The 121,896-nt window shown below is 44.5% G+C and overlaps 1 protein-coding gene and 1 pseudogene across 1 annotated transcript; one reads left to right on the plus strand and one right to left on the minus strand.

The window, feature by feature from the left end:
* Positions 1-16,764: 16,764 nt before the first annotated feature.
* CES5A (carboxylesterase 5A) lies at positions 16,765-120,345 on the plus strand. The gene is made up of 12 exons (XM_025268697.3): positions 16,765-16,891; positions 96,798-96,936; positions 98,906-99,039; positions 102,063-102,216; positions 103,233-103,337; positions 105,445-105,549; positions 107,158-107,298; positions 110,464-110,532; positions 112,292-112,439; positions 117,027-117,176; positions 119,696-119,768; positions 119,858-120,345. Exons 1-12 carry the CDS (start codon positions 16,887-16,889, stop codon positions 120,087-120,089), a joined length of 1,455 nt encoding a protein of 484 aa, XP_025124482.3. The 5' UTR covers positions 16,765-16,886; the 3' UTR covers positions 120,090-120,345.
* LOC102393894 lies at positions 77,357-77,696 on the minus strand (annotated as a pseudogene).
* Positions 120,346-121,896: the final 1,551 nt, after the last annotated feature.

Consider the following 121,896-nt stretch of genomic DNA (forward strand, 5'->3'; position numbering starts at 1 on the left):
GGACCTCCAGGGAAGTCTTGTTATCTTTCTTTAAAAAGAATATTTTTATATTTTATTAACATTTTTTCTAAGGCTGTGCCATGCTGCTTGTAGAATGTTAGTTCCCCAACCAGAGATTGAACCTGTGCCCCTTGCATTGGGGGTGTGGACTCTTAGCCACTGGACCACTAGTGTATCTTGGTAGCTACAGAACCCTTCACAGGAATAAAAGAGCAAACTTGGAGCATATGCCAGGAACTGCTCTATTGCTTTCTATGTGTCATGTCATTTCATCATCCCTGCGTCCACATGCAGTAAGCATTGTTACTCTCACTGTTTTATAGATCAGGAAACTGTTCTATAAATCTAAACAGAAAGATTAAGTAATGTGCCTAACATCACACTTATACTGAGAGGCAGAGGTGGGATTTGAACTCAGACAGTGAGGCTTCTGGAGAAGGCAATGGCACCCCACTCCAGTACTCTTGCCCGGAAAACCCCATGGGTGGAGGAGCCTGGCAGGCTGCAGTCCATGGGGTCGCAAAGAGTCGGACACAACTGAGTTACTTCACTTTCACTTTTCACTTTCATGCGTTGGAAAAGGAAATGGCAACCCACTCCAGTGTTCTTTCCTGGAGAATCCCAGGGATGGCAGAGCCTGGTGGGCTGCCGTCTATAGGGTCACATAGAGTTGGACACGACTGAAGCGACTTAGCAGCAGCAGCAGCAGCAGTAAGGCTTCAGTGTCTTAGCCATTATTTCTTGACTTTTAGTCACTATTTCTTGATTCTCAGAACTGTCTGTTGATTTTTATTTTTGTTTTTTTAATGTTTATTAATTTGTCTTTGGCTGTACTGGGTCTTAGTTGCAGCACACGGAAGCTTCAATCTTTGCTGTGGCATTTGGGATCTAGTTCCCCCATCATGGATCAAACCCGGGTCCCCTGCATTTGGAGTGCGGAGTTTTAGCTACTGGACCACCAAGGAAGTCCCTTGTCTCTTGATTTTTGGAATAAGGCATCAGGCTGTCTTTCTACATGGTTGTCTTTCCTCCAAACAAAGCCCTACCCTTGCTTACTTAAACCCTCACCTGCTCAAAGGAAGAAGGAGGAGACAGTTTGGGGGCAAACATCAAGGAATACATCAAAGTGAAGAGTCCAAAGTAAACTTTGCTTGGATGACCCATTTCATCACTACTTACCACAAGTCAGAAATGATGAGGAGTGGGGGGTCCTACACCCTTCATTTTTCCCTCTGAATCCTACCTGGTTGCCTGGAAAGAAAAAAAGGTGGCACGTGGTGCTAAATTGACTGACAGGATGGCAACCCACAGAGATGGTGAAGGGAACATCGCTTCTGAAGCAGCACAGGGAGACCACACCCTACTGCTAGCAAATGCTGTGTCCCTATCTGCGGTCCGTGAGGAGCCCTTTTTGGTGTGTAAGAAAGCGCATCTCAGTATTCAACCTTAGGGATGATGAGACCTGCATTGTTGTGAAGTTTCATGTAATCTTAAATAAACTTCTACTCTTTCTTCAAATTAAAGAACTGAGGGCACTCATCTTATAAATCAGTGAGCTGGTAATTCATCCTGAACTTCCTGACTTCTTGTTTATACAGATCTTACTGGATTTGATAAGGATTACATCCTGATAAATCCATTGTAAGTTAAATATATCTTAAGTCAAAAGTGCATTTAATAACCTCAGCTACCTTCAATATGCTCAGAACACACTAGCCTACAGTTGGGCAAAATCATGTAGCACAATTCTATTTAAAAATAAGCTGTTGATTATCTCATGTAATTTATTGAAAAATTTTCTGAAAGTAGAAAACAGAATGGTTGTCCGGGTACATGAAGGTTGTGTTATTGGCTGTTTATCCTGGTGATGACGTGGCTGACTGGGAGCTGTGGCTCGCTGCCTCTGTCCAGCATCACAAGCGAGCATCCTACAGCATATCACTAGCCTGGGAAAAGATCAAGATTCAAAATTTAATGTATGGTTTCTACTGAACGTGTCTTGCTTTTTAAAAACATATTTACCAATCCCATTTAATTTTTAATTTATTTTTTTTAGAATTTTGAAAAAAAAAATTTTTTTTGGCTGTGCTGAGTTTTCATTGCTGTGCATGGGCTTTCTCTGGTTGCAGCAAGCAGGGCTTACTCTCTAGTTGAGATGTGTGGGCTTCTCTTTGCAGTGGCTTCTCTTGTTGCAGAGCAGAGGCTCTAGAGCATGAGGGCTTCAGTAGTTGTGGCCCACGGGCTCAGTTTCCCCACAGCATGTGGAATCTTCCTGGGCCAGGGGTCATATTCATGTCCCCTGCGTGGGCAGGTGGATTCTTAACCATTGAACCACCAGGGAAGTCCACTTGTATCATTTTTGCAACCATTGTTAAGTCAAAAAATAAATCACAAGTCATACCATCATAAATTGGGAGATTGTAGTAAAATACAGGCTGTTAGTGACCTATTTAAATATTGACGAGAAGCTGCTTTTTTTGACTCATTGAAGTAAATTTATGGTGTGGTGAAAAGAAGTTATGTTACATTCCTGAGGATACAGAGAAGAAAATCTGACAAGAATGTCCCCTTTCCTAGTGAATTATGACAGTGTTTTATGCATGAGGCTAAATCTAAACTCATCACATTGAAGCATGCAGTAATGGAGCTTGACCTCCAGAGTGAAATGTACAGGGAGAAACGTGGGCTCATGGGCTCCAGATGTTCTGGGGAAAAGTCACCTCTGTAGGTATCTGAGGTTTAGTTATACTCTCACCGGAGAAGGCAATGGCACCCCACTCCAGTACTCTTGCCTGGAAAATCCCATGGATGGAGGAGCCTGGTGGGCTAGAGTCCATGGGGTCACACAGAGTCAGACACGACTGAGCGACTTCACTTTCACTTTTCACTTTCATGCACTGGAGAAGGAAATGGCAACCCACTCCAGTGTTCTTGCCTGGAGAATCCTAGGGACGGGGGAGCCTGGTGGGCTGCCGTCTATCGGGTCGCACAGAGTTGGACACGACTGAAGCGACTTAGCAGCATACTCTTACCCAAGCGCTAAGTCATGCACTGCACCCCCAAACACTGAGGCCATTAGGATTTGGTCAGAATTCCATGGATGAGTTTAGAGTTGATGGTGCATGTGTGAGAGTCAAGTCCTATGTCACCCCTTTTCTCCCATTCATGTAACATGTCACTGTCCCTTAGGATCATGAAATATCAGAGCTTAAAGCAACCTCAGAGATACTCTGCCTTGTGCAAGTGGAAAAACTGAGTCTCAGTGAGGGAGAGTGACTTTTGCAAGTTCACACTGCATTTACCAGCAGTGTTAGGATCTAAGTCAGCTTATATTTTGGAAGCCATGCCTATAGCCCTTGTCCAGCTCCAACTTCAGCCCTTTCCAAGAAGTTTAGTGGGATTGATTCATTCACCCATTAACTCTGAGCTATAACCATGTTTTCCCACCTAATAACGTCTTCATGGAACTATCATCAATATTAATGGGTGGTAGATTTTGCTACAGCTCATAAATGCATTGAGGGTCATAATTTATACACAGGAAGATGGGCAGTTTGAATTCCTTGGGGATTTATTTAGACTTGATTCTTGCATTCTTTAGTCTCTAGTCTCTCAGCAAAGCTATCAGTGACTGGTCTGTGGCAGAGAACATAGATCACATTGACCTTAGCCTTCAGGGACATATTGATCATGTGGTTCAGAGGGTGACCATCCTGTGAGATCTGCTCAAGGGCCAGTTTCCCACTTTCCCAGCCAGCCCTATTGACCACCATCCACCTTAGGGCTCCTTACCTTCTAATCAAACTAGAAGGCTTTCTCTTGCTTCCCTTGCTTACTCCCTGCTGTCTTGATTCAGGAGCTTTGCCTTCATCATATTATTCTCATTTTCTTCAATGCCTTTGCACCTAAACATGCATATATATTCAGATCTTATCCACCTGGCCCATCCAAATTCAAGTAACTGTAACACTTTTACATAACATGTCAATACCTTTGATGAAATACAGTTTTTGTGTGGGCTATTTCTGATCCTTTGCTGTACTCCCTGGCATCTGGCAGAGTGCCTTATATGACGCGTTCTTCATGATGTGTACGTTAGGTGAATGAATGAATGATTAAAGAAATGATTGAGCAGAAAAGCAGTCCTTCTCAGAATCTTCCACCAAATCAAGGACCATAGAAACTGAAGTTTTGTCATCCTACCTAAAAAAAGTATTTAAAAAAATGTTCTCCTTGTCTACTGATACATTAAAAAAAAACCACCCTCATACTTGGTGTCTGAAAACATCAAGCTGTTATTTTTGTTGGTTATGTGGACTGAATGAGCTAGCTGGGTGCCTTTCACTTGAGGTCTCATATAGTTTTAATCCTATGCAGGCAGAAGCTGCAGTCATCTGAAGGCTTGACTGGGCTGGATGTCCAAAATGTTGCACTCATGACAGTTGATGTCAGCTGTTGGACTATCTATACTTATTGACTATACTGGACCATCTATACTTAGTCTCTTCCTGTGGCTTGGACTTCTCATCACATGGCAGCTGACTGCCGGAAAAGAGTATCCTAAGAGTGAGTGTTCCAAGAGAGCCCGGAGGAAGCTGCAAGATTTCTTATGACCTGATCTCAGAAACCCAGAATGTTTCTTCCACTTCATTTTATTGGTCAAGCAGTTCACCAAGGCCAACACAGTTCTAAGGAGAGGGAGTAACATATATGTACAAAGACAGAAGGAACTGATAGCGTCTGTCTTTGGAGATTATCCAGCTATTAGGCAAATATATTAATATTGTCCTGGAGAGCAACCTACCTCTATGAACACCTTCCTTCACCAGGTTAACTGCTGCACTGCTGAACACTGGGGACAGCTTCAATACTAGGAAATATTTTGGTAAGGTAGGGGGCAGGAAGAAGGAGAGGGAGAAGTCAGGAATCTGTGAAAATGGTTACGGAATTAGGCCTGAGAGAGATAATACAGGGTATAAAATGAAGATATTAAAGAGAGGGCATTGGGGGAGGGGAGTGAGTGCTGAAGAAAACATCACCTATTTCTTTAACTGGCTCCATGTATGCTGGGAGTGGCTTGCAGAGAGAAGCAAGCACAGTTGCTAAAAGTATTGCAAAATGTATTTATCTTTCTTTAAATCACATGTAATTGTATTAAAAATTGTTTTAGGACTTCCCTGGTGGTCCAGTAGTTAGGAATCCACCTGCCAGTGCAGGGGATACAGGCTTGATCCCCGCCCTGGGAAGAGTCCACATGCAACTAAGCCCATGCACCACGACTGCCGAGCCTGCACTCCAGAGCCTATGAGCTGCAACAAGAGAAGCCACCACAACGAGCAGCCCTCGCACTGCACATAGAGAACGCCTGTGTGCAGCACCAAAGACCCGGCGCAGCTATAAATAAATAAATAAATAAAACGTTAAAAGAATAATAAAGATTATTTTAAAAGATTTATAAAAGCATCCATAATCCCACTAACTGAACACAATGGCATTAATATTTCTTTTCAGTCTTAATTCCTCCTTGTGTATAGTTTATATCGCTGTTGTCATCCTGCTTTGGGCATGGGTTCTGCACTTTTCATCCAATCTCATCATATAAATGCTTCTCCATGGTAGCTGCTATCTCACCTGCATTATTTTATTAGAGGTTGCATCCCATTCTGGCTGAGGGAGATTTGTTATGGGCCAATGAAATGAAATGATTAGCAAGGGTGACTCAGGTCTCTTGAGCTCCTGTCACCAACTGGTGAATAAGTCAGGCTCAGGGGAAGTTGAACCCGGCCCCTCGAGGTTTTGGGGGGAGTTGTCTCTGCTCTGGCTGTCCTACTGGGGACGCAGCCCTCGGGGTTCTTCATAGACATGTGCAGCTGCCGGCAGGAAAATCCTCTTCCTTTAAGTGAGGAGGCAAGCCTAGTATTTTCCTCCTTCTCTCTTCAACCTTGCAAGGAAATGTTGGTTTCTTAAATCAGTTAAGCTGGGGCGCAAAGGTTTAGATTTCTCATCTCTTACAAAGGTTTCCATTTCTTCCGGAAAGGGGATTTAATTTTACTGCTGTAGCAATTTATTTTGTCCACAAGAATCTGCTTACTTCTTTTCCTGACACTGAGATGCCAGGCTTGGCACATTCTGGGCAGGTAGAGGGCATTCCCCCTCTAGCTACAATGCCCTCTGCTTTCCACCTATTTCACATCACTCCATGTCCTCCTTGAAGCCATCCTTGGCCTTTTACACCCACACCCAGGTTTCTGACATCTTAAAACATTTACTGTTTGCTCACAGTCACATCCTCTTAGAGGGCAGCTTGATGTCAAACAAATCCAGGACTGGAAAGCAAGATACTTCAAACTTTGTCCCATTGCTCACCATCTGTGTGGCCTCAACTAAGTCTTTGCACCCCCTGGGCTTTAGCTGCTCCAGTTTTAAAAGAACCCAAAGCCAGTGCTCTGTGACAACCTAGAGGGGTGGAATGGGAAGGGAGGTGGGAGGGAGGTTCAAAAGGAAAGGGACATATGTACATGTAGTGCCGATTCTTGTTGATGCATGGCAGAAACCATCACAATATTGTAAAGTAATTATCCTCTAATATGAAAAAATAAATAAAATATAAAAAATTGAGGGGCTAATCTCCATTGTTCCTTCCAGCTACGATTCAAATCTGACCTCTCTTGACCTTTGAGGTTGCTATTGTGTGGAGATTTGTCTCCTGGATTCATGCTCCTTCCTCCAATGACCCCGAGTCTTCCTGCTCATCAGACATAATCTGAGCAGTGTTTAAATGGCTATTGTTATTGAAAATACAGATTGAGTCTCTTCCACAATTTGCTTCCTGCCCTACCCCTGCTTATCTCCTTCTTTTCATCCAATAAGTAGAGTTCAAACTCTGTTCTTTCTCTTTTTTTGAAGCCGAGTCTCTGATCATGATCAAGTACAACAAATGGAAACATACTTTCTGAAGGCCATACTTCAAACACTAATGCAACATGCCACAGACCAATCCCAACAGATTGCCCACAGCCAATTCCATTCCCCTTTTATGAGGCAGAGATGCAAGGCAATAACTACTCTTCTCAGAGGGAGAAGTGGTTAGCTGGAGGGCAGCCGCGTGCCAACTATCTCTGTCACCAGAGCATGAAGGCCCCTTGCAAGGACAAGTGACCCGTCCTGAATGACCATGTTTGCTTGGCCCCAAATTGCTGAAGATGTGGTTGAGCTAAAAAAAGGTTATAGGAGCAGTGCTGAGGGAGATGAACATGATTTGGCTTAAAATCAGAAAAAGTCAGAGCTTTCTGAGGCTGTTTTTATGTTCCCAAATGCAATGTCCTCTGGAGAAGCCACCATTCTGGTTGGCCAGCATCCATCAAACGATAGACCCTCCATAATATCCAGTCAAAACCCCAACCTGCCTTTATGAGTTACATCCACCATGTTCCCCCACCCTTCCAACCCAGGGACACCCCTCACAGTCTTCTGTGCCCCCAGCTCACCCTCAGGCTCTTCCCTCTGCTTGGGATGTACTGACTGGCCCATTTCATCATTATTAATATTCTATTCACTGGGACAAAAAGGAGCTCAGATAGTGTATCTACTATGGGCTTTGGAGTTTGAATGCACGTGCATGCGTGCTAAGTCGCTTCAGTTGTGCCCGACTCTGTGCAACCCTATGGATTGTAGCCTGCCAGGCTCCTCTGTCCATGGGGATTCTCCAGGCAGGAATACTGGAGTGGGCTGCCATGCCTTCCAGGGGATCTTCCCAACCCAGGGATTGAACCTACGTCTCTTATGTCTCCTCCGTTGGCTGATGGGTTCTTTACCACTAGTGCCACCTGGGAAGCCCAGAGTCCAAATGACTTGGATCTAAATCCCAGCTCTTCCACTTGTAGGGCAGGCTACTCAACTTCTCTTAGCCTCAGTTCCCTCATTTGTAAAATGGGGCTAATAATATCCCAGCCTTGCAGAGCTGTTGTAAAGATCTTTTGAGATGTCAGAAGGCTTGCAACACTGAACATAAAGTTCCTGACATATAGCGGGGACTCAATGAGTGGCTTTTATTATTATTTCCCTTGTGTATACTTTTTGGGGCAATAATATGATACTATTATTTACGTAGATATGTAACTGATCTCTCTGCTCAATAGAAACTTCTTGAAGGTAGGAATTATTTGGCACTCCTGTTACTTTCTGTACCAAGCATAAAGCTTTGGACAGAGTAGATTCTTAGTATGTTTTGTTTAGATGAATTCAATATGTCATTTTACCTGCCTTTTCCTCTTGGCAGTACCCAACAAAGACAGAAGAAAGTCAAAATTGAAAAAAACGTGGCAAGAAATAATTTCTTTCTACATATTTAGGCCACGTCGTATGAGGTTCAGCTTTGGGGTCTTGCCTCTTAAACTGTTAAATTCCCAGGAGTAGGGAGGGCTCAGAGACCATGACCTTTATGTGTGCTTTGGGTATTTAGTGCTCTGCAGGGCACTTGCTGAATATTTAAGTGATGCTATTCATGATAAAAGCTTGAAGAGTGACAGATCAGGGAGCAGAAAGACAACTTGGTAATGGATTTTATTGCAGACAAATGCAGGAGAAAGTCTGCTTAAGGGTTATAATTGTCCTAACTATTCTAGCCACATTCTGAAGTGCTGTTCTCTCACAAATGAAGCTCTGGGGTTTCTGGGTTTCATCTTTGTCTTGAGCCTCTGGGCCCCACTTCTACACCAGAAGGAGAGGCCTAGGGTTTGGGCAGCCCCTCTCCTGGAGTACCAGTATAAGGTCCTTTGGGTCGGAATAATCTACATTTTTCTTAGGAGTCATCCAGGCTGTAAAGAAGCTGTCACCCAGACTGACTTGTGGTTCCATGTTGGTGACCCTGGCACAATAAATAAAGCTTTGGGCTCAGCAGAGGCGGTGTAGCACAGTGGTTAAGAGCATGAGCTTTGGAGCCCTTCTTTCTCGGTTTGCATCTTGGCTTCTCTCCTTGTTTCCCTGTGACTTTATGCAAGTTATTCAACGTCATCAATCCTCAATGTCTCCATCTGTCAAATGGGTATGGGAAAGTTGTTGTTTTTTGTTGTTCAGTAGCTAAGTCATGTCCAACTCTTTGCAGGCCCATGGACTCTGTCTCCCAGAGTTTGCTCAAATTTACGTCCATTGAGTTGGTAATGTTATAGTAAGAGTGTCTAATTCGTACAACTGTTATAAGGATCAAAAGTGTTGAACGACACAAATTACATAAAACTGCACCTGAAACATAGTAAGTGCTCTGTAAGTGTTGACTCTTATTATTTTCAAAGTACAAGGGTTGTTCTCCCAAATCATATGAAAAGTTATGTATCGTGTGCTTCTTTTGCGCCTCAGTTTGGTCGGTCCTCACCCTTGGGTCTGAGGTGAGCCCAGGGGTGGAGAGGGGAAGCGTCTGCTCTGGTGTAGGCGGGAGACTAAGGGAGTGTGGCAGCAAGGATGACGTAAGGGGGGCAGATCTGGAGATACATAAACGCAGTAGTGGTGCTTACATGTGCAGCTGAGGGACAGGGAAGATCCAGGGGTGTCTCCCAGGTGATCGAGACCAGGATCTGTTGGTGGTGACACCATGAAAAGAGAGGTTCATATGGGGAGACTGGGCTTGAGGAGTCAATAGAATATTGGGATGGCATGTAGAGCTGTCTGAAAAGTGTTGCAAATGTAACTCTGGAACTTGGGAGAGAGGTCCAAAGAGATCTGCCAGATTTAGGAGTCACTAGAGTCAGACACAACTTAGTCACTAAACAACAGCAACAGCATTGTTTGCAGTGAATGCCACAAGAACCAGTGAGATTCTTCAGACGGCTTGAAGCCAACTGTCCAGTGTCCAGACCATGACTGGATAATAAATATTTTAGGCTTTGCAGACCATATGATCTTTATTGCTAGTGGTCAATTCTGGCATTTTGCTTGAAAGCCACGGTGGACAATACATAAGCAAAGGGATGTGGCTGTGTCCCAGCAAAACTTGATTTACAAAAATCCATGGGCTATAATTTGCCCCAACCTGCTCCAGACCATGGAGAAGGCGATGGCACCCCACTCCAGTATTCTTGCCTGGAAAATCCATGGACGGAGGAGCCTGGTAGGCTGCAGTCCATGGGGTCGCAAAGAGTCGGACATGACTGAGCAACTTCACTTTCACTTTTCACTTTCATGCAATGGAGAAGGAAATGGCAACCCACTCCAGTGTTCTTGCCTGGAGAATCCCAGGGACGGGGGAGCCTGGTGGGCTGCCATTTATGGGGTCGCACAAAGTCGGACACGACTGAAGTGACTTAGCAGCAGCAGCAGCTCCAGACCAACATCTTACACATAGTAAGTATATAGTAAATTTTTATTGGCATAATCTACTAGCTACAGAAGTTGTCTAAAGCCAAGATTTTTTAGAATAATTAAATTTTTAGGAATTTAAACTTTTGTTAGGAATACACCAACACACACACAAAAGCAAGCAGGAGAGAGGATGTTTGATTTCTGGTGCCATGCATGAAATAATGGAGGCTTCCCAGGTGGTGAGAATGGTAAAGAACCTGCTGCCAAAGCAGGAGACATAAGAGATGAGGGTTTGATCCCTGGGTCGGGAAGATCCCTTGGAGGAGGGCATGGCAACCCACTCCAGTATTCTTACCTGGGGAATCCCATGGACAGAGGAGCCTGGCGAGTACAGTCCATGGGGTTGTAAAGAGTTGGACACGACTGAAGCGACTTAGCATGCACACATGCACATGAAATAAGAAGCCCCGAATGAGAGATGTGCGTTTAATTTCAAAGTATACAGCTGAAACCTGTTCTGAATGTAGGTTCTAAGTCCTCAGCCAAGTATAATAAATCAGACTGGTGAATTACGGGGCGAGGTGATGAGAGAACCATTCAATGTTAAACCCCTGAGGACCAGGGCAGGTGGGGAAAGTGAGAGGCCTGGCTTCTTGGAGAGCTCCAGGGTGGCATGCTCATCAAGTCTGGGAAATTGACTACAAATGTGTTAAATAATTAAGACACTTCCCACAAGTATTTGTAGCTACCATTACAAAGAAGTAGAGACAGGAAGAAATGGGAGGAAATGAAAAAGAAGATTAAGAATTGAAGCCATGTATGGGAGTAGGCATTTTGCACTCAGGAAGTAGTCAGAAAAGTTGAGGGAAAGAGGGAGAGATTGACTGAGACCCTAACCCTTCCCTCCAAACAACAGAGAGATACAACAGATTGTAAACAGTAGTTAAAGCAGACAGCTCAAGGGCTGAGGGGTTCCGCTACTGAATCATGGCTGAAGATATGCCCCCTCCTTTGTGTCTTATATTTTTGGCTGGTGGATCAAACCCCCAAAGTCTGTCTCTTCTGTTTGAAGACTGAAGCTGCACGACTGAATTCCCTGGCCATGTTCCTGGCGCTGATTCTGGGGTCTTGGATGTCAAGTAAAGGGAGACAGCCTAGAGGAGAGGCTCATATTCGACCACAGGTTGTGAATGACCTCTTTATCTGTTTCTAAAAAGAACGTGTAAGAGTGTGAAGAAGCCCATAGCTCCTGGGCAGTCAGTGTGGCTTGAGATAGAGTGTGGTCTGTGGCTGCAGTGACCCAATTGTGCCAATTTGGGTACATATGTACATATAAGCACCCATGGACATATAGACACACATTCCCATACATGTGTGTGTGTATATACACACATATCTGTGTATATCGTGTGTGTGTGTATACATTGACAAGTTTTTAATTTTTATTTATTTAGTTAGTTATTTATTTTTTGGCTGCACTGGGTTTTCCTTGCTGCTCGTGGGTTTTCCCTTGTTGTGGCAAGAGGGACTTCTCTCTAGTTGCAGTGCCCAGGCTTCTCACTGCAGTGGCTTCTCATGTTGCAGAGCATGGGCTCTAGGTGTACGGGCTTCAGTAGTTGTGGCACACAGATTTAGTTGCCCTGTGGCATGTGGAATCTTCCCAGACAAGGGATGGAACCCCTGTCCCCTGCTCTGGTGGGCGTATTCTTAACCACTGGACCACCAGGGAAGTCCCCACATAACTTTTTGGCCATTGGGAAATGAGAGGATGTGATTCAGGAAGAGGCTTGAAATGTCTTGGGTGACTGGGTTTTTACCCTCCTTTGTGCTTCCTCATTGCCATAAGGAAGACATGCCCCAGAGGCTGGCCCCAGAGGAATGAGAACTATATGAAACAGACCTGAACCTAATTCATGGCCTGGAGTCAAGCCTAATTGAACCCAGTCTAGATCAACCAAACTTCAGACAATCTCTAGCCTAATAAATTATGTGGTAGTAATTATGTAAAACAGGAAAAGCTGGAGTTATACTTGCTCACAAAGAGGAAAAGAACTGATTGCTACTGTCTAGTTTTTGTGATCTGGTTTTAAGGATTAGTCATACAAACATTGGAGAAGGAAGTGGCAACCCACTCCAGTACTCTAGCCTGGAAAAATTCCATGGACGGAGGAGCCTGGTAGGCTGCAGTCTATTGGATCACAAAGAGTCGGAAATGATTGAGCAACTTCATGTCATCATACAAACATGAAACAATATATCATGGGGAGTGGCATTGCTCATTGGAAAAGACGTTGATGCTGGGAACGATTGAGAGCAGAAGGAGAAGGAGGTGATAGAGAATGAGATGGCTGGATGGCATCATCGACTCAACAGACATGAGTTTGAACAAACTCTGAGAGATAGTGAAAGACAGGGAAGCCTGGCGTGCTGCAGTCCATGGTGTTGTAAAAGAGCCAGACACAGCTGAGTGACTGAACAGCAAAATGATAAAATATGAGAGTGAGGTTGATGTTGAAAGTAAATACATTGAAACTGAAGTCATGTGAAGGGTGATGGCTGAGCTCTTCTGCTTGAATTTCATATCAGATCTGAATGAAGAAAAGTCCTCCAACAGCTGAAGTGAGGAGGGGTCCTCTTCTGATGGCCCATCCCATGAGCATGGACTCTTAGAATCCCCTTACTGGGAGAGATTTCCCAAGTTCATCTGTCCCAGTTTCTTGTCCTCTGTACAAATGCATTCTGTGACATCCTTGATGGAAGCTGATCTGAATTTAGTCACTTACCTGCTGTGTAATCTTGGATACACAAGAAAATGTACAGAAAATGTTGGAGTCAGACAGACTTGGTTTTACACCCCAGCATTGTGACCTTAAGAATTTACTCATCTTTGAATCTTTCATCTCCACTAGAAAACAGATAATAAGAATGCCTACCTCACAGAGCCGTTGGGAGAGTTAACTAGACAACAGAATGGCACATTTTTCACAGCACCTGGCACCAAATGCAGTGGCTCCCTTCCTGATTTGTGTGTGTGTGTGTGTGTGTGTGTGTGCACTTGCTTAGTCACTGGGTGCACTTGCCGACTCTTTGCAACCCCATCAGCTGTAGCCCACCAGGCTCCTCTGTCCACTGGGATTCTCCAGGCAAGAATACTGGAGCCTCTTGCCATTTGCTTCTCCAGGGGATCTTCCTGACCCAGGGATTGAACCCACATCTCTTATGTCTCCTGCATTGGCAGGAGGATTCTTTACCACTACACCGCCTGGACCAGCACAGAAAACTCCAACCCTCTGCCATACAAAAGCCTTCCGATATCTCTATAAAGGGAGAACCACGCTGAGCTCCAACCAGCTCCCTGCAAAGTCCAGATGCTGAGCCTACTGGCCTGAATCAGGTGTCTCCTTCCTAACTCATTTGATGGATGAGGCATTTCAATTTTAAGTTGTAGATCGTCAGTACATTTGACTATCCCTGGACTAGAAAAATATCAGAGGCAATGATTGACTGTTTATTGATTTTATCAGACAGTTTTACACAAATTATAGTCCATAAAATTCCGAACTTCTTGTAGTCACCCACAAGCAGAGTTTCATTGTAACTTAAAATGGAAGCTACCCATCATTCTCATATCTGGAAAAGTAGAGATGGAGCAGTGTGAGCAACGATGCATGGGGGTGGGGGAGGGGATGGTTCAGAGAACAGAGGGCAAGTTCTAAGTGAGCTGTACTGTGCATGTGAGTGAGGAGAAGAGAGGACAAGAAAGGAGGTTGGGGACAGATCAGGAACACTTTGAATAACATGAGGAGTTTGAAATTTGAAGGCATTGGTAAACCACTGAAAGATTTTGAGCAAGAAAATGGCATAGTCAGAGCTTTGCTTCCAGAAGATAACTCTGGGAAGAAGGAGGGAGTGGATTGGTTTGGTAGCAAACAGAGCAACTAGGGACAGATGAATACTTAGCAGTCTATTGCAGTCATCTGGACAAGAGGTGATAAAAGTTGTGCTTGGGTTCTGGAAAATAGAGAACAAATATGAGACATATTGTAGTGAAAAATCTATAGGGCTTATTGAGTGGACAGGGAAGGCAAAGAGAGAGGGAAGGATGACTCAGATTTTAAGCCTGGGGAAAGTGACTGAGTTATCTAATTTAACAAGCAAGATGTGGAGCATACCTGGCATCACCAGGTTTTTCTCATTTAATTTTAATGTGCATATATGTGTATATATAGCTCCATGTACATATATAGTATGAAATAAATCAATAACCCAACACACACATACACATTCTCTCTCTTCCAACTCAATATTCATTAATTTTAACTATATGTAATTACAGTGAAATGAGAGTATGGAGGCTTTCTAACTTCATCTGAGAAATAACAGTTTTCATACTGACAGTGTAGGGATTATATTTAGGATTTTGAAACTATTGTTAGTCCTACTGATAATGGTAGCCGCAGTTGACTGAGTACTCATGTGCCAGTGCTTCTCACACATCGCCTCATTTGTCCTCACAACAGACTGTGAGATGGACACTGTTAAGGGTCTCCTCAAACCATTCCCAATTCCATCTTCCCTTGCTTCCCGCAGTAAAGGTTCGCCTCCTTTGCCACACAGCTCAGGTCTGCACATGGAGAATGTAAATGATACCTGCTTGGAATGTTCTAAATAAGACAGTGGCCTCCTGATAGCAGGATAAGAGGAGACTCAGCTGGCACTTCCTCCGTCCTCATATTCCTGGCTTGAACATGCAAATATGCTGAAAACTGGGACAGCCATTTGTGACCATAGGTGACACACATATAGATGAAAAGCCAATGGCTCAGGCTGTCAAAATATAAACTGTGTGACCTCAGTGACATTGTTGAGCTGCCAAACAAGCCTTGGAACCGCTATGTCTAGGCTTCTTGATAAGCGAGACAATGAATATCTGCTATGTTCAAACAACCATTGGTTGTTTTTCTATTATTTACAAAAAAAAAAAAAAATGCATCCAGATGTTCACTTGCTTGCCTGGGCCCAAGCCAGAAAATGGTGGACCTGTGAGTAAAACCCAGGTCCTTCTGACTCCAAAATGATACTATTAGCTCTCACACATCCTCCCTTCCAATACCCATACACAGAACAATGTGAAGGGCTTATTTTATAGTGTGATAGAGGCATCTGCTGTCTTTTTCATGGTCTCCATTGCTCACTTCTTCCTCCACCGTTTTGGATGCCTCAAAAGTGTCAGATACTGAGTGAAATCCTAGGAGATAGTAAGATGATTATGATTGAGTCCCTGTCCTCAAGTTGTTCATGATATAGAAGAGAGGTTGGCAAGCTATGGCCCATGGGCCCAGTTTGGTTCACTCGTTTTTGTACAACCTGCCGCTAACAGCAATTGTTATATTGTCAAATGGTTGAAAGAAAATCAAAACAATAACATTTCATGACCCATAAAAGTTATAAGAAATTCAAATTCTGGTTTAGCGTTCATAAATACAATTATATTAAAACACAGCCATACCCATTTGTTTAGATATTATCTATGGCTCCAACTGCAGAGTTGAACAGTTACTACAGAGATCATATGGCTTGCTAAACCTGAAATATTTGCTACCTGGCCCTTTACAGAAAAAGTTTGCTGACTCTTGGTCTGGAGGGGTGGCAGCATCTAGAGAAGAACTAGGCAAATGACCAGCTCATTCGAGAGAAGGGATGTATACTGAGATACTTGGGAAAATTTTCCCAAACAGGAGAGTCTAAAGCTCTGAGTCTTATCGAGAGAGTTTTCCCCTTAAAGATAGATTCTAAAAGAAGTTGGAAGAGGGGGTGGACTGCGATGTCTGTCAGGTTGATGCAACTTTGTCTAATGAGTATCTGTTGTTACTTGTTGTTCCTTAGATACAGGACCATGTGCTCCAGTAGGTTTGAACTCCACCCAAACGGAGAGAACAAATTATGAATTCTTTTAATGCACACTATAAAATCACCTTGGAAAAAATTGATTGACCTTTTAATTAAGGCCCTCAGAGCCTCCCACATATTGGCTTTTGCCTGAAACTCTTATGCTGGAGATTTTTGTGAGCACATGAACCATCCCTCTCAAATCCTAGTTCCTGTCAAGCAGGACCTGCTGTCCTCAGGGACACTGCATACCTTGTACACATCACTGCGTTGGTGGAAAAGACCTTTCTATGAACCTAACTCTAAAAATCAATAGAATGTTTAATTCTCTTTCTTTTTTTCTAAAGGAAAGTGCCAGAAAGCCTCTTGCAGTAATAATGGTGCTTGTTGTCTGCATATAATCACACAACTGATTACTTTTTTGTCCATTTTGATTCTGACTCTTAAAATAGCCATGACCTAAATAATTTGATCTTAATGAAAAAAATGATGAAGCTGTGTAAAACTACACTTCTGATGTACTAACAAAAGAGACTTTTGAGCTCAAAAAACTCACTCTCTTTTTGTCTATTTTACAGATTAGGACACTTAACTTAGCCAGAAAGACAGCTAGTCACTGGCAGATCATGTATGCTTTCCAGTTATGATGAAAACGAAGACCAAGACTACCTGGCACCTTTGTCAATCATACACATGGTTTTGGGATGAGGTGAGTCTATAGTTTGTTATCCAAACTGAAATCCTTTGGCTCAACAGGCACAAAGCAAAACTGTTCATCAAGACCAGTGGTCACCCTACAGGTAGGTAAGGCAGGTGCAGTAGGTCATGTAGGCCTTTGGACTCATTCTTTTTTAATTTTTATTTTATATTGGAGTGTAGTTGATTCATAACGTTGTGTTAGTTTCAGGTGTACAACAAAATGATTCAGTGATATATATATATATATATATATACACATATGTCCACTCTTCTTCAAACTCCTTTCTCATTTAGATTATTATAGAATACTGAGTTTCCTGTGCTGTACAGTAGTGTGTTTATGTTAATCCCAAACTCCTTATTTATCCCTCCCCTCCACCTTTCCACTTTGGTAACCATAAGTTTGTTTTCAAAGTGTGTAAGTCTTTTTCTGTTTTGTAAATAAGTTCATTTGTATCACTTTTCATTAGATTTGACATATAAGTGATATCTTATGATATTAGTCTTTTTCTGTGTGACTTACTTCACTTAATACAGTAACTTCTATTTATAGATCCATCCATGTTGCTGCAAATGGCATTATTTTATTCCTTTTTACGACTGAGTAATACTCCATTATATATGTGTACCACATATTCTTTATCCATTCCTCTGTCAACAGACATTTAGGTTGCTTCCATATCTTGGCTATTGTAAACAGTGCTGCTGTGAACGTTGGGGTACATGTATGTTTTCAAATTATGGTTTTCTCCAGATATATGCCCAATAGTGGGATTGTTGGATCATATTTTCAACTCTGTTTTTAGTTTTTTAAGGAACCTCCATACTGTTCTCCATCAGAGAAGGCAATGTCACCCCACTCCAGTACTCTTGCCTGGAAAATCCCATGGATGGAGGAGTCTGGAAGGCTGCAGTCCATGGGGTCGCTGAGAGTCGGACACGACTGAGCGACTTCCCTTTCACTTTTCACTTTCATGCATTGGAGAAGGAAATGGCAACCCACTCCAGTGTTCTTGCCTGGAGAATCCCAGGGACGGGGGAGCCTGGTGGGCTGCCATCTATGGGGTCGCACAGTTGGACACGACTGAAATGACTTAGCAGTAGCAATACTGTTCTCCATAGTGGTTGTCGTTGTACCAATTTACATTCCCACCACCAGTGTAGAGGGGTTCCCTTTTCTCTGCACCCTCTCCAGCATTTATTCTTCGCACACTCATTCTGGTAATCAGGTGTGTCTCTAAAATGTACTTCTGTTTCCTGACTTGTACCTCTAGTCCTTTCAATCTTGTAGCCTTTGTACTTGGTGAGGCCAGGTCCCTGGAACAGTTTTGAGATCCAGTATTGGTTATTCCCACTGATTGCTTGTTTTTCTGCTGCTCTGATTGCCCAGAGCTTGGGCAATGGAGAAATCAGGAGCTGGATCAAAGAGGAGAACATGGGTGTGGCAGGTGCTCCTACATACAGCAGTTCTCACTTTCCAAGGTCCAGATTCCTGTCTTTAGGTCAAGGGAAAATGTTTTCAAACAGGACTGGTGGCTGGTTCTAGACAAGCCAGTATAAGATATTCAGGCAGAGGACTAAAGAGATTTTTTTCTAGACATTGAGTGTGTGCTTTTTGGGGTTTTGTTTTTAGAAAAGTGTAGCAGTTAATCAATGTTTATTGATTATCACTGGTGGCCTCATCTATGAGCTATGTAGGAAAACTAAGAAATATGACAAGGGAAGGAAAGGAAATACAATCATTCCATTATTGTTGTGGTAAAGAACTAACTAAGGGGATAGAGAGCTAAGGGCATTAAAATGATACTATACTTGTGGTATTGGAGAAGACTCTTGAGAGTCCCTTGGACTGCAAGGAGATCCAACCAGTCAATCCTAAAGGAGATCAGTCCTGAGTATTCTTTGGAAGGACTGATGCTGAAGCTGAAACTCCAATACTTTGGCCACCTGATGCGAAGAACTGACTAACTGGAGAAGACCCCAATGCTGGGAAAGATTGAAGGCAGGAGGAGAAGGGGACCACAGAGGATGAGATGGTTGCATGGCATCACCGACTCGATGGACATGAGTTTGAGCAAGCTCCGGGAGTTGGTGATGGACAGGGAAGCCTGGCGTGCTGCAGTCCATGGGGTTGCAGAGTCAGACATGACTGAACAACTGAACTGATACTTGTAAAGGCGACTGTTAGAACAAAAATACAAATCTTTCTAAATATCAGAATAACAAGACACAAAATAACTATAGAGTACATAATGAAAGATTTTTAAAAACTAGAGCTATTCAATCACAACATAGCAAAATTAATATAATAGAACAAAGACCAAGCATATTTGACCTGTTATTAGAGTAAATTTTATTGCGATAAAATGATTTTCAGAATGAATCACAAAGCAAACCCAACCCTATGTTATATGTAAGAAATGCATCTAAAACAAAACCACAGAAAAACAAATATGCACCAGGGAAATATAGACACAAAGAAAGCAAAGGTAGTTATCTCAATATCAGATAAGATGGAGTTCAGGACAGATATACCCAACTGAATGCAGAGTTCCAGAGAATAGCAAGGAGAGATAAGAAGGCCTTCTTAAGTGAACAGTGCAAAGAAGCAGAGGAAAACAATAGAATGGGAAAGACTAGAGATCTCTTCAAGATCTCTCCTTGATTGGAGACATCAAGGGAACATTTCATGCAAACATGGGCATGATAAAGGACAGAAATGGTAAGGACCTAACAGAAGCAGAAGAGATTAAAAAGAAGTGGCAAGAATACACAGAAGAACTATACAAAAACACTATACTAATGACCTAGATAACCACAGTGGTGTAGTCACTCACCCGGAGCCTGACATCCTGGAGTCTGAAGTCAAGTGGGCCTTATGAAACATCACACAAGACTAGTGCATTGATAAAATTCCAGCTGAGCTATTTCAAATCCTAAAATATTATGCTATTAAAATGCTAATATGTCAGAAATCTGGAAAATTCAGCAATGGCCACAGGACTGGAAAAGGTAGTTTTCATTCCAATCCCAAAGAGTGTTCAAACTACTGTACAATTGTGCTCATTTCCCAGGCTAGTGAGGTTATGCTCAAAATCCTTCAGGCTAGGCTGCAACAGAATGTGAACTGAGAACTTTCAGATATACAGGCTGGGTTTAGAAAAGGCAAAGGAACCAGAGATCAAATTGCCAACATTTGTTGGATCATAGAGAAAGCAAGGGAATTCCAGAAAAACATCTACTTCTGCTTCATTGACTATGCTTAAGCTTTTGACTGTGTGAATCACAACAAACTGTGGAAAATTCTTAAAGAGATGGGAATACCAGACTACCTTACCTGTCTCCTGAGAAACCTGTCTGTACCATCAAAAGCAGACATGGAACAACTGACTGGTTCAAAACTGGGAAAGGAGTATGATAAGGCTATATATTGTCACCCTGTTTATTTAACTTATATGCAGAATACATCATGTGAAATGCTGAGCTGGATGAATCACAAGCTGGAATCAAGGTTGCTGGGAGAAATATCAATAACCTCAGATACGCAGATGATACCACTCTAATGGCAGAAAGTGAAGAGGAACTAGAGTTTCTTGATGGGGATGAAAGAGGAGAGTGAAAAATCTGGCTTAAAACTCAACATTAAAAAAACTAAGATCATGACATCTGGTCCCATCACTTCATAGATGGGAAAAAGTGGAAGCAGTGGCAGATTTCATTTTCCTGGGCTCCAAAATCACTGCAGATGATGACTGCGGCCATTAAATTAAAAGATGCTTACTCCTTGGATGGAAAACTATGACAAACCTAGACAACGTATTAAAAAGCAGAGACATCACTTTGCTGACAAATATCCATACAGTCAAAGCTATGGTTTTTTTAGTAGTCATGTACAGATGTGAGAATTGAACCATAAAGAAGACTAAGTGCTGAAGAATTGATTCTTTCGAATTGTGGTGCTGGAGAAGATGCTTGAGAATGCCTTGGACAGTAAGGAGATCAAACCAGTCAATTCTAAAGGAGATCAACTCTGAATATTCATTGGAAGGACTGATGCTGAAGCTGAAGCTCCAATACTTTGGCCATTTGATGTGAAGAGCCGACTCACTGGAAAAGTTCCCAATGCTGGAAAGATTGAAGGCAAAAGGAGAAGAGGGCAGCAGAGGATGAGATGTTAGATAACATCACTGACTCAAAGGACATGAATCTGAGCAAATTTCTGGAGATGGTGAAGGACAGGGAAGCCTGTGTGCTGCAGTCCACTGGGTTGCAAAGAGTTGGACACAGCTTAGTGACTGAACAACAACAGGGCAGATAAGGTGACATTCAGTACAAAGATCATTAAATGAAAAAGAAAAATATATTGTAATCTAAGGAGTATAATTCAATAAAGACAATATTTTCTTCCAACTTTACTGAAATATAGTTGACAAATGACATTGTATAATTTTAGGGTATACAGCATGATTTTATATATATATATATGTATATATATAATGTGAAATTGTTACTGCAATAATGTTGCTTAACACATGTCACCTCACATAGTTAACTTTTTTGCACTGAGAACTTTTAATATCTACTGTCTTAGCAAATTTCAAGTATACAATATAATATTTTAACTATAGTCACCATGCTGTATATGAGAACTCCAGAACTTACTCATTTTATAGCAAAAAAATTTCTACCTTTGCTCTTTCTATTTTCCCCACCCCCCCAGTGCCTGGCAACAACCAATCTACTCTGATTTTATGAGTTTGACTATGACAACATTTGTAAATATCAATACACCAAATAATATAGTTTCCACATTTATAAAGCAGAAGTTACAAGAGATGCAAGAAATAGGCAGACATATATAAGTAGAAGAGGAATATAATTCGCTCTGTAAGAATAGATCAAGAAGACAAAAATAAATAAAGATAAGAATATTTAAGTAACTAATGAGATAGAACTAATTAAACCATGTAACCAAAGAATAAACATTTTGTTTTCCCCAAAAGCTGTGAGAATTTTCATAGAAACCATTGTACATTGACCCATAAATAAATCTTCAATAAATTCTCAAAGTTAGATGCAGTTTGGATAATATTTTGTAACTATTAAGTTATATATTATACAATTCACTAAACACTGATAACAAAATAGAAAGGAGGAAGTTCCTTCCATGTGGACATTTTTTAAAGGCTCTCTTAAACTCTCAAAGAGGGAAATAAAAACAGAAATGGAAGACTGTCTTAGGCAACAACAATAATGAAAGTACTCTTTATGCAGTTTTGTGGACACAGTCTGTTATGGGTTGAATGGTGTCCCACCCTCTAATCATATGTGGAAGTTCTAACTCCCAGTACCTCAGAATGTCACCTTTTAGGGAGATGGGGTCTTTACAGAGGTAATCAAGTTAAAATGAGGCCATTAGGGTGGGCCCTAAATCAATATGACGAGCGTCCTGATGAAAAGGGGAACTTGTTCACAAAGCCACACACAGGGAGAACACGATGTGAAGATAAAGACAGAGATTGGGGTGATGCTTCTACAAGCCAAGGAACACCAAAGATTGCCAACAAACTGCCAGAAGCCAGGGGAGAAGCATAGAACTCCTCTGTTTTATAGCTTTAGAAGAAACTAACCCTACCAACAACTTGATCTTTGATGTCTTGCCTGCAGAACTGTGAGGCAATGTATTTCTATTGTCTAAGCCACCCAGTATACCGTATTTTTTAACGGCAGCCCTAGGAAACGAATACACAGCTAAATCAATGTAGACAGGAAAATCATAGTCAAATAACAAAAGAGAGAATAAAAAACAAATTTAAGCACTGTGCTCAAAAAGTTATAAAAAGCATACAAAAATAAATTGAAAGCTATCAGAAATAGTACTAATGATAAAAATAGAAATTAATGAATTAGATAAACAGTACTAATACATTAATCCCAAATCTAGTTCTTTTTTAAAATTTTATTTATTTATTTTTGACTGCTCTGGGTCTTTGTGCGGGCTTTCTCTAGTGGCTAGCAGGGGCTTCTCTCTAATTGGCAACGTGCAGACTTCTCATTGCAGTGGCTTCTCTTATTGTGGAGCACGGGTTCTAGGTCCACAGGCTTCAGTAGTTGTGGTGCATGGGGCTATGTGCCCCATGGCATGTGGAATCTTCCCAGACCAGGAATCAAACCTGTGTCCCCTGCACTGACAGGTGGATTCTTAATTACTGAACCACCAGGGACATCCACAAGTCTAGTTCTTTGAAACAATAAGATAACTAAATCATTAGAAAACATAATCAGGAAAGAAGGATCAATATACAAACACCAAGTGAAAACTGAAAGGGATAGAAAAACTTACAAATAAAATATCAGTTCTCAAAAAAAGGTCAATTCTTCCTATTTTAATTTATACATTTAATATGATCATAATAAGATATTTGGAGTTTTGTTTTTAATCAAAGAAGCTTATTCCAAAATTCAGTTGAAAAAATAAACAAGCTAGAATAATAAGAAAAATATTCACAAGTAAGAGAAATGACTAGCCTTACCACTTATAAAAACATGCAAAGCCTCAATAATACCATCTGACCATAATAAAAGCGAAATCTTGCCATTTACAACAGCATGGATGGACCTTGAGGGTATTATGGTAAGTGAAATGAGGCAGATAGAAAAAGAGAAATACCATATGACTTCAATCATATGTAGAATATTAAAAAAACTAAATAAATGAACACAAGAAGGCGACAACAAAAACATAGATACAAAGAACAGAGTGGGGGTTAACAGAATGGAAATGGGGGTGGGAAGAGGCAAAATGGGTAAAGGCATCAACTGTACAGTGATGGAAACTAAACTTTTGGTAGTAAGTACATTGTAGTATTTACGGAAGTCTAAATATAATGTTATATAATGTTATAAACCAATGTAACCTCAGTTTAAAAAATATCAAGTGCTGGTAAGGATGTGTAGTAACTGGAACTCACACTTCTGATCTGGGTACAAACTAGAACAATCACTTTGGGGCATATTTGCCAATATTTGATAAAGCTAAGCCCAAAGAAAGGCAATGCCAAAGAATGCTCTAACTACCGCACAATTGCACTCATCTCACACGCTAGTAAAGTAATGCTCAAAATTCTCCAAGCCAGGCTTCAGCAATATGTGAACCATGAACTTCCTGATGTTCAAGCTGGTTTCAGAAAAGGCAGAGGAACCAGAGATCAAATTGCCAACATCCGCTGGATCATGGAAAAAGCAAGAGAGTTTCAGAAAAACATCTATTTCTGCTTTATTGACTATGCCAAAGCCTTTGACTGTGTGGATCACAATAAACTGTGGAAAATTCTGAAAGAGATGGGAATACAAAACCACCTGACCTGCCTCTTGAGAAATTTGTATGCAGGTCAGGAAGCAACAGTTAGAACTGGACATGGAACAACAGACTGGTTCCAAATAGGAAAAGGAGTACGTCAAGGCTGTATATTGTCACCCTGCTTATTTAACTTCTATGCAGAGTACATCATGAGAAATGCTGGACTGGAAGAAATACAAGCTGGAATCAAGATTGCCGGGAGAAATATCAATAACCTCAGATATGCAGATGACACCACCCTTATGGCAGAAAGTGAAGAGGAACTCAAAAGCCTCTTGATGAAAGTGAAAGAGGAGAGTGAAAAAGTTGGCTTAAAGCTCAACATTCAGAAAACGAAGATCATGGCATCCGGTCCCATCACTTCATGGGAAATAGATGGGGAAACAGTGGAAACAGTGTCAGACTTTTTTTTTTGGGGGCTCCAAAATCAGTGCAGATGGTGACTGCAGCCATGAAATTAAAAGACGCTTACTCCTTGGAAGCAAAGTTATGACCAACCTAGATAGCATATTCAAAAGCAGAGACATTACTTTGCCAACAAAGGTCCGTCTAGTCAAGGCTATGGTTTTTCCTGTGGTCATGTATGGATGTGAGAGTTGGACTGTGAAGAAGGCTGAGTGCTGAAGAATTGATGCTTTTGAACTGTGGTGCTGGAGAAGACTCTTGAGAGTCCCTTGGACTGCAAGGAGATCCAACCAGTCCATTCTGAAGGAGATCAGCCCTGGGATTTCTTTGGAAGGAATGATGCTAAAGCTGAAACTCCAGTACTTTGGCCACCTCATGCGAAGAGTTGACTCATTGGAAAAGACTCTGATGCTGGGAGGGATTTGGGGCAGGTGGAGAAAGGGACGACAGAGGATGAGATGGCTGGATAGCATCACTGACTCCATGGACGTGGGTCTGGGTGAACTCCGGGAGTTGTTGATGGACAGGGAGGCCTGGCATGCTGTGATTCATGGGGTTGCAAAGAGTCGGACACGACTGAGCGACTGAACTGAACTGAAGCCCTCACTACTCTATAACCCAGTATTCCTCTCCCAGTTACATCTTCAACAAAAATCTATATACGTGTTAACCATTATTTGTGTTAGCTGCAAACTGAGAACAATGCACATGTCTATCAACAGTAGAATGGATAAAGGTATTTTCACATAATGGAATACTATACAACAATAAAAACAAATATGCTACTGCTATACAGACTGTATTGGATGAATTCCACTAACGTAATATTGAAAGAAGCCAGGCCCCAAAGCGCATATACTGTATGATTCTGTTTATCAAAGCCCAAACAGTTAAATTTAGTAATAATATTAGCATTCAGAGTAATGGTAACTTTGGGAAAGAGTTGATGGTAGTTAAGTGGGAAGGAATATTAGCGGAGGCTTCTGAGGGGTTGATAATAACTGTTGATCTAGGTGCTGATGGTAAATATGTTCACTTTGGAAAAATTAATCAAGTACTTTCTATATGATACACTATATTTCAGTGAAATTTTATTAAATCAAAAGAATGGAGGCTTAAGCATTCCTTCCTTTTTCTTATTGAATCTCATGGGATTAGTTACATCAGGGAGGTGAAAAGGCAATATATTTTAGTTTGAATTACATACTTACAGACTTCCCAGGTGGCTCAGTGGGTAAAGAACCTGCATGCAATGCAGGAGCATGCCAGAGATATGGATTCAATTCCTGGGTTGGGAGGATCCCCTGGAGGAGGGCACGGCAACCTACTCCTGTATTCTTGCTTGGAGAATGCCGTGGACAGAGGAGCCTGGTGGGCTACAGTCCATAGGTCGCAAAGAGTCAGACATGACTGAAGCAACTGAGCACAGCAGACACATACTTATAACATGAATCTAGGTTACTTAGGTGGAGAAGGAAATTGCAACCCACTCCAGTATTCCTGTCTGGACAGAGGAGCCTTGCAGGCCATGGTCCATAGGGTCGGAGAGAGTTGAACACAACTGAAGCGACTATGCAAGCAACCAAGCAAGCAAGATTACTTAGGTGCCTAATTATTTTGTGTATATACAATGCATAATGTATAATCAATAGCATTTGTGGAACAATTGCAATTTTCTATTCATTTTCTTATTTAATTCTAACACCAAAATACGTAGTGTAGCAGGGAGGTCAGATATTGTCTCAGTTTTACAGATGAGAAAGTTAAGTCCTAAAGAGATTGAGAGACATGCCCAAAGTTACCCAATCAGAATTTGTATGTAATTAAAAAAATATAAAGGCAATTAGCTATAGGTGTGTAATATACCACATGCATTTTTATCTTCCTTCATGGTTCAGAAATCCCAGGCAGCAGGAATTTAAGAGCCGAGATCCTTGGGTGCAGCTCTTCCCTGTTCCTTACCCAGCCAGATTGCACAGTCTTTCCATGTTGCAGTCCATACCCACTAATAGACTCTGGCTGGAACACGACATTTATCTCCTCATTTGTACCACACAAATGAAGTTAAAATAATGGCATTTTGTTGGCACAGAGGAAAGCCAGTTCCAAAGTGTCCCACTTTTTCTCTTCTATTGAGTGTTCAGAGTTGATGTGAAATAACAAATGTTCTGGCCCAATTTGAGAACATAGCCTGGTTGTGTTGTAAAGATCAGGGCTTACCCTTCCAACAAGTGGTTAGGCATGGGGCCTCCCATCCTGCCTGGACCCACGGAGTCCCAGCTCCTGGAAAAAAGTCCTGAAGTGATCATCTATGAAGGTGAAGCAAAAAGGAGACTGAGCTGGTGACTGGGTGCAAATTCCCGCTGAGACCCCAAGGGACACAGTGGGAAAGAGGCTGGACCAGAAGTTGGAAGACCTGGTTGAAGTCTTCGTTCTAACACCCACTAACTGTGGGAACCTGAGCAAACCACAAACCACATCATCACGCAGTCATGTAAAGAGCCCTGGACTCAGAGTCAGACAAATTTGAATTCCAGTTGGGCATCTTACAAGCTGTGTAACCTTGGCTCAGTGTGTGACCATTTCTGATCTCATTTTCCTCATCTGTAAACCAAAGGGACTGTGTGGATACTCTTAAGGAGCCATTTCCTGCTAGTTCATATTAGATTTCCAAAGATCCACGTCCCCATCTGTGAAGTGGGGGTGACTGATTTCTCCCAGTTTATTAGGTTGTTGAGAGAGACAACGGGAGCAGGTAGCAGTAGGCACCTGGGAGGTTTTCTTAGTATTAAATTGAGGGCTGCTCCCTAGATTCTTAGCAGCATAACCATTAACCCCACTTTCTTTTATGGTCCCTTTGATAGGCTGCATTTTCTTGAAACCATTAGCTTACATTACCTGCCTTTTAAAGATCTGCTTATCCCTCAGTGAAAAGGCAATTCAATCATCACGTGGAACCAACAGAACAGCATTCCACTGGCTACCAGGGGGAGGGAGAAGTCGTTTTGTGTTCCAATTTCACCCACTATCTCTTCTTCTGCTGCTCCACCAATCTCAGGCCTAAGCAGCAGGAGAGTAGCCCTGCTCCATGACACCCAGACACTGAGGTTTACTGCAGGAGAATCAAACTATGCCCCCTCCCAGTGGGGAGGGGCTAGAACTCCACTGTAGGAGGGGCTAGAACATTCAGGACAGAGGGAAGAAGGAATGCTGTCCTCAGTGGTCTCCCTCTCTTCGGTTCATATGACTTCAGGCATTTTCATGCCCCTGTGGTCACTCTGGGTGGTGGGGGTCTTATAGAATCTCTGCCCTATGGCGATGAACAGGAGCAAAGCAAGAACCTCCCTCTGAACTTCAGGGAACCTTTAGATTCAGTTCAGTTCAGTCGCTGAGTCGTGTCCGACTCTTTGCGACCCCAAATTGCAGCACGCCAGGCCTCCTTGTCCATCACCATCTCCCGGAGTTCATTCAGACTCACGTCCATCGAGTCAGTGATGCCATCCAGCCATCTCATCCTCTGTCGTCCCCTTCTCCTCCTGCCCCCAACCCATCCCAGCATCAGAGTCTTTTCCAATGAGTCAACTCTTCGCATGAGGTTGCCAAAGTACTGGAGTTTCAGCTTTAGCATCATTCCCTCCAAAGAACACCCAGGGCTGATCTCCTTCAGAATGGACTGGTTGGATCTCCTTGCAGTCCAAGGGACTCTCAAGAGTCTTCTCCAGCACCACAGTTCAAAAGCATCAATTCTTTGGCGCTCAGCCTTCTTCACAGTCCAACTCTCACATCCATACATGACCACAGGAACAACCATAGCCTTGACTAGACGGACCTTTGTTGGCAAAGTAATGTCTCTGCTTTTCAATATGCTATCTAAGTTGGTCATAACTTTTCCCCCAAGGAATAAGCGTGGATCTGTAACTCGGGCTGGGGTGGGGAGATGGGGGCAGAGGGAGGGTTAAAGGAGGCACAGCGCCCCAAGAGGCCAGCATGTTAGTTGCAGAAGCGGTCAGAGGGAGCCCCAGGAGGCCAGAGGTTGCAGGTTCGGAGAGACTAGGCTATGAGGTCCACGCTCCAAGCTTGGAGAGTGTCCCATTGGAGTCCTCAGGCTGTATTGAATCAAATAGTGTCCCCCCAAAACTTCATGTCCACCTGGATCCTCAGAATGTGGATCTTATTTGGAAATAGAGTCTTAGCAGTTCAGTTCAGTTCAGTTCAGTCACTCAGTCGTGTCCGACTCTTTGCGACCCCATGAATCACAGCACGCCAGGCCTCCCTGTCCATCAACAACCCCCGGAGTTCACTCAGACTCACGTCCATCGAGTCGGTGATGCCATCCAGCCATCTCATCCTCTGTCGTCCCTTTCTCCACCTGCCCCAAATCCCTCCCAGCATCAGAGTCTTTTCCAATGAGTCAACTCTTCACATGAGGTGGCCAAAGTACTGGAGTTTCAGCTTTAGCATCATTCCCTCCAAAGAAACCTCTGGGCTGATCTCCTTCAGAATGGACTGGTTGGATCTCCTTGCAGTCCAAGGGACTCTCAAGAGTCTTCTCCCAGATGAAGAAAACATCAATTCTTCGGCGCTCAGCCTTCTTCACAGTCCAACTCTCACATCCATACATGACCAAGATGTAATTAATTAGGAAAAGGTCATACTGGATTAGAGTGAACCCTAGTCCCATGACTGGTGTACTTTTAACAAGAGGGAAATTTGGACAGAGAAACACAGAGACACAGAGGAAAAGGCATGTGAAGTCGGGGGTATGGATTGGACTGCTACAGCTGCAAGTACTGCAAGGCTTGCTGGCAACCACCAGAAGCTGGGAGGAGGCAAGAATTCTTCCCTGAATCCTTCAAAGGGATCATGGCCCTGCCAACACCTTGATTTTAGACTTTTAGCCTCTCTAAATGTGAGAGAATAAATTTCTGTTGTTTAAAGCCACCGGTTTGTGGTGCTTTGTTACAGCTGTCTTGGGAAACTAATATAGGGTCCAAGCTTTGATTCTTCTTATGATCCTGCCTATAGCTTAGACCATGCTTCTCCCATCCTGTACTGAATTCTGTGATTCATTCCACCAGCAGCTCAGACAGACGTAAATTTAAAGAGTCCCTCTTGAAGGGGACATATGTACACCTATGGCTGATTCATGTTGATGTTTGACAGAAAACAACAAAATTCTGTAAAGCAATTATCCCTCAATTGGAAAATAAATAAATTTAAAAAAATAAATAAATAAAGAGTCCCTCTTCCGGAAGAGAAAGGCACCCAGCCAGATGTGAACCAGCCAACACCACATCGTGGCTCTGAACCTACATGAAAAGAGGGACTGTCTTGTCTCCTGTCTGCTGCCTATTTTGCACTCATCCTTGCAGGTCCAGGTGGAATCTCAGGGTTCATATAGACCTTAAAGATCCCTGGCCCCCACTGAATGTGTTTAGGGAGAACAACTGACTCAAACCATCCACCCTGGCCAGGCACCATAGTAACCACTTCCATGAGTTATTTTATGACATGAAGTCCTGGTAAGGCACAGGGAAATAACAAGCCACCATCAAGAAAAGGTCAAAAGGAGATCCCATGTGTACTGCCAACCTCCCAGAATCCTCCTCATTGGAATCCGTTTTGGGCTGAGCAATGCATGTGCCACCAGGAAGGACCTGGAGTCAGAGTGATTGGCCAGAGACAACCTGGAATTCCATCACCATAAAACTCGAGACTGTGAGCCCCATGGCAGAGCAGTCCTCCTGGGTTCCCCTTACCCTCTTGCTCTCTGCCTGGGCATCCCTTACCAATAACATCTCCTGCTTTGTCAGCTCGTTTGTCTTCTTGGATAATTCATTTCCGAGTGTTAGACAAGAGCTCACTCTTAGGCCCTGGAAGGGGTTCCCCTTCCTGCAACAAGTGCATGACTCCTCTGGGCAGTATCCCCAGCAAGAGGTCACCTCACCTTCTGCCTGGGTCCTCCTGGAATCTTCATAAAGCCTTACTGCTCCTTACTTCTTCCACTCCACAAATATCACTGATGACCTGTGTGCCCAGCTCTATACAGCAAGCAGATTCAGTCCCTGCACCTATGAAGCTCACATTCCAGGGTAGATTTGAGCCTGGAAAACCCTTCCTTTGTTGGGCCCCAATCCACCACCAAAGCAAGTCTGTTCTTGTTCTAGCTGGGTGGGAGTTGAGGCAGTGAACCTGCGCCCCTGTCTTTAGGCCAGAGCACAGCCTTCTGTCACGTCTTGACTGAAGCAGGCATCAGGAAACACAAAGACTGTTGCAATGGCATCTTTCTCCCCTCTGGGCAGCTCGGTTGCTGTAATAGTCCCCAAATCCATTTCACAAGGCAATCGGTATTTAAGACACTGTAACCTCGAGAGAGGGGCAACTTCCATGCTTTATTAATCTCCAAATCAAATTAAGTCTCTGAGGTGTGTACTGGGACACACCTTGTCACATAATTTCAAGGTGTATTAGCACACCTATATTTGACAAAAAGCAAATTAGGTACATAAATTATATAATGCTGCTGCTGCTAAGTCGCTTCAGTCGTGTCCGACTCTGCGCGACCCCATAGACGGCAGCCCACCAGGATCCCCCGTCCCTGGGATTCTCCAGGCAAGAACACTGGAGTGGGTTGCCATTTCCTTCTCCAATGCATGCAAGTGAAAAGTGAAAGTGAAGTCGCTCAGTCGTGTCTGACTCTTAGCGACCCCATGGACTGCAGCCCACCAGGCTCCTCCATCCATGGGATTTTCCAGGCAAGAGTACTGGAGTGGGGTGCCATTGCCTTCTCCGAAATTATATAATATGGCATACTAATTAAAATGATGCTCTAATACACTGTATATTTTATTGTATATGAAAATCTTCTGTAGGTTAATCAAATGAATTGAACAATCTGATGACATTTCATGGATGTTTAGAGCTGGCACCCTTAATAATTAACTAGTATTCCCATTTTATAACAGAGGAAATTAAAGTAGAAAGAGCTAAACTAACTTGTTACAGAAATAAAGATTAATAAAAGACTCAAACTCAAATCTCTGGGCAACTTCCAAGCAGCCTGGTGAGACTGATTCCCCTTTTATAAATGATGCTCTTAAGAAGTGAAGGCTTAGCTGGTTAGCCAGGGTCACGTGGCTGGTGTTACTATGTGTGTGAAGTGGACTATTCTTTTAGTATGAGATGTACACCTTGATAGAACTTCCCAGGCAGTGCTAATGGTAAAGAACCGACCTGCCAGTGCAGGAGACATATGAGACTAGAGTTTGATCCCTGGGTTGGGAATATCCCCTGAAGGAGGGCATGGCAACCCACTCCTGTATTCTTGCCTAGAGAATCCCATGGACGGAGGAGCCTGGCGGACCACAGTCCATAGAGTTGCAAAGAGCTGAACATGGCTAAAGCAACTTAGCATGCAAGTAAGCATGTACACCTTGACAGCTGAAGAGAGATGGAGACCATGTAACATGTGTTTCTTTTCTTTCTTTCTTTTTTTTTTTTGTTTCTTTTCTACTTTAAAATTTTATGGTGGGGGACCTCCCTGGTGATTCAATGTTTAGACTCCATGCTCTCAATACAGGGGCCAGAGGCTCAATCCCTGGTCGGGGAACTAAGATCCCACATGCAGCATGGCATAGCCAAAAAAAAAAAAAAAATCTGTGGTGAGAGTCGGTCTTCTATAGATGAATAATGGCATAATAGACCTTAAGGAGAGGGAACCAATGCTGGCTCTGAGAGCCCATCTTCCCACTGCCTGGGGTGGTCAAGATGAATCTTCATCTGCTGTCAATAAGATGGGTCAGGGACAATGCTTAGATGTGTCCAACTCTTTGCAACCCCCTGGACTGTAGCTCACCAGGTTCCTCTGTCCATGGGATTCTCCAAGCAAGAATACTGGAGTGGGTAGCCATGTCCCAGGTGGGATAATGCAAGGCCATGTATTTATTTCTCTGCTCAGGGAAACTCTCAGGGTTAACAAGGACCCCTAAGTAGGAGACTGTAGGGCATCCATGCCATGTAGGAAACTGGTTCAAGGAAGCCAGCCCCATGAAGGAGACCCCAGAGCATCATGAGGAGTCTAGTCTGTGTCATGCTCCTGGTCTACATGCCACTTTTCAGGGCTTTGTGCCTAGACCTCTGCTCCACGGACATATGGTGGCACCATCTCCTGGTGCCCGGTTTGGTGCCCTCGAGTCTAATCCAGGCTTGTGATCGTACAGGGTTGTCAGAGCAGCCAAGAAGCCTGAACTGGAGCTGGGCTATTGTTGACGGTGTCATGTCAGCACTTTTAAAATAGTTCTTATCTTTCCTTTGTTCTCACTTCACAGAATGGTTGATTGTGTCAAAGGAGCTAATTTTAAACAGTTAAGAAGCAAGCATGTGAAAAGGACTGTAGTCTTTTGTTTATTTTATCATTATCCTGGCTATTCAGAAATAACACTACGTGCTAAGTAGGTGATAAAAATGCTTACAAGATATAATCTCAGTAAACTGGAAGCCAACTAACTAGAACTAACCAGTTAAACAGAATCTTTCAAGCAGGTAGAGAGAGGGGAAAATGCCTTTATGTAGTCAGTTTTTCTTCACATTCTAGAGGAGTTAGCTTCACCTCTCATAAACCTCCCTTATCTCCAGGAGTAGATGGGACCAATGGTGTTCCAACAATGGTCCATACCACCCATGACCTCCATCATCAGACCAAAATTCCTTCACAATCCTTTAGCTCTACCAAGTGAGAAAGAAAATGGATCCTGACAGCAAAGCTTGGGAAGTAAAGGCACTCAGGTCATCCCATCCTAGAGTGTGCTTTTGTCCATAATTCTTCCTTCACTTTATGCCTTGGCTATGGCTTCTCCATGGCTGTAGTATACTTCCGTGCCCCATTGATGTGGGGCTTGATCATGTGACTTGCTCTGACCAATGAGATGTGGCAGGAGGTATTGTGCAAGTTCCAAGCTGAGACCTAAAGAGGTTTAGTGAGTTTCTGCAGCCCTCTTGGAGCTTGTGTTCTGTATTGTGAGAGTAACATGCCCCAGCCCTGATGGAAGACACACAGAGGAGATCTGAAACATCCCAAAACATGAGTCCAATCTCATTTATTGAATGCTTCTAAACCCAGCTGAGAATGGCCAACTACAGTTGACCCATGATTAGGAAATGACCACTTATTTGTTATAAGGCACTATAATTTTGGGATTATTTGTTGCATGGCTTTATTACAATAAAACCTGACTCATACCTTCTGAGATGACAGAAAATTTTGTTAATCACACCAACCTGTTCTCCAGCTCTTTTGATCCCCTGAGGTTACTCTAAACTATCTAGGGCTTCTGTTTGCTCCTTCTGTGGCTTTACTTTATTTGTTCACCTCAAACAACCTTTCCTGGGTAGAACAGTTTTGAAGAGCAGACTCTGTGCCTATACCCAGGAAAGGGAAAGTGAAAGGTGCTCAGTCGCGTCAGACTCTTTGCAACCCCATGGACTATACAGTCCACGGAATTCTCCAGGCCAGAATACTGGAGTGGGTAGCCTTTCCCTTCTCTAGGGTATCTTCCCAACCCAGGGATTGGACCCAGGTCTCCCGCATTGCAGGCAGATTCTTTACCAGCTGAGCCACAGGGGAAGCCCAAGAATACTGGAGTGGGTAGCCTATCCCTTCTCTGGCAGATCCTCCGGATCCAGGAATTGAACCGGGGTCTCCTGCATTGCAGGCAGATTCTTTACCAGCTGAGCTATCAGCCTTAATCAGAATCCGCCCCTGTTTATCCCACAATGGGAGTTCTCAAGTCAAGAGAGCTGATAGGACTTTTTCAGATGGAAGGTCAGACTGCAGGTATATCAGGACCTTATGGCTTCAAATGAGAAATAGATCAATGTGGTTCAACAGAGAATGGTGACAGAAAATCATATATAACTGCAATATCACTTTTCATTGGAAAAATGACTCATCAAAAGTGTTGAGACTTGGTGAATCAGAAATAACTTTTCTTGTCAGTAATGGCCATCAGCTATTGGTTTAAAGAATAAACTTTGAATCTCCAGCCTCATGCATATCTAGCTATGCATACTTGATGGATAGATGCATTCATCTCAGTGGGTTTGCTATCTTATTTGTACCAGAAAAGCTTACCCCAGGACTGATGGTGCAGAAAGAATGTAATGGGATAGCCTGAAGGCATCAGACCCCTGGAATAGAGTCACCTTGGAATTCTCTGGCCTCGAGGGCATCTGAGTCATAAATTCTGGGCATCTCAGGGGTGGAAGAGGCTTAAAGATCATCTGACAGCTCCCTGTCCTAATGCTTGAAACCCCTAAAAGCATCTCAGAAGTAGGTGTCCAGTGGAGTGGGAACAAATGACCCTTTTCAAGGCCTTATATATACTCTTTGGATAACCCTGTGCAATAGACTAAATGCCTGTGTTTTCTCCCCCGTCCCCAAATTTATGTTGAAACCCGAATCTCCAATGTGATGGTATTTGGAAATGGGGCTTGGAGGGGAAACTAGGTTTATATGAGGTCATGAGAGGGGGGCCTTCATGATGGGATTAGTACCCCTATGAAAAGAGACCGGAGAGAGTTGGTTCCCTGCCCTGTGGGGATGCAGCGGGCAGATGGCCATCTGCAATCCAGACGCCAGACCTGTCAACACCTTGATATTGGACTTCTCAGCCTCCAGAACTGTGAGAAATAAATGTTTTTGTTTAAACCACCCAGTAGATGGCAATTAATTATAGCAGCCCAAATGGAGTAAGGCTCACTCATGTTATTAGTAGCTTCCTCTTCCACCAAGCTAATCTCTTTCTTTCTCCTTCCTTTTCTTTCTCTTTCTTACTTTCACTCTCTCTCAGCTCTTCAAAATATTTTAAATGTTTATCACAGGAGCTGGCAACCTTTTTCTGTGAAGGACCTAATAATACATATTTTAGGCTTTGTGGGCCTTATGGTCTGTCACTACTACTCAGCTCTTCCACTGGGGCAAGAGAAAGCACCCACCAACAATACGTAAATGAATGGGTGTAGATGTGTTCCAAGAACACTTTATTTATGGATACAGGAATTTGTATTTTATCTGATTTTTACTTTGCACAAAATATTATTCTTTTGATTTTGCCCCAACTATATAAAAGCATAAAAATCATTTTTACTTCGTGGGCTGTGCAAAAACAGATGGGGACTGATTTGGCCTATAGTTTGTAGCTTGCCTGCCCCTGGCAAAGTGTCTGCCTCTTCTTCAAGACACTGTTTCAATTATGAGTCATTTCTAGACCATCCTGGATACTCAACCAACAAGTATGGAGCACCTGCTATGAGTCAGGGAACAAGTTTACATAAATTGCAGGGATATGAATCTGAAAATGACATGAAGGAGGCTGGGGTCAGCAGTAATAATAATAGCTAATGTTTACCGAGTGCTTACCACGTGCTCAGTGCTCTAAATGCACTTTCTGTTTTTATATAATTTTATTTATTTTTGACTGTGCTGGGTCTCTGCTGCATGGGCTTTTCTCTCGTTGCAGTGAGTAGGGGCTACTCTCTAGTTGTGGTGCACAGGCTTCTCACTGCCGTGGCTTCTCTTATAGTGGAGCGTGGGTTCTAGGGCATGCAGGCTTCAGTGGTTGTGGCTCCTGGGCTCCAGAGCACAAGCTCACTAGTTGTGGCACATGGGCTTAGTAGCTCCGTGGCATGTGGGATCTTCCAGGATCAGGGATCAAACCTGTGTCTCCTGCATTGGCAGGCGGATTCTTTATCACTGAGCCATCAGGGAAGCCCTAAATGCACTTTCTAATTTAACCTTCACAGCAATCCTTTGTGTCTCTTGCTGTTGTCATACAGAAGAGAAAGTTAAGGTCAGAAAGGTTCAGGTCTAAGTGGTACAGACTGAATTGGAACCCAGGCAATCCTAGTTCAGCATCTCCCTTGATGTGCCATCCCTGTACAGAAATTGAGATTGTCAACTACTTTTTGTACTTCCCTTCTGGGCTGGGCACTTTACTTCTGATGTTTCACTTTAATCGTAACGATGTCCTAGGAGGTGAGTGTTAGCATTCAGATATTACAGATGGGACTCCTGCAAAGAAGTGATTTGCCCAGGGCCATGTGGAGCCTTTTCTATCTTGCTGTCCTGAACCACACGCCAAGGGATGTGAGAGAAGGGGGCTCAGAGCTGCCCTCAGAGCACTCACAGTCTGGGCAGGAAATAAGATTTACCAAACCTGCCATTCACTCACAGTACTTGGGATGCCTCCCTAAGGTGCAGAAGACAGTGCGCTCATTTCCATGGCTTTATTCTGTGCAGAGACAGGGAAGAACTAGGGGCTGATGCCTGTTGCATGAGCACTGAGATTCAAAAGGAAGGAGGAAGCATTATTAAAGGGATCTGGACTCTTGCTATTGAAAGTGTGGTTTCGGGTCAGCAGCTCTGACACTATCTAGGTGCACAATCTTCTGAACGATCATCCCCTGCAGAGTGGCTGACGTTTCAGAGCGTCAAGCTTTCCTGGGTGACACTGGCCATCTTCCTTACTCTCACATATCCCAGCAGGCGCCAAGAGCTCACATCGGACTAATGGCCACCTGGATTCTATACAGCTTGCTCTCTCTCTCTCTCTCACTTGCTATGGGACATGCGGCAAGTTTTAACTCCTCTCTGGGCCATATATTTTCTGTAAGATGCCCAGATCAGTTGTTTTCAATCCTGATGGCTTGCTGTAATCACCAGGGTAGCTTTTCAATAATTCTTGTGTCCCAGGCCTATAGCCAGAAATTCTGAATTAACTGGTATGGAGTGAGGCCAGAAATTGGTACTTTTAAAACTTCCCAGGTCATTATATCATATAGCTAATGTTGAGAACCAGGAAACCAGATCACTTCTGGATGCATTAGCTTTACCTGGGTGTTCCTTAAAGATTCAGCCATCTCCAGAGGTGATGCAGACACACAGCAAAGCTTGAGAACTCCTGGAATCAATGGCCTCTGAGGTCTCTTTTCCCTCTGACTCCAAGGTTCCCCAGTTAATGATTCTGTTCTTTCTCCCCATGATGGAGCTGCCTGTTGTCAATGAGCAGAGGTGCCATCAGCTTGTAAGCCAAGCTTCAGTGCCTCCTGAGAATGCAGCCAGCTGGTAATGGTGGAGAAAAGCGGTAAACACGTTTGACTTTTCTTTATCAGCTGTGCCATGTACACGATGCGCAGGAGGACTGGGGCTCTGTATCAAGCCCAGCTGGACTGCTGAGGCCTTGTATTAAGCCCAAGGGCAGTCCTGGCCACCCGCTCTGTTTGCCTGCTCCCTGCCTTGGCTCCAACTGCCTGTACCCCAGCCCCACCCCTTCTGGAATGACAGAGATGAACCATACAGCGGGATGCGTGTGCCCCTCCTACTTTGTCTTTCTGGGTCAGCTCCAGGTTGGCCGGATCAATATCTTGACTCCCAAGGCTGGAATAAGGAACTCAGAGGCAAACCTGGAGCAGGCTCCAGGGCTGAGCTCTGATGCTGCCCTGGCTCAGCATGGCCATCCAGGTATCTCCTTTCCTCCATGTGACATGTGGCTATTTAATGGCAGAAATTTATCGTGGGTAATGGAGTGTTGAGCTCCTTATCACTAATGGATTAGTTCAAATGTGGAAAAGAAGTTATTAAATAAGTCAGGCATACGCCTCCGAGAGAAGATTACTGTGAATGAAAACAATTATATAGTTAAACAAGGGGGAAAGAAATTTTAAATGCGTCTTTAAAGTTCTCTAAATCAGTTTAAATGTGTAATTTCAAAAGGTTTGGGGTGGAGCAGAGATTAGTTTCAGCAAATTACTCATCAAGTTTTTGTCTTTCTTTCTTTTGATTCAGCAAGAAATCAACTGTCCTATTTGGCTGTCACTTAAAGAGGTTACTTATGGGTGTTTGGAGAGGAAAAAAAATGCTAAAAGAACAGGACCTAGTTTGATAGCTTCCCACAGTTCCCAGGTTCTGATTTCCTTGGTGTATCCTCTTTAGCAGAAGGATAGAGTCAGAGAAGCAGCAGGAGCTGTCATTCAGACAGAAGGCTCAGGGCTGTCTTCCTTTCATCATTATTATTATTATTATTAATTTATTTGGCTGCACCGGGTCTTAGGTATAGCACACAGGATCTTAGCTGTGGCATGCAGGTTCTAGATCCCTGACCAGGTGTCCAACTTGGGCCTCCTGCGTTGGGAGGCTGGAGTCTTAGCCACTGGACCCACAGGAAAGTCCCAGGGCTGTTTTCCTGATACTAGGCAATGGTCTGCTGCTGCTGCTAAGTTGCTTCAGTCGTGTCCGACTCTGTGAGACCCTGATTGGGAGGACTTTGAAGGACCTTTGGTCAATTCCATTTTGCAGCAGGGAAACTGAGACCCAGAGAGGGAAAGGGAGTTTTCTAAGGTCACACAGCTTGAAAGCCTGGAAGCCAGACTTCCCCTTCATTCTCCCTTTGAAATGGAAATAATATTGGCCTCTCAGGAAAGTCTGGAAGGAGGCAAAGAAATAGGAGGGAAAGTGCTTTGGGAAGTATGTATGTTTCCACCTGGACCGAGTGACTATGGGGGACAGATTGGCTGTGGACCCCCTTGGAGGGTTTATTTTGGTGAGGAGCCCACCCTCTCAGCTGCTTCACCTGTCCTGTAGCCAGGACCACAGCAGGCTGAGGTCCCCCGGCCCCCTCCCTGAGGAGAGGCACAGGCAGCCACAAACCCCTGACATTTTCTTTGAGACAGTGACAGCTGGTGAAACTTTTGACTAGAGGAATAAAGAGCAAGCAGGCAAAAAAAAGTGACTGTGTTAAAAAGTGGTTTAAAAATGTGCTGTGTGCCATCTGTTTGGCCACCACGGCTTTGAGGGGTATATGTTGGGACAGAGACCTCCTCCTCTTCCACTCCAGGTCTCACCTTGGTCAGGGCCCACAATGATGAACTTTATCAAGTCTGCAAGTTTTGTTTTCCATGTCCCCCAGTCTTTTTTTTCTGCTCCCCTCTGTTTCCAGTGCATGCCCTCATTTTTCTTCCTGAAAAGACATTTTCTTAATTTTCCCAATTGCTAACAAAGTCTTCCATCTACAAAGCCCTGTACACTTGACTTAAAAGGTAAGTTTTTTGGTTTGGGCCTTTGTTGTTTGAATCTGATCCTGAAAGTGAAAGTGAAAGTTGTTCAGCCGTATCCAACTCTTTGTGACCCCATGGACTATACAGTCCATGGAATTCTCCAGGCCAGAATACTGGGGTAGCTTTTCCCTTCTCCAGGGGACCTTCCCAACCCAGGGATTGAACCCAGGTCTCCCACATTGCGGGCAGATTCTTTACCAGCTGAGCCATAAGGGAAGTCCAAGAATACTGGAGTGGGTAGCCTATCCACTCACTAGCAGATCTTCCCAACCCAGGAATTGAACCTGGGTCTCCTGCATTGCAGGTGGGTTCTTTACCAGCTGAGCTAGAATCTGGTTGTTAGTATTAGACAAATAGGGCTTTAAAAGACAGGTATTTAAGCTTTGCTTCCCTGGTGGCTTTAATGGTTAAGAATCTGCCTGACAATTCAGGAGATAACAAGAGACTTGGGTTCCATCCTTGGGTCAGGAAGATCCCCTGGAGAAGGAAATGGCAACCCACTCCAGTACTCTTGCCCTGAAAAATCTCATTGACAGAGGAGCCTGGTGGGCTACAGTCTGTGGGGTTGCAAAAGAGTCAGACATATCTAGTGACTAAACAACAACAACAAACAACAAAACTTAAGCTCTACTCCAACCTAGCAGTTTTGCAGCCTTCATACTTACCCAGGTTTTCCTTCATGTCCTAAAGCTTTTTACCTTTCCTCTGCTGGTATTTTTTATTAAGTTTGTCTGAGATATTTTTCAGGTTATTTTTTTCCCTTTTGTGAATCAGGTTATAAAGTGCATGTTCTAATTAGTTGTTGCTATGGAATATGAAAGCTATTAATTTTGTGTGTTGATTTTATATCTGTCACCTTGGTAAATTTATATTGAATTATACTAGCCTTTTGGTTCTAGTGGGTTTCCTAGGTAGATGGTTATATTGACTGCAAATACTATTCATTTTGTCTCTTTCTGTTCAGCAGTGTATTTGTTTCCTTTTTTTTCTTGTCTTTCGCCACAAGTAAGCCCTCAGTACACTATTGAAAATGGCAGAGTTTATGGGTGTCCTTGCCTTGATCCTGACTGTAATGGGATTGTTTCTGGTAATTTACCATTAACTTTGATGTGTGCTGTGGGTTTATAGTAGAAAACATTATTAAGTGAGTTTTTTGTTTTAAATCAGAAATGGATGTTAAATTTTATTAAATTTCAGTATCAGTTGAAATGATCTATTTAGAGGATTTCAATCTAGTCAGAAACATGGATGATGTCATAGTGTTTCATTCTTATATACCTGCTCACAATGCAGTACTGGATGGAGGAGCCTGGTAGGCTGCAGTCCATGGGGTCGCTGAGAGTCAGACATGACTGAGCGACTTCACTTTCACTTTTCACTTTCATGCATTGGAGAAGGAAATGGCAACCCATTCCAGTGTTCTTGCCTGGAGAATCCCAGGGACAGGGGAGCCTGGTAGGCTGCCATCCATGGGGTCACACAGAGTCGGACACGACTGAAGTGACTTAGCAGCAGCAGCAGCATTTTGTTTAGAGTTTTTGCATCTTTATCATAAATTATAATTGGCTTATGGATTTCCCCCTTTTGTATCTGTTTTTCCTGTCCAGTTTTGGAATTGGATTATGCTAGCCACATAAAATGAGTTGGGTAATTTCTATCTTCTTATAAAAGTGGAATAATATATTGCATGGAATTCTGGATTTCTTGAATGTTTTGTAGGACATTCAAAACTGTAAATTTGGTGCACTTTATGAGGGTAGAGTTATCATGACTATTTATATTTCTCATATAATTATTGTTCTTTCATGATTTTTTTTCTTTTTGAGCCAATTTTTGTGATTTATTGCTTTCTAGAAAATTATCCGATTCATTTGGATTTCCAAATGCTTTGGTATAAATTAGCACATATATTCTCTTTAATTTAAAATATACTTCATCTAGTATGTTTTTTTCCCCATTCTTGATGTTGTACTCTCTGTCCTTTCTACTTTCTGTCCTACCCACAAGTCTTAGTCTTGCCACAGACTATTCAGTCCCTTTTCTTGTTTTTTCCCTTGGGTTCTATTTTGTTTGATATTATTACAACTCTGCCTACTTTGTTTTTATTGGTATTTGCATGGCATAGCTATTTTCATCCTTTAACTTTTAACCTTCCCCTGGCATATAAGCTTTTATTTTTAAACTTAATAGTCTCTCTCATCCAATAGGCATTTAAGCCACTCATGTTATTGATATTACTAATGTATTTTAACTTATTCCTGCCTATTTTCGTGCTTTTTATTTATCATAAATTCATGGTCCGCCCCCCATCTCTCCTGCCTTTAAAAAAAAAAATTTACGTATTTTATTTTTATTTTTGGCTGTGCTGGATCTTCGTTGCTGTGCACGGGCTTTCTCTAGTTATGGCAAGCTGGGGGTACTCGTCACTGGGTGCGAGGGCTGCTCATCGTGGCAGCTTCTCTCATTGCAGAGCACAGGCTCTAGGTGTGGGGGCTTCAGTGGCCACGGCACACAGGCTCAGTTGTGGTGGTGCCCTGAGGCATGTGGGATCTTCCTGGATCAGGGATCAAACCCATGTCTCTTGCATCGGCAGGCAGGTTTCCATCCACTGTGGCACCAGGGAAGTCCCTTTCTTGCCTTTTTCTTAAAAAAAAAAAATGATTAAATACATTTTTCTTTTCTTTTTTTCTCTAATGTTTGGAAGCTATGGATCTCATTTGCATATGTTCAATCAACTGTAATAGGCTGGGTGAGTTTTTGAGAGGCATAGTGATATCTAGAATCAAGCACTACTTACATTCTTTCAGTGAAGAATACTAAAACCTTTTACTTCCTTTCTCCTGCTAATCTTTCTTCTCTCCTCTCCAGCACTTCACATGTTGATAGGGTTTGGGATTTTAGTTACAAAATATTAATGATTTTGTTTTAATATCATCATACATTTCAATTAGTAAGATTTCTTAATTCCTTTGGATTCCTTTTCTTAACATGACTTGAATCCCATATTTGGATAAAATATGTAATCCCTCTTGGATTCCTTTTTTCATTTATATGGTTCCATCTTGTCTAAGAATTCTTTCTGGCATGTTTGACAATATCTTTATTTCCTCTCTTACTTCAAAGATAGTTTTACTGAACATCAAATTCCAGGTTAAAAATAAATTCCCTTAGATCTCTGGGACTATTGTTCTACTGCTTGTCGCATTCAGTGGTGCCAGTGAGAATTTTGATAACACTTGACTCTCATTCCTTTGCGAGGAATCAGTTTTGTCTGTATGGACAACTTGTCTCTTCTTGTAAAAATGTCCACAAGATAACTAAATGCCGTTGGTCTTTAGTCGCTAAGTCGTGTCTGACTCTTTACAAGCCCATGAACTGCAGTACACCTGGCTTCCCTGTCTTTCACTATTTCCTTGAGTTTGTTCAAACTCGTGTTCATTGAGTCAGTGTTGCCATCCAACCTAAATGTAGAGCTTTTTAAACTTTAACTTGCTCACCACTTACTTGATGGCCCTTTCAATCTACAGACTTTCAAGTTTGTTTGTTTTCCAGAATTTCCCCCCCTGACTTCTTACTTGAGTACTTATTCTTCATTTTAATTTCCCCCTCTTTCTAGAACGAGTTTTAGATGGATTTTGTCGCTGTTGGATTCATTCTCCATTTCTCTACTTTCTTCTTACTTTCCATCTCTGCTGCTTTCCATGCTTTGTTCTGGGAGAAGTCGTTGGTTCCATATCTTAGTTTAGTAATTTGCTCTTTAGTTCTATCTATTCTGATATTCAGCCCATATGTTGAGCTTTTTATTTCAATACCGAAGTTTGTTATTTCCAAAACTTCTAGTTGATTATTTTGTATATACGCAATATCGCCTCACATGAGAATGCTAATTAGACTTTCCTAAAGTCTTTTTTCATTCGTTTCATTGATTCCTTCCATGGGTTTTTAGTTCTTCAGTTTGTTGAATTTAGTTCTTCATGCTATATGTAGTTTTCAACTATTAAATTTAGTACTTTTCTTTTATAGTGCTGAGTTTCTTCGGTAACAGTCACCTTATTGATCATCCTTGGACCTCCTGAGGCTGCTCCCCCAACTTTTTGCAGAAAGCTTCTCCTTTGTACAGCTAGGTAAAATGTGTTTTCTTTTTTAAGTCCTTCCTATCTTAAGTCCTTAAGTCCTATCTTAAGTCCTATCTTAAGTCAGAACTGCCAGAGTTGGGGTGAGAAGCCTGGGCAAGGGAACTGCCTGCTGCCCAGGAAAGGATGTGACCTGAGAAAGAAGTCACTCTCTTCATCTGAGGCAATCCTGAAAGGGCTGAGAGCTGACATCTGTATTCCTAAGTCATTGCCAGAGCTGGGGAAATACATTCTTTATTTCAGAAGGAAGATCTGGGTGGTGGTGATCTATTTTAAGTCCTTCCTATCCTTCCTTGTCTTTTAAGGGATTCCTAACAATTTTTGGTCTGAGCATCCTTTCTTGTTTCAATACTGTTATGGATTTTTATTATATATCATTATATTATTAAGCATATATTCTATTTATATTGTATTTTTTATATAATCATCAATGTTTATGATTATTATTATTCTTTCTTTTAATTTTTCTTTCTAAGCATTTAGGATAAGAAGGAGAATGTAAAGATTGTACTTGATTCACAATTTTTACCTAACTTCCTGAGTTTTTCATATAGTGAAGACTAATTTTTTAAAACCTTTTTTAAAAAAGTTTTTTAATTAATCAATGTATTTACTTTTGGCTGCACGGGGCCTTCACTGCAGTGAGTGGGGGCTACTCTCTGGTTGTTTCTCACTGCGGTGGTTTCTCTTGTTGCAGAATACAGACTCTAGGGTAGGTGGGCTTCAGTTGTCGCAGCACCCGGGCTCAGCAGTTGCAGCACATGGACTTAGTTGCCCCATGGCATGTGGAATCGTCCCAGACCAGGGATTGAACCCATGTCCCCTGCATTGGCAGGCAGATTCTTAACCACTGGACCACCAAGTCCAAGACTGATGTGTTAAACCAAGACTGTAAAATATGTGACTAGATATTACCAGGATCTGGGTTGACAGCTGCAGGACAGCCCAGGGCTCCACTGTGACATCCTTAAGAATTCCCTCTGAGTTCACTTCCATTGTTAAGATATTCTTCTGTTTCACCACTGCTTGGAAACTCTGTGAACTCACCTGGATTTGCCACTTGCTGGCCAGCCATGAGTTAGTGCAGAAGAACTGGACATAGAGAAACCAGCTTGCCTCCTTGTGACTTGCGCGAGGAAATGTGGTGGACATTTTGATCCAGCACCCAGATCCTCCTTCTGAAATAAAGAATGTATTTCCCCAGCTCTGGCAATGACTTAGGAATACAGATGTCAGCTCTCAGCCCTTTCAGGATTGCCTCAGATGAAGAGAGTGACTTCTTTCTCAGGTCACATCCTTTCCTGGGCAGCAGGCAGTTCCCTTGCCCGAGGTTCTCACCCTAGCTCTGGCAGTTCTGAAGGATTATCTCATTTTCAGATCTCCTCACACTTCTGTTGACGCTGCATCTCATCACTTCCTCTGCCCAGTAGGCTTCCTTTCCTTCATTCCACAGCTGTTGATCCCAAGAGTACTCTCTAAAAAAAACTCCAGCATGCTAAACTTTACCTGAGTCTACTTCCTGGAGATCCCATCCTAGAATCAAGAATTTCCTGGAAATCACTAAGTCTGTCAGAGGAAAGTACCACTGTGGGTGTATTTGGCTACGGAAACCATTTTACCTGCCCTGGATGTGGATAGCTGAGTTGTGTGAGGCTAGACCCCGGCAATCAGGAAGCAAAGGAAGTAACTGCCTTTTCTACACGCATTCTGATTTGCCTACCCAAATTTACTTCTTCTTCAACTTTCCCCAACTCAGAAAATGGTGACTACCATTTCCAGTTGCTCAAGATAAAAATCTTCCTGGAGTCTTTTCTGAATCCTATCTCTAACACCATACTTTCAATCTGTCAGGGAATCCTCTCAGCTTTACCATCATAATAATCCCAAATCTCACCCTTTCTCACCACCAGGAATGCCAACCCCTGGTCCCAGCCACTACTACCATTGCTGGCTTGGAAACTGCTGCCAAGTCAGACAGACTCTTAGCCTCCACCTCTAGCCTCTACAGTCTGTTCTCAACACAGTGTCCAAGGTGATCTTTTAAAACCAAAGTCTAATCATGTGTCTCCTTGGCTCAAAACCTTGCAATATCCCCTATCTTATCTGGAGCAAAATCCTCAGTTCTTTTATGGCCCCTGTCAACATTCTCCAGAGAACCAGAACCAACAGGATACAGGTAGACATAGATTTAGATACAGGTATATAGGTATGGATATAAAGAGGAGATCTATTACAGAAATTGGCTCATGTGGTTATGGAGGCTGAGAAGTTCATAGTCTGATGTCTGCAAGCTGGAGAACCAGGAAAGTGGTGGCATGATTTAGTCCAAGGCTGAAGGTCTGAATGTCGGTTGTGGGAGGGGTGGGGGATCAAGCTGGGGAGGGGGCACTGGTGTAAGTCCTGAAGGCCTGAGAACAGGAGCACCGGTGTCCAAGGGCAAGAGAAAATGGAAGTCTTAGCTCAAGAAAAGAGAGAAGAAATTCGCCTTTCTTTTTGCCTTTTTATTCTACGTAGTCCCTTAAGAGACTGGCCGATGCCCACCCCCATTGGTGACGGAGAATGTTCTTTACATAGTATACTGAATCAAATGCTAGTTTTTTCCAGAAATACCCTCACAGATGCACTCAGAAATAATGTTTTACAAGCTATCTGGGCATCCGTAGCCCAGTCACGTTGACACATAAATTAACCGTTCCAGCCCCAAAGGCCCTCCATGACCTGGTCCTGCCCCCATGCTGTCCTGGTGACCTCTTCTACCACAACATCCCCTTTGCTCACCTTGCTCCCTGCCAAGTTCATTCTTGACTCAGGACCTTTGTGCTTGTTGGTCTCTCTGCCAAAAAGGCCCAGATATTTTCTCGGTTGCCCCTTTGCTTCTTTCAGCTTCCTGTCTTAATCTGTTCAGGCTGCTATAGCAAAACACCACAGACTGGGTGGTTTATAAACAGAAAAAAATTATCTCTCACCATTCTGGAGGCAGGAAGTCCAAGGTGCCAACATAGTCAGGTGAGGGCCCTCCTCCAGGTTGCAGACTTCTCATTGTATCCTCACATGGCAGAAGGGGCAAGGAAGCTCTGTGGGGTCTCTCTGTTTTATTAATTTATTTTTTGGCTGTACCACATGGCGTTTGGGATCTTAGTTCCAATACCAGGTATCAAACCCATGTCCCCTGCAATGGAAGTGTGAATCCTTGACCATTGGACTGCCAGGGAAGTCCCTGTGGGGTCTCCTTTTAAGGGCACTAATCCCAATCTGGAGGGCTCCACCCTCATGACCTAATCACCTCCAAAGGCCACACCACTTAATACCATTATCTCAGGGATTAGGATTTCGGTGTATGACTTTGGGGGGGACACATTCAGACCATAGCACTGATCAAATGTCACCTCAATGTGTGAGAACTTTCTTGACCATCTGTATATGATACCACCTCCCTCTCACTACAGCCCCAGTGTTAACACTTACTTCCCCTCACTCAGCTTGTTTGTCATCATGCTTATCACCACACGGTGAATTTACTTTTTGCTTATTTGTTGCCTGTGCCCCCTCCCTCAGTAGAATGGAAGCTTCAAGAGAGGTGTTTTGTTCACTTCTTTATCCCTAACACCTAGAACAGTGCTTGGCACAGAATAGATGCTAAGTAAGTGTTGGTTGAATACATGAAATCTTAATTACCTGGCTGTTTGAAGGAGTATCAAGTGGGAAAATTGCTTAAGCACAGTCAGTATTCCTCATTCTGCTTCTTTCTTGACTAATGACCCACCACAGGACTCTTTTTCTCTCTGGAAGCTGAGGAGGTGGGATAAGATGGTCGTCCAGAGTCCCTTCCCAGTCTGATCTTTTATAAAGCTGTGATTTGTCTAATCAGTTGTGACAAAGAAGAGGTCATGCACCTCTCACGTGGGTTTTCACCCTGGGAGATGGAGAGAGAAGGCATTAAGTCAGTCAAAGTCCAGGCAGTGATATGCTGCCTACTTGGAGACTGTTTATTTTTTATTTTTTCTGATTTACATTTTCTCCTTCCTTACCACCCCTCTCCCCATGGAGACATTACTGTGGCCATGCCTCTATGGCTTGAGTTAGTTCCATATGAGCCTGGTCCAGCTGCTCCAGGATCATTTCACATCGTCCCTGTGTCATTTCACCTGCAGGGACTAAAGCCATGGTGCCTGACTCTTTTTCTGTGCTTGCCTTCTTGCACCCAGCCTATGTTCTGATGCACTCTGGCCTCTTGTAGAGCAGGGTGTATACCTTACCTTTTGCCCTAGTCGATGGACTGTGAACCAATGTGATGCCAGCAGTGGCTTGAGATTAGCTTTTCCTGGGGACTTGCCTTCTTTGGCTTCTGCCATTCACCACAAGAGAAACATGCTCCAGTTAGTCCACTGGTTCAAGAATTGAGGGATACCTGAAGCAGACCTGGACCAAACTGAAGGCCATAGCCGAACTCTACTGAGCTCAGATCAGCTGAATGAGATCAGCAGAGCTGCCTAGCCAACACACATATGTGTGAGTGAGAATAAGTAACTGTTTTTAAACCACTGAGTATTGGGATGGCTTGTTACACTGCATTATCATGGCCATAGCTGACTGCACCAGCCTTCCAAAACCCAGCCCAGGGTACTAACTCTCCCAAAAAACATTTCCTTAACTCAAAGACTTAGCCTAACGGTAAGAATTTTGAGTACTAGAAGCAGAGGTTTGTGGAGACTGAGATAAAGACTGTCGCAGAAAGAAGGAAAAATGAGAAGCCAGTATTGCTCAACAGTACCATTTGAGGACTATACAAACAGGAAAAGCAAGAATTGGGATATACAGGAGAATCTGGTTTTATAAGGCTGAGGTTGGCTTTATGCTTTGGCACATCTTTCTCAGTCTTTCCACAAGGCCTTCCACCAGGACATGGGGCTAGTAGCCCTGTCCTTGGCCTAAAACATGGTTTGGCCTAGGGCTCCTGTGTATATCAGACTGGGGCAGCAGGGCACTGCTGTTCTGACAGTGGAAATGATACCTTCCAAAGGACGTCCTGGACATTGAGAATCAAATTGTGTCAAAATATCCAGATTTGTATGTTAGGAAAGTCAAGAGAGAAGCTATCTTTGTTCTTTCTTACCCAATGAAAGGATGATTTTTAAGACTTCACTGCAACTGTGTTTCTAGTGCTTAAGTGAATTTTAAATGCTACTGTAAATTCCATTTATTATTTATACAGCTTCGGCTCCCTTGAGAAGCTGAATGTCTTACAGGAAGGAAGGATCAAGTCCATGTGGGGTGGGATACTCAGGGGATCAAATGGGAGGACAGAGGGAGAGGGTCTGTGGTGTTCGTGGTGGTGGGTCAGGAGCCCAATGAGTGGTAGTGCAGAAATACAGACAGAACTGGGAGAACTTCTAAGATCATCCGGACCTAGGATGTTTTCTTCTAATTTTCTTGGTCCTGAGAAGCATGAGTCACTTGTTAAAAATATAGAAGTTCCAATCCCTCCCCTGGAGAGTCTATTTTAGCATCTCTAAAGTGGGGTCCCTCCCAAAGATCCATCCTTTTAAGAAGGACCCCAGTTGATTCTGACAACTGAGCATGTGCACAAAGTGATCTATCAAGCTGCCTTATTTTATAGATGAAAAAATCTGCGGCCTGTATAGAGGGGTCTTGCCCCAGTTCTCAAAGCCTAAGGGAGTGCTAGAATTGATCCGTAAGAGATCTCTGAGACCGGAATGACACAGTTCAGGATGGCTGATTTGCAGGTACCCTGGGACTGACAGTGTAGTTTGCTGATTCACTCATCTCTCCATTTCCTACATTTGGGTGCTTGTTTTCTCTCTTCAAGAACAGCAGAAGGCAGGGCTCCTGGAGTCAGACAGAACCTGGTTTAAATCCTGCCTTTACTTCTGAGATGCTGTGCAACCTTGGCCATGTTGTTTAACTTCTCTGGGCCATTGGTTTGGGCATTAAATCAGATAATGTACCCACTAGGTGCTCAATGAATCATTACTATTGCCTACAACATGCCAGACCCTGTTCCAAGAGCTGTAAAAACCAGGATTCGTGGTTTTAAAAAGACAACGATTAATCCCATTTTAAAATGAAGGGAAGTAAAGAACAGAATTAGAATGTCTTGTTCAAAACCATGCATTTAGCAAGTGAGGGGCAGAGGTTCTCAAGCAGCCTGTAGCTCTCCTTTTTTCCTTTGAGGGTAGGGCCTGGCACACTTACAGTGGCCCTGGCTATACGCAGACATGAGTGCTTGAAGAACTAAATTGAGAGGTAAAGGCAAGACAAGAAGTGCACTTCAAGCATGGGGCTGAGAGTACTGTGGGGCAGATGGAGAGGCTTGGAGGAGAAAGGCCTGTACCCAGGGAAGGCGGGACAGACTCTAGGACCTCTCCCTGGGAGATAAAGACTGATTTCAGCCCTGAATTAGCGCTGAAATGTGCAGGAACCAGGAAGTTTCCCTGCACCAGAGCCTGCAATAAAGAAAAATCCAGACTGAACTGGCTGCTTCCATTAGAGGTGATGTAACGAGCCTGCTTTGGCCTAGTTTTCTTAAAGCAGGCGGCCCCCTGGCTCTCCCACACCCTTCTTTCTGAATCTGCAAATGATAGCTACCGCCATCTAGTGGTCTGAGTAGCACCATACAGGTACGGGGGAAAAACGGTTGGTTCTGGACCCCAAGGATTTAGAAGGTAAGTTGTCTCTGACTTCCCTCCCGCAAAAATAAGATTCCATTATCTTGGCAGGAAGTTTTATTCTGCTCAAAGTTTGTCTTTCCATTTTACCTCCTTCTTCTCAATTATCCAGGGAGGTAGGCAGGGGTCATGAACTCTGTTTTATTGGTGGGGCAATAAGTCCATATAGAGGAGGGGTCTTGTTTAAGAGTTGCATTGTCAACTATTAACAGAACTAGGACTGTGACCCAAGTGTTTGTAGTATCAATTCTTGGCCCAGAAGTGGCACACAAAAGGTGTCAGGTCCTTTGAGATCTTGGACAAGGGAATGGGAGATGATTTATCCTGGAGGTCTCTTACTTCTGTACACGGAAGGGGAGTCCCTCTCAGCTTAAAGACTTGTGAGAGTTTTCTCTGGAATGAGAATCTCAGGTGGGATGTCTGGACTGACAGTGTTCATATGGAAGGTTTTAGAGTAACATGAATCCTTCCTTTCCAGCTCTAGACCCTAGGATAGGATACTTACTTGGAACTTACCTAGCCCAGATCTCTTGTATTAAAGATCAGGAAATCAAGACTCGGGGGCATGGGGGTGACTGGGTTGACATCAAACAGTGGCAGAATGATGGTTAAAGACCTTCTTCTCCTGCTGGTCTTTCTGTTTTATACACTCTGATGTAATAGCTGGTGCCTGCAGGCTGCACTGTTCCAGGCAGATATCACTGTTTTGGGCTTCCCTGATGGCTCGGCAGTAAAAGGATCTGCCTGCAATGCAGGAGGCGCAGGTTCAATTCCTGGGTGGGGAAGATCCCCTGGAGGAAGGCATGGCAACCCACTCCAGTATTCTTGTCTGGAGAATCCCCATGGACAGAGGAGCCTGATGGGCTACAGTCCATAGCGTCACAAAGAGTCGGACATGACTGAAGTGATTTAGCATGACTATATCACTGTTTTATCCTAGAGTGAAAATCAGATTCTAGAGTCTTGCAAGTCATACCACAGAGGCTGCCAGGGCAGAGGGGAGCCCCTGGACATTTATACTTGCTTTATTAATAGCATCTGTAATATCAGCAGTTCTCAAACTTTTCAGCTAAAATCTTAGGCAAAAGTATGGATGAAAGTGATGAGAATTGTAGAGGCTGACAATCATCTGCCCATGGGCATCTCTACAATGCTTCAGAGCAGGGAGAACACAGATTGAAAACCAGGGCATTGCATAAGGAGCAGTGGGGTCCTAACACCTGAGCTCTGGTCCTCACTCTGGCACACACTGTACACCCTTGGGAGTTCCTCCCTGACTCTAACCATCTTCTAGTTTCCTCATCTGTAAAGTAAGCCAATCTTCCTGCTTCCTGAGGTTGCTGGGAAGATCAAACGGAGGGTATAGGGGAATGGATGTGAAAATGTTTCATGGAAAGTTGTGCCATATTTGTAAAGGGTTTCTTTTCTTCTAATTAAATCGAGGTTATTTTTATACAATAGAAACACACAACTTCTAAATATTCGGTTCTGTAAGTCTGCACAATTGTAATCAACTCTGAAACCACCAGTCCAAACAAGATATAAAGCATTTCCATCACTCCAGGAAGTTCCCTTGGGTCCATTTCTAGTCAACCTTCCCACCCTGCAGGCAACTACTGTTCTGATTCTTATCACCTTAGTTTGGTTTTACCTGTTCTAGAACTTTGCATGGATGAAATCATACAGTGTGTACTCTTCTGCGCCTGGCTTCTTTGGCCCACCGTAATATTATTGGGATTCATCCAAAAACATCCAAGGTTGCTCTTTTCTTTACTGCCAACTAGTATTCCACGGTATAAATGTAGCAGTTTATCTATTTTCCTGTTGAAAACATTTGAGTTATTTTGGGGTTTTGGATATTATGATTAAGGCTTCAGGGTGTAGTCCTGTGTGTATTTTAGGTGCACAAATGCATGCATGTGTTTGCTGAATTGGAAGTGACACATTGGAGCAAATGATGTATGTTTAACTTTATTAGAAGTTGCCAAACAGATATTCAAAGTGGTTGTACTGTTTATGTTCCCAGCAGCAATGCACAAGAGTTCTAGTTGGTCCATAGACTCAACATTTTGTATTGTCGGTCTCTTTTGATTATAGCTATTCTGGTGGGCATCCATGGCTTGTTCTCGATCTGAGGGGACAGCACATAGACCTTCACCATTAAACGAAATATTAATGGTAGAGGGTTTTGTTTTTGTTTTTGTTTTTAGATACTACTTATCAAATTGAGAAAATTCCCTTTTATTTTAGTCTTACTGAAAGTTTTTATCACGAATTGGAGTTGAAATGTGTTAAAAGCTTTTTTTCTGAATCATTTATTATGTTCACATGGCTTTTTCCCCTTTTAAGTTTTCATATGATGATATCATTGATTGATTTTCTAATATTGAACCAGGCTTATATTTTTTCTGGTAAATCTCACTTGGTTATTTGTTTTATTCTTTTTATTATATTGCTGAATTCGCTTGCTATTATTTTGTTGAGAAATTTTATATCTATATTCATGAAGAATATTATCTGTAGTTTTCTTTTTGCCACTATCTGTCTGCTTTTGGTATCAAGGTGATGCTGCCTTCATAAAATGAAAGGGGTGTTTCCTTCACTCCAATTTTGGGAAGAGATTGTATAGAATTCGTATTATTTCTTCTTTAAATATTTTGTGAAATTTGCCACTGAAACCACTGGGCCTATAAATTTCTTTTGTGAAAGGTTTTTACCTACAGATTCATTTTCTTTCATATTTATAGGACTGTTTAGGTTGTCTGTTTATCTTGAATGATTTTTGGTTCTTTGTGGTTTTCCAGGAATTGTTTAATTTCATCTAAGTTGTTGAATTTGCATGAAATGATGTATTTGTAGTATTTCCTTCTTACTGCTTTAATGTAAAGTAGTATATCCCTTCTTTTCATCCTGATATTAGTATATCCCTTCTTTCATTCCTGATATTAATGTTTGTGCTTTGTGTTTTTTTGTGAACCTTCCAAGACACACTTCAATTTTATTGATCATCTAAGAGAAGAACAACTTTGGGCTTGATTAGTTGTTTCTATTACTTTTTTCTTTTCAATTTCCTTTACTCTGCCTTACCTTTATTGTTTATTCTGATTGCTTTGGTTTTATTTTGCTTTTCTTTCTCTACTTTCTTGTGGAAGTTTAAACTACTGATTTGAGACCTTTCTTTTTTACTAATGTAAGCATTTGATATAAATTTCTAAGCACTGCTTTATAAGTGAAGAGTGAAAGTGTTAATTGCTTAGTCATGTCTGATACTTTGCAACCCAATGTACTGTAGCCTGCCAGGCTCCTCTATCCATGGAATTCTCCAGGCAAGAATACTGGAGTGGATTGCCATTCCCTTCTCCAGGGGATCTTCCCGACCCAGGAACTGAACCCAGGTCTCCTACATTGCAGGTATATTCTTTACCATCTGAGCCACCAGGGAAGCCCAGCTGCTTTATATGCATCCCACAAATTTTAATATGTCATATATTCATTTTCATTCAGTTCAAGTATTTTCTGATTTCTCCTGAGACTTCTTTTCTGACCCATGTATTATTTAAAAATGTATTGTTTCATATGCTACTGCTTGGAAATTTTCCTCTTATCTTTATCTTATTGGTTTCCAGTTTCATGCCATTATAGCTTGAGAACATATTTTACATGATTTCAAGTACTTTAAAATTGTTAAAGTTTGTTTTATATCTAGAATGTGGTCTGTCTTGCTAAGTATTTAATGTTCCCTTGAAAAGAATGTGTATGCTACTTTTGACTGGGAAAAATAAGGAATTGGTAAGCGTCAAATGGATGTAGTTTGGTCTTGGTGGTGTTCAGTTCATCTGTATCTGAGAATTCAGAGTTGTCCTTCCTATTCCTTGAGCTAAAATTATAGAGTTATCCTAGAGCTCTCTGTTCATGACAGTGCCCACTTGGGTTTCAGGCTGCTCTGTATTCAGGTCCAGGGATATGAGAGCGGGGGAAAGATAATTCACAACTGGTTCATTAGTACTGTGAATTCTGGTCTTATTCTGCTATCTATCCATTATTATTTACCTTACAGAGTCCTCTGAATGCTCCATGCATTTTTTCCAGGTCTTAATGTTGGCTTCTCTTTGGGGAACTATACCCTTGCACTCAGTTTGTGAAATGTGAATGGAGTGTCTACGATGACTGGTAGGGAAAGGGCATGTGACTCAAACTGTGCACCCTTTCCTTGAAAGGACAAATGGCTGACTACACAGTTGTCCAAACAGAAATGGTTGTCCTTAGAGAATCTTAGCATAAGAACAGGCCAGAGAAGTTGGGTCTCAGCATGGAGCCAGAGAGTGTGTGTGCAAGTCTACATCTGTTTACAAGATTAATGTGCAAGGAAGGCCATGGGCCAGAGTTTATTTTAATAGTCAGAAGCCAATCTTACTTTTGAAATGTGCTGCATCTTCTTGAGATGACAGGCAAGAGATGGTTCATCCCTCCTTTCCCTCACCCCATGAAATCTAAACTTCTCAGAATTTAGAGATGACAAAGCTTAGTCACCCCGGAGACTTAATATTCAAGAAAAAAAAAAATGGGAGAGGGTAGGGGGGAAAGACAAGTAGTGGGGAAAGGAATATGATCTGTTTCTCTGCAGTGTTTTGCTGCATTTGCTAAAATTCATCAGGCTCCCAAACTATGGGGGTAGATAATATTTTGGGCATGTCATGAGGCATATTCCTTGGTTGCTGGGATCACATAAGCTTAAAAACATGGAGACCATGAACTTGTAGCCTGGGATTATTCTGATGGAAAGAAAGAGGACCCTTGAAGGAAAGGGCTGTGCCTGAGGTCTACAGAGAATTAACAGCAGAATAGGAATATTCCCTTGTGTAGGCTCCTCCATTAGTGTCCAAACTCCTTCCTGTCATAGCTCACATAGTACCCACCTCTTTTACAGCTTTTCTACATTTCCAGAAGGGCCCATTTTTTGAAGGGAGTTCCCAAGGTGTGGATATGTTAACTTGGCTTGGGCACTCTCCACCTGTCTGTCCCCGATCCATCTGGCAGTCCCCCTGGAGTCTTCTTTGGCATAGCTGAATTTGGCCAGGCAAGGTCTGAGGTGTGAAAAGTGTAGCCAGAAGCATGTAACGTGCTTTGGGCCATGGAATGTAAATGGAAGTGACATGGGTCACCTGAGAATAGAGGCCTTTAAGTAAGTTTGTGCTTGTGCTCAATGTCTAAGTTGTGTACAACTCTTTGTGACCCCATGGACTGTAGCTTGTCAAGCTCCTCTGTCCATAGGATTTTCCAGGTGAGAATACTGGAGTAGGTTACCATTTCTTTCTCCAGGGGATCTTCCCAACCCAGGGATGGAACCCGCATTTCCTGCATTGACAGGCAGATTCTTTACCACTGAGCCACCACAGCAGGACTTGTAAGCCCGACTTACTGCTATATCATTCATCAGAAGGTATCCTGTGCCGTGCTCTATGCAGGGCAGGCCCTGGTGCACAGTCTTGCCTCTGCCGTCCAGGAGCTCACAGCCAGCGAGGGGGCAAATATGGGGCAGTTGTCACGCAGGGTGGTCAGGCTGGGTAATGCTATGACTCGGCAGGAGGCATCAGTCAAGGGAGTGGCCATCTCTGCTGGAGGGAGGGGTAAGAAGAGGCTTTACCAAAAACACAGATCTAGGGCTGAATCTTGAAGGACATGTCAAGTTCTCCAGGAAGGAAGGCACAAGAGGGGACTCTAGCAAGGGGACTACCCTCTACACGTTCCCCTCTTGTGGTGTTTATCTTACTCTGCCCTTCTGATACCACTCATGTGTTTGCTTGGACTCCTACAGCCCATTTGCTGCCATACTTAACATCCCTGTGCATCAGTTTCCTCATCTGTAAAGTGAGTGTAATACTACTGCTCCCTCTTTTGAGGACTAAATTTTTTAACACGTATGAATGTCTTTGAGGCAAATGGAGGTGCTCTCTGTGCATGTAAAAGTTACAGTACAATACTTTGTACATAATACCTGCTCAAAAATGATTTCTGCATTAAAGTGTTCTTTAACTTCAAGTAACCCCTCATCTAAAACAAAAACTTTATTCTAACTGTAGGGAGCCTCTCATAACCTCATGTCTACTCTCAAAAGGCATCCCTTTCTTGAATTAGTTAATTCTCTGATCCATATGGGTGTCACTCTGTGATCTGCCAGGACTAAAGAAACACCTACCATTAAAAGTCAAAGAGACGCAGAAGAAGGTCTCCCAGACCTGGCTGTATGACTCAGGGACCAGATGAAGAAATGCAACATATGCTAGGATGCAACTGTAAAGAGACTTCCCAGGACAGACCTGCTTTCCAGCTTGTAGGTACTTTCACACGGAGAGCATCATTGCCAGGAAGGTGGGCATCGGGGAATTATCTGATTTGGCAGAGAGATCCCAGCAGCTTCTCAAGTGGATTCTCCCACAAGTCCTCCAAACAAGTCCACTAAGAAAGGGAAGATATCAGACTGTAAAGATGCAAAGACGGCATTGTGAAATCAAACGCCAAGTCCCTCCTTTTCTATTCCCTTCCATTGGTTCTTTGAGGCACGGGAAGTAGATTTCCAAATGTCACAGAAAGTTAGGCATGCTATGGAGGATGGTCCGGAAATAACAGCCCAGGTACTGGGGGTTCTGGAAGACTAGAGGTGACAGAGGCCCCAAGGATGCATGAGAGTTGAAGTGGCACATCAGAGGACGCCCACTGAAGTCAGCAGAACAGAAGACCTGAGCACGTGGGCTGTCCTTGGCGACCATGAAGGACCCATCTACACACTGGAATTTTGGCAACAAAGACAATTTCAGCATTTGTGTGTCTTTGCTCTGACTCAGTGTTTTCATATGTTGCTTCCTGTTTATTAAGTTCTATTCCTGATAACTTTGTGATGAGAGCGTTGGCAGGCCTGCCTGTCTCATATTTTGTATGGTGACAGGAGGACTATGTGGAGTGTGTGTGGAAGAGAGGATATACCAAACAAAGGCATTAATTGCTGAGACACACTCCCAGGAGAGTACACGGGAGGGTGCACTGACATGGATGAGAGATAAGGAAGTGTTTCAGTATTCAAACCACCTCGATGCCGTGTTCTGCTGACTAGCAGGGTTCGGGTGGAGGGGTAGCTAGGGACCCACGCAAGGACTTAGACAGCACACTGAGAGTTTCACTTGCATCCTGACAATGTTGGGAGCCACTCCTGGGACTGAGGAGGGTGAGGGGCAGGAACACAGTGGGTTTTACCAGGAACTGGGTGAGGAGAGTGAGGCATTGTCACGGGCACGGAATTTAAGTGGAGGCCAAAAATCAGTAACTAAGGTAACTAATAATGCAGTACTTTAAAATTTAAAGGTAATGCAAAAAAAAAAAAAAAACTACAGTATACACAATACCAAAATGTATACCCAAATTTTTAAATAAAGACATTTAACCCTGTACTTACACGATGTGGCATTCATCACCTCAACCCAATCCTCAGCTTGTTACAGACTGTCTATATGTAAATTTTTGATATTTGTTCATTGTGGACTTTTTTGCATTAATTTTGTTTTTTTAAAAAATATCACACAAACGATTATTTATCTTGATCACTGAGTAATTTTGAAGCTGCCATAAATATTGTGCCTCAGCTGCCTCACCCTAGTCCCAGCCCCAACTCTGAGCTGGTAACTCAGGCCTGTGGGGAGCGGAGGCCTACAGGGCTAGGGTGAGTGGGGGAGATGAGTGGGAGTGGGTCCATGTGAGAGATGCAGCCAGATTGTGTGAATGCAGGCAGGAGGAGATGTGCAGGCAGGCCTGCTGCTCGCTCCTCCCTGCTTCGGAGTATTCTGAGGAGGGGGCAAGAGGGGGATGCTGTCAGCAGCCCATCTGTCCTACATGCCTGCCAACCAGGCTTGTGAGCTAGGCTTCCACGTCCATCAGCGATGCTGCTGGAAAACCATCTTCCCACAAAGTCGGAAGGTTGAACTTGGCCTTGCCTTGGGGCTGATCCACGATGGTCCCCAGGGGCTGATGGACCCCTATCTGCTCCCTTCCAATGCCTACTCAGAGCCACTCCCCTCCTCAGTTACCACCCCCATGAGCCCTGGTCCCAGCTTTGACTTCTCTCATGTGGCCTGTGTAGACCCCACGAGAGGCCACATGTGCTGAGACCCCACAGGCGTGTGGACCTGCCTGTGTCACCAAGGTCTCAGATTGTACCCAGACCTTGAACATAACCTGCCTCTGTGCTCCTGCAGGTTGAGGCTGGGAAGCAGACCCTGGATGTCCACTAAGGGCTTTGAGCTCCAAGGTCACCCATGATGTAAAGTCAGAATCAACTGGGAACTCTGAGTCTTGATACCTGATTGTCAAGGCATTGTCAGGTCAGGACCACATGGTCTCAGGTTCTGAATAAAGAAATAAGAAAGACAGAAGAGGAGGGGGCAAGGCACTGGCTCAGAAGTCAGCAGCCACGAGTTCTGGTCCCGGCTGCTGAGCCACCTACTTACGGTAACCTTAAATCCCTTTGACTCTTGGAGCCTCAGCTTCCCGGTCTGACAGATTAGGAAATTAGACTAGAGGGGCTCTGGTGTTCTGTTACATGAGTATACCCACTGCCTTTAACACTCTTGTGTATTCCAACCCTAATATTAGCTCACCAGCCTGAGCTTCAGCTTGTTAAGACCATGCCACCAAGCCCTCATTCCTCTGGCAGGCTTTGTGTCACAATGTGGAACTTGAGAATGAAACCAACAATTCAGTTTGGTTCAGTCACTCCATCATGTCCAACTCTGCAACCCCATGGACTGCAGCATGCCATCACCATCATCCTTGTCCATCACCAACTCCCAGAGCTTGCTCAAACTCATGTCCATTGAGTTGACAGGAAATACAAAAATGAGAAACTTTAAGGGACCAGGTCCTGAAACATCATCAGAACCCCTAGATACAGCCGTACCTGAAGCCAGACCGTCTCAGTTATATGAATCTGTAAGTTTGTTTTTTGTTTTCAATTAACATTCAAATTGGGTTTTCTGTCACTTGCAACAGCATGAGTGGGCTGGGTTTAATATAGGAACTTACCTACCCAGGAAGATCCCACGTGGGAGAGAGGGTGGCAGGTACTTCCCAGGCACCGTGAAGCTTTATCTGCCCCTACCCCCTGAGCTTTGTCCAGCAGCCACTGGAGATGATACTAATCACAGTGACACTGGCTTCCCTGTAGCCCTTTGACCTGCCGGAGTATGAGACTGTTTCTCCATCTCTGTGTATTTATTTGTTGAACAAACCTCAGAAGGGCTGCATGTGGGCCTTGAAGGCCTGACACAGCCCAGCTCTTCTGCAGGGGAACACAGGGTAGAATTGCCTGGAAGCTGGCGAAAGCCATGAAGGAGGGTAGCCTACCACCTGGGACTCACTCAACCTCTGCCCAGCAGGACATTTGATCTGAGACCTGGGGAGTTCTGTTACTGACTCTGTGTGTGGCTGAGTTAAGCTTCTAGCCTAACAGAGACTATTAGTTGAGGTGGGCTTGGGGTAGGAAGGGGCTCTGGCAGAGCGCTGTCAAGGGTCCAGAATTAAGTCATCCACCTTGCTCCAATGCCCCTCTTACTATCTGTTTTGTTAACTGTCTGTGAGATCATGGACAAATCACTTCACCTCTTTGTGCTTAAAGAAAACTTGGAGAGGAGGAAATTTGAGATGGGAAAAAGGAGTTCTATCATGGACATGTTTAATTTGAGATGCCTATTTAAAATAGCCCCCAACATCCCTGCATCCTGCTGTTCATGCCCTGAGTAATATTTTCCCCTTGAGTGTGGTCTGAATTTAGTGACTCACTTTCAGCAAACAGAATTGGGAAGAGGTGGTGGAAGGTCTCTTCTGTGAGTGATGACAAGAAGACCACAGCTTCTGTCTTGGGTACTCTTTCTTGTTCTCTGGCTCACTTACTATGATGCAAGGCAACTGCTGTGCCGTGGGCAGTCTACAGAGAGGCTCTCATGGCAAGGAACTGAGGGAGACCCCCATCAACAGTCAGTGAGAGATAGGGACTCTCAGTCCAGTGACCGGCAAGGAAGCAAATCCTGCCCACAGCCACAAGAGTGAGCTTGAAAGCAGGTCCTCTCTCAGTCATACCCTTAGGAAGAGACCACAGCCCCAAACGGCAGGCTGACTACACCCTCATGAGAGAACCTGAGCCAGAGACACCCAGATAAGTGGCACCCGAATTCCTGACTCACAAGAACTGTGAGACAACACGTCTTTATTGTTTCATGCTGCTAAATGGGGTGGCGGGGCGGGGGGTCATTTGTTACTTGGCAATAGAGAACTAATACACTCAAGTGGCTACTTGTGCTTGGAGCTTAAGGGAGAGGTCAAGGGTGGACATATATGTTTAGGAACCATTAGTGTTTGATGGCATTTGAAGCCATGGAACTGAATGATACTATTTAAGTAGAAACAGTAGCTAGAGAAGAGCAGAGGTCTGAAGAGTGAACCCTGGGGCTTCCCAACATTCAGAGTCATTGAGCAAAGGAGAGAGATTCAGCAAAGCAAGTGGGCATGAAGTGGCTGAGGTGGAAGGAGGAAGGCAGAGGGTGTGGTGTTGAGAATCAGGAGGAGGTCATGTGTCAGAGGGTGGTTGAGGTCAATGCTCTTGAAGGGTCAGTCAAGGCCAAGGCAGAGGAGTGCACTTTGGCTGTGACCACATGGAGCTGGTTGGTGACCTGGACAATAGTGGTTTGAGCCGAGTGGGCCCCCCTAGAGAAGACTGAGGAAAGTGTGGAAAGCAGATGATCTGTGCAATCAACTACGTATTGATAGCATGAGGCATGGTCAGAGAAATACGGGCTTTCTCTTTCAGTTCTGGTATAACTGTGTTTGCTTTTCCATGTGGTCCCTGGCCCTGAGAGATGGCTGGCAGGAAGAGACAGAGGCTGTACAGAATGGAAGGTGGCTTTGGGGAACAGGACCCGGCTAGGGCAAGTTTGGTGGCAGAGCCAAGGAGCTCAAGTTAAGACCGTTTCTTTGTATGGCCTGAGTTAGAATCTACCTTCCAGTCATTCAGCAAACACTCACTGTGCCAGGACTCTGCCAAACTGGGGTGATCTGTCATGAGGTCAGACGTCACCCCAAAGGGAGAGCATTCAGGGTCTAGGGGCAGGTTGTTTAAACGAACATCAGGGGGACCTTGCAATTAGTCAAGTGTAACAGAGGTCTGTCCTGTGCAATGGGCAACCAAGGAACGAAGGGCCTGAGGCTTGCAAATGAAGACTTCCTGGAGGAGGTGGCCCTGAAGCAGAGGCTGAAAGGGAGTGGCTACAACTGTGCCCCGTCCCTTTCCTCCCCTCCCCTGCAACCTACCTGTTCTCGCTCCCTTCCGAGCTCCTGCCCCTTCTCTTCTCCCCTTTCTCTCCTCCCCTCCGCCTTCTCTCCCTCCTGCTTCCCTGGCCCATGATGAAAGGCCTTCTTGGCCTCCCAGCTGATGAATTATGCATGCCCTTCAGCGGTGTGCCTGGCATCCAATTAGGGCCTGGCCAGGTTGATAACAGAAACAGATTAAAATGTAATTCATTGAGGCTGACATTTAAGCCCCAGTGTGAATGACAGGGAAGAGAGCAAAGCTCTCCCAAAACTGTGGAGTGGGAGCTCTTAGCTACCTGCACCTGCTTAGCTCAAGCCAGGTTAGCACATGGGCCAGGCCTTCTGATGCTCCAGTAGTCTGGGGAAAGGCCCACAGCAGGCTGTGAGCTAAAGCAGTTGTTTTTTAAACCTCTAATTTGGAAACAATTTGCGATTTATACAGGAGTTACAACAATAGCTCAGAGAGTTCCCAGATAGCCTTCAGTGTGAGCTTTCCCTAATGTTAACATCTTATGTAGCCATAGTACAGTGATCGAAACTAAGGAATTACATGGGCACAATACCATTAACTAAACTACTGATGTTTTTCAGATTTCAGACAGTTTCCCACTAACGTCATTTTTCTGTTCCAGAATCCAGTCCAGGATCCTACATTCCAAAACAAGCTTTTGGTGCTGCCTTTACAGGGGCAGCAGTCTCTCAGCACACACCAGACCAGGGATTCTCAAACTTTACCGGGTCCAGAGAGTCACCATTTGCTTAAATGGCACATTCTTCCCTAGACATCCCAATTCAGCGAATCTTGGGTAGAACCCTGGCATCTGTTTGTTTTTTTAATTAAAAAAATTTTAAGTAACTTAATTTATATTTGGCTGTGCTGGATCTTCATTGCTGCATGGATTTTTCTCTACTTGCAGCGAATAGGGACCATTCCAGCTTCTCATTATGGAAGCTTCTTTTGTGGTGGAGCATGGGCTTCCATAGTTGTGGCTCCTGGGCTCTAGAGCACAGGCTCAGTAGTTGGGGTGCATGGGCTTAGTTGCTGCATGGCATGTGGGATCTTCCCGTGTCTCCTGCATTGGCAGGCAGATTCTTTACCACTGAGCCACCACGGAAGCCCCTGGTATCTATATTTTTAACAAGCACCCCAGGTAGTGGAGAACTGCCGGCCCCGACCAGCATTCCAAGTAAAGCTGGGTTGGTTCCTAGTTCCTCTGGCAAGTCAATGTCCACCAGCAGATTTTCCCTCATCCTAGCTCAGCCTTAGGACAGAACAGAGTTACCGCTAACCATCACTTATTGCTAGATCCTGAGGGGAGGAGAGCTGGGCTCAGATGCTGACCAGGGCTAAACCCCAGGGAAGCACTGCTTGGAGAGGAGAGGAAGTAACATTTATCAGCCAGCCACAGAAGTATATATGTTTTCTTATTTAATCTGAAAAATAACCCCTATGTGAGCTGTGCCAAATCACTTCAGTTGTATCCGACTCTTTGTGACCCCATGGACTGTAGCCCACCAGGCTCCTCTGTCCATGAGATTTCCCAGGCAAGAATACTGGAGTGGGTTGCCATTTCCTTCTCCAGAAAATTGTAGGAGGCCCAGTTAAATTTGAACCTCAGATGATACAATACTGAGAACACACTAATCAAAATAATTGTCTTTCACCTGAAATTCGTATTTTACTGGGTCCCCTGTATTTTGCCTTGCAACCCTAAGTGATGTCCTTTGGTTGCAGAACTGGTAAGTGGGCCCGACCCAAATCTGCCTCGATGTCTGAAGCACAGTGCACCCTGTGGTTACCTGCTTGATGCCAACATCACTTGCTGGACCACCAGCAACAGGCGGTGGAGACCACATGTATGGGTCCCCTGCTGTACCTGCAGAGCTTGGCACAGTATGGCAGTGGGTGCTTAAGAAGTATTTGTTGAATTAATCAATGCACAAATAGGCTTATATTCTCTATTTTTTTTTAAAAGCTGCAATTTATGGTGATTAAACGGAAAGACTAAGCTGGTGAGGCAGGGGGGCAGTGATATGACACCGATACAATGCAAGAGGAGTTCGAGGGTCCAAGGTCTCACACCCACCCCTAGGAACCCCAGCCCTTGCACCGTGAACAAGGGCAAAGAGCCAACTCTTCTCATCTCAGTCTCTCAGGGCTTCTGCCTTCCCAACTGGGAAATGGGATTGGGTCCCTTCCAGCACTAGGCTTCTGTGATTCTATGACTTTTCTTCCTAACTCCACCCTTCTGAGTAGGGAAGGATTATGACCAAACGACAGGGTTTGCTCCCAACTCCTGTGTCTTCCTCCCAGTCCACTATTTCCTATTGCTCCTCTTCTTCCTCTCCCTCATCCTCCTCCAGGGCAATTTGCTAAGCACCCTTGTGGTGCCTGGTCTTGAGTTCCTTTCCTAGAATACTGTCTTCCACACCATCAGACCAAATCAGAAGCGCGGAGAGACCCGGCATGGCACAGTTCTTTGCAGACAAGGGAAGATGTTGGGAGCGCATTGTATCTTTTAAAATAGACCCGTTGTCGTCGGAATGTATTTTTAGCTGTGGAGAGATTGGCATGCTCTCAGTGCCACCATCTGCCAAAGGCAGTTGCTAGGCAACTGACACTGACGACAGCAAGGGGATGACTTCATGGAGGATCTGGGGACCCTGATGGCCCAATCCCTCTCCTCTGTCTAATTCCTGCATGCCGCCAGCGAGGCCCAAGGGAATCTGCATCCCTCTTCTGGGAGAGGACAGGGAGCCAGTTTAAGGCTTGTGAGCTGAGCACAGAGGATGTTGTTCATGTCACAAGGGACACGGCCATCACTGCCACCTTGACTGGTAGATTTTTCTATGTGGAATCTGCAGATGCTGCTGCGTTTTAAGGCTGGGCTCTGGACTCAGTGAGCCCAAAGGGTGCATGTCCCCCTCCCCTGCAGCCCCGGAGGCACTGATCTGAACTGGAGCAGGAGCTGTTTGAAGGTACCAGCCCCGAGCAGGCTCCATGGATAAAGCAGCCTGCTGGCAGCCAGGACCCCTGGGTCCTGGCTCAATTCAGCCTTTTGCTCTCTCTCTCTCTGGGTGATTTGTGGTGAGGCCCTGCCTTTCTCTGCCCTCCCCCCCCCCCATTTTGTCACCTTCAAAGTCAGGATATGGAACCAGATAAAATACATTTATAGGGATAAAAAGCAGAATAACCACAGAGCACAAAAAAACCTGGGTTCAGATCTTGACCTTGTCCCTGACTGCCCCTGTGTGACTTCACACAGGACCCTGAACTCCTGAGTGCCTCAGTTTCCCAATCTGTAAATGGCAATAGTGACATTCACTGTGTTGTGCAGAGTCAGCAAAGCAGCGCATGGAAGATAAGCAGAGCACCTTTATTATGGAGTCCAGTAAATGGGTAGATTTTATTTCATTTCTGTAGCAGAAACTACAGAGTGGCCACGGCAACCATGTCGCCTCCTCCAGATTACTGCTTCAAGCAGCGTACGCTTCCAGCCTGCCTTGCCGCTACGCGGTCACTAAGGACACATGAAAGTAGAGGGTGGGTGCCACTTCGATGTCACTCACTTGTAGCAAATTGTCTCCCAGCATGTCCTCTTTTTTCCTTCCTACAAGCCAGGGCATGGCTATGCCATGACACCTCTTTGGCTGTGCTGAGCAGGATGGCATGCTGGGAGTGGTGGAGGGCTGACAGGGTAACAGATTGGAAGGAACCTGGGTCCCAGTATTGAGACTAGGACTGAGTGCATGTGGTTTGCTTGGGAAGGCTCAGGGCACTGGCAGGTGAGTGGGGAGGTGACAAAGGAAAGAGAAGGCAGCCAGTAAAGGCCAGCTACCACAGTGGATGACCAGGGGTGAGTTCCATGGGGAAGTTCTGAGAAACAGTGTAGAATACAGCCTTCAGAGCTAGCCATGGGTGGAGGAACTGGGCCGTATTTATCCCCACACCCATCAGTGTCAGGGCAGGGGTTGGGGGGAACTAGTTCTCAGGCACTTCCAGTCTTCTGTGTACTGGTGGACCAAGTGAATGTCATCAGGCCGAGGGCAGCCCTCTGCCAAAGATGCAGGTGCTGGCTTTGGAAGCCACACTGGTGGGCATGGGCCCAGTAAGGGGACCCAAGGGAATGTAAGCCCAGAACCAGAAGCTTCAGCTCTTGTTCTTCAGAAAGAGAAATAAACTCCTATGTTCCTCAAGCCACTATATACTGAGGATTCTTTGCAGCTTAACCTTGACCCTAATGTAATTTCCAAATACTATGCATATGGAAGCTTTCAGTTCTATGCAATCTCTCCAAGCTCCTGGACCCCTGAATAGTCACAGAGGTTGTCATGGTTAAGGAAACAAGGTTCATGCTAAGGAGCAGACCTATCTCAACAGAGCATACAGCCCTTGGTATCTCTGGGGCTCAAGCAGTACATGGTGTATGTCCTCAGAGAGGGGGCAAATGGGTGTGCATAGTCACAGAACCTGAAACTTTACCTGCCGGAGACTACAGGAAGAGATGAGGTGACGGGCATCGTCACTGAGCTGTGGGATGGCTCCGCTGTTGGGTGAGGGGCACACAGGTACCTTGGCTCAAATGATTGTTGTGCTGGTACAACAGTGGTCTTGAACTGGTAGACGCTGGATTTGGGTGCATTGTGCCTTTAGAGGAGTGGGCTACAGGGCGCCTCTTTGCTGGAAGTGAGTGGTGGAGGGGGACCAGCCATAGGGCACATGGCTACCGCTAGCTGGTGCCCCTCAGCCCACACCTGATGCCACTGCTGTCCAGCTGGTGTGTCGGGGCTCACTGAGGCTGTGGCTGCCCGGCAGAGTGAGGGTCCTGTAGTGCCTTGGGTGACCAGCTGGGCCCAGGCACCCCTGAGGTCACTGCCTCCCACTGTCTCAGCATACAGTGAACATGCCAACTTCTTGGAAGGCAGAGCTGGGAGCCCCCTAGAGATGATCTTATCTAGCCTGTCATTTTGAGGATGGTGGCACTGAGCCCAGAGAAGGCAATGAACTCCCAAGGCCAGTAGAGGAACCTGAATCCAGATTTACTGATTTCCCAGAGTTGGGGGATGCAGCTGACATAAAGATAGGGTGTGTGTGTGCGCACTCAGTCATGTCCAACTCTGCAACCCCCTGGACTGTACCCCGCCAGGCTCCTCTGTCCATGGAATTTTCCAGGCAAGAATACTGGAGTGGATTGCCATTTCCTACTTTAGGGAAACTGCCCCACCCAGAGATTGAACCCGTGTCTCTTGTGTCTCCTGCATGGGCAGGTGGATTCTTTACCACTGTGTGCAGGCCTCAAATCTGCTGTTGGCCACCTCTGAGCCATTTCTCCACTTGTAGGGCCCTTTAAAAGTTTGTTATTTATTTGGCTGCACCAAGTCTTAGTTGCAGCATCTTCATTCTTCATAGAAGCATATGGGATCTAGTTTAGGCATACAAACTCTTAGTTTCAGTATATGGGATCTAGTTCCCTGACCAGGGATCAAACCCAGGCCCCCTGCATTGAAAGTGCAGAGTCTTAGCTACTATTTCATGGACCTCAGAATTTGAAGAGCGCTCAAGAGATGATCAAGTCAGGTCTCTCTGTCTCCAGGCATGCGTGCATCCTCAGCTGTGGCAGCTCACTCAAGGCCACCTTTCCTTGCCCTTCAGACACCATAGCTTCCTCTCTGCCACCTCTGTGTGTCCTACCGCAGTGGTCTGCCAGTTCTCCTTGGTGTCTTACTGCAGTCTTTCCTGCTTTGCTTTTGGTTTGATTTATTTTAACCTCTAGATACAAGTTGGTTTTGCTACATTATGCATTATGACAGTGAGGAGTGGGTTGAAATCCGTGAATTCTCCCTCACTTTCTTTCCTATTTCCATGGGAAAGGGGGTGGAGGAAAGGATCCAGCCCCCCACCTCCAGCCCCCATGGACTGAGAACAAGTAGGTGAGGACTGTCCACCCAGACTTCCAGGTCCCAGTCATCCCCAAGGCTCTGGAGGGAAGGGTGGAGGGCAGTGTCTTTCAGAAACCAGTGGGCTCTACAGCCTGACCCAACCCCAGGCAAATGAAAGTTGCCCTTTTCTGCTTTGTTACAATCCCATCACTTCTCCTCCCTCCTCCAACCTATAAATATGGAACATTTTTTTCTTCTGTTCTAGATTCTCTTTGCGTTTTATTCTCCAGAAAAATATGAGCATTTTCTTTGTTCTCTTTGAGCAGTTTGTGCCTGGAATGGAGAGAAGGGAAGAAGAAGAGGTGTAGCCTTCACCCATCAAGGGAAAGGGGTGGCTCCCTCTGTAGCCAGTGCTGGGTGCCTTTGCCCCCTGTGGGTGGGGAGGTGGAGAGGCCTCTGTAGGGCAACCTTTTTGGGGAATCAGATTACGAGTCAAGGTGCTTATGGCCCATGCAAGATATAAGGTGGACTGAACTGTGAGCAGAGAGAGCATCCTGGATTTACAGGTATCAAGCGAGATGGGAAAAATTAGCATGGACTCTAGGAGTTAAGAGAGGACACTGTTGGAACAAGAAGTCTCCAATGGAGACTGACAGATAGGATCTGGGCAAGATAAGAGGAGAAGCAGGAACAGGAAGCATTCATGTTCAGGGTTGGGGGCCCGGGATGGTGAAGAAAGCAGGGGTCCTGTGCTTGAAGGAGTAGGAGCAAGCCTGGAGGGGTGGCTGATTTCAGGGGTAGATGGACAAGGGCTATGGGAGGGGACAAATTGGAAAAGAATTTGTCTACCCTGCAGGGCAGGGTGAAGAGAAGACAAAGCCAAGTGCAGACCAGAGGCCAGTTAGTCACACCAGATCGCTGATGGCCTGGAAAGGCTTCAGGGAATGGTGGGACGTCCATGTCCTTTTTCCGAGAGCTGTTGGGGAGGTATGGGGGGTGGGGATGGAGAGACCCAGTGAGTAGAGCCCAAAGAGGGAGTATAGGTGGTTTCCTGTGGAGTCCGGTGTGCCTCAAACCCCAGGAGGCCTGGAGATATCCTTAGAAACCTTCTATGCAGCACATCCATGAGGATCAGTGACAGGGCTTGATGGTGGGGGCAGGGAGGGGGACTTGTCCTGCTGTCTGTCCCTCCACCCCTGACCCCCACTCTCACTCCAAGAATCCCTGGGATGAGTGAGCCTGCCTTGCCACACCCCGGGATAGTGTCCTTGTCAAAGCGATGGGGCTCATCTGAAAGAAATGAAAGTACTCTGAGCAGAAGTCTTCTGCAGTTTTCTTCTGAAATGTGTTGCCCACAGGATGGAATTCTCCATTCCTTCCCATAGCATTTGAAGCTCCTGATAAATTGACCCTGGCCCAATGTCCTATTCTCATTTCTCATCGTTGTCCTATATCATCATTGTTATCTTCATCACATGAGGAATTAAAATCAACTAGCTTTTATTAAGCATCCATGTGCCAGGAATTCTTCTAGGCATTAAACATGTGATAACATTTCGTCTTTATCACAACGTCAACTCTTTGCAGCCCCATGGACTGTAGCCTGCCAAGCTCCTCTGTCCATGGGATTTCCCAGGCGAAAATATTGGAGTGGGTTGCCATTTCCTCCTCCCAACCCAGGGATCGAACCCGCATCTCTAGGAACTATTATCCTCTCCATCTTACAAGAAGAGACACATGAGGCACAAAGAAATGTACTGGCCTCAGATCTTTCCAGCAGCCCGTGACTCAACAGCGGATATATCTGACACTGAACTTCTCACGTTCCATGCTTGCCCACGCCTGGCAGACTTTCCCCAGGCTGTCCCCCCTCCCCCCCCCAGCCTGAACTGCCTCCTCACCTCTCAGCTTCTCTCCACCTGATGGACAACCACACAAGACCTACCTGCAAGCCCTAACTTAAAAATCGCCTCTTGTGGAAACTCTTCTGCAGCTTCCTGGGGAGCGCTTTCTCTCAGCCTCCCCAGCACATCTTGATTATGATGTTAGTCACATCGGGCTTCTGGTTTTTTTCATGTGCCTGTTATTTCCCTCAAAGGAAGAGATGACTCTTTTTAAAAATTTTTGCACCATGAAGGAAACAGTTAATGACATTCAAAGAAACTAAAGGAACTACATTTTGTTTAGCTTCATGCCTTTTCTCTTCCTTCCCCCTCCCCACCTCCCCAGGTCTGGTACGAAGCAGGGGTGCAATAAATATTTGTTAAATGGAGACATCTTTCCGGCCCCACTCAGCTTTTTTTCTGACCACCCCATTCCCAACTCTGTGCTGTGTGGGAGAATCCAGACATCTTATACAGCTGCAGCTCAGTGTGTCCCTTTTGGCTGGAATTCAAGGAGCAATTACAGACAAATAAGTATTATTACAACTGGCATCAATCAGCATCCCTCTCCTCAAACGCTCTCACCAGGAGACAAGAGTGATCTCAGCTAGACACTGTCTGGTTTAAGCCCAAGTGTCTTTTTTGGTGCCTAGGGCGTGTGTGATCCTCGGAGGGGCCGCCCCTGCCCCCGCCCCCGCCCCCACCCCAACATTGACCATTTGTAACAGTCCGTATAGTCTGAGACTACAGGTCCCTAGAGGCAGATAGACCTGAATCTGAATCCTGACTGTCACTTTTTCTCTCTGTGAATTTGGACAAGGGGCTTAACTTCTTTGAATTTCAGTGTTCTCATAGATCACATAAAATCAATTATTCTTCCCAGGGGTGTGGTAGCAAGGATTAAATGAAATAACACACTTAAAGTGTCAAAAGATTTCCCAGGAAATTAATAAATTAAAACTTCCTTTTCCTCTTATGTGTGCATGCTAAGTTGCTTTAGTCATGTCCAACTCTTTGCGACCCCATGGACCATAGCCTGCCAGGCTCCTCTGTCCATGAAAGAATACTAGAGTGGGTTGCCATGCCCTCCCCCAGGGGATCTTCCCTACCCAGGGATCAAACCCATATCTCTTATGTCTTCTGCATTGGCAGGCAGGTTCTTCACCACTAGCGCCCTCTGGGAAGCCCTCCCTTTCCTCTTCTCAATTATTATTGTTTCTCTCCTCTGTACTAGGGTTATGGTCTATAATCATGAGGGCTTTGTGTCTGCAGCTATTAATAGATGATAAGTCCCAACATTATCTACAGTTTGAAGCTTCGTGCAAAGCACACTCTTCCCCCCAATCCCTCTTCAAACCCCACTGAGACCAGGCCTCTGACAGCTGTGGATGGTGCCTCTGATAATCCCACTTCATTGTGAATATCTTTCTGGGGAAGGTTTAAATAAACAATCATTTTATAGGATGTTGGTCAGGACTGAGAGGTGAAACCAAGGTGATGTCTTCTTTCATCTGCCTTCCTGTCTTCTATGGGAAGGGCCTTAGGAGGTCAGTCCTGATGGGCAGTACAGTTGTGCCATCACTTCCCCCCTGGGGGTGGAAGACAGGCCCCTTGGGCACTTGACCAAACTGGACAGAAGGCAGCATGTAAGAAAATTTCTACTGCCCATTCCATGTCCCATTGATCACAGCCCAAAATGTCCACTCACCATTGCAGGGTGGATGCTCACCTCTCTCGTTCCCTGACACTGGTGCCCCGGCCTACCAGGTGATGAAGCTTCTATTTCCTTCTAAATAGAGCAGAGGATGTCGAAAATCTTCCATGGCTTCTGGCAGGTGAAGGATCAAAGCGGTGCTCAGCAGCCAGAGGCACAGTCAAAAAGGTGAAGATCAAAGGGAATGGGCTTCATTTGAGAGCAAACTCTCCTGTTCCTCATTACAGTCCTCGCCAAGGCTTCTGTCGCCCTGCGCTGCAAGGAACAAGAGGGAGGAATGTGGGCGGCGGCTGGCTGCTGAAGCCGCGTGCTGACAGACAGACAGTCTTGGGACAGCTGCAATGTCATTGTGAGCCTTGCAATTAAAATAAAATCCATCGACTTATAAGACAAAAACAGAAATCAATACTAGTTGGATCTGAAAAACCAGTTCATTCCAAGAGCCCTTTGGTTGGCCTAAATCCTCCATTTAAATGCGTGGTGGGAGTGTTTGCCATGGAAACCATCAGAGGGAAGCTGAGGGAACCCAGGTGTTGGCAGGTGATTGCAGACTGTTGCTGGCACCCACACAGCAGGGGGCATAACTGAGGCCTAGATAAACAGGAGATCCAGAGAGGCTGGAGCAGAGGCTTGATGTGTTTTGTAAGGGGAAGGCTTCCTCACTGAGGATGGGGCATCTGCTTTCCAAGCTGTATGGTCAGCAGCTTCATGTATTTTGTCTGTATGAGTTTAACTCTACGGTGAAGTTTTGTTTCTTTAACAAAACAAAACTTTAATTAGGTTGCCCATGAGGTATCTGCTCGCTGACTTCATTTCCCTCCTTGTGTAGGTATGGAGAGGTAAGCCGCGCTTCCCATAACTCAGGCAAACCCCTCCCTGTCTTCTTGCCTCAATTTCCCCATGAGACACACAGTAAGGTTGTGCAATCAAATGAGCACTTCCCTGATGCGCTCTTTAGAGAAGTAGTTGAATGAAACTTGGAAGATCCCCTGGAGAAGGAAATGGCAATCCACTCCAGCACTCTTGCCTGGAAAATCCCATGGACGGAGGAGCCTGATAGGCTACAGGCCATGGGGTCGCAGAGAGTCAGACACAACTGAGTGACTTCACTTTCTTTCTTTCTTTCTTTCTTTCTTTCTTTCTCTCTTTCTTTCTTCTTTGGGTGAGACATTGGGCAGGTGGGATGTAAATGTCCTGGTACTAAGATGAATGTGTGCAGGTTAAATTCAAGTTGGCAGGCAAGCTGCCTTGGCTTTTGGCTGCAGAGTGAGAGCAAATTTGACTCCCATTCCTCACCTCAAATCTGCACAATTTGGCTTGCTTCTTTCCCTCAAGACAGTCTCTAAGGTTCTTCCTGGCTCTGACAAGGAAAGCACTCCTGTAGGCTGTGTCCTTTGCCCTTAGAAGTAGCCATGGCATTGCAATTTCATTTTTCCTGGAGGACAAGTTCCCTGGACTCCTGAAGACCCCTGCACAGGCTTTATTATGGGGGGATGGTACTGGGTCGCTTCTTTCAGAGTGAAAGTCTCCTTGTCCATCTGAGGCAGTTATTATTCCTTGAGAGGAAAACACAAAGGCCCAATGTGCTTCTCATCCGCCTTTTCTCTCTTGATCAACGTGAGCGGGTATTAATCTCACTTAATTCCCTGCAGCTGGCCTTTACTTTGCATGGCTGTTTGGGAATAAAGTTCTTTTGTCCCGCACTCCTCCTTTTCTTTCTTTTTAAGCAAACGCATTTTCTTTTGAGTTCTGGATGAATGCCATTCCAAGTTTTCAGTGGGAAGCAGCCATCTCTGAAACATTCTCCTGGGACAGGACATTAGAGCAGTAAATAGGAACAAAGCCATTTCCTGTGGCTGGAGAAATGAGCCTGGGTGGAGGCTTCTGTGTTGATGGGAAGAGTTAACAGGGACTCCGTTCAGGTCTAGATCCATGCTTACTTGCTGTGTGAACTTGGGAAATCCCGTATCCTCTCTGGGCCACATTTTTGCCATCTGTGCAATCAGGAGTTTGGATTTGATTAATGATTTCAGTATCTAAGAATACTTTGGAACCCTTTATTAAATTGAAATCTATACAAAGGCAATATGGATCATGTGAAATTGCCATTTGTTGTTGTTGTTCTGTCGCTAAGTCGGGTCCGACTCTTTGTGACCCCAAGGACTGCAGCACGGCAGGCCTCCCTGTCCGTCACCATTTCCCAGAATTTGCACAAATTCATGTCCATTGAGTGGGTGATGCTATCTAACCATCTCATCCTCTGTCGTCCCCCTCTCCTCCTGCCTTCAATCTTTCCCAGCATCAGGGTCTTTTGCAGTGAGTCAGCTTTTCACATCAGGTGGCCACAGTATTGGAGCTTCAGTTTTAGCATCAGTCCTTCCAATAAACATTCAGGGTTGATTTCCTTTAAGACTGACTAGTTCATATGGTTTAGGGCAGGGTTTCTCAGCCTCCGCACTGTTGACCCTAGAGGTGGATAACTGTGGGAGGCTGCCCTGTGGGATGGATGGCAGCATCCCCGGCCTCTACTCACCAGATGCCAGTAGCACTCCCCAAATTGTGACAACCACAAATGTCTTCAGACATTTCCACTTGTCCCTGGGGGAGGGGAGCAAAAATTGCTCCTGATTGAAGCCCACTATTTCAATCCAATAAAACAGTGAAAAGGTGAGAGTCTCCTTTGAAGGGAGATGGGAGGGAGTGTGATGTGGATCCATTCTCCATTCCCCCAGAGGCTCTTCTGACACACTAGTGTTTTAGGAGACACAATGTAAAAACTTACAGACTCAGAACCCCAGTTGTCTCTTAGCTCAGAATTACCATGTGAATGTAGGGTCCCATTTCCAAGTCAGATTTTCAGTTGGAAAGGCAGAGGAGGGGGCTCTGGAGGGATAGTCAGTCCCCTCCTCAGTGCCCCCAGCTCCCATCTGGAAGGATGTGTAGCGCTGCAAGTGCTTTTTCTAGGCATCTTCATTTGGACACCTTCTCCAGGAAGCCTTCCCTCATAATGCCAATGAGAGAACATACTCTCAACTCCTGTGTCGATTCTGAAAGCACCATTTGGAACCAGTGAAGTGGAACCCTTCTTTTCCACCTAACTGGGCTGTCCTTTCCTTGCTATAGGCTCAGACAGCTTTCAAGATCTTTGAGATGCTGGTGTCCAGTATTCGATCCACACTGAGGTGTCTCCAGGCCCTCACCACAGAACCTCCATCTCAGTGTCCATCTGTCACATTCGTTGTGGGTTGATTGAACCTCTGCTTCCTCATTTATGAAATGCAGCCATTAAGACATCCATATGGATGACTGAGAAGAGGAAATTAAATAACCTACTTAGGTGCCTTCACTGTGCCAGGCACACAGTGATCTCTTGGGCGCGGTCATGAGTGTGGCGACACCTGTAGATTTGTGTTGGCACCAGCACCCCTAGTTTCCTTGTTCAGACCATCTTCCCAGGAAGCCCCAGCCCCTCCCATGGCGGCAGAGACCTAGCCAGATTGCGGCAGGGGCTTGTGTGCCCTAGCTGCCCCTTAGGGACATATCTCATTATCAGGATAAAACCTTTCTTCCATAATTAGACATGAGGCTTTAAAGGACTTCTTACTGAATTTCAATTTCCAAGTCTATTGAAACAACCTCTTGAGGTTTTATCAATACATTCATTCTGCCCAATTTTTTGTGTTTAGGATGAGCCGTTATACTTTGTTTGGAGGCTTCCTCCTTTAGTCTCTTATTTGCCTTTATTTTGCTTCAGTTATGTCTTTCCCCAGATAAAAATAACCATTTTTTTCCAATTATAAAAATATTACTTGCTCATTACAAATAAAGTTTCAAATGATATGGAAAAGTATAAAGTAAAGATCACTCTGGTTCCTGTTTTGAAGATCTACCTGCTTTTGACATCTTGTGACCCACCTTTCAGAGTTCCTGAATACACTTACACATGATTTTACATCCATGCACTCAGGAAATACTCACTATTTGCTTTTACTTTTTTTAATCAAAATATACCATATAACATGTATGTGGAAAAGTGCACAAATCCTCAGTATACAAATCAAGTTTTCACAAATTTTTGCTCATGCAACCACATCACACAGATCAAAATGGACAGCATCCCCAGCACCTGAAGCCTTGCAGTCATTACCTACCTCACCAAGGCAACCACTGTTCTGACTTCTGCCACCATAGATTAGCCTGACTGTATTTGAAATTGAGATTATGGGACTAATGCAGTGTGTAATCTTTTTGTGTCTGGCTTTTAAAGTTTGACATTGGGAGAGACATTCATTTCATGGCATATAGCAGCAGTTCATTCTTTTTCATTACTGTATGGTATTCCACTTATGGCTAGACCACAGTTATTTATCCCAGTAATACATTTATTTACTTATCCTACTGATGCCAGAAATTTGAATTCATTCCAGTTCTCTACCTTTACAAATAATTCTGCTATGCATAGTAAAGTAGCTTTCTAAAGCCTAATGGTAAAGACATACTGTCATCTGTAAGTGCCTCTTAAGCAAAAAGGAAACATGGAGATATCTACCCCATGCTGAGTTCTGATTTTTTTTTTTCCCCATGTACACTGAGAGGCTTGGAGGCAATGTTTTCCTGGGGTCCTTCCATCAGGCAAATGAGGGGATTCTGGGAACACATCGCTACATCCAGGCTCCTACCTGGTCCTTCTTCAGGCTAAGGCAGATATAGTAGCCAGGGTTCTCCAGAGAAACAAGAGACACTAGGATAGATAGGGAGAGATATGTAAGAGGAGAGCAGTTGTAGAAATTGGTTCACGTAGTTATGGAGAACTGGAAGTCCCACGATCTGCTGTCTGCTGGTGATATAATTCAGTCTGGGTCTGGAGGCCCGAGAGCCCCAGGGAGCCGATGACATCAGTCCTCATCCACGTCCAAAGGCCAGAAGCACAGATGTCTGAGGGCAGGAAAAAATGGGTATTTCAGTTCATGCAGAAAGCAGATTTGACCTTTCTCCACTTTTTTTTTGTCCTATTCAGGATCATGGATTAAAAGATGCCCACCCACATTGGTGAGGGTGACTATCTTTACTCAGTCTACTGATTCAAATGCTAATCTCTCCCAGAAACACCCTCACAGACACACCCAGAAACTATGCCTTACCAGCTCTCTGGGTATCCTTTAGCCCAGTTAAATTGACACATAAAATTAATCATCACAGCTGGCTTCCACTCAACACATCCATTCGGTTTAGGTGTTGATGGACTTCTAGGAAAGATGAAGCAGGGAGTTCCCTGGCAGCCCAGGGGTTAGGAATCCACACTTCCATTGCAGGGACACAGATTCGGTCCCTGGTTGGGGAACTAAGATCTCACATGCCTCTGGCAGGACCGAAAAAAAAAAGACAAAGCAAACCTTCATCTTGGACCCCTCTAAGACCCTGGGTCACTTACAGGGTCCCAGGACCACTTCTTCCTCTTCCCCCAAAACCCCAGCCCTGGAGGTGTCTTGGCCTTTGGTCAAAGTAAAGAACAAATTGCTCTCCCTGCATCCCACTTCCTGCTGGCTCTCCCCTCCCCTGCTTCCAAGAAAAGTGCTTTGTTTCCCACAGAGGACAGCAGGGAGTAGTCCCTGGTAGTTAGATGCTCTTGGCATGGGCTTCAGAGGAGCAGAACACTTAGCAGTCCCCTGGAGACACAAGCTGGAGAGAAGCAGAATGAGAGCTCTTTGCACACAAGTGAGCAGTCCAGGCCTCACTCAGGAATGTGGGAATGCTGCCGTGGCTCCAGTCAATAGAAAACCCAACTCTGTGAACCCATTCCTTGGGATGAGTACCACTTGCCCTGGGGGCAGATTATGAGTTGAAAACACAGGTTTTCTAATAGAGTTTTACTTTCAAATGCTGACTCTGTCCATTCAGCGTCCAAGACCTTGGGCAAGATAATAACTTTTGAAACCACAGTTTTGTCATTTTTTTTCCCAATGTTTCATATTTATTACTGGGTCTCAGACTGATAGTGAGGAAATAACATCAGGAGCCAAGCATTACAGTAGTGATGTTCTCATTGTGATTTGGCTGCGTAAAAAAGTGGTCTTAACATGTGTGCCACACATGTTAAGACCACTTCTTATAGACCCAGCTTGCTTCTTATAGACCCAGCTTGGTTCTTCTCCAATGTCTTCTCTTGGAGTTGTACCTGATTTTATTGCCAGTTTTCATTCGAATCCATTGAGGAATGGGACGATTCTGCTTTCATTTCTTGGCCAGGAATCGCTTGATCCTGAAAGTCTTGTGAGAAGACATGGTGAGGAGAGAACTCAACCGCACATAGGATGGCGGAGAAGAGAAAAGAGGAGGAAGTGAGCGGTTGTCATGTTTAATATAAGGATAAACCCCATCTCCTAGGGTAGTCATGAGGATTAAATGAGACAATGCCTGCCACCCTTTTGGTCCACAGTGCTTGTATATTGTAAGGGTGGCACCCTGAATCTGTGTAGAGAACAGTGGTCAGAAGTCAGGAACCTGCATTCTGGTCAAAACTGACCGTCTATAACTATGCGCGGCCCCAGCGCTCTGGTGAGGTTGACTTTGGGAATCTCTAGATGCCTCCTAGTTGTAATTCTCTTGGAATCCTTACAGCCATAGTTGTTGCCTCCAAAATCAAATTGCAGTATAAGATAGGGGATGAAACTCAGAAGTTAGGGAACTAAGTACTTAATTCCCTTAAGCCTTAATTCTGTCCTGTGTAGAATGGCAGTAATAATATCCATTTCATACAGTTGTAGGTAGGTTAATCAAAGCAATGTATGTAAAGCACTTAGCACAGTGAAAGCCATGATAATAATAACAAAACAGTAAATATTACATGGTTGTATAATATTAATATGATCACTCATAAATAATTTAAATAATTAATTTCCTCCAGCTGGAAGGAGCTGAACTTCTAAAGCTTAACTCCATGACAATCATTGAAAGTAAAGGAAAATATTGCAATGTAACTACCCCAAACTTAGAATAAAAATATAATGTTCTTTGATGTTGATAATGTTAAATTAGCATGCAGAGACCTCACTGTACACAAATGGTTAGAGAATCTAGCCTGAACTCTTTCTGGGTTCCCTAACCCCCTATCCAGTTCTGGAGAACCAGTGATAATCCCTGGATTATCAAGGCATGGTTTGGGAGCAAGAGGCTTGCCGGGTCAACTGCCAGTCAGCTAGGAGACTCTGACTCTAAGGGTTAGGTGGCTGTCGGCTGGAACAATGGGGACCCTGGGCCTCAGAACATTGTTCTGTGACTCTCACTGTCTAGCAGGCTGGCCAGACTGATTCAAAACAAGGGAATGGCAGGGTCCCAAAGGGCAGCAAGAGAAGGAAAACCCCAATATATAGATATTTTTCAAATCTCTGCTTGTGTTGTATTTGCTGTTGTTTAATTCAAAGTGAAAGTGTTAGTCGCTCAGTCATGTCCCATTCTTTGCGACCTCATCAGCTGTAGCCTGCTGGGCTCCTCTGTCCATGGACTTCTCCAGGCAAGAATACTGGAGTGGGTTGCCATTTTCTGCTCCAGGGGATCTTCTTGACCTAGGGATCAAACCAGCATCTCTTGCATCTCCTGCATTGGCAGGCGGGTTCTTTACCATCTGAGCCACCAGGGAAGCCCACAAAGTAAATCACATGGCCAACCTCTGAGTCACTGTAGGAGAAGAGTCCATGCCATAGTTGTGGATATGGGTAGATATGGACAAAATCTGCCACTAATCTACTGGGGCCCCTTCCCACTCCTTACCCCCTTCTTCTGATAGGGGCTCAAACACTTGTTCTCCTTTGATGTGGCTCTGCAACTTCCTGGGGTTAGATGTCATGGTTTGAAGCTCAAAGTGGGAGGGTAGGATGAAAACCCTCAAGGCTAGGGGAGGAGTATGCTAGGGCCTATGAGCTCCCTGCAGAGGAGACTTGACGCCTTTGCTCCAACAACTATGAGTACAATGGTTTAACTTTAATAGAAACTACCATTCAGTTGTACAAAGTGCTTTTTGCTATTTTAACTCTTCCCAGCAATGTATACTCTGCATCCTTGCCAATACTTAGATTTTTTTTATTTTTAGCATTTTGGGTAGTAATTACACTGTGGTTTTAATTACATTACCCTGAAGGTTAATGATATTGAACACCCTTTTATGTGCTTATTAACCATTTGGATAGATTCTTTCATAAAATGTCTGTTCATTTTTTCAGATTTTTTTGATCTGTGTACAGTTGATTTACAATGTTGTGTTACCTTCTGCTATACAGCAAAGTGAGTCAGTTATATATACACATACATCTGCTCTTTTTTAGATTGTATTCCCATATAGGTCATTACAGAGTATTGAATAGAGTACCCTGTGCTATTCAGTCGATTGTTAGTTACCTTGTGTAATAGTGTGTATGTCAGTCCCAATCTCCCAATTTATCCCTCCCCCCACCTTTGTAACTACAAATTTTTTTTCTACACCTATAACCCTATTTCTGTTTTGTAAATAAATTCATATGTACCACTTTTTTAGATTCCACATATAAGTTTTGTCCATTTTCAATTAGATGATTTGTCTTATTATCACTGAACTGTGGGAATGCTTATATATTCCAGATATGATTTATCAGATACATGTATTGTGAATGCTTTCTCCCAGTCTGTGGCTTGTCTTTTCACTTTCTTAATGATATCTCTTGATGAGCAGTTTTGTATGTGTGCTAAGTCGCTTCAGTCATGTCTGACTCTTTGTGACCCCATGGACTGCAGCCTGTCAGGTACCTCTGTCCATGGGATTCTCCAGGCTAGAATGCTGAAGTGGGTTGCCATTTCCTTCTCCAGGGGATCTTCCTGACCCAGGAATCGATCAAACCCGTGTTTTCTGAATTGTCTGAGTCTGCCAGTAGCATATTCTTTCCTGAATATGTGTTTATTTCTTTTTCATCCTTGAAGGGTATTTTCCCTAGATAAAGAATTTTAGGATGACAATGTTTTTCTTTCATCATTTTGTTATCTTTTGCCTTCCATTCATTCTGATGAGACTAGCTATCATTCTTATTGCTTTCCTCTGAAATCCAATATGTATTTTATTCTATGGCTGTTGGGAAGACTTTTTTAAGTTTTGGTTTTCAGCAATTGATTGTGATGTGCCAAGCTGTAGGTTTTTTTGTGTGTATTTACCCTGTTTTAGATTTGTTGGGATTCTTAGATATGTGGGTTGATGTCTTCCATCAGTTTTGCAGCCAGTATGTCTTCAAATAGCTCTGCTGGGTTTGAATTATTCCAGGCCACATTTGTGTAAAACTCCCCTTTAACTATCAGATTGAATAGGAAAACACATTTATAATTTTAAATTCAACATTTGTTAAAGACTTGCTCTGTCTGGCTCTAAGCTGGTCATTGATGTGTAAAAGGTAAATCTAATGTGTCCCTGACCTCATGCAGTCCATACCCTGATAAGAGAGGTAGCTCTGAGGTTATAGTAAGATCTGAAAGTCATTGAATGAAAAGGTGACTGAATCCCCAGGAAGAAGGGCTCTGCAAAATTATAACAAGTATATACTGTGACAGTTTCCCTAGTTCTCTAGTTCTCCTATGGCTACGTACTTGGGTGACTGTGTCAGCAAACAGTTCCAGGACTGTTGGACACAAAGTTTGAATTGTCTTTAATATCTGGAGACCCAAAGTGTCATCATGATCCCATTATTAGAGTGGGGACCTATATAGGGACAAATAATAAATGGAATCTCAGCTAAATTTTAGCTCATAATGGGCCCACTAGATCAGTAGACTCCTACCCAGTGATCATTTCTCCAGTACCCAAGTGCATAAATTGGGATTGATATACTTGACAATTGGAGTAGTCCCTCATATTGGGTTCATGGTTTATGGAGTTAGAGCTGTCACAAAGGGAAGGCCAAATGGAAACCTCTGTCCTTCCAGAATCCGGAAGGTCCCCATCCCATGGCCAAAACAAGAAATATAAAACAATACTGTGTCCTTGGGGAGGGATATGACATAGACTGATGCCACCATTAAGGACCTAAAAGATAAAAGGATGTTAGTTCCTCTCACATATCCATTTAATTCACCTGTTTAGCACCTCAGAAACTGAATGGAACCTGGAGAATGACTGACGTCTACAGCAGACTTAACCAAGTAGTAACTCTGATCATGGGGCTTCCCAGGTGGCACTAGTGGTAAGGAACCCACCTGCCAATGCAGGAGACTTAAAAGACACTGGTTTGATCCCTGGGTCAGGAAGATTCCCTGGAGGAGGGCGTGGCAACCCACTCCAGTATTCTTGTCTGGAAAATCCCTATGGACAGAGGAGCCTGGCAGGCTATAGTCCATAGTGAAGCAAAGAATCAGACACAACTGAAGTGACTCAGCATGCATGCACGCCACCCTGACCATAGCTGCTGTGCTAAATGTGGTATCCTTGCCATTAAATGTGATATCCTTGCCACTAATAAGGCCTCTGCTACAAGGTATATAGCCATTGATTTAGAAAATGCAGTCTTTCCTATTCCAATTTAGGAAGAAGATCAGAAATAGTTCGCATTCACATGGGATGAGTAATATTCATCTGCAAGGCTGTCTCCCACTGTCTGTCATAATATAGTCCAAAAACATCTAGACTGCCAGGTATTCCACGGAACATCACACTCTCCCATTAAATTGACAACATCATGCTGACTGGACAGGATGATCAAGGGGTGGCTAGCATTCTGGAGGCCTTAGGATCCAGAAGGCAGGAGATAAATCCTATGGAAATTCAGAGAGTGGACACTTCATTGAAGGTTTTAGGAATCTAGTGATTAGGAGCATATGAAAATCTCCCCTTAAAAATAAAAGACAAATCTATGCAAATTGAAATTCCTATCAAAAAGAAGAAAGTTAGGCCTCCTTGGGTTCTGTAGGTACCAAATTTTACACCAAGGCATAATGCTTTGCTCCAAATACCAGGTGAAACATAAAGAGACCTGCTGTTTGAGTGACAGGATCTGCCAGGCCTTATGGTGTTAGAGATGTCAGAGTCAGGAAAAGATGTACTCTGTGGAGTCTATGTCAAGCTCTAGTGGGATAATCATGATACAGTTCCCTGGAATTCTGGAGTAAGGCCATTGCCAACTCCAGCAGAGAATTACATGCCCTGTGAGAAACATCTCCTGGTATGTTACTGGTCCTGGTAGAGAAGAAATGCTAGATCCTAGGCACTGAGTGCCCATGAATCTGAAACTTTCCATTGTGAACTGGATCCTGGCTATAGTTTTCTTTAGGGAAGGACTTAGGAATTGCTTACAGGTAGTGGCATTGCATAATTCTTCCATAAGAGGACCCAGAAGACTTTATTCAAGATATTGTGATTTTTCATTGTTATGGCTTACATAAAACTTCTGCTCACCAGCTCTTGACTTTTTCTGGTTTTAAAAGTTAAATAATGTTCAAATTGGCTGTCCACCTATCTTACTTCTAGGAATACCATGGTCTATTACCCGCTGTCATAGATCTTTATGGGATGAGGCAACCTGGTTGCCACTATGTCTTTGCTGCCCATTAAGGTAATTATTTCTGCCTTATCTGTAATGGTTAAGTAGCACTACCTGGCCTCTGCTTTTCCTGACTCATTCACACTGAATCTGAATAAAGCCTATTTTCATGGTAGAATTGACTACCGTCAACCCTGATCTAACAAGGACTGTCACCATCTGGCTTCTCAAAGATGCTGGTGGCCTCTACACTAGTGCATTTCTTGTTGCCTTTGTGAAGAGAGTTCCTAGGTTCTCCTAGTAAAGATCATTAGGTGGTGGTTTCCCTCTATTAGGAAATAAATGTATTCTAACAGACCCACAGTCCCTAGCTTTCTGATCTCTTCATCAAGATTCTGCCATGGCAATTCTAGCAGTTCCATCTCTTTTACTATAGGCTGTCAATGTGTCCAAGCTTCAAGGAGCCATTCCTGCAGCATGCTAGACCAGCCCGAGGCATTCTTTCAGGACAATAAATCCTAAGTCATGAGCATGTGCTTTTGTGTTAATCAGTTCCCTCCCACACAGACTTATGTTCTGCCCCATGCCTCAGGTCCACCACCCTCAAGAGTCACCCCACACATGTTTTTCTCATTCCTGCTGCTGCTGCTGCTAAGTCACTTCAGCCGTGTCCGACTCTGTGTGACCCCATAGACGGCAGCCCGCTAGGCTCCTCTGTCCCTGGGGTTCTCCAGGCAAGAATACTGGAGTGGGTTGACATTTCCTTCTCCAATGCATGAAAGTGAAAAGTGAAAGTGAAGTCACTCAGTTGTGCCCAACTCTTAGCGACCCCATGGACTGCAGCCTACCAGGCTCCTCCGTCCATGAGATTTTCCAGGCAAGAGTACTGGAGTGGGTTGCCATTGCCTTCTCCGTTCCCATTCCTACCAGGACATATTAGCCGTGTCATGCAATTAATTCAGTAGGAAGTCCATTTCCTCCCAGAGAAGGAACTATATTTTCTTGTTTAGGCTGCAACCTGTCCCTGGTTATTAACTTGGGGCAATGCATGAAGTCAGGTGATCGTTATGAGGAAAAGCATTTTCATAGGAGACACACGTCATAGATCACATCTGCTCTCTTCTAGTGAGAAGGAGAGAGCTACTTCTGCTAGTTTGGAGAGTTTAAGAGAATCTGGGTGCTCATTTCTCAAATGCATACCTCTAAATGTCTCCATTCCATGTCTCAGGGTCTTAATCATTCTTTATCTGGGACCTCACTTTAGCATCAATAAACTGTGGAAAATTCTGAAAGAGATGGAGACCACCTGATCTGCCTCTTGAGAAACCTGTATGCATGTCAGGAAGCAACAGTTAGAACTGGACATGGAACAACAGACTGGTTCCAAATGGGAAAAGGAGTACATCAAGGCTGTATATTGTCACCCTGCTTATTTAACTTCTATGCAGAGTGCGTGATGAGAAACGCTGCACTAGAAAAAGCACAAGTTGGAATCAAGATTGCCAGGAGAAATATCAATAACCTCAGATATGCAGATGACACCACCCTTATGGCAGAAAGTGAAGAGGAACTCAAAAGCCTCTTGATGAAAGTGAAAGTGGAGAGTGAAAAAGTTGGCTTAAAGCTCAACATTCAGAAAATGAAGATCATGGCATCCGGTCCCATCACTTCATGGGAAATAGATGGGGAAACAGTGTCAGACTTTATTTTTTTGGGCTCCAAAATCACTGCAGATGGTGATTGCAGCCATGAAATTAAAAGACGCTTACTCCTTGGAAGGAAAGTTATGACCAACCTAGATAGCATATTCAAAAGCAGAGACATTCCTTTGCCAACAAAGGTCCGTCTAGTCAAGGCTATGGTTTTTCCAGTGGTCATGTATGGATGTGAGAGTTGGACTGTGAAGAAAGCTGAGCGCTGAAGAATTGATGCTTTTGAACTGTGGTGTTGGAGAAGATTCTTGCGAGTCCCTTGGACTGCAAGGAGATCCAACCAGTCCATCCTAAAGGAGACCAGTCCTGGGTGTTCATTGGAAGGACTGATGCTGAGGCTGAAACTCCAGTACTTTGGCCACCTCATGCAAAGAGTTGACTCATTGGAAAAGACCCTGATGCTGGGATGGATTGGGGGCAGGAGAAGGGGACGACAGAGGATGAGATGGCTGGATGGCATCACCGAGTCGATGCACATGAGTTTGAGTGAACTCCAGGAGTTGCTGATGGACAGGGAGGCCTGGTGTGCTATGATTCATGGGGTCGCAAAGAGTCGGACACGACTGAGCGACTGAACTGAACTGAACTGAACTTTAGCATAGGAGATCTTCCACGGTTGTATATTCAACCTCCTTTGTAGCTCTCTCACTCTTGTGGTTAAATTTTGAGAATAACTTTCAGCATGATCTAACCATGGTTCCAGGAGAGAAGGTATCTTTCAGAGCTGACAGAGCCTTCTAATTTTCGTGGCATACTCTGTTAATAGCTGAGCTTGTCATTTTCTTTAAGATTTCCAAGAAGCTTCAAAGCTAGCCCAAACCGCAATTCTTATCATTATCATTGCCTCTATGCTGCTGCTAGAGGCACTTCGGTCATGTCCAACTCTTTGCAACCCCGTGACCTGTAGTCCACCAGGTTCCTCTGTCCATGGGATTCTCCAGGCAAGAATAATAGAATGAGTTTCCATTCCCTTCTCCAGGAGATTTTCACGACCCAGGGATCGAACCCATATCACTTAGTTCTCCTGCATTGGCAGGTGGGTTCTTTACCATTAGAGCCACCTGGGAAGCCCATTGCCTCTATAACTTAGAGTTAATCCATATATCAGTGCTGTCCCTCCAGCTGGAGACTGGAGTGATCCAGTTACAGAATCCCACTGAGGGTCTCCTTCATAGGTCCCCCTCTAGGACTAGTTGACTTAGTTTTGTCCCCTGAGAGTAGAACCTGAGACAGACAGGGGAGGAAACCACAAGATCAGTATGTATTACTAAAACTGCTGCTGTGACCAAGGAGAGCCCAATTTCTCCAGGACTTCCTGCTACCTGAGCAGGATACAGAACATCTCCAGAGGCTGGCAAACAGGGTTACTCCTGGGGGGTTTAACCATCCTATAATTCCAGTCTCACTTGAACAAAGACAAATGGGAACAGAAAATAGAAAGTCATGTGGCCCATTGAGGCTTCAAGTGGCATTCCGTCTGCAAGGTGAGGCTGAGTGTGCATAGAACTGTCCACTGCAGCTAAGACTTAAACCAGAAGTGTGCTGAGGTTTAGTGACCAAGTGATGAGTGACATCATCATCATTGTCATTGTTATCCTCCTCATCATAATTATTTGTGGCTAAACCAGCTGTAGAACAAGGGCAGAGTTATTTATATATATATAAGTCAGGGTCTTCAGCCTCTGGGAGCCAATGCCTGATGATCTGAGGTAGAGCTCATGTGATAAGAACAGAAATAAAGTGCACGATAAGCATAACATGTTTGAATCATACCTAAACCACCCCCCTCCCAGCCCTGTTCCATGGAAAAATTGTCATACACAAAGCCAATCCCAGTGCCACAAAGGTTGGGGACCACTGTTATAAGTAATATAATGAGAAATCTACAGAATATATAGGAGGAAAGGAAAAATGAATCTCACATTTGATAATAAAGAGGTCTATATAAAGGAGATGGTATTTCCATGGGATCTTAAAAGACAAATAGGGTGTTCATTGGAAGGACTGATGCTGAAGCTGAAACTCCAATACTTTGCCACCTCATGCAAAGAGTTGACTCATTGGAAAAGACCCTGATGCTGGGAGGGATTGGGGGCAGGAGGAGAAGGGGACGACAGAGGATGAGATGGCTGGATGGCATCACCGACTCGATGGACATGAGTTTGAGTGAATTCCGGGAGTTGATGATGGACAGGGAGGCCTGGCGTGCTGCGATTCATGGGGTCACAAAGAGTCGGACACGACTGAGCGACTGAACTGACCTGACTGAGGATTTCATCAGGTGAAGTCAAGGCAAAACATCCAGGAGAGGAAACTATAATTAACAAAGACCGTATACACCCATGGTGTACAGTGATGGAGTACAGGATGAGTATAGTGATGGGGCTGTAGTGATGGCATGTTTTATGGGGTTGTAGGGATGGGGTGCAATGAGGCATCTCTCTGGGATGGCAGTATTTGGGTTTCACATGAATGTGAAGTGGGTTTGAAGAAAGATTGAAAGAAGGAAACTCTAAAGGTCCAGCTCTGGGCCCATGTGGGATAACGGGGCATTGCCTGCTGACCTGATTCCATCCTCAGACCATCCTCCCTTTGTTTTGTCAACCTGCGGGCCAGTCTCCACTTTGAGGCCACAGGGTTGCTCTGATGCCTTCAGGGTTCCTTCAGTCTCCCATTATGAGGATCGGAAAGTGTGCTTTTGATCTCCACTTCCATCTATCAGCAGGGATGGTTGAGTGCATGCTTTACACCACGCCTCAGACTGGGGTCCTCTCTCATTTTTGGTTTCTCCCTCAGGGGTTATAGCAGAGCAATCTGGAGAACAGTGAGAGCCCATTGAAGGCCTGTGTCTCTCTGGGGCCATCCAGGCCACTGGTCTGTGCTACTGATGGGGACATCAAGGTCCTAGGAGGTGATGTCAAGTGATTAGTCAGCTTCCGAGAAGATTATGTGATTTTTCATAGATCAAGAACTGCAGAAGTCAGCCATCCTTCCAGAATCTTACTTCTGTTCCTCATTTCTTACTCCATCCTCTCTAAATGGCAAAGCCTGCAGCTTGGAGGCAGGAAATCTGGGCTCAATCCCAGCTATGCTGCTTTTCAGCCTTGTGATATTTGACAATTCATCCTACCTTGCAAAACTTCAGCTTCCTCATCTACAGAATGGCAATCATTGCATTAAATTAGAGAATGGCTGCAAAGCATTCAGCCTGGGATCTGACACCTACAAAGCATTCCATACATGAAAACTAGTACCATTGTTTCTTGACATACATTAGTGTCTCCCAGAGTGGAGTTCCTGAGCATTAGGGGACAGGCGACCTAGACAGAACAGGAAATAGAAGATACATAGTTAGGAAGCCATATCCTCCACAATTCTCTTTCAATAATGGTTTTGCAGAAAAGATAGACTCAGTTTGCATGTTTCATATATACATATATATATAAAATAAAATATATGTTTATCTATCTTATTAATAAGAGATACATATATGCATATTGTTGTTTAGTCACTAAGTCATATCCTACTCTTTGCCACCCTATGGACTATAGCCTGCCAGGCTTCTCTGTTCATGGGATTTCCCAGGCAGGAATACTGGAATGGGTTGTCATTTCCTTCTCCAGGGGATCTTCCCAACCCAGGGATCAAACCCATCTCTTGCACTGCAGGTGGATTCCTTACTGCTAAGCCACCATATATATCTTGTTAATTTTTCTTTATAACAAAGAGAGAACACCCTTGTCCCTCTGGTTAATGGGAGAAAATTACATTGTGTTTAATCTGGTAAACTCAGTCCTATTCAATACTTTAAAGTCTCTTTAAGTAACATAAACTTTTTTCATGGAGAAGGAAATGGTAACCCACTCCAGTGTTCTTACCTGGAGGGTCTCATGGACAGAGGAGCCTGGCGGGCTACAGTCCATAGGGTCACAAAGAGTCGGACATGACTTCACAACTGAGTACATACACATATTGCTAACACAACATTATAAATCTACTATACTTCAATTAAAAAATGAATAAGCTTTTAAAAGTAACTTTTTCAAATAAATGCGTGGCCTCTCAGATTGGCTTCCTAGCTTCCCTCCTCCTCTCCAAGGTGCAATCTGGCTGTATGAATTGGGGAAACTTATAGGAGTAGAAGGGCAGAAGGAGCCTGGAGCCATTTGTAAACATCTTCTTCTTGTGATCTTCACGGCAATTTCCCTCTGCACCAGTTTTCTGGGAGGATGATGAATTTTCACATGGTAAGCTTGTGATCTGTCCTCTTGTCTTGATCAAAACCAATGGTCCTCCCCTGCTAACTCAGCCCTCACTTTAGCTCTGACCAGCACTCAGCACTGTGCTCTGCCCAGGTCAAGTTGTGGTTCCACTTTGTTTTCAAGCCTAGAAAGCACCTCTGTGGGCATCATGCCCTCTTCCCCCTCCAGCTCATGGCCAGGTACTCAATCACCTCTGAGTTCCCTTCAAGATTTTATCTGGGGTCCTTCCAAGGAACAGCAGATCTGAGGGAAGTGGGAGCATCACCTGTGATTTGTCTGTCCTCTTTTATTTTGTTGTGACCGATGCAGTCTGGTTCAGTGGTGTGGATACACTGGAGGCAGCCTCCTCCTCCTGGAGAGCCAAGCTTGCTTTGGTACCTTCCCACATCTCATACCTCCCACTTTGGGACGTAAGTCTAAGAGAGGGACTCAAAGCAACTTGTGTCAATGCCTGCCTTCCCTATCTCTGTTTCCTTCTCCTTCCCAAGGTCCACAGTGTAAGGGGGATCAAGACTCTCCTCTTGGTCCTATTTTGAGATGCTCTACATCACACCCTTGGCTTCACATGATGGTTGCCAGGAGAAGGGGGAATGATTTTGCAGTATGGAAATGCAAGACATACTGGTTTACTCTTTCTAAAATACTATCCCTATTGTATTAGATATTAATGATTTCTTTGATAATTAACAGTTTTCAAGGTCAATTTAAAGAAAAATATCAAGTGAATTGATAGTAAAGTTAGTAGTGGGAATGATACAAATTGTAAAGTTAGGAGGTCAATGGCTGAGTTGGGGAAACACCAGGATACATGGTAAAAGCTGTGATAAATACATGGGTAGAAAAGACCTCCTCAAGGAGTAAGGCAGTCATGTACACAACTCATTAACAAGCAGGATGGGTGGAAAAAGCAGAGCATTTAGTTGTTCAGGAGAACCTAGGAAACCTTCTTGAAAGAGGCGGCCATTGAACTGGACTTTAAAGGATGAGAAGCTAGAGACGAAAGACTTCCAAATGTGTGTCCGGAGACATGACAATAGCAAGAGTACAAGTGAAGACACTTTTAAAACTGTTGAATGAGTACTGGTATAAGGTGTTAATATTATTTCTGATTAGATGGCGGGACAGAATTGTAGGGCAACAGGACTCTTTCTGGAGGCAGTGAGGGAGGGCCAGAGCAGGGAGATAGTCTAAGAAGGCTCAAGATTATAGACAAAATGGACATTTCAGACACTGGGTGGGAAGGCCAGGGGAGATGCCATTCTGAGCTGGCAAAGTTTGTGCCTCAGAGTCAATCACTTATCCAATCAGCAGCCTTCTTCCTCTCCTTGGAAACTTCTCTGCCTTTCCACCATGCTCTAGGTTCTTCTGGCATCACAGGCAGGAATGGAAACCTCATTCGTACTGGGGTCTCTAGAATTTGTAATCCTTAAATGTCTTCTCAATTCTCATAACATGGGAGACCGAGGCCTGGAGTAAAAGGTTTAGATTCTGATCTAGCAAACACTACTGACCACCTACTATACAGTCCGGGCATAAGCTAAATGCTTTGATGTCTAAAATGCTATAGTTCTCTTGAACCTATTACAACAAACAAAACATGAATTAAGATATTTGTAGGGACTTCCCTGGTGGTCCAGTAATTAGGAATTCATCTTGCAGTTCAGGGGACAGAGGTTCAATCCCTGGTCAGGGAACTAAGATCCTATATGCCACAGAGCAACTAAGCCTGTGCACAGCAACTGCTGAGCCCACGCACTCTGGGGCCCGTTTGCCACAGCTAGAGAGCCCATGTGCCATCGCGAAAGATCCTGCATGATGCAACAAAGATTCCATGTGCTGCAATTAAGACCCAACACAACCTAATAAAAACTTTTTAAAAAGGTGTTTGTATGCCTCATGTTAAACCAAAATAAGTAAACCATGCAGACAAGCTGGAAACGTTTTCGATATTCTGGCCCCATCCCCCATTCACCTCCCAGGATTTATGGTCACCCGAAGGTGGGCAATTTGGACATTAAGACTCCTGAAATAAGCAGTCCCTCTCTTCCTTATCCCCGGTCCCCAGTGGTTCTCATCATGCATAGGGATTACTGTCCACAGGTGTTCACTGGATTTCAGAGACAATTTGAGGGATTTTCAAGGTTTATTCGAACCATGTGGGGGTTTTGCTGAATTAAGAATCAAACCCTCGCATAAGGCTCCACTGAAGTCCCTTTACCACAATCCTGAGTGCTGTCAGTGGCGGCAGAAATGCAGTTGCAGCTGGGAAGGAAGACATTATTTACCCAAGGACTTCATATCCGCAAAAGTTTATGGAGCACCTGATGAGCAAAGTACATCAGGCAGCCCCTTGCTCTGACCTTGAGGATGACCTTATCTGCTAGTGCAGAGTTCTGTATCTGGCTCATAACTCCCCTGTCTCTTTTAGGAGCTGACTATTCTAGGAAACTTCCCTTGCTTCTCAAACCCACTATTGCTGTTGTTAAATTCCTTCTCTGCATCTCCAGAGAGTGGGGCAGAATAACGTACTTTTCAACAAGTGCCCCTGATAATTCTGACCCCACTGGCCCAGCCCCAAATATTTGGGAAGCTCTATCCTGAGTCCTGAACCCTACGTGAGGTATGGAGCCTGTGAGGGGCAGGATGGTGATGGTCCTGGGCTCTGAACTGGATCATCCATGACCCACCAGTACTGCAACAAGAATCCAGAATGCTGATGACTGGTCCCAACAGAATGGCTTATAATAATTTCACTCCCTAGGTTTGTCTCTTTATATTTACTGTGGGGAGCCTGGATCTAGATTAGGATTGCAGAGTCTTCATCCACACACAACTCAAGCCAGTAGAAATGCTTTGGGGCTCACATGGTGATTTTTTTTTTAATTGAGGCCACATTTAAGAATTGAGAAGTATCGTAGACTTCTAGTTTGGCCAACCTACATTATCATGAACTAAAAGTTTACTGGAGTGGAGTAGTCATTGCCCCTTTAAACAGAGCATGTGCTGTCTGGTTTTCCACAGTCCCTACCATTCCCTATTGTCTCTCCTGGCCAGCTTCTTTCACTACTTGTTTGCTGCCTTCCTAGCCTCTGTAGGCATCTGAGTTGAGATGCACCCAAAAGTTCCCAAATGTACTTTCTGCCTCTACCATCCTGTGAATCCAAAGCCTATCAAATTATCTCTAAATGCTCCCCTCCCCCCACCCAACCCTGCACTCAAGAGTTAATCATCAGCTTCTTATGTAAATCAGAACAGGAAAGTCTTGCTTGGCCAATTCCTCCGAAAATCTTAGCTACTATTCTTCACTGAGGCTGTGTCCTGTGTCTGCCTGCTCAACACTTGTCTCCTATCAGGAAGTCGTTTCTTGTCCCTGACGGAAGATCCTCAAGGCCAGCTGTGGCCGTGGATGTCCAGAGAGTCAGGCGGGCCGGCCAGATGAGTAGGGAGTGGGTGCACCCAGGCCAGACCCTGATCTGGGCTGTTTGGGTCCTTGCAGCTGCCACCAAGGGTGAGACGCCCAGTGGGAGAGGAGGGCTCTCAGAAGATGGGATAGGGGATTTCCCTGCCTTGGAGGATTTTCCACTGGTGGAAAATGGAAAATGGAGGGTTGTGTAGAACCTCAGGGCGCCTGACCCATGTCCTGGTGTTGCTGAGAGCCCCAGGCCAGAGTCTCCTTCTCAGGTGTGTGTAGAGCACAGAAGATCCTGTCCTGTCTTTGGGTTGCTTGAATCTTGGGAGGCATGGAAGGGCATGGAACAGAGCCTATGTTTCTATAACACTGACTGCTGAGGCAGGACTGTTGCTGTTGAAATGAGTTTAGAACAGGTGATGCCAAGAAATCTGGGCCCTCCTAAGTAAATAGCTGGGCAACTAACTTCTCAAGTCTCCATATTTGATGTGGAAACCGAGAAGCTTGCACAGTCTCCATAAGTGTTATCCTTGTACCCCTGGAGGTAAATGAGCTGATTTCAGGAAGCGTAAGATAATTTTTTGTTTTTGTTGCTCTATATGTATTTTCTTGTATACTCAAAAGCATATACCTAAGTCATCAAAGCCACAGTTCCATAGGTGTCATTGTTTAGAATTCCACTAAGTAAAATTTTTTTTAATTTTTATTTTATTTTTTAACTTTACAATATTGTATTGGTTTTGCCATATATCAAAATGAATCCACCACAGGTATACATGTGTTCCCCATCCCAAGCCCTCCTCCCTCCTCCCTCCCCATACCATCCCTCTGGATCGTCCCAGTGCACCAGCCCCAAGCATCCAGTATCGTAGAATTCCACTAAGTAAAATTTTAGAAGCCTATCTCAACTTAATTTTAAGAAAAGAAGAAAGCCAGTAGTCACACAGGTGATACACAGAAATGCCAGCAGTTATGCTGGTGGGTATAAAAATAACTGAAATGTGGGCCAGATTTTATGGGGTCCTAGGGTAAAGAATCTGCCTGCAATACTGGAAACCCAGGTTCGATCCCTGGGTTGGGAAGATCCCCTGGAGAAGGGCATGGCAACCCACTCCAGTATTCTTGCCTGGAGAATTCCATGGACAGAGGAGCCTGGCAGGCTACACAGTCCACAGGGTCACAAAGAGATGGACACAACTGAACGACCAACACACACAGGCTCTATAAAGGCTGGTGTGTATTTTTTCCACAGTAAAGAAAAGCTTGTGTGCAGCAGCAGGGAGATGGGTTCCCAACTTACATCTTAGAAAGTTTTGTGGCTTGGTCTATGCTCCTAGGAGACATTCAGTGAATGCTCTGATGAAGATGACTTCTAGGGGAATGTCGAAGGAGCAGTGGACATGGATTCATTGAGAAGGAATCCAGATACTTGCACAGTCTCTGGGTTGAGAAAGAGCTCTCCACCTTGGGAAACTCTGAGTTTGGCTTGTTCCCAGCCTCTTCCCTGCGCCCCTAATTCCTCCCTATGTGTTTCCTCAGGGCCAGCCACCGCTGATGCACCAGCCAGGCACACCAACCTGGGATGGGTCCAGGGGACGCAAGCTTCTGTTCTGGGAAACGACATGCTCGTGAATGTGTTCCTTGGGGTCCCTTATGCCGCACCCCCTGTAGGGCCCCTGCGATTTGCAAAACCGGAGCCTTTACTGCCCTGGAATGGTTTCCTAAATGCCACGTCCTACCCTAAATTGTAAGAACTGGCTTGGTCCCAGGGGTGGCCTGTGACCTGGGAGTAGGGGCAGAACGTTGAGGGGGAGTAAAGGTCATGCAGCCCAATGGAAAAGGGGGGGCATTTGTGAGGAGGATGTGGAGGGTCAGATGTGGTTGAGGCTTCTGTGATGGCATGGCTCCCCTCCTTGTTTAACATGGCTCCCCACCTGTTTAAACAAGCAGAGTCCCTGGGTTCTCTTCTGAACTCCCTGAATCCCCAGACCTGGGCCTGGGAAACTGGGTTGTAAAGAAGCTCTCTAGCGATTTTGAGGACCAGTCAGTCTGGGGAACCATTGTGATGGGCCGACTGAGTCTTTGGATTACAAGAGGTTATTGACGCATCTCCAGGTGACCTCTACCCCAGGCTTAGTCTCCACCATTGGACTGGGTCAGGTCTTTAGAGTGAGAACCATCCCAGAGGAATTTTAACTCTAGCAATTCACACGGTGCCCAATGCAGGGCCTGGCCTATAGTGGGGAATCCATAATTACCTGGGGAATGGATACATGAATGTGTCTCTGTGACCCAGGGGAGCTGGGAGGGCTGATGCTCCCAGACACTGCAAATTTTCCAGGTTAGATGAGCAAGTTCCCAGGTAAATTGTAGAGGTGTCTAGTGCACTGGGTGGGAGGTGAGGCTTGGAAATGCCAAGAATCTTTTTTTTTTTTAAGTGTAAGTTTATTTATTTATTTACTTTTGGCTGTGCTGTGTCTTCATCGCTGCTCGGGCTCTCTCGCATTCTGGCGAGCAGGGGCTGCTTTCTGGCCCAGTGCACAGGCTTCTCATCATGGTGACTTCTCTTGTGGTAAAGAACAGGCTCTAGGGGTGCAGGCTCTAGGCATGCAGGCTTCAGTAGTTGCAGCACACAAGCTCAGTAGTTGTGGCTCATGGGCCTAGCTGCCCCTCAGCCTGTGGAATCTTCCCAGACCAGGGATCCAACCTGTGGCCCCTGCACTGGCAGGCAGATTCTTGATCGCTGGACCACCAGTGAAGTCCACCAAGAATCTTTCAACTCTCAGATTCTGTGAAGCCCTCAGATTGGGCCATGTTGGTTCTTGGCACTGGGGTCCCAGGCAGAAGGAGGACCCTGGTGCCAGAAAACTAAGCCACAGAAGAAAACCCCATGTTGTCCAGACACCTAGGACAATAAGTTGCACCTTATGTGTTCATTCATTCATTCAACTAATATCCACTGAGAACCAACTCAGAAACTGGCTCTCCATTAGGCCCTGAGATCATGACACTTGAGTTAGACACAGCTTCCCTCAAGGAACCTGCAGACTAGCTGTGGTGGTGAAGACATAAACAATAAGGACAGTTAAAATATGGGGTGACAAGGCAAGCATTAGGGAGTCAGAGCAGGTCCGTGAGGGAGCCTTGAGGGGAGGCCAGAGATGGCTTTGTTAAAAGCAGTGAGCCCCAATTTCTGATACACAACATACACAGGAAGAAAAAAGCATTCGAAGCAATGATTTTCTGCTGCCTAATCTGTACACTATTCTATTTTAGAAAAACAATGAATATTAATTGAGCACTTACTAGACATATTCACATATATAATCTCACTTAATCCTACTGTGCCTTGGGCTAGGGACTATAAGGTACCAAGGTGACTCACACAGAACCCTAGGCTTTTACTGCTCATTAGGAGAGATTCTAGGAAAGAACACAAAATATATACGTGTTTCCAAAGACCTCCCAGGTGGCTCAGTGGTAAAGAATCCACCTGCCAACCCAGGAGACACAGGTTCAATCCCTGGGTTGGGAAGCTCCCCTGGAGAAGGAAATGGCAATCCACTTGAGTATTCTTGCCTGGGAAATCCCACGGACAGAGGAGCCAGGCGGGCTACAGTCCATGGGGTCGCAAACCAGTCTGACACAACTTAGCGACTAAACAATTCCAAAGAGCTCTGGTCTAGCTGGAGAAATCTCAGGAGGCTTCTTGGAGGAGGTGACACTTTGACAGCATCTGAAAGAAAGGGAAGAATGTGAATAAGCAGATCTGGGGAGAGAGTAGTCAGGGCAGAGGGACTAGCTTAGGCAAAGGCCTGATTGAAGGAATCTTGCTGCTAGCCTACCTCTATTGTTTCTGGTAGAAAGGCCTGGGAATGTCCTTTTGTTCCTCTAGAGGCAGATAAGGGAGCCGCCAAAGCACAACCCTTGATACACAATCCTGTGACCTACTGTCTACAGCTTGGAGAATTGCTGAGCCAGCTTGAGTCTTTATGTGTGTATGTGTGTGGATTATGGTAATGGAGGTAGGCATGAGTGGGTCCTGGGGGCTCATGGTATAATTATTCTGCACAATGTGCTTTCTTACCCAGAAACCAGATCAAAGAGAATTATAGCTTGTTTGGGCTTCCCAGGTGGTGCCAATGGTAAAGAATCTGCCTGCCAATGCAGGAGACCTAGAAGATATGGGTTCGATCCCTGGGTTCAGGAAGATCCTCTGGAGGAGGGCATGGTAACCCACTCCAGTATTCTTGCCTGGAGAACCCTATGGACAGAATCCCATGTAAGCCTGGTGGGTTACAGTCCATAGGGTTGCAAAGAGTTGGACACAACTGAAGTGACTTAACATGCACAGCTTGTTTGGGCCGCCATGGGGGCTGGGGTGTTTTTAAACTTTGTACCAGAGCACTGAATCCCTATTCTGCTCAGGCATAGGCGATCACTAGGCCTCCCTGCTGTCACAAAAGCTGGCCCCTCCAAGGCAGGTCTGCTGACAGCAACTCTGGGGGCTTCTCCTTCCCTTTTCCAAGGTGCTTCCAGAACTCAGAGTGGCTGTTCACAGATCAACACATTCTCAAGGTGCGTTACCCCAAATTCAGAGTATCGGAAGACTGCCTGTACCTTAACATCTACGCACCGGCCCATGCAGAAACCGGCTCCAAGCTCCCGGTAAGGCTCACAGCTCCTGCTGTGCTGGGGGCTCCAGTTGCAGGTTCTGGGCCTAGGACCTGGGTGGAGTGTCTGGATATCTGGAATCAAATCTAGGCTCCCTTGGGTAAAAGGGAAATGTAATCACTTGACATGTCGATAGCTTTCTTAAAAATCATTCTACTGACAGATTCGCTTTGTCTTCTTTTGTGATTACTTCTTTATGGTTAGTGATTTGACCTCTGATTTTTTATTTTGTTTTGCTTTTCACCTCTGTTGGGTATTAAATAGTCTGCAAACAGAAAATACCCTGCTTTGAAGGACTCTGATTTTTTTTTTTTTTTGGTTTGGAAAATCCTGTTTTTTAAAACATATTTATGTATTCGTTTATTTTTGGCCATGCTGGGTCTTTGTCGCTGCAAGCGTCTTTCTCTAGTTGCTGTGAGCTGGGGCTTGTCTTGTTGCAGAACATGGGCTCTAGAGCGAGAGCTCAGTAGTTGTGGCACACGGGCTTAGACACTTTGAGGCATGTGGAATCTTCCCAGACCAGAGATTTAACCAGTGTCCCCTGCATTGGCAGGCATATTCTTATCCACTGGACCATCCGGGAAGTCTGGGGGACATCGTGTTTTAAAGAAAGATAATTGCCTTTTGCAAATTTTTTATTTTCACATGAAGACAGGTTATAATGGGAAATGTTTCACTTAAAAACGTGAAAGATCTTTGTACAAGTGAATGTACTATACATCTAATTTTGGACCACACCCTTTCTGTCCCCCTGGCCACTGCAACAGAGACTTGCTCTATTGTATCATAACAGCAGCACCTATTGAGGGCTGACTGTGTGCCAGGTACAGTTCATTCTCTCATCTAAGCCCCCACAATAACCCAGTGGGGAGGATTATTGAACCTATTCTACAGATGTGGAAGCTGAGGAACAGGGAGGGCATAAGCAACTTGGTCCACATTATACACACAGTAAGTGGCAGATCTGGGTGTCAAGCCAGTGCTTTGTCCAGTTCTCCTTTACCTCAATGGCTTTCTTCTCTTTCCTACCCCATGAGTTATAGTCACTAATATGACTTTTAAAAGAGAAGAGAAGGGATTTTTGAAAAATTAAGTATATACATGGTAATATGCATTAAGTATGGGCTTCCCAGGTGGTGCTAGCGGTAAAGAACCTGCCTGCCAATGCAGGAGACTTAATAAGAGACTCAGGTTCGATCCCTGGGTCGGGAAGATCCCTTGAAGAAGGTAATGGTGACCCACTCCAGTATTCTTGCCTGGAGAATCTCATGGACAGGGCAGCCTGGCAGGCTACAGTCCATGGGGTGGTAAAGAGTTGGACACAACTTAAGTGTCTTCGCACACATACATTAAGTATATACCTGGTGATAATACCATTTGAATGTTTGATGTTTCCTGGCCCCAGTTTTTCTAATTGGTAAAGTAAAACTTCCACACTTTTCTCTTTTTCCCTCCTCTCTTCTCTTCTCTCTGTAAGTAGGATAAACTCTTAGATTAAAACAGTTTAAGTGGCTCTATAATCACTTATAGCTATTTCCATTTTTCTGTGGGTCACAAGTTTCATGACATTAAGTTAACACTTTTTGAGCTCTTGAAATATGCCAACATTGTTCCATGAACTTCAGATGAAGAATTTTCTTTAAACGTCATGATAACCTCATAAACGAGACACTTTCATTCTGCACATCTTACAGATGAGAAAAACGAACCTCAGAAAGGTTCAGAAGGCTGCTCAAAGTCACACAGCTAGTCAAGGGCAGAGATGGGAATCAAACCCAGGCACTCATATGCCAGAATCCACATGCGTAACCCTGGGCCTTCTTCAAAAGACAAAACCGCTGAGGCTGTTTGGGAAGGAAAGTGAAACATTCCTATTTCCCTAAAGAAAGAATGTCTCACCATGCGTAGAGGGGACTGTGGGTGCCTGGTGGGCTGGCTGGAGGGTTCCTTTCCCCTTCCTCAGGTCATGGTGTGGCTCCCCGGCGGCGCCTTCGAGACTGGCTCAGCATCCATCTTCGATGGTTCTGCCTTGGCTTCCTATGAGAACGTGCTGGTTGTGACCATCCAGTACCGACTAGGAATATTTGGCTTCTTCAAGTGAGTGCCCCCAAGGGATTGACACCCCTGACCCCCAAGGAGCAGCTGGGCGCAGCCACAGGGTTGCGCTCGGCAACCTAAGAAGAAATGAGCCTTCAGTGACACTGAACTAATTTGGCCCAAACTAGTTAGGTCATTTTAGCAGCTGTAACAGATAAGCCCCAAGTTTTAGTGGCTTCAAATTATAAAAATTTCCTTCTCATTCAACTAAAATCCAACCAGGTGTTTCTGACTGACAGGCATTCTTCTCCATGGTCAATCAGGGACGTAGGCTCCTTCCATCCCTCTTCTAGGGCCCCACCCAGCTCCTCTGCACTTGGCCACCAGATGGAGAACAGCAGGAGAATCATACCAGGGTGGTCTTTCCAGGTCAGCCTGGAGGGGGCGATTATTGCTCTGTTTACATACAATTGGCAGAACTCAGTTATAATAGCCACACTCAACTGCAAGGGAAATGAGCTCCCTGGCAGATGAGGAAACCGGGAGCGTGAGCAGTTTCAAGTGTCTGCCATCGGGCCCCACATCAAGGCTGCTCCATTGCTCACCTAGGAATAATCACTCCATTGATGACTTCCCTCCCCCACCAAGTAATATCAAGCATATTTCAGTGCTCGTGTGAGCCCAACACCATGCCAGGCACTTGCTATGTGTTCATTATAACTCACCCTCAGACTAATTCTATGAGAAACATACTGTTGTTATTCTCATTTTACACTTGAAAAATGGAAGCACAGAGAGGTGAAACAACTTCCCAGAACAGAGCTAGGTCTCTTGGCCACTTCCTTGATACTATTTAGAACATGGCAGAACTCAAGCCCTGGCCAGGATGCGGCGTGAACCAAAGGTCAGAAAGTATGGGGAAGGCAGCAAGGAATCCAGCCTGTATCCTGCCCCTGAGAGGCTGTCAGTGTCATGGGGAAAAGAACACAGGGACACAAATCCCTGCCAGGCAAGACATCAGTCACGTTCTGAGGTAAGAGATGCCAGAGCTGCACGTAGAAACAGAGGCGGGAGCTGCAAGAAATCAGCCAGTCTTCCTGAGAGGGGTGGAATTGGAACTAACTGCACTTTAAAGACGGGGTTGGACTTAGGGATGAAGGGTTGGGAGAGAGCACTCTTGGCAACAGGAGCTGCCTGAGCAAAGACTAGGAAGTTGGATGGAAACATAGTTGGAAGTTGGAAGGAAATTGGGGCTGGAACAGTATTTGCAAACTGGGCTTTGGGGCATGTAGCACAGGGAGGTGGCTAAGAGGCTGCAAGAAGTGGAGGCAAAAAGAACTGAGATCAGACTAATGTCCTAACCAGAGTGCTTACATGTTTAGCAGGCCTGTACATTGGGATTCTGCCTAATATTCTCTCAACAGAAAGGTTTCCAAAAGTTGTTTATAACATCTGGATACTAATAGACAGGTAGATGAGGATATAATAGGAGATGGGTGTGAAAAGGTAGGGCCAGGCCTGATTGGGAAAGACCCTGAATGCCAGGCTGTGCATGGTGACTGGTTTTTAGCGGATAAAGAAGGAGGGACCCAGGAGTGCCCTGCAGAGCAGTAGAGTGGAAGGTCACTCCAAAGCAGAGTGCAGGCTGGCCCAGGGGTGCCTGGGCTTCAGATGGGACATCTGGTTGGGGTGCTGCTGTGCAGCCTAGATGCAGGTCATGGGGTGAAGCAGGCTGGTGGCTGAATAACTAGAGGGATTACTAGCATGGATATGGCACTTACTGTGTGCCTGCACCGCCAGTCTTCACAACAGTCATGTGAAGCAGGTACCATTATCAACCCCATTCACATGAGAATGTTGAGGCAAAGCAAGTTAAGTGATTTGCTCATGGTCACCCAGATCACAAGTGACCAGATTATGAATCAGGATAAACAAAGGGAGGAATGGGAACCAACGTGGGAGCCATGATGGAATGGAGGTGAAATTAGCAGAGTGTGGCTCCTGACCAGATGCAGGGATTGTGGGAGAGAGAAGGTGGAGGTGGGGCCAGCACAGGCATCAGGGACAGACAGAGAGAACCAAGGGGAGGGGCGGTGTGGGGGACTGGAAGATGGAGGAGGAGTAGACTATGATCCCGAGGTCACCCTCATACGTGGTGGGAAGCATACATGTACTACCCAGCAGCAGGGGCACACGGTTAGGAGAATGGACCCAGATCTGCAACTTTCTAGCTCCTGGGCTAGGGAGTTCACCTCTCTATGCGTCTGCTTCCTGTCTGTGAGACGGAAACGATGAATCCCTCAGTATCCTTAGAACATGCTTGCGGATATCAAGCATGGGAGTGGGCATGACGTGAGTGAGTTCTGGCTGCAGAGAAATGCAGCCACTGCCCAACCCACTTCCCAGCAGAGGTGGGGGAACATGGGGTGATGGAATCAGTCTCTCAATATTCCACCCTGAAACCCCCAGCCGGTTCCTCCCTCTGACCGCACACAGCGGGGAGCCTGTGTGGGGTAGTTCATGAAAGTTGGCCTTTTGAGAACAAGGTGGAGAAGGGCGGAGAGAGGACCCAGAAGGATGAAGGAGAAAGACCAGCACCACCTACCTCACAGGGTGGGAGGATTATAGGAACTCCAGCTATAAAGCCCTGGGGACAGCATTATACATGATGCTGCAACAGCTGCTATTATTATCATTATTTTTAATTCAGTCATTCACTTGGAACCCTTTTGCCCAGGGAGGTCTTGCTTCCTGGTGCAGACCAACTCTCAGGAGCAGGACTCTTCTGGAATCCATGGATTCAGGGGAGCCTGTGAACACCCTGAAATTGCACATACCAAATTGTCCATGCATTTTTCTGGGGATATGGAGCTTTCATCAGATTCTCAAAGAAACCCAAACCCCAACAGAGGGTGAGAATTAAGCCTGGTTCTCCCAGCGACCCCAGGCCTCTGGCTCCCCGCTTTTCTCCAGCTGGAGTGGCAGTGCCCTGACACAGCCCACAGCCTCCGCCTCCAACCCCTGAGGCTGTGGGAAGCAGACAGTGGCCAGATGAGCTTTCTCACCCAGCCTCTTGTCCACAGCACAGGGGACGAGCACGCACGGGGGAACTGGGCCTTCATGGATCAGGTGGCTGCTCTGATCTGGGTCCAGGAAAACATTGAGTTCTTCGGTGGGGACCCACGCTGTGTGACCATCTTCGGCGAGTCAGCAGGAGCGATAAGTGTTTCCAGCCTTGTGAGTTTCTTCTCTTTGGGACCTGAAGGAACCTCGGTGGGAGAGGTGACAAAAATGAGGACAATGAGTCATGCACATCTAATTGCTGCTTTCGTGTTGAACAAATGCTCATAAACACATTGTCTCCCTCGAGCCTCACAAATACACGGTGAGTAAGGGGCTTAGTCTCATTTCAAGGGCAAGAAGTGAAGGAGCCAGCACCCCCGTGCCAGAAGGCTTGACCTCCAAGTTCATGAGGAACCTGGGCCTCTGAGAGGTTAGAAGATTTGCCCAAACTTTTGCAGCTAGTCTTTGAAATTCCCAAACCAGGACTTTTTTCCCTCTAAGTGTAGAACACTTACGGAGAAGGCAATGGCAACCCATTTCAGTACTCTTGCCTAGAAAATCCCATGGACGGAGGAGCCTGGTGGGCTGCAGTCCATGGAGTCACGAAGAGTTGGACATGACTGAGAGACTTCACTTTCACTTTTCACTTTCATGCACTGGAGAAGGAAATGGCAACCCACTCCAGTGTTCTTGCCTGGAGAATCCCAGGGATGGCGGAGCCTGGTGGGCTGCCGTCTATGGGGTCGCACAGAGTCAGACACAACTGAAGTGACTTAGCAGGGTAGAACAACTAAGGAGGCTTCCTGGGAGGTTTTATTTCTTTTATTTTTATTATTTTTAATTTTTTAATTGCTTTAAAATGTTTATTGTTTCTGCCACACAACAACACAAATCAGCCTATGTAGCCATGTTTAGCCTCCCTCCACCTCCCTCATCCCACAGAGTGCCAGACTGGGCTCCCTGTGTCGCACAGCAGCCTCCCACTGGCTGCCTACTTTACCCACGCTAGTATATATACACGCCAGTGCTGCTTTCTCAGGACATCCCCCCTTCCCCGCTGTGTCCACAGGTCTGCTCTCTGCATCTGCATCTCTGTGGGAGTTTTCTCTAAAGAAAGGCTGGCTGTTATGTGTGATGGGTGGGAAGCTCCCTGAATAACGTTTCCCGGGCCTCCTGTGTTCTCTCTCCAGATACTGTCCCCCATGACCGAAGGCTTATTCCACAGAGCCATCATGGAAAGTGGGGTGGCCATCATCCCTTACCTGAAGGCCCCTGATTACGAGAGGAATGATGATGTAGGTATATTGTGAACTCCTCTCCAGCTTCCTCTCTTTGGTCAGGAGAGAATGTGGTCAGGTGTCCAGAGACCATCTGCTTGGCTGTCCGTACTGACCATGACTAAAGGATCTGGTGTTGGCCCAAGGTGACCCTTCTGGCTTCATGGAAGGTCTGGTTCAACAGGACGTCGGCCCAGGCGCACAATGCACTGCTGCTGGTGTGCTTGCATGTGTGGGGGGTGGGCAGGGGCGGTGTAAGCATGTGTGATAGTTCTTACGTCTTACCCATTATTCTTTGCTGGTGACATATGACTCAGTTTTCTGTATTATGTATGGTTTATCTGCTTTCTCTACTCTACCTAGTGGAGAAGGCAATGGCACCCAACTCCAGTACTCTTGCCTGGAAAATCCTATGGATGGAGGAGCCTGGAAGGCTGCAGTCCATGTGGTCGCTGAGGGTCGGACACAACTGAGCGACTTCACTTTCACTTTTCACTTTCATGCATTGGAGAAGGAAATGTCAACCCACTCCAGTGTTCTTGCCTGGAGAATCCCAGGGACGGGGGAGCCTGGTGGGCTGCCATCTATGGGGTCGCACAGAGTCGGACACTACTGAAGTGACTTAGCAGCACTCTACCTAGAGTGCTATATTAAGAAAGGTTCTGAGGTTGTTTCCAGCTCAGTGTGAAATAACATTGTTACTGATAAATGCTGTCTGGCATGAGGCTGTGAGGGGGAAGTGAAGCATGTGCCCCAGCTATTTGTCATCTATCAGCTTGTCTACCAGACAAGAGAACCTGGAGGCCAAGGTCTCTCTGTATCTTTCATGTTCCAGCATAGTATCAGGCGTGTATTAGAAGATTCTAAATGTTTGCTGAATGAATGAGTTCACAAATGAGCTGATTCACTCAATGAATATTAATTAAGCACTGGACTATGGAGCCATCTCCTGGGTATCATTCACATTAGTGGTGCATTTTTTTAAACACCTTGTAGAAAATAACAACCAAGAGTGGGAACACAGAGCTGTAATATGATTTTAAAAAATACTCTCAATACACAGAGGAATATTGATTTTGGTAGAATGATATATCAAACTACTTTTAGTTTGTGCGTTTGCCACACACATATTGAGTGCTCTTTGTTTTCCCTGCTCTATTTTAAGACCAATGAGTGTTTAAGTGGAGAAGGCATATACAAACTTAAGACTATGTGTGTAAGCAGATGTGTGATAGTTCTTACATCTTATCTGTAATTCTTTGCTGGTGATATATAACTCAGTCCTCTGTATTATGTATGGCTTATTTACTTAATCTACTTTGGCCACCTGATGCGAAGAGCCAACTCATTGGAAAATACCCTGATGCTGGGAAAGACTGAGGGCAGGAGAAGGGGGTGACAGAAGATAAGATGGTTGGATGGCATCAATCCTTTTTATGATTTTTAACCTGGAATCCATGGAAAGTAGAAGAGGTGGTTCTAGAACCCCTGCAGTTGTATGCAGACTGCATGTGTGTGCATCTTTCAGGGAGAGGGTCTGTAGCTTCCATTGGATACTCAGAGCATCCATGACTCCCAGAACAGTAAGGACCACTACTATCAAGAACCAAGTTCTATATATGTAGGAAGTCCAGGGAGAGAGCAGGAAGGTGTCCAGCAAAGGCTAACTAGGGCAGGAAGGTGAGAACACTTAGAGTAAAAGGAGATTAGAAGCGGAAGGGCTCATGGGCTCTATGGGCTAAAAGGACATCCTGGAAAAGATGGGGCTTGGGCCTCAAGGAATAAATGGAATTGGTGTAGAGACAGAAAAAGGATGTTCAGGACATGTTCAGATGCCCCAGGTTGGGGTGGCGGTGGGGCTTCAGCGGAGCTGACAGGCTGAGACAGATCCAGCTCAGGTGATTACTAAAGATGGCGAGGAGGGTCAGGTGAGAGAGAAAGGAAGATGCAGTGCCAGCCTGTCCTCAGTGTGCGCATTCCATCATGGGCCCGTGGTGAGAGCGGCCGCATGCTGGTCTTCGTATATGAAGCAGCAGCCTTAGGCTGGACTGAGGACGTTTTTCAACTCTCATTTTCCTGGAGGCTTTCAGTTCTGTGCACTGACCTGTTCCTTCTCTGAAAATAGTTGCAGACAATTGCAAGTATTTGTGCCTGCGACGCGTCGGACTCCGTTGCCCTGCTGCAGTGCCTGCGGGCAAAGCCCTCCAAGGAGTTGCTGAGCATCAACCAGGTGAAGAGGGAGGGGAGTTTGGGGACAAGCTTGTCCTTTGAATGGAATCGTAGGCAAATCCTACCTCTCTCTTATGTATTTCAATTCAGAACTTGGACAGATGGGGGTTGGGGATTCCTAGTAATGACTATAAAAAAAGCAATGTGGAATATAGAGCTCTTATAGTTTAATTTAAGGAGATTGACAAGCCAGGGTGCTGCTTAGCTTGGAGAAGACACAACAAAACACCAAGATTGTAATTGTCTCTACATCAGTGAAGGGATCTCACAGGGAAGAGGGTCCACATTTGCTCCACAGGCCACCAGGAGCTAAAGTCAAGATCAAGAGCTGGAAGTTGGGGAGCCATAACTAAGCACTTTCTAAAAACTCAGTTATCTGAAAAAGGATCAGCTCCTTTAGAAGACAGTGAGATACCCACCTCTGTAGGTATGTAAGCAGGGTCTAAATGACTATAGATGAATTTCAATCACCAAGTAATTTATTGGACTGGATAATCTTTTACGCCTAATCTTCCAATCTTGAGACCCTCTGATAGTCCTTGAGAGACAATGAAGTCCTTACCTGTCCGATTCCAACATTTGTTAAACAATTATTTGGCATGGATTGAAAAATCTGCTATAAGTTGTACTAGGACCCAGGAAATAGATAAGTTCTTGACCCAATGTAGTGTGAAAGTTCTTTTTGTGGGCTCTCTTCTACCCCTACTCCCAAAACAGAGACCTAAAAAAAAACAAACAAAAAAAATCATGAATAGAACCAGATGTTGCTTCCTAAGACCCAAGAACCGTCCATCCAGACCCAAGTCTCAGTGCTGAGGAAGATGCCTTGGGAAGACGGCATACCAACCCACACTACCCTGGCCATCCCCTCACCTCACCTCTCTGTCCATTACATTTGGACAGTGGTTCCACGCTTGAGCATGCATCAGACTCACCTGGAGGGCTGGTTACTGAGCTGCACGCCCAGGATAGGGCATGAGAATTTCTTTTTAATTTATTTCTATTTATTTTTGGCTGTGCTGGGTCTTCATTGCTGTACAGGGTTTCTCTAGTTGCAGAGAGCAGGGGCTATTCTTTGTGGTGATGTGTGGTGAACCTCTCATCGCAGTGGCTTCTCTTGTGGAGCACGGGCTCCAGGCACTTGGGCTTCAGTAGTTGTGCCGCACTGGGCTTAGTTCCTCTGAGGCACGTGGGATCTTCCTGGACCCGGGATCGAACCTGTGTTCCCTACATTGGCTGGCAGGTTCTTTACCACTAGACCACCAGGGGAGCCTGAGAATTTGCATGTCTAACAAGTTCCCAGGCAATGCTGCTGGTCCTGGAGCCACTTTCTGAGAATCATTGTGCTGGGGTATTATATATCTTAGGGAGTTACTACTTTTTTATCCTCATTTAGAAGACCAGGAAATTCAGGCCCAGAAAAGTTGGGCCCCTTTGCCCAAGTGAGTGGCAGGCAGCACTGATGCCTCAGAATGGGCCAAGAGTGATTGATTTTTCTTTTCTTAATGCCTTTTTCTATAGTGGATTGGTTCAGTTGGGCTAGAGTCTGAGGACAGGAGGTTTTGTGAGATGAAACAGCTGCCGATTTTTCTCTTCTTCCTTGTTTCAGAAAACCAAGTCTTTCACTCGAGTGGTTGATGGCCTTTTCTTTCCTAATGAGCCACTAGACCTGTTGGCTCAAAAATTATTTCATCTGGTTCCCTCCATCATCGGAGTCAATAACCACGAGTGTGGCTTCCTGCTACCCATGGTAAGAATTCCTCTGTGCCTCCTCCCACTCCTTCAACAGTGAGGCAGCTGTCTGCTTCACACTAGGCATGCACATAGCTCTCACCAGCATTATGAGGGCTGGAGCCCATCACCCCAAATACACACCAGTCACTTTTTCTCTCTGAAGGAGGAGAACTGTGGATTGGGGGCAGCTGCGGCAAGTGTTCACTCTGTTCCTTAAAGAAACAATTGTACAAAAACGGGAGAGATCCAAGTGGATCTCTTGGATCCAAGTGAACTTTGTTCAAAATATTACAAATGATTGTTTCAAATAAGCACGGTTTCTCCCTCAAAGGTGAAATTCACACAGGTTTAGAAAACTGCTGACCTTCACACTTTCATTTCGAGCCTTGGTTCTGGCATTTCATTTCCAAGAATGCCAGTGCAAGTTGCAAAATTATTGACTTGTTTCATTCATCTGACAAATATGAACCAAGGGTTTACTCTATGCCCTGCACTCATTAAAAAAAAAACAGCATTCAGCAATGAGCAAGTCACATGGTTCCTGCTTTTTGCCAGCTTACATTCTCAAGGGGAGAGACAAATGATATACAAGATTGAATGGATGGTTTCAGAGAGTCTAAGGACTATGAAGAACATAGACTGAGAAGAGGAGGCTTCTTTAGGGAGCAGAAAAGAGGTCAGGAAAGAGTTCTCTGAGGAGGGACCATTTGAGCTGAATGCTTAGTAGGAGCCATGGTTTGTTTGACCCTGTAGTTTGAGTCTCCCCATTTAAAATAAGCTTTTCATCTGTCCTCAGAGGGCTTCCCAGGTGGCGCTAGTGGTAAAGAACCCACCTGCCAATGCAGGAGACATAAGAGATACAAATTTGATCCATGGGTTGGAAAGGTTCCCTGGAGGAGGAAATGGCAACCCACTCCAGTATTCTTGCCTGGAGAATCCCATGGACAGAGGAACCTGGCAGGCTACAGTCCACAGGGTTGCAAAGATTCGGACACAACTAAAGCAACTTAGCACACATGCAATGCTGTCCTCAGAAGAGAGTGCTCAATTCTTAATATTTCCTAGTTCATTTCTACAGATCAACCTCCACCTTTCAAGTAGGGGCAGTGAAATACAGTGTATGAAATGCAGGCTATGAAATACAGTGATTTGTCAAGTTACAAGGCTAGCTGGTGGTCCTCTGGAATCAAAACCCTGAGATCACTGGATTGTTAAAGGCATGTTCTGGCGATTATTAATTTGACATACAGAGCAATGTTTCAGGGTAGGTGGAGTGGGGATTTTTTTCCCTCATTGAAATTGAAGCAATTGAGTCACAGACTGTGGCTTAAGTTAGTTCTCTTAATGCTTTGTGGATCTGTACTAGAAAAAGGAAGACAGGCGCTACTGATAACAGCCACATCACCATAATCACTGGGACTGAGTGTCTTTCATAAGCCAAGTGTTTGGCGACTGTACAACCATGCAAACAGGCATTATTATCCCCATTTAGCAGCTAAAGAAACTGAGACTCAGAGAGGCTAATGTGACTTTCCTAAATCTCCTAGCTAGAGAGGAGACAGCAGTGTATAAATTTCATATATTTAGGTTCTGCCTGTAAATGCTGAGTTCTCTATTTACCGGCTGTGTGACCTTCGAGGAGCTGCCTAACCTCTCTGAATCTCTGTTCCCTCATCTATGAAATATGGCTAAAGTTACTACCTGCCTCACAGATACACATCAAATAGCCTGGCATATAGTCTAAATGCTAGGCATTTATTAGATATTGGAATTATTCAAGTGGGAGGACAGGACTTGGTGTCCAGGTCTGTATAGCAAAAGCCTGCATGAGTGCTGTCATTCTGTGGTTGTTTGAGACCATAGAAAGCCTCCAAAAACCAATCCTGGCTCCTGAACATACAGAGAGGGTTCTTAGTAGTTTAAAAGCACTTGTGGATTATTTGAAAGACTCTAGGGGTTCTCTCAGATTCCACAAGACAGATTTGTTTAAATATCTGTCATGATTCATTACCCCAAGATTTTCAGCAGAAAATGTACCAGAGAAATTCATTTGACAAGTGAAATACTATTTCTATTCCCTCATGTTTTTAAGCTGTGATATTGGCCAGGGAAGGGTCATTTTAAAAATAACTGCTTGTAGCTCTTACTCTGTACCAAGCAGCCTCTGTGTTTTTAACCATCCACTCTGCAGCCTCACTTGCTCCCTGCCTCTGCCAACTGCTGGTTTTTCAGACAGCCCAATGACAAAGGACTTTAGAAAGAGAGCAATAAATAAACCACTTCAACTCGCTCTTGAAGCCAAGTGGTGGTCTGTGTTAGTTTCCTAGGGCTGCTGTAATGAAATACCGCAGAGGTGGCCTAAACCACAGAAACGTATTTTCTCAGTGTTCTAGAGGCTAGAAGTTCAAGATCAAAGTGCCAGCAGGTTTGGTTTCCTCTGCGGCCTCCTCTTTGGTTTGCCAGTGGCCACCTTCTCGCTGTGGCCTCACAGTTCTTTCCTCCGTGTGCACACCCCTTGAGTCTCTGCACGTCCAAATTTCCTCTTCTTGTAAGGACACCGATCAGACTGGATTAGGGCCCATCCTAGCATCCTCATGTTAGTTCAACAACCTCTTTAAAGACCCTCCTCTCCATACAAGTCACATTCTGAGGTCCTAGGAGGAGCCTGGTAGGCTGCAGTCCATGGGGTAGCGAAGAGTCAGATACGACTGAGCGACTTCCCTTTCACTTTTCACTTTCATGCATTGGAGAGGGAAATGCAACCCACTCCAGTGTTCTTGCCTGGAGAATCCCAGGGACGGGGGAGCCTGGTGGGCTGCCGTCTATGGGGTCGCACAGAGTTGGACATGACTGAAGCGACTTAGCAGCAGCAGCAGAGGTTCCACATAGGAATTTGGTAGAGGACACACCCAACTCATAACGTGGTGGCCACTCAGCTCCCTCAGGACCTCAGGTATGACAGGGAACGGCTGCTTGATAAATTCAAATGTGAGAAAAAGAATCATCATTGCTCAACCAACCCATTGAGGCTACTCCTTACACATGGACCCCTCGGGGCTGAAAGGGTTCCTGCTCTAGCCAGCCTCCCCTCTGAAAGGTAGGTGTATGGGCACTTGGGGAGACCAGTTTCCCTTCTGATGACCTGATGTACTCACGGAGGACTCCCTGCTTCTTTCCACAGAAGGAGTTTCCTGAGATCCTCTGGGGCTCCAACAAGTCCCTTGCCCTGCAACTGATACACTCAGTCCTGGTAAGCGAGCTTGATTCTCCTCCAAGATCCATTCATTTCACAAACCTCCTGGGTCACACTCAGGGGTAAGGCTGGGATAGAGATTTATTCATTCATTCATTTAGTAGATCTTCACTAAACAGAGTTCTGCAGTCCCTTATCCACAGTCTCAACATCCAAATAGCTCTGACAGCCCACAAGCTCGGCAGCCAAAATTCACCTAGACTGATACACAGCCATTGGTCTTCATTATTCCTACACGTTCATTCACTTTGTCCCACTATATGTTTCTATGTGATCAATGTGGAGGCTGAGCATATCATATAATATGCAGCATATGTGCTGAATTATTCATCTAAGAACTGAAAAGTTTTGAATTCTGAAAACCACCTGGGACTAGAGACCCATATTCACTACATACCAGTCAGGTACTGTTCTCTGTTCTAGCAGTGCTGAGGGCCTTTAGCCAATCATTTATTCATTCACTCCCTATACTAGGGGTATAGAGATATATCAACCTAGACACTAAGGCAGAGACAGATTTCTTCCCTTCCTTCCTTTCTTCTTTCCATAAACATACACTCAGTGTGTATTCTGTGCCAGGTTCATTTCATTCATTTTTTCATTGAATAAATGTTTCTTGAGAGTCCGCACACCCTGGCATGTCCTTAGGTCCTGGGTACAGTGATAGAGGAACTGGAGAGCCTCTTAATGAAAGTAAAAGAGGAGAGTGGAAAAAAAACTGACTTAAAACTCAACACTCAGAAAACTAAGATCATGGCATCCGGTTCCATCACTTCATGGCAAATAGTTGGGGAAACAATGGAAACAGTGTCAGACTTTATTTTCTTGGGCTCCAAAATCACTGTAGATGGTGACCGCAGCCATGAAATTAAAAGACACTTGCTCCTTGGAAGAAAAGCTATGACCAACCTAGACAGCAGAGGCATTACTTTGCTATCAAAGGTCCGTCTAGTCAAAGCTATGGTTTTTTCAGTAGTCATATATGGATGTGATAGTTGGACCATAAAGAAAGCTGAGCACCGAAGAATTGATGCTTTTGAACTGTGGTGTTAGAGAAAACTTTTGAGAGTCCCTTGGACTGCAAGGTGATCAAACTAGTCAATCCTAAAGGAAATCAGTCCTGAATATTCATTGGAAGGACTGATGCTGAAATTGAAGCTCCAATACTTTGGCCACCTGATGCAAAGAGCTGACTCATTGGAAAAGACCCTGATGTTGGGAAAGATTGAAGGTAGGAGGAGAAGGGGACAACAGAGGATGAGATGGTTGGATGGCGTCACTGACTCGATGGACATGAGTTTGAGCAGGCCCTGGGAGTTGGTAATGGACAGGGAAGCCTGGCATGCTGCTGTCTGTGGGGCCGTGAAGAGTCAGACAGAATTGAGCGACTGAACTGAACAGTGATAGCAGGCACTCTCCCTGCATTTGAGGGACTTGTAGACTGTTGGGATGGGTGAACATGACCAAACACCTCATACTGGGGTTAAGAACATGGGACCTGGATGCAAATAGACTTGTGAAGGAGTCATGGTTCTGCCACTTTGGACAAACCACATCACCTTTCTAAACCTCAGTTCCCTCACCTGTTAAATGGGGTTAATTCTGATGCCTGCGTCATAGTATTACTGTGTGGATTCAATGAGACAATGCATATAAAGCACTCAGAATTATGCTTGCAAAGGCAAATGTTTGGCGAGTGTTGCTATGATGGCTATTGCGGTTGACCTGGATCTCTTGCTACCATGATGTTTTACAGCACATCCCTGTCCAATATTTATACCTTGTGGCTAATGAATATTTCCACAACAAGCACTCTCTGGTCGATATACGAAATCGCTTCCTGGATTTGCTTGGAGATGTGTTCTTTGTGATCCCTGGGCTGGTCACAGCTCAATATCACACAGGTAAGTCTCCTAGCATCCCTCCTCCTGCAAGGTTGGTGGCCGCAGGGATCCCTGTTGCCTGTGTACTGGCGGCCACCTGCTCTGCCCTGCCCTGCTGTTCCCTTGCTGAGAGGGAGCTCCCAAGGCTGCCTGGGATATAGCCCTGCATGCTGACCTTCGCAGTTCCCCTGCCTTTCAGAGTTCAGGAATGTTGATCAGTCCTTGTTGATTCTAGTACTTTCCTTTCTTCAGGACTATGTAGAAAAGTCCCATCCCCCCATATTTTCAGAGGCCGGCCCCCACTTACCTTTCTCTTTGGAATGCGTGCGTGTGCATGCTCAGTTGTGTCTGACTCTTTGTGACTCCGTGGGCTACAATCTGCCAGGTTTTCCAGGCAATAATACTGGAGCAAGTTGCCAATTCCTACTCCAGGGGATCTTCCCGACCCAGGGATCAAACCCATGTCTCCTGCATTGGCAGGTGGATTCTTTACTAGTGAGTCACCTGGGAAGCCCTGTCTGGAAATGTCTTCCCAAATATCTATAAGGAGTAGTGGAGCAATAAGAAAGAGATTACTTGTGGGGCACAAACCTGCCTTTCTTTCTTTTTAAAAAAAGTTTGTATTTATTTACTTTTAATTGAAGTATAGTTGATTTACAATGTTGTGTAAATTTCTGCTATACAGCAAAATAATTCAGCTACATATATGTATTTATATATACACATATATATATTCTTTTTAGTATTCTTTTCCATTATGGCTTATCACAGATATTGAGTACAGTTTCCTGTGCTATACAGTAGGACCTTGTTGTTTTCTGTTCTATATATAATAATTTTCATCTGCTAACCCCAAACTCCCAGTCCATCCCTCCCCATCCCCCTTCCCTGTTGGCAACCACAAATTTGTTCTCTGTGTCTGTGAGTCCATTTCACAATTAAGTTCATTTGTGTCATATTTTAGATACTACATGTAAGTGATGTTATATGGTATTTGCCTTTTTCTTTCATGGCTTACTTTCTTTCTGGCTTACTTCATTTAGTATGGTAATCTCTAGTTGCATCCGTGTTGCAGCAGATGGCATCATTTCATTCTTTTTATGACTGAGTAGTATTCCACTGTGTATATATGTGTATATATAAATACATATACACACACCTCATCTTCTTTATCCTTCGCTCTGCTGATGGACATTTAGGTTGTCTCCATGTTTTGGATATTGTGAGTACTGCTGCTATGGACATTAGGGCGCATGTATCTTTTTGGATTATGGGGCTTCCCAGGTGATGCTAGTGATAAAGAATCCTTTTGCCAATGCAGGACATATATATTTAATTTATATATATGAATTATTATTTGGCCATTAAAAAGGAATGAAATATTGATACGTGCCACAACATGGATGAAGCTTGGAAGCACTGCTAAGTGTAAGAAGCCAGACACAAAAGCTTATATGTTGTGTGATTCTGTTTATGTGATATGTCCAGAATAGGCAAATCTACAGAGTCATACAGTTTTCATGAATGAAAGGGAGGGGTCAATGAGGGAATGAGTGCTTCAACGGGCCTGGGTTTCTGTCTGGAGTGACAAGAATGTTCTGGACCTAGAGAGTGGTGATGATTGCACAACATTCTGAACTTTCTAAAAGCTGCTGAATTACACACCCTGAAACTGTTAAAATGTTGACATGTATGTTGGTGAGTTTTTACGACTTACAGTGAAGAAACTGCAAAAGCAAGCCACAGATGGAAGAATATATTCACAACACAGCTATCCCACAAAAAAATCCATATCCAGACTAGAAGAATTCTTATAGTTCAATAATGAAAAGACAAATAATCCATTTACAAATGGGTGAAAGGCTTGAAAAGACACTATGCAATAGAGGAAAAATGAGAACAAAAAGCACATGAAAAGGTGCTCAACAGTATTAATCATCAGGGAAATGCAAAGTAAGCCCCAAATGAGGCAATCATTTACACCTGCTAGAATGATTAATATTTAATATTAAAAACTCAAGCCATATACCAAAAAGTATTGCCAAGGATGTGGAATGTTTAGTACTTTTGACAAGAATGTGAAATAGTTACAATCACTCTGGAAAACAGCACGTTTCTTGCAAAGTTAGACATATACCTACTCTATTATTCAAATATACATAAGACTTGTGTATGGATATCCACAGCAGCTTCAATCATAATAGCCCAAAACTGGAAAGAACCCAAAATGTCTTTCATCAGATGAATAGATAAATAATTTATGGTATATTCATGCAACAGCATACTACTTGGTGACAGGGAATCAACTATTGATACAGGGAAAACATGGATGAACCTCAAAAACATTATGATGAGCCTAAGAAGCCAGATTCAAGAGAGTACATATTGTGTTATTCCATTCACACAAAGTTCAAGAACAAGCAAAATTAATCAATTGTGACAGGAATAAAAACATTGTGTTTCTTGGTAGAATGACTAGAAGGAGTTACAAGGGAACTTCTGGGGTGATGGAAATGCTCTGTATCCTGCTTGGGGTGGTGTTTACATGAAGGTGCACACATTTGTTAAATTTCACCAAAATGCACACTTAAAATCTGTGCTTTTTACCTGATACTTTGATGAAAAGAGAGAAAATGAGAGGCAAGGAAGCAGAGACAGTGAGTACAAGGCAACTGCATTATTAAGGCTAGCTAGAAAGGATTTAGAGAAATAAGCCAGTAACTGGAGGGCAAGTTGAGACCAAGAGTATGTATGCTTGTGTGTGTTTCTCTGTGTGTATGCATGCATGCATGTGTATGTGTGTGCTTTAATGAGAGACTTTGTAAGCTTGTTTGCCACTGATGGTGATGATCCAATAGAGAGAAACTGATGCAGAGAAGGAGCGGAAATGGCAGAGCAAAGACCTGCACTAGAAGAGAGATGAAGCAACATAGGACGCAGTGGAGCATCTTGGAAGCAGGAGGATAGCTTTGTCCTATTTTCTGCAGACAGTTGAACCAGGGTCAATGAAAGGAAGTCACAAGGAGGTACATCTTGGATCAATATAAAGCATTTTTTAAATTGGAGAATAATTGCTTTATGATGTGTTAGTTTCTGCTGTATAATAACATGAATGAGCTATAAGTATACATACATCCCCTCCCTTTTGGACCTCCCTCCCATCCACCCCCACCCCAGCCCTCCAGGTTATCACAGAGCACACAGAGCTGACCTCCTGTGCTGTACAACAGCTTCCCACTAGCTATCTATTTTACACATGGTATTTAAATATATCTCAATGCTATTCTCCTAATTTATCCCACCCTCCCTTGGTTTTTGTTTGTTTGTTTTGAAAAGTAGAACTGTTGCCCTTGCAGGCTGCCCTGAGGGGTTCAGTTCAGTTCAGTTCAGTCACTCAGTCGTGTCCGACTCTGCGACCCCATGAATCACAGCACGCCAGGCCTCCCTGTCCATCACCAACTCCCGGAGTTCACTCAGACTCACGTCCATCGAGTCCGTGATGCCATCCAGCCATCTCATCCTCTGTCGTCCCCTTCTCCTCCTACCCCCAATCCCTCCCTCCCAGCATCAGAGTCTTTTCCAATGAGTCAACTCTTCACATGAGGTGGCCAAAGTACTGGAGTTTCAGCTTTAGCATCATTCCTTCCAAAGAAATCCCAGGGCTGATCTCCTTCAGAATGGACTGGTCGGATCTCCTTGCAGTCCAAGGGACTCTCAAGAGTCTTCTCCAGCACCACAGTTCAAAAGCATCAATTCTTCAGCGCTCAGCTTTCTTCACAGTCCAACTCTCACATCCATACCACTGGAAAAACCATAGCCTTGACTAGACGGACCTTTGTTGGCAAAGGAATGTCTCTGCTTTCCAATATGCTATCTAGGTTGGTCATAACTTTTCTTCCAAGGAGTAAGTGTCTTTTAATTTCATGGCTGCAGTCACCATCTGCAGTGATTTTGGAGCCCAAAAAAATAAAGTCTGACACTATTTACACTATTTCCCATGAAGTGATGGGACCAGATGCCATGATCTTCGTTTTCTGAATGTTGAGCTTTAAGCTAACTTTTTCACTCTCCCCTTTCACTTTCAGCAAGAGGCTTTTTGGTTCCTCTTCATTTTCTGCCATAAGAGTGGTGTCATCTGCATATCTGAGGTTATTGATATTTCTCCCGGCAATCTTGATTCCAGTTTGTGCTTCTTCCAGCCCAGTGTTTCACATGATGTACTCTGCATATAAGTTAAATAAGCAGGGTGACAATATACAGCCTTGACATACTCCTTTTCCTATTTGGAACCAGTCTGTTGTTCCATGTCCAGTTCTAACTGTTGCTTCCTGACCTGCATACAGGTTTCTCAAGAGGCAGGTCAGGTGGTCTGGTATTCCCATCTCTTTCAGAATCTTGCCCTGAGGGGTAATGAGTTCTGTTTCCAGGAGCAGGAAACCCTAGCCTCAGATGAGGAAGAAGGAGTTAGCTTGGTTTAGGTCACCTCTAGTCTCTGGGCTGTTCCACCTGTGAGTCTGTGAATCCCAGACCAGATGGGTAGAGTGCGGGGCCGGCCTCTACTGTCCTCTGCCTGCATGTCTACCACAAACCCTCTTGACCTTCCTGTAGATGCTGGTGCCCCTGTCTACTTCTATGAGTTTCAGCATCGGCCCCAGTGCTTGAAGGACAGGAAGCCATCTTTTGTCAAGGCTGATCACACTGATGAAATCCGTTTCGTCTTTGGAGGCGCCTTCCTGAAGGGCAACATTGTCATGTTTGGTAAGAAACTGGCCTGAGGGGTTCCTGCTCTTGCAGGAACATGAAATAGGGAGAAGGGGATAAGGAGAGAATCACCACCTTTAGCATGAATCCTCGCCCACCCCACCACTAATGCGAGAGCCTGGGAGTGCTGGCGGGGTGGGCTGAACCTCTGGTTAACAGACACAACCTTTCCCTGGAGAATGGCCCCAGTTATAGTTTTAGAAACAAGGATGAAAAAGAAGGGCCAACATTTGCTCGATAAATGTTTCTGTTTGGACTAAAGGCAGGGTGGCCACCTGGGGGCACTCATGCAATTCGATATTTATTTACTTGGCTGCGCTGGGTCTTAGCTGTAGCCTGTGAGTTCTTCCATTGTCCTTGTGGCACACAGGATCTTCAGTTCCACCATGTGATCTCTTAGTAGCAGCATCTGGGATCTAGTTCCCTGACCAGGGATCGAACCTGGGTCCCCTGCATTAGGAGTGCACAGTCTTAGTCTCTGGACCACCAGTGAAGTCCCACAATCTGATCATTTTGAGAAACAAAGTCACTTAGTTCCCTCTCCCTGACACCTGATCTTATCCTCCCTGCCCTTCCCAGAGCTCCCCTGAGGCTACCATCCAGGGCTTTCAAAGGCAAAAGCCATATTTTTCATAATTTTAGCTGAAAGTGGTGTGGATTCAGGTAATCTTATGTGAATGCTTGTGAACTGTTTCTAGTGAGGTTAGCTCATTTATTCCTGAGCTTATGACATGTTCATTGAGGTTATCAAAAATTTAAAAACCACAGGAACTATACACAGGAGTTAGGACTAAACTATTTCATTTAAAAAATTGCACAATATGGACCCTTAACCAATTCACGCTGGCCCCTCTGTGATAAGGACAGAACCTCTCCTCTAGAGTGTGTGTAGTGTGGTTTGTTCATTGCTTTATTTATTCTTTCTTATCTTTAATGCCAGTAATAACAGAACTACCTCTTAGGTTGTCATAAGGATTAAATGAAACAATTCTCATAAATCACGTGGTGAGTGCTTAATAAATATTACTATTACTACTCAGTAGCCATCACTGAGTCTGTAGTATGTGATGGGCACATGGACTCTCAAAAATGGACAGATGAACAACATGTGTTTGTGCCAAAGAGTTAAATTACTTGATATCTGAAGACCTTGTGAAATCAATGAGAAAAGCACAACCCAGTCAAAAACTGGGTAACAGATATAAATAGATAGTTTAGGGAAACAGAAACACCAGTGGCTTTTGAACATAAAAATCTATCTAGACTGGCTCCTGGCAAAGAGGATTAAAAACTAACCTTGACCAAGTAATCATTTTTCATAGGTCAAAGTTGGGAAGAACATTTTACATAATGTATTTGAGCAGGTGGGGGATAATAGATAACCTCATATATCAATGGAACACTCTATCAAAACTTAAAATGCACGTAGTCATTAGTCCAACAATTCAACTTCTAAGATTTTTGTGTGTGTGCAGTTATACTTCCTCGTGTGCAAAAATATATATGCACACAGTGAAACATTGCTTTTTTGAGCAAAAGATGGAAAAAATGTCAAGACCCATTAATATAGTACTGGATACCTGAATAATATATTTACATATAATTAAATATAAATATGGGCTTCCCATGTGGCTCAGTGGAAAAGAATCTGCCTGCCAATGCAGGAGATGCCAGAGATGTAGGTCTGATCCCTGGGTTGGGAAGATCCCCTGGAGGAGGAAATAACAGCCCACTCTAGTATTCTTGCCTGGAAAATCCCATGGACAGAGGAGCCTGGCGTGCTACTGTCCATGGTGTAACAAAGAGACGGACACAACTGAACGCACACGCAAGCACATACATATAAATATATATTTATATATTATATGTTTCTAGAACAACAAAGAGCAACAAATGGAAGTTTTATAGGTGCCAATGTGGAACTAACTCCTGGATACAGTTTTAGTAAAAGAGAAAGATATAGAATGTGTGTCCATTATAGTACCAAGTGTGTAAAAAGATGTCTGCTTAAAACCCTGTGCACATCTACACTCTTTCAGAAGTGCACTCAAGAACAAGGAAACAATGGTTGCCTCTGAGGTTGCCTCTGAGGCTGGTAACTCAGTGACTAGAGGGAAGAGATGGGGAGAAACTTAACTTTCATTAGATTTACTTCCTGTGTTTCTAATTTTGTACTTTGAGCAGTATTACATTTTCAAATAAAAAAATACAAATACAATTATTGGATCGGTAGAGAGGGAAAGAGGTGATCTTTGTCTCCAAGGAAATCGCAGTCACATGGAAAGGGCTGGAAGAGCATTGGACAGACAGCAAAGGTGTGTGTTCAGCCTCTGCCATGCGAAAGCATGGTTGCTTGGGCAAGTCATTGTCTGCAAATGAACAATGAGTACCGCGACTTAGCAGGCTGTTAGGGACTCAACGGAAAGAAAGGCGCCAAAGCAATTCATCCAATGTGAGGCCCCTTGGGCTTCTGGCACATCATTGTGGGAATGAGATTTTGTGATTATTTCCTCCAGAAGAAGCCACAGAGGAAGAGAAAGGGCTGAGCAGGAAGATGATGAGATACTGGGCTAACTTTGCTCGGACTGGGTAAGTGAACCTCCCATCTTCCTCCATACCAGATGTTTGAGGATGAAAATCTCACTGGGTATTTGAGGCAAAAAATCTCTCACTTCCAGGAATCCTAATGGGAAAGGTCTGCCTCTGTGGCCGGCCTACAGGCAGTCTGAGGAATACTTGCAGCTGGACTTGAACATAAGCGTGGGACAGAGACTGAAAGCGCTGGAGCTGAAATTTTGGACAGAAACCCTCCCCTTAATGATGACCTCGTCTGGAGCTCTCCTGGCTTCTCTTTGTTCCTCAACCTTCCTTTTTCTACTCCTGCCTTTCATTTTCTCTTTTGCTCCCTGAGAAGTTATCTTTGTGTAGTTTTGGTTTTCCTTCTCCTATAATTTCTTCCACCATCATTAGCTTCATCTATGTTCAGTTACTTTATGGAATCAGCTGCTTTATCTGTGTTTTGGGAACTTGGGGATGATCCTTAAAAAACTATTTTCAACATCAAAAAATGCAATTTGTCTTGGAAGGCTACCAGATTTCTTTAGTAAAGCTGGAAGAGGGCAGGGCCATCAGTTGGCATCATCATGATCCTGTTACTGATCTAAAATAAAATAAGAATGTAAAACATATACAGGGAACAGAATTTAATTCTGGGCTGAAAACTCTCCCCACAGTCCCAGCAACCAAAATGAAGTGGGCTTTCTATCAGCAAAACGTATCTTGTGTACGTTTCCCACATTACGAGTCCTCCAAACCCCATCCAGGTGAATTTTAACCACAAACCAAGAATGGATGTCCTGAACATCACTGCCTTGAACTATGTCTCTTATCTGACTCTGGAGATATTTCAGGGAGGGGATATACCAAAGATCCTCCTCAGAAATGGAAACCAGATGTCCTCCAAGGTCTGAGTCCCAGAAGTCAAGCACCAAGCAGCAAGTTCAGTCAGAGACACCAAGAAGAAAAGATGTTACACAGATGTGTGAAGCCTAATCCATCATTCAGTAAATCTACACTGGGTGCCTGATAGATACCAGTAATATCTCCAGTGGGCATATAGCAGTTAACAAAGGCATACTCTCCAGTGAATGGTAAGCAGACAGGAAGCAAACATTCAAACATGTGACTATCTTACATTATTACATTGAAGAGTTCACTCAGGAAAGTAAGGTGTTTTAAGAAAGTATAAGAGGGGAACCTAACTTAGGTGAAAGTCTCAGGAAGCTCTCTCTGGAGAAATAACATTTGTAATAAGAAGGGATGAATTAAAGTTAACCACATGATAATATGGGAGAACATTATACATACCATCATTCAAAGGGTATACTTTGACTTTTTATACCCATATAATCCCTGTTACATCCATATAACTTACCCAGGTAATTAGTGTTTATTTTTTATTCCTTCAGAATTACACATGAGGTACACAGAATAAGAAAGTCTCTGAAATCTCAGTAACTTACAGTTCATCTAGGTCAGAGATCTTCGCTTACAGCCTGAATCTGATCCCCACAAGTATTTTGTTTAGCTCACACAATGTCAAATATGTTTTGGAATTATTTTCCACCTAATTTTAAATTAGGGAAATTTCACATTAAAAGCTATATTTACAGCTTCTCAACAACAGATCTGGTGACACTGGAACAGAATTACCACACGGTAACGTGGACTTCTGAAAGCCTGTGAAGTACCTTTGTGCAAATTAGAAGATATCCTTTCCTCAGAACTCTCCCCAGAAAATATCTACATCTGTGATATGAATGACACGTCCTCTGAAGTAGTGTCCTTGTACAATGGACAACCTTCATAACTGTCCTCTGATGGAACAGTCTGCAGGAGCTGAGGAGTGGCTAGCCCTTGACAAAGGAATGAACTCTCAATGTTCCACAGCCCTCACTATTCCCCACTGTCTTGGTCCTGGCCCACCTCGCTCACTGACATTACCTGCCCCCTGAAGGTGTTTAGGTTTGGATCCTTTACCTTCTCATTTTACAGTAATCTGCAGAGGTGATGGGATTCACCCAAGATCACTTAATGAGTTAGCAGCAAGCCAACCTTGAATCAACCAGGTCTTGAATCTCTTGTCTCTCCAGAGCAAGACTCTTCCTGCCATGTTGGCTGCCTCCCTCAGCAGATGATCCAAAGTCACTGGATTGTC

The sequence above is a fragment of the Bubalus bubalis genome, chromosome 18 (assembly GCF_019923935.1).
Source record: "Bubalus bubalis isolate 160015118507 breed Murrah chromosome 18, NDDB_SH_1, whole genome shotgun sequence".
Classification (NCBI taxonomy): Eukaryota; Metazoa; Chordata; class Mammalia; order Artiodactyla; family Bovidae; genus Bubalus; species Bubalus bubalis.

What these genes read in the sequence shown, in the direction of transcription:
- CES5A (XM_025268697.3), top strand. An exon ending in GTGGCTTCCTGCTACCCATG is followed by an intron (nt 107,299 to 110,463) that starts GTAAGAATTCCT and finishes TTCTTTCCACAG; the next exon opens with AAGGAGTTTCCTGAGATCCT. An exon ending in AACTGATACACTCAGTCCTG is followed by an intron (nt 110,533 to 112,291) that starts GTAAGCGAGCTT and finishes GATGTTTTACAG; the next exon opens with CACATCCCTGTCCAATATTT.